At 34.5% G+C, this 120991-nt stretch overlaps 5 protein-coding genes and 2 long non-coding RNA genes across 8 annotated transcripts; 3 read left to right on the forward strand and 4 right to left on the reverse strand.

The window, feature by feature from the left end:
- Nucleotides 1-9771: 9771 nt before the first annotated feature.
- LOC138349072 (uncharacterized) lies at nt 9772-11517 on the reverse strand. The gene is made up of 3 exons (XM_069298912.1): nt 10872-11517; nt 9857-10803; nt 9772-9779 (listed from the first exon to the last, which is right to left on the reverse strand). The coding sequence occupies exons 1-3, from the start codon at nt 11480-11482 to the stop codon at nt 9772-9774; spliced, it is 1566 nt and encodes a 521-aa protein (XP_069155013.1). The 5' UTR covers nt 11483-11517.
- Nucleotides 11518-40856: 29339 nt separating this feature from the next.
- Nucleotides 40857-49281, reverse strand: LOC138349102 (uncharacterized). Of its 2 annotated transcripts, none has more exons than XR_011221639.1 (2): nt 49157-49281; nt 40857-43104 (listed from the first exon to the last, which is right to left on the reverse strand). It is a non-coding gene; the product is annotated as an uncharacterized lncRNA (long non-coding RNA). The 2 variants fall into 2 exon arrangements; XR_011221638.1 differs by lacking the exon at nt 49157-49281 and adding an exon at nt 43536-43840.
- A 972-nt stretch (nt 49282-50253) lies between these two features.
- Nucleotides 50254-57372, forward strand: LOC101268475 (kinesin-like protein KIN-14I). The gene is made up of 19 exons (XM_004240528.5): nt 50254-51139; nt 51574-51740; nt 51947-52090; nt 52279-52515; nt 52603-52671; nt 52917-52985; nt 53233-53313; nt 53429-53545; nt 53637-53718; nt 53825-53920; nt 54011-54184; nt 54316-54422; nt 54506-54684; nt 54888-55046; nt 55141-55394; nt 55497-55660; nt 55763-55945; nt 56264-56757; nt 56880-57372. The coding sequence occupies exons 1-19, from the start codon at nt 51022-51024 to the stop codon at nt 57001-57003; spliced, it is 3018 nt and encodes a 1005-aa protein (XP_004240576.1). The 5' UTR covers nt 50254-51021; the 3' UTR covers nt 57004-57372.
- A 9225-nt stretch (nt 57373-66597) lies between these two features.
- On the forward strand, nt 66598-70463 carry LOC138349073 (uncharacterized). The gene is made up of 4 exons (XM_069298913.1): nt 66598-68055; nt 68161-68206; nt 69199-70206; nt 70267-70463. The coding sequence occupies exons 1-4, from the start codon at nt 66598-66600 to the stop codon at nt 70461-70463; spliced, it is 2709 nt and encodes a 902-aa protein (XP_069155014.1).
- Nucleotides 70464-76875: 6412 nt separating this feature from the next.
- LOC101268765 (probable polygalacturonase) lies at nt 76876-81728 on the reverse strand. The gene is made up of 6 exons (XM_004240529.5): nt 81382-81728; nt 79635-79952; nt 78874-78994; nt 78620-78794; nt 78452-78522; nt 76876-77991 (listed from the first exon to the last, which is right to left on the reverse strand). Exons 1-6 carry the CDS (start codon nt 81391-81393, stop codon nt 77315-77317), a joined length of 1374 nt encoding a protein of 457 aa, XP_004240577.1. The 5' UTR covers nt 81394-81728; the 3' UTR covers nt 76876-77314.
- An 8387-nt stretch (nt 81729-90115) lies between these two features.
- On the forward strand, nt 90116-92792 carry LOC101249732 (pentatricopeptide repeat-containing protein At1g74630-like). The gene has a single exon (XM_004240607.5). The coding sequence runs from the start codon at nt 90161-90163 to the stop codon at nt 91736-91738; it is 1578 nt and encodes a 525-aa protein (XP_004240655.1). The 5' UTR covers nt 90116-90160; the 3' UTR covers nt 91739-92792.
- Nucleotides 92793-99603: 6811 nt separating this feature from the next.
- Nucleotides 99604-100453, reverse strand: LOC101250021 (uncharacterized). The gene is made up of 2 exons (XR_011221640.1): nt 100323-100453; nt 99604-100239 (listed from the first exon to the last, which is right to left on the reverse strand). It is a non-coding gene; the product is annotated as an uncharacterized lncRNA (long non-coding RNA).
- Nucleotides 100454-120991: the final 20538 nt, after the last annotated feature.

Raw genomic sequence — 120991 nt, forward strand, 5'->3', positions numbered from 1 at the left:
CTTATGATCCGTGAACACATCCACGTGTACTCCATATAGATAATGCCTCCATAACTTCAACGCAAACACCACAGCTGCCAACTCCAAGTCATGAGTGGGATAATTCTTTTCATGAACCTTGAGCTGTCTGGAAGCATAAGCTATCACCTTACCAGCCTGCATAAGAACACATCCCAAACCGACCCTAGATGCATCGCAATAGACAGTGTAATTCTCGCCACTCTTAGGCAGAGTAAGCACCGGGGCTGAAGTGAGTCTGTCCTTGAGCTCCTGGAAACTCTTCTCACAAGTATCCGTCCATTCAAACTTGGATTTCTTCTTTGTCAAGGTTGTAAGTGGGGCAGCAATGGAAGAAAATCCTTCCACGAACCTGCAGTAGTAACCAGCCAATCCCAGAAAGCTACGGATATCGGTGGGTGTAAGAGGCTTTGGCCATTTCTTAACTGCTTCAGTCTTTCTGGGGTCCACTTCTACACCTTGATCGGACACAACATTGCCCAGGAAGGTTACTGATCTCAGCCAGAATTCACACTTGCTAAATTTGGCATACAGCTGATGCTGTCTAAGTACCTGCAAGGTTAGTCTCAAATGCTGTTCATGCTCTTCCTTGGTCTTAGAGTAGATAAGAATGTCGTCAATGAATACTATGACGAAAGAGTCAAGGTATTCACGGAAAACTCTGTTCATGAGGTCCATAAATGCAGCAGGTGCATTCGTGAGGCCGAATGACATAACCAAGAACTCATAATGACCATAACGGGTACGAAAAGCTGTTTTTGGGACATCCCTATCCCTAACTCTAAGCTGATGATACCCTGAACGAAGATCAATCTTAGAGAAGAAACTAGACCCTTGGAGCTGATCGAACAAATCATCAATTCTGGGAAGTGGGTACTTATTCTTTATAGTGACTTTGTTGAGCTGCCGATAATCGATACACATTCTAAGGGTCCCATCCTTTTTCTTTACAAACAACACTGGAGCGCCCCAAGGGGATATGCTCGGCTGAATGAAACCCTTATCCGTGAGATCTTTTAACTGCAGCTTCAACTCCTTGAGTTCTGCTGGAGCCATTCTATAAGGAGGAATTGAGATTGGTTTAGTATCAGGTTCTAAGTCGATACCAAAGTCAATCTCTCGAAGGGGAGGGACTCCAGGCAAATCTTCAGGAAACACATCTAGGAATTCACTTACTACAGGCACCGAGTCTATGGAAGGAACGTCATGATCTAAATCATTAACACTCACTAGATGACATAGTAACCCTTTGGCCATCATTTTATTGGCCTTGAGATTTGAAACCAAGGGGTTAGGACGAATCGGATTGTACCCCTCCCAGACTAACTCTTCTCCTTTAGGGAAGCGAAACCTCACCACCCTACTACGACAGTCCAAACAAGCATAATAGCTGTGAAGCCAGTCCATGCCAAGAATAATATCAAAATCGCGCATGGGTAACTCAATCAAGTTTGCACACATAGCCTTGCCACTCACAACTATTGGGCAATTCTTGTATACCCTATCGGTTCTCACATTTTCTCCTAAAGGCGTACTAACCACTATAGGATCATGCAGAACTTCAGGTAGTATTTCAAAGGTAAGGGCAAGCAGAGGAGTCACAAAGGAAAGCGTAGACCCTGGATCAAGTAAAGCATAAACAGAAGTTGAGAATACTTGCAGCATATCTGTGACCACATCAGCGGACTTCTCCTGCTCCTCCCTACCTTTCAAGGCATAAAATCTGTTCCTCTTCGGAGGTTCGGCTGCTGCTGCATTATGTGGGGTAGGCCTAGGCTGAGCATTACCCCCAGCCTGACCTCTGTTCTGGGGACAGTCTATGACCATGTGTCCACTCTTACCACAACCGAAACAGGCATTAGTGCCCTGTCTACATTCTCCAAGGTGCATTCGGCCACACTTAGTACAAGTCTTCCTTGGACGCTGCATCTCACCTCCATTGCCCCTCTTGGGTTTGGGTCTGCCTCCTCTAGGCGTTGTATTTCTCTGAGGGTCAGAATTTCCAGCACTCTGTTGCCCCTTCTTGAATTTGGGCTGCTCGCGGATGCTAAAATTGTTTCTATGGCCTCCATGGCTGGGACCTGCCTGATCTTGAGGCCTAGGCCTCCTAACATCACGTACACCTCTCCTCTTTCGGGTGTCCTCTACCTGCTGGACATGCATCATTAATCTAGAAAGGTCCATATTATCATGGAGCATCGCAGCCCGACAATCTTCCTCCAGGTCTCCATTGATTCCTGTGAGGAATCTGCTCATCTCCTCCCTGCTGGTAGAAACCAAGGGAGTAGCATACCTGGATGATTTCAACAAAGTTAAGTACTCTCATCATTCTTGTTATCAAATACTAAGGGAAGTGCATACCTTGATAACTTCACAAACTTCAGGGAATACTCCCTGACAGTCATGGATCCTTGCTTGAGGTTGATGAACTCCTCAACCTTGGCCTCTTTCATCTCTCTAGGGAAGAACCTTTCCAAAAATGCTGTCTTGAACAGCTCCCAGGTGACTGGCACCCCTCCTAGGACACGGCTATCTCGCCACATTTTGCACCAAGTCTGTGCAACATCTTTGAGCTGGTAGGAAGCCAACTCAGCCTTCTCAATATCAGTGGCCCCCATGGCCACCAGTATCTTATGCAACTCGTCTATAAATTCCTGGGGATCTTCTGAAGTCTTAGCCCCTGTGAAAATTGGACGATTCATCCTCGTGAAGTCTCGCAGTCTGTCATCTATGCTGCGAGCCGGTGGGTTTTCCCTCAGAACATCCTGCTGGTTGACTTGGGCAGTCATAGCTTGGGCCTGCATCGTGATGGCCTGTGCCATCTGGGCTAGAGATGCCCTCACCTCCGCATCAGTCAACCCAGCTGGGTTCACTGGCATGGCCACTCTTTTTCAGCTGGAGCCTGGGGTGGATTCTGATTACCCCTAGCTGCTGCTGCTCCCGTCCTCAGACCCTTAGTTCCCCAGGTATTCATTCTCTGAAAACAGCAAGGTTGATGTTAGACACGTTCGTAACACTAAGAATTTAAACATTAGGAAAAGCACAATAAGATAAGAAGAAGGGAAGTCTTTCCTACGCATCGTGCAGTCTCTAATCCAGGATAGTGGTGCACTTCACTACCATGACTTAGAAACTACTCAATGTGGTTGATGTGAACTCATTATTCGAGGAATTTAACCTAGCGCTCTGATACCAACTTTGTCACGACCGAAATCTAGACCCCAGACGAGACCGGCGTCGTTGACCTCTCAGAGGTCGCAGACAAGCCTGCTTACGTCATTCTTACTTTACATAGATTAATTTTAGCGGAAAATTTGAAATTTTTGATTCTTTAATCATACTTGCTGAACATTCTTAACATTTCGTAATCGTTCATCATCAACCATCTAACATTTAAGAGATAAGCAACTGAAAGGAATAATTCATTAAGTATTAATTGTATATCGGCCAAAATAGCACCAATACAAAGTTTGAACCAAAACAGGAAAGAAACGCTAGTGGAACATGCTCCGCTAGCTCAACTCTAAAACTACGCTAGAATGTAAAACAGTAGCATCCTCGAAAGCATGAGGACCTACCAAACTCCGGATGAATACTGATGTCCGGATAGCTGCAACAACGAACCTGTAGTTCTAGCGTCCACCTGTGCCTGCACCTAAAAGTAGATGTTCGTATGGAATTAGTACACACTTGTACTAAGTATGAGTATATGCAAGTACACACCAGGGACATGCATGAGGAAGAATAGCTCTTTCCTAACAACATGATTTTTGGAAGTCAAGTCAGTGGACTTGCCAAATTAAGATTGGGAAAGTTATGCCATGAGAGTGACATGCATCATTATAATTATCGTATAGCACACAAAACATAACATATTCATATAACACATAACATATAACACATACTTTCTTTCATATTATTCATTCGTATATCATGAGACCTTATTATCATAGACTTAACTTTAAGACTTTCCAAAATGAGGGCTCAACGTATGGGACCTCAACTAGGGAGCCTTCTTTAGCAAACACAGAGTCTGCTTCACTCATTCATTCGTATTTCATTTCAATTCATTCATAGGCCAGTGCGAACACCAGCTATACCTAGGATGTAGTTTAAGACTCTCATCGGGTTTGCTGTGCAATGATCAGGAATGACCTAATGTCATTACCTGAATCTAGCTCACCTCTTGATTATCCTATCCTAACACCTTCGGTATCATTCATTTCTTTATATGATTCATTTGAGGCTGGCCTCATTCAGTCATTGGGAACTTTAACTTTAACCGACATAGATCATGTGAGCATCATGAAATCCAGTGTCTTCCCCACACCGAAAAGAGGTGGAATCACCGGCCAAAGCGATTCAATAACATGCTAGCGTATATGGGAATTTAACCCCGCCAGATCCCTATAGTGGCAATATAGGTTCAAAGACTAGGAGATGTATGGAGACCCATACCCGGCAAGCCGGACAGTCTCATCTCATGAGAATTACGTGAACCTCCGCCCTTCCCGAAAGAAGGCATCACCACTCATAGCTAGCCTATCGGTGCTCGGTATAAAGTTCCATTACATGCAACTCATACATCATAGAAGTTTGCTTCTAGTATGAAGACATCATAGCTCAATAGATGATTTCTCATCTCATCATTAGTATTAAGTGTTTTAAACTCAATATTTTTATTAGAGTATTCATAGAGACTGGTCTCTTCATTATCTTACACTCTCATTGGTGAGTATGTATCGGTAACATTTACTTAAGCTCATTTAAGATTGCTCTCATCATATGCATTAACCTCACATCATGATTGTCACCACATTCTTCATTTCATTACGTATATCTTAGGTTCACTTATTCTTGAACGTATGTTAAACTTATATATCTATACATACAAGCCATGAGGCTTCATTTATAGTTCGTTAAGTGAATTCTTGTTTTTCTAAGATTATGTATTACAAGACTTATGTATCTTGTATATATGCCAAGATCTTTGATTTTTGATCTAAGTCGATGACATTATTCTTGAATATTTCACTCACGTATGACTTATGTATCAATACGGAGGTTTGGACACGAGAACCCAAATTTTGAATTATTTGGATATCATTTATATTTTTCATTGATTTTTGTTCTAATATTCATAAATTTAGAACTCTAAGTTAAGTCTCAACATTTTCGTGAAATAATAAATTTTCTATTTTAATTAGAATTCTAAATTAAATTTCAATCATCTACATGAAAGAATAATTTTCTAATTTAATTAGAATTCCAATTTAAATCTCAATATTTACATAAAAGAATTAATATTCTATTTTTAATTAAAATTCTAAATTAAATCTCAATGTTTACATAAGAGAATTAATTTTCCAACTTTAATTAGAATTTTAATTTACTATTATTATTATTTTTAATTAAATTCGCTTGAATAGGGAGGTTGTGGGTTCGAACCCCCACAGCCCCCCTCATTTTCCTCTTAATTTCGCTGGGAATGGAGGCTGTGAGGTGGTGGGTTCGAACCCCCACAGCCTCACCTTTATTCCCTTAATACTTTTATCCCCCCCTTCAGCCCTGAGGTCGTGGGTTCGACCCCCGCCCCCAACATTCCCTTTTTAAATCCTTTTTTTTTGTTAAGGCAGCTGCAGGGAGGTCCTGGGTTCGATCCCTGCAGGCCTCAAAACGTTTTTTTTTTTTAATTCTTTGACATCCAAAAATTTCCAGATTCTTTTTAAACCTATTTCTATGTTTTTGGAAATTTATTCCACTATTTTTCTGCACTTTTTCATCAAGTTTCACATTAGTTCTTAGGGAGATTTATGGTTCATTCACTTCACTATGCTTCATCAAAATGAACATCACATTGCACACCCATTTCACACATAAAATACATGATAAATAAACAACTTATATACCCCAAAACAATGCCTAAAACACTGCCCTATACACACCCATACATCAACTTTTTTCCGGTCATATTCTGATGATCATTATCGCGATTTCCCGCACATAAACACACTCATATTTAATTTAAACACATCATTCATGCAAAAATCTAGCAGCACAACATACCCATCCTACAAATTCATTAGGGAGCTAAGGACAAGGACATACGAAGGGGAACAACCTTAGTTTCAACAGTTTAAGAAACGTCCGAAAGAAAGTACTCTTGGAGAAAGAATTCCATGAGAGAAACTCATACCTTAATCGATGTTCAAACTTTAATGTTGCTGCCCGGAAAACTCCTCCAAACCACTCCCAATTTACTTCAAAGTATACCTCTCTCGACGAACCTCTCTTAGCCTTGACGTTTTGATTACTTTTTCTTTTGCTTAAAAAATTTTTTTGTGAGTTCTTCAAGCATGAAAATTATTGATATTTTGGCAGAAATAATGTGAGGAAGATGGAGAACGTGAGAGAGGGAGTTTAGAAGCGTGAGAGAGAGAGAGCTAATTGGATTAGGAGACTAATTCAAGAATTAGTCAAATAACATTAAAATAAATAAATACAAATCTGTTTTATTTATTTATTCATTTAAAACGTGAAAGGACAATTATGCCCTTAAATACCTATTTATTCTTATTTACATAATTCTCTTTTTTTTTTTGAATCGTTACATTATCCCCCCCTTAGGAACATTCGTCCCCGAATGACACTACCATTTCACCTCATAATGCCAATGAGATCATAACTTAATTGCTATGTACAATCAGCCAATAGCAACAAATATGAAGAGATAAGGAACTATAGCCTTACGAGTAGGAAGCCTAACCTCAAGAGTTGAAAAGATGTGGATATCGGGATCTCATGTCGGCCTCAGCCTCCCTCGTAGCACCCTCAACAAGATGGTTTCTCCACAATACCTTCACTGTGGCAATCTCCTTGTTCCTCAGTCGCTTGACCTGTCTGTCTAAGATCTCAACAGGTACTTCCTCATAGGACAAGTCTTCACCAACCCCCAAACCTTCTACAGGTAGGATTGATGCTGGATCACCTAGGCACTTCTTCAACATAGAGACATGAAAGACTGGATGAACAGAAGCTAGCTCCGCAGGCAATGCTAACTCATAGGCCACCTCACCCACGCGCTGTAGGATCTCATATGGCCCCACATACCTCGGACTAAGCTTCCCTTTTCTACCAAATCGCATCACCCCTTTCATAGGCGATATCTTCAAGTAAACCTGGTCACCAACGTTAAATTCTAAGGGTCGCTTTCTGTTGTCTGCATATGACTTTTGTCGGCTGTAAGCGGTAGCCAACCTGTCTCTAATCATTCTAACTTTCTCCAAGGCCTCATGAATGATCTCTGGACCCAAAATAGATGACTCTCCAACCTCGAACCACCCAACTGGAGATCTACACCTCCTACCATACAATGCCTCAAATGGTGCCATCCCAATGCTGGAGTGGTAGCTATTATTATACGAGAACTCTATCAAAGGTAGATGGTCATCCCAATTACCTCTAAAGTCAATCACACACGCTCTCAACATGTCCTCCAATGTCTGAATAGTGCGCTCTGCCTGCCCATCTGTCTGAGGATGAAAGGCAGTGCTAAGTTTCACCTGCGTGCCTAAGCTTTTCTGGAAAGATCTCCAAAAATGCAAAGTAAACTGAGCTCCTCTATCTGAAATAATAGACAAAGGAATCCCATGCCATCTCACAATCTCATCAATGTAGAGTCTCGCGTAATCCTCGGCCCTGTAAGTGGACTTCACAGGGATAAAGTGGGCAGACTTAGTCAGCCTGTCCACAATAACCCATATAGAATCATGCTGCCTCCTAGTCCTCGGAAGACCAACAACGAAGTCCATATTAATGGCCTCCCATTTCCAAGTCGGAACCTCAATAATCTGAGTCAGACCACCAGGCTTAAGATGCTCTGCCTTAACCTGCTGACAATTAGGACACTTAGCCACATAGTCTGCAATATCCTTCTTCATGCCATCCCACCAATAAATCTGCTTAAGATCATGATACATTTTTGTGGAACCTGGATGTATGGAATATCTGGAACCATGGGCCTCTGTAACAATCTTGGTCCGTAAATCATCTACATCTGGTACGCACAACCGGTTCTGGTATCTAAGTATGCCATCATCTCCCAAAGCAAAAGACTCATTCATTTTTAACAACACTGAGTCCTTCATCTCCATCAACACAGGATCGAGATGCTGACCCTTCTTGACTTCCACTATCAGGGATGATTCAGAACTAGGGTGAACTGAAACACCTCCACTAGTAGAGTCAACCAACCGTACACCCAGCCTGGCCAGTCTGTGTACCTCTTTCACTAGCTCCTTCTTCTCATCCTCAACGTGGGCTGTACTCCCCATGCTCATCCTGCTCAAAGCATCAGCCACAACATTAGCCTTACCTGGATGATAGTGCACATTCATGTCATAATCCTTCAGCAGCTCCAACCATCTGCGTTGCCGTAGATTCAGCTCTCTCTGCGTGAACACGTACTGGAGACTCTTATGATCCGTGAACACATCCACGTGTACTCCATATAGATAATGCCTCCATAACTTCAACGCAAACACCACAGCTGCCAACTCCAAGTCATGAGTGGGATAATTCTTTTCATGAACCTTGAGCTGTCTGGAAGCATAAGCTATCACCTTACCAGCCTGCATAAGAACACATCCCAAACCGACCCTAGATGCATCGCAATAGACAGTGTAATTCTCGCCACTCTTAGGCAGAGTAAGCACCGGGGCTGAAGTGAGTCTGTCCTTGAGCTCCTGGAAACTCTTCTCACAAGTATCCGTCCATTCAAACTTGGATTTCTTCTTTGTCAAGGTTGTAAGTGGGGCAGCAATGGAAGAAAATCCTTCCACGAACCTGCAGTAGTAACCAGCCAATCCCAGAAAGCTACGGATATCGGTGGGTGTAAGAGGCTTTGGCCATTTCTTAACTGCTTCAGTCTTTCTGGGGTCCACTTCTACACCTTGATCGGACACAACATTGCCCAGGAAGGTTACTGATCTCAGCCAGAATTCACACTTGCTAAATTTGGCATACAGCTGATGCTGTCTAAGTACCTGCAAGGTTAGTCTCAAATGCTGTTCATGCTCTTCCTTGGTCTTAGAGTAGATAAGAATGTCGTCAATGAATACTATGACGAAAGAGTCAAGGTATTCACGGAAAACTCTGTTCATGAGGTCCATAAATGCAGCAGGTGCATTCGTGAGGCCGAATGACATAACCAAGAACTCATAATGACCATAACGGGTACGAAAAGCTGTTTTTGGGACATCCCTATCCCTAACTCTAAGCTGATGATACCCTGAACGAAGATCAATCTTAGAGAAGAAACTAGACCCTTGGAGCTGATCGAACAAATCATCAATTCTGGGAAGTGGGTACTTATTCTTTATAGTGACTTTGTTGAGCTGCCGATAATCGATACACATTCTAAGGGTCCCATCCTTTTTCTTTACAAACAACACTGGAGCGCCCCAAGGGGATATGCTCGGCTGAATGAAACCCTTATCCGTGAGATCTTTTAACTGCAGCTTCAACTCCTTGAGTTCTGCTGGAGCCATTCTATAAGGAGGAATTGAGATTGGTTTAGTATCAGGTTCTAAGTCGATACCAAAGTCAATCTCTCGAAGGGGAGGGACTCCAGGCAAATCTTCAGGAAACACATCTAGGAATTCACTTACTACAGGCACCGAGTCTATGGAAGGAACGTCATGATCTAAATCATTAACACTCACTAGATGACATAGTAACCCTTTGGCCATCATTTTATTGGCCTTGAGATTTGAAACCAAGGGGTTAGGACGAATTGGATTGTACCCCTCCCAGACTAACTCTTCTCCTTTAGGGAAGCGAAACCTCACCACCCTACTACGACAGTCCAAACAAGCATAATAGCTGTGAAGCCAGTCCATGCCAAGAATAATATCAAAATCGCGCATGGGTAACTCAATCAAGTTTGCACACATAGCCTTGCCACTCACAACTATTGGGCAATTCTTGTATACCCTATCGGTTCTCACATTTTCTCCTAAAGGCGTACTAACCACTATAGGATCATGCAGAACTTCAGGTAGTATTTCAAAGGTAAGGGCAAGCAGAGGAGTCACAAAGGAAAGCGTAGACCCTGGATCAAGTAAAGCATAAACAGAAGTTGAGAATACTTGCAGCATATCTGTGACCACATCAGCGGACTTCTCCTGCTCCTCCCTACCTTTCAAGGCATAAAATCTGTTCCTCTTCGGAGGTTCGGCTGCTGCTGCATTATGTGGGGTAGGCCTAGGCTGAGCATTACCCCCAGCCTGACCTCTGTTCTGGGGACAGTCTATGACCATGTGTCCACTCTTACCACAACCGAAACAGGCATTAGTGCCCTGTCTACATTCTCCAAGGTGCATTCGGCCACACTTAGTACAAGTCTTCCTTGGACGCTGCATCTCACCTCCATTGCCCCTCTTGGGTTTGGGTCTGCCTCCTCTAGGCGTTGTATTTCTCTGAGGGTCAGAATTTCCAGCACTCTGTTGCCCCTTCTTGAATTTGGGCTGCTCGCGGACGCTAAAATTGTTTCTATGGCCTCCATGGCTGGGACCTGCCTGATCTTGAGGCCTAGGCCTCCTAACATCACGTACACCTCTCCTCTTTCGGGTGTCCTCTACCTGCTGGACATGCATCATTAATCTAGAAAGGTCCATATTATCATGGAGCATCGCAGCCCGACAATCTTCCTCCAGGTCTCCATTGATTCCTGTGAGGAATCTGCTCATCTCCTCCCTGCTGGTAGAAACCAAGGGAGTAGCATACCTGGATGATTTCAACAAAGTTAAGTACTCTCATCATTCTTGTTATCAAATACTAAGGGAAGTGCATACCTTGATAACTTCACAAACTTCAGGGAATACTCCCTGACAGTCATGGATCCTTGCTTGAGGTTGATGAACTCCTCAACCTTGGCCTCTTTCATCTCTCTAGGGAAGAACCTTTCCAAAAATGCTGTCTTGAACAGCTCCCAGGTGACTGGCACCCCTCCTAGGACACGGCTATCTCGCCACATTTTGCACCAAGTTTGTGCAACATCTTTGAGCTGGTAGGAAGCCAACTCAGCCTTCTCAATATCAGTGGCCCCCATGGCCACCAGTATCTTATGCAACTCGTCTATAAATTCCTGGGGATCTTCTGAAGTCTTAGCCCCTGTGAAAATTGGAGGATTCATCCTCGTGAAGTCTCGCAGTCTGTCAGCTATGCTGCGAGCCGGTGGGTTTTCCCTCAGAACATCCTGCCGGTTGACTTGGGCAGTCATAGCTTGGGCCTGCATCGTGATGGCCTGTGCCATCTGGGCTAGAGATGCCCTCACCTCCGCATCAGTCAACCCAGCTGGGTTCACTGGCATGGCCACTCTTTCAGCTGGAGCCTGGGGTGGATTCTGATTACCCCTAGCTGCTGCTGCTCCCGTCCTCAGACCCTTAGTTCCCCAGGTATTCATTCTCTGAAAACAGCAAGGTTGATGTTAGACACGTTCGTAACACTAAGAATTTAAACATTAGGAAAAGCACAATAAGATAAGAAGAAGGGAAGTCTTTCCTACGCATCGTGCAGTCTCTAATCCAGGATAGTGGTGCACTTCACTACCATGACTTAGAAACTACTCAATGTGGTTGATGTGAACTCATTATTCGAGGAATTTAACCTAGCGCTCTGATACCAACTTTGTCACGACCGGAATCTAGACCCCAGACGAGACCGGCGTCGTTGACCTCTCAGAGGTCGCAGACAAGCCTGCTTACGTCATTCTTACTTTACATAGATTAATTTTAGCGGAAAATTTGAAATTTTTGATTCTTTAATCATACTTGCTGAACATTCTTAACATTTCGTAATCGTTCATCATCAACCATCTAACATTTAAGAGATAAGCAACTGAAAGGAATAATTCATTAAGTATTAATTGTATATCGGCCAAAATAGCACCAATACAAAGTTTGAACCAAAACAGGAAAGAAACGCTAGTGGAACATGCTCCGCTAGCTCAACTCTAAAACTACGCTAGAATGTAAAACAGTAGCATCCTCGAAAGCATGAGGACCTACCAAACTCCGGATGAATACTGATGTCCGGATAGCTGCAACAACGAACCTGTAGTTCTAGCGTCCACCTGTGCCTGCACCTAAAAGTAGATGTTCGTATGGAATTAGTACACACTTGTACTAAGTATGAGTATATGCAAGTACACAACAGGGACATGCATGAGGAAGAATAGCTCTTTCCTAACAACATGATTTTTGGAAGTCAAGTCAGTGGACTTGCCAAATTAAGATTGGGAAAGTTATGCCATGAGAGTGACATGCATCATTATAATTATCGTATAGCACACAAAACATAACATATTCATATAACACATAACATATAACACATACTTTCTTTCATATTATTCATTCGTATATCATGAGACCTTATTATCATAGACTTAACTTTAAGACTTTCCAAAATGAGGGCTCAACATATGGGACCTCAACTAGGGAGCCTTCTTTAGCAAACACAGAGTCTGCTTCACTCATTCATTCGTATTTCATTTCAATTCATTCATAGGCCAGTGCGAACACCAGCTATACCCAGGATGTAGTTTAAGACTCTCATCGGGTTTGCTGTGCAATGATCAGGAATGACCTAATGTCATTACCTGAATCTAGCTCACCTCTTGATTATCCTATCCTAACACCTTCGGTATCATTCATTTCTTTATATGATTCATTTGAGGCTGGCCTCATTCATTCATTGGGAACTTTAACTTTAACCGACATAGATCATGTGAGCATCATGAAATCCAGTGTCTTCCCCACACCGAAAAGAGGTGGAATCACCGGCCAAAGCGATTCAATAACATGCTAGCGTATATGGGAATTTAACCCCGCCAGATCCCTATAGTGGAAATATAGGTTCAAAGACTAGGAGATGTATGGAGACCCATACCCGGCAAGCCGGACAGTCTCATCTCATGAGAATTACGTGAACCTCCGCCCTTCCCGAAAGAAGGCATCACCACTCATAGCTAGCCTATCGGTGCTCGGTATAAAGTTCCATTACATGCAACTCATACATCATAGAAGTTTGCTTCTAGTATGAAGACATCATAGCTCAATAGATGATTTCTCATCTCATCATTAGTATTAAGTGTTTTAAACTCAATATTTTTATTAGAGTATTCATAGAGACTGGTCTCTTCATTATCTTACACTCTCATTGGTGAGTATGTATCGGTAACATTTACTTAAGCTCATTTAAGATTGCTCTCATCATATGCATTAACCTCACATCATGATTGTCACCACATTCTTCATTTCATTACGTATATCTTAGGTTCACTTATTCTTGAACGTATGTTAAACTTATATATCTATACATACAAGCCATGAGGCTTCATTTATAGTTCGTTAAGTGAATTCTTGTTTTTCTAAGATTATGTATTACAAGACTTATGTATCTTGTATATATGCCAAGATCTTTGATTTTTGATCTAAGTCGATGACATTATTCTTGAATATTTCACTCACGTATGACTTATGTATCAATACGGAGGTTTGGACACGAGAACCCAAATTTTGAATTATTTGGATATCATTTATATTTTTCATTGATTTTTGTTCTAATATTCATAAATTTAGAACTCTAAGTTAAGTCTCAACATTTTCGTGAAATAATAAATTTTCTATTTTAATTAGAATTCTAAATTAAATTTCAATCATCTACATGAAAGAATAATTTTCTAATTTAATTAGAATTCCAATTTAAATCTCAATATTTACATAAAAGAATTAATATTCTATTTTTAATTAAAATTCTAAATTAAATCTCAATGTTTACATAAGAGAATTAATTTTCCAACTTTAATTAGAATTTTAATTTACTATTATTATTATTTTTAATTAAATTCGCTTGAATAGGGAGGTTGTGGGTTCGAACCCCCACAGCCCCCCTCATTTTCCTCTTAATTTCGCTGGGAATGGAGGCTGTGAGGTGGTGGGTTCGAACCCCCACAGCCTCACCTTTATTCCCTTAATACTTTTATCCCCCCCTTCAGCCCTGAGGTCGTGGGTTCGACCCCCGCCCCCAACATTCCCTTTTTAAATCCTTTTTTTTTGTTAAGGCAGCTGCAGGGAGGTCCTGGGTTCGATCCCTGCAGGCCTCAAAACGTTTTTTTTTTTTAATTCTTTGACATCCAAAAATTTCCAGATTCTTTTTAAACCTATTTCTATGTTTTTGGAAATTTATTCCACTATTTTTCTGCACTTTTTCATCAAGTTTCACATTAGTTCTTAGGGAGATTTATGGTTCATTCACTTCACTATGCTTCATCAAAATGAACATCACATTGCACACCCATTTCACACATAAAATACATGATAAATAAACAACTTATATACCCCCAAAACAATGCCTAAAACACTGCCCTATACACACCCATACATCAACTTTTTTCCGGTCATATTCTGATGATCATTATCGCGATTTCCCGCACATAAACACACTCATATTTAATTTAAACACATCATTCATGCAAAAATCTAGCAGCACAACATACCCATCCTACAAATTCATTAGGGAGCTAAGGACAAGGACATACGAAGGGGAACAACCTTAGTTTCAAGAGTTTAAGAAACGTCCGAAAGAAAGTACTCTTGGAGAAAGAATTCCATGAGAGAAACTCATACCTTAATCGATGTTCAAACTTTAATGTTGCTGCCCGGAAAACTCCTCCAAACCACTCCCAATTTACTTCAAAGTATACCTCTCTCGACGAACCTCTCTTAGCCTTGACGTTTTGATTACTTTTTCTTTTGCTTAAAAAAATTTTTTGTGAGTTCTTCAAGCATGAAAATTATTGATATTTTGGCAGAAATAATGTGAGGAAGATGGAGAACGTGAGAGAGGGAGTTTAGAAGCGTGAGAGAGAGAGAGCTAATTGGATTAGGAGACTAATTCAAGAATTAGTCAAATAACATTAAAATAAATAAATACAAATCTATTTTATTTATTTATTTATTTATTCATTTAAAACGTGAAAGGACAATTATGCCCTTAAATACCTATTTATTCTTATTTACATAATTCTCTTTTTTTTGAATCGTTACACTATGTACAATAAAGACTAGCTAACTGTGTAACAAATTAACTAACCACTTAACTAATTGTGTAACTAACTATGTGAATTGTACAATACTTTAACCCCCCCCCCCTCAAGTTGGAGGTGGATACAACACTGCCAACTTGCTAAGAATGACAGAGTGTTTGATCCCTGTCAAAGCTTTGGTTAAAATATCAGCCAACTGGTCTTGCGTAGCAATGTGATGTAAGAAAATAAGTCGTTGTTGCAAGACGTGCCTCACGTAATGATAGTCGACTTCAACATGTTTGATCTCATCGTGAAAAACAGGATTCCTGACTATATGTAATGCAGACTGACTATCACAGAAAACTAAAATAGGTTTTGAAAAGGGAACATCCAGTTTAATAAGTAACTAACTTAGCCATACCAATTCCCCTACCACTTTTCTGAGGGATCTGTACTCAACTTTTGCAGATGATAAAGAATAATTTCTTGCTTCTTCAACTTCCAGCTTATTGGACTGCCTTCTAGCAACACCAAGACATGATTCGCAATCTGAATCATAATACCCCTTGATAGTAAAATCTTCATCCTTAAATAGAAATAAGCCCAGGGTAGGATCAGACTTTAAGTATCTCAGAACATGAAAAGCAACCTGTAAATGAGGCTCTCTAGGATCCTGCATAAATTGAAAGAAATGCTGAACGCTGAATGCAATTTCAGGTCTAGTGTTTGTGAGGAAAACTAGTTTTCCAACCAGCTTTCTATAGTAAGTTCCATCACTAAGAGCTTTCCCTTCCTTTGCTCTCAATTTGACATTAACATCAAAAGGAGAAGCCAAAGAACTCAAGTGAGCAATCATAGTCTTTTAACATGTCAAGAACAAACTTTCTCTGGGAAATCACAACACCACGAGCTGCGTGAAGTACCTCCATTCCCAAAAAATAATACAACCACCCTAAATCCTTGATCATGAATCTGTTATGCAGATAGACTTTCAGGTCTGCTATTTCAGCAACATCTGTTCCTGTGAGAACTATATCATCAACACACAGCCACGTAAACAACTAAATTGTCCTTTTTTATAGAACAGGGAATATTCATACATCGAATGAACATATCCTCTAGAACATAAAGCCTCAGTGAGTTTGGCATACCATTGCCCACTAGCCTGCTTGAGTCCATACAGGAACTTGTTCAGTTTACACACCAAATTAGGGGCCTGAACTGCAAGTCCAGGTGGTACATCAATATAAACCTCCTCATGCAGATATTTATTAAGGAAAACATTATTAATGTCTAACTGATACATAGTTCAATCCTGTTTAACTGCTAAAATCAATAAAGCCCTGACTGTGGTCATCTTTACTACATGAGAAAGAGTCCTAGTATAGTCAATACCTGCCTGTTGTGTATACCCCTTGACAACAAGCCTTGCTTTTAATCTCTCAATACTACCATTTGTCTTGTGTTTAACCATATAAATCCATCAACAATGTCACGACCCAACCCGATGGGCTGTGACTAGTGCCCGTTTTGAACACTCACATACAAACTTGCTAAGTATAACCAACTGAAACTAAGACAATATAGAATTTAATCAAATAAAGACAACCCCAACGACATATATATATATATATAAAGTGAACCTGTCTCATAAGGAGTCATAACCATTCAACCGTAACATCATACGCGAGCCGACAAGGCCGCCACTATCCAAAGCATAATAGCATACGCAGCCGACAAGGCTGCCACTACACCATACACAATGATGTATGCAGCCGACAAGGCTGCCCTTGTACAAGCGTACATCCCAAACAAACCATGTCCAGACCATTATCCAAAACATATATATACAACCCACACAATGTCTACATACCTCTAAGAGTACAGTAGTGAAACTCGACGAGACAGGGCCCCGCCATACCCATAGACAAGCAAAAGACTACACAAAAGTTATGTACCAAAACGACTGGGCTCCGGAACAGTGGAGCTCGAAACAAGATATCGCTACACATGTACCTTTTAAGTGAAAATCATGCATATCTTTAACATATAAGGTGTCCAGCTTTCCTAGTAAGGGAATCGGCAAAATAATCATCATTATATATACAGCATACGTACCCGGCCCTCTAGTGAGGGACTCGGCAAAATAATCATCATTATATATACATCATACATACCCGACCCTCTAGTGAGGGACTCGGTGAAATAGTCATCACATCATCTCCGTCATCATCATCATCATAACCATCCTCATCACCAATCATATATATAATATACATACCCGGCCCTCTAGTGAGGGACTTAGTGACATATGCAAGAAACTCCGCACGAACATTACCCGGCCCGGGACTCGGTGAAATGATAAATGACTCTATGCACGAGCAGAATATTATGAGCAACCATATGCAATTAAAACCATTCCTTATAACTCAATAGAACAATCAACATGAACCAGCAAGGAGTATTACCAAAGATCAACATTTTATCAAGATTATGAACCTTTAATACGATATGGAAACGTAAAATCTCAATGACTCTAAGAAGAACTATCATAGATATGAGAAATAATCATAGCCTTACACATAGCCAATATATAGAGGAATAGTTGTGGAAGCAAGAATATACATCACCTAGACGCTTTAGAAGTAAGTATCAAACCTGTCCGTTATTCGCTCATTTTTAAAAGTCATGCCAAACAAAGAAAGAAATGATAGCGTTACATACCGTATAGTCGAGTCGCACGTCCAATATTTACTGCTCAAGCTATAAATCTATAACAAGCAACAATCGTGCCGCAATTAAATAAACGTCGCGCTTTACTACTATTGTATGATAGCTAATAATCTAACGAAAATCTGGCAGCACTTCCCCTATATTCCTTACTTCGTCCCAATCCGACAACAACCCAAACTATCCACAGCAATACCAATAACACATATAACCCAACGAATCATATTAAACAGCCTCCCCTAAAATAGTTCCGTCTCGGCAACCATAGTAACGAAACAATGACACACCGAGCGATAACTCATTTTATAATTCGCAACACATCTACCTTATCGTATTCATACTTTGGAGTATATACCCATAATCACATTAACATATACATAACACCAAAAAAGAATTTCCTGCAGTTTGCTTTAATCAAAACAGCCCAAACACTAACACGACACCACTAGTAATCCGACCATGGTTTCCATTCAAACATAGCACATTCAATAACTAAAACAAATTTCCTAAGCTACTGGTCACACCCCCTTCTTAACATTAATGGCTAATTAACAAAGGTATTCTAAGGAATTAACACACCAAGCAAAGAGATTACTAACCAAATTCTTTGCAGCTGCTGGCCAAGAGTTGCATGGTTGGTTTTCTCCATTTCCATGGCTGCCTGAGCCAAGTGGTGAAAAAGATGATATGCTTGCAATGCATTTCACCACCTCATTTATAATATGAAGTGGAGGCAGCCCCCCTCTACACGTGCCCCACTAAGATTAGCTCCCAATCTGATTCCTTTTTAATTTGCTTTGAGTGGTGGGCCCACTAGATTAATTTAATCCTAATCAACCACTAATTAATCCCTCACTTAAAGTTAATGGCCTAATCAGCACTAATTAATTCCTAACTTAAAGTTAATTGCACTTACATTAGCCAAATCATACTTAATATCACATTTGGAATTAACATCCTTGCCTAATATTTCTTTGATCACTTGGAACTTAAAATAAAATCTCATTCCCCGGACTTACATCTACTAGTTCATGACGCGCACTACGTATAAAAATATGAGGCATAACAGACAAACAATGGCTTTCTTGCCATTAGGCAATGGAGCCAAATCCCAAGTATGATTGGAATGTAAAGCATCAAACTCTTGTGTCATGGCCACCTGCCAAGTAGGATCAATTGCAGCTCCTCATATGAAATTGGTTCCTTGTCAATACAAACATTTCTCACAATATCTTGACTACTAGGAACTAAGGTACTACGATCCATGTGTTGGTCATTGGAGAATAGGGCCTTGAGAGAAATAGCAGTATTGGAAAGGTGTGGAGGATTATGGGGCTTAGCTTATGGTTTTTTACATACATAATCATGTATCTGACTGGGGAGTTTAGGTTTACTAGTGGATCTCCAAGGTTTTGGATGCATGGAGGGAACATACATGGGGTTAGAAGGAGAGGGTGAATGTACTATATGATTAGGCGATGGACTGCATGCAACACTAGAACCATCTGATACAGTTTGTTTTTATTACCTTGTGTGCCATGATTATCAGAATTATCTAAAATATCAATGAAAGAAGGAAACTGTAAACAAGGAGTAGATGAAGTAGGAAAAGAAGCATTGTGAAAAGGAAAAACATTTTCATGAAAAAACATCCCTAGAAACATGTATTCTTTTTATGGATATATTTAGGACCTTATACCCTTTTGTCTCATAAGGGTATCTAACAAAAATGTGGGGAGTGGCTCTTGGTTCAAATTTGTCTTTATGTGGTGTTATATTCTAGGTGTTTTGATGAACCTCACAAATGCGGGGACTTGGTTCCTGGCAGAGTGCTCTCGTCCAGATACAAATGAGGCACAGTCATAAAAGTTGTCATGTCAGGTGGTAGGTGAAAAGTGCAGTATCCTACACCAATAAGAAGAACGGACGAGATTGTATGTTTTAGTGTCTCACTAATGCAGGGACCTGGTACCAGGCAGAGTTTCTTCCATCAAATACATTATTGGTTACACTTGCAAAATTGTCACATCAAAGGTTGGTAAGGCGTCAGTGTACTACACCAATCAGAATGGAGGAGGGTGTTTGTCCAACGGATAATAACTCTTTATGTTTGATACTTTTAGCATGACAAACACCATATTTCATTCATTCATCCAAAGAAGAAAGTCAACCAGCAAGCCTTTTCAAGAACTCATATAGAAGTTAACAAGGAACCTGGTTCCCACAAGCAAGACACCTGGTACCTGCAAGACTGCGACGTGAAAAGGACAAAAAGACAGTTGTCAGAAAATCTGTCATCTCTGATGCAGTAGGTGCACAACTTTTCCAATAGCAGACCTTCAGCCATTAGGATGACTTCAACGATTTTGTGGGAAATTATATTATCTCTTTCCAACAAACACAAATTTAAGACTTGGCAAATTAAACTTGGATTTTCTCTGAAAATTCACAAGCATGAACAGAAGGTCATCTTCAAGGAAGAACATTGCTCAACTCAACAGAAGGACATGATAGAGTAAAGAAGAATCTTTGTTGTATTTAGATCTTTGTGTGTATTTACTTACATTGTAAATTTGTTTCTAATCTATAAAGGATTCAGATATTTGTTTTGGGTTTGTAAAAGTCTAAATCAATTTAGGTTATCTGATTTAGTGGGAAACATTATTTTGTTGATTAGTCAAATTTTAAGTCATCTAGAGTTAGGTGGTTTAGTGGGCGGTGTTGTATCCTCTTAGGATCTTCAAATAATAGGTAGATTACTTGATCGTGAGATTAATAATTTTTTCTCATAATGATTGTAACCAGGTTTCACTTTTGCTTGAGAAGATTAGTGAATACGGTTGTAAATCCTGTGCAACAGGTCGTGGTTTTACTCCCTTGAGCAAGGAGGTTTCCACGTAAACTGCTTGTGTTGTGTTCTTCATATTGTTTAATCTTTCACACTGTTCTTGTTGTATCAAGGGACCTAGTGTGTTGACTGGTAGTGGACGCACATATTCCAAAAAGTGGTATTAGAGCAGGTGCTCTCTAGCTGGGTAACACCAAGAGAGATTCCTATGGAAATATGGTTGCTCCACTCAACAGAAATCAAGAAGCATCAAAGAAGGAGTTGAATAAAGAAAAGTCTCTAGCTATCAAGATGATATCTGGTGAAACTTTTGATGAAGATAAGGACATGACATGCCTCACGAGAAGGTATCAAAAATGGGAAAGGAAACATAGAGGCTTACGAAAGGCAAAAAACTCAAACAGAGCTGTAAATGCAAACCACATGTGCCACAAGTGCGGAAAGCCAGGGCATTTCACCAGATATTGCCCTATGCATAAGGTTGAAGTCAAAACTTATCAAAGTTCTGGAGGAGAGAAAGTCAGAAATAGGGACCCGATTCCCGATAAGAAAGTAAGAAAAGTTGCAGTAGGCTACATCAGGAAGAAAGCTTTTGATGTATGGGGAGACTCCTCAAGTGAGTCAGATGAATTAGAATGTCATGTTGATATACTGATGCTTGCAGTCAAAGGTGATAAAGATGTGTTTGATGCCATATTTGTTTTGATGGCAAAATCTGATGATGAGGAAGATGAAGAAGAGGTAACCCTTTCCGATCTTAAACAAAACTTGCATGTTTACTGTGTTAAGAAGTTGAGAATTCTAGCTGCTGTTTTGATTGACTCTATCATTGAGTCAACAACTGAAACAGAGTTGATGAACAATAGCCTAGATATTCTTCATGAAGAAAAGGTAGCTTTGGTTGACCAAATGTCTGTTGTGGAAGAAAATGTGATAGTTCTAGAAGCTGAAAATCTAGAACTCAAGAAGAGTTTGAAGATGTTGAGTGAGAAATCTGGCAAAGGAAAAGAAGAGGCTAGTAAAATGCAAATGGAGCTAGAAGCTAGTCTGAACACTGCTAAAACAAAACTTGCTATGGACTTGGAGAGAAATAACTAGTTGGAGAGGGACCTGGTCCGCGTCAAAGAAGAACTGAACAAATCTCTCAAATTGTCCACATCTTCAAAATCGCTTACCAATCATCCCAGTCAAGGTCAAAATGATAGGAAAGGGTTAGGAAATTTAGGCATAGGTCCTTATTACAATCTCCAAAATAAAAATATATCTATGCATGACAATTTGTTGTGCTTTCATTGTGGTCGTGAGGGTCACTTGAAGAAGGATTGTTCAACTTGTAAAGGGAATCAAGATAACCTCACAAAATCTTCTGAACAGAGGAAAAAGAAAAAGAAGAGACCTGGTCAACAAAGCAACAAGCAGAAGAATAGACCTTATCAGCACAAGAACTTGCAGAAGAAGGGACCTGGTAAACAGAAAAACTTACAGAAGAAGGGACCTGGTCGTGCTTCTGTTCCTCAGTTGAAAAAGATCAATTTGCCTCACTGGACAAATAATTCTGTTATCACTCCTTTAACTGCTTACTGGGAACTCCAACTAAAGTGGGTTCCCAAGGCTAACAGGTGATATGACATTCTTGTTAGAGGAAGTCGCAACAACCAGTGTCGATTCATGAATGGTGGATGCTAAAAGCACTGTACTTCCTTTGTCTCAAGACACTTCAAGGTGGAGGCGTCGTATTTGGTGATGGCAAAAAAAGGTATGTTTTTTTTAAAGACATGTTTTGGAAATTCTATGGAATACACCATTGAGGAGGTGTACTATGTCAAAAATTGAAGTACAATCTTTCAAGTGTTTCATAGATTTGTGATGAATGAAATTATGTGAAGTTCTTATTAGAAAGAATGTATGGTCACAAACTTGTACTCTCTGGTGATGATCTTGATAGATGAGAGATGCAAGAACATGTGTATTGTTGATCTATTTACTGCTCATTGTGACAGTCTCACTGAACTTAATGCTCCAGGTAAGAAGCACATGACAAAGGTTGGCTGAAGTAGTAAATACTACATGTTGTGTGGTCATAATGATGATATTGAGAAGTGATCTCAATATTGATGAAAGAATAATTGTGGAACACTCTTCCTCCAGCAATTATTAGGGGCATAATAAAAACGGTCATGTGTTTATTGATGAGTCTCGAAGATTTTAGAATTTGCAAGGAAAGAAGTTTCTGAACAAAGATGATGCAGTTCAAATTGATAATGTGAATTTTGAAGGTAAGAATGAAGAAGCTAATCAAGCTCAGTTTGAAAGAAGCAAACTCTGATAGTCGGTTCCCCAACAAGCTGATCGGTTGTCCAAGTTGCTCCTCAACAATGTCTTCAAGAGAGGTAAAATTTTCAAAAACTCTTCTCTTTGAATTCAATATGCAAGGAACTGCTGATCATTCAGGTACATATTGATTATGTATCTTTGAGGCAATATTTGAGGTGTTATGTGAAGATCTTATTTCTATTTCACTCATTGAAAGTGAGTGTTGAAATAAGCATAATGGAAGAATTAAATTTCTTCTTAGAGCTACAAATTTAGCACACCTTGAAAGGTACCATCGGTTGTCCAGAAAATCACATTAATGAGCTATTCAAATGGCATAAAATAAATGAAGTTAAGACAATGGTAAAGAGGGATAATGTCATCATGAAGCTTTGTAAGAAGAAAGATCAAGTGGATGACATCTTCACTGAATCTCTAAGCACGGACCAGTTGAATACTCTCATAGGAGCCTAGCTATAGAGAAAAAGATAGCACAACATTCAGGGGTCATTAATGTCTGATCAAAGAAAGAACCTGGTACCAGTTCAAAGAAGCTGCTGAAAGCATTTCATATTTTGGATGTATAGACAATTCATACTGTCGTAGGCACTAACTTGAAGCTGGATGCTGATGAACTAGGTTCAAAGACTCATGTACAAAGAAATCACTATTAAGGCTGCTTGTAGAATCCAAAGATATTTGAAGAAGACAGGGGACCTGGTCCTATTTTGTCCATCGAGAGACTTTTTGATTTGGAGCACATGGTGATGTTGATTATGCGGGATATCAAGCTGATGGAAAGAGTACCTCAATAGTGGATTATTTTATGCGCTAATCTTTCACCCATTTGGAATTAAAAAGGCAAGATTCAATTGCTCTTTCATCAACCGAGGTAATAAATATAGCAAGTGGAGCTTGATGGGGTCAACTCTTGTGGATCAAGAAACATCTTGAAGCTCATAAAAATCTGACTTCTTGAATGGATCCTACCTGAAGCAATCAACTCTTTCAAAGACTATGAAAAGGGAGCAGGTATCCTTGCTTTTCGGTTATGTATGTTTTAGCAAATTCAGCTTCATACCTTTTGTAGGTATACACACATGGAAAAGGGGATGAAGAAAAAGGGAGGTCATGATAGATCTAGGCAATGACATTCAAACTACAAAGAGGGACCTGGTCCTTTCTCGAAGGTTAGCAATCTTAACATTGCAGTTTGAGTTATGCAAGAGAACCATTAAAATTGTCACATGTATGTCCTTCAGGGATCTGACTGTTGTCTCATCTTTTGAGATCCAAAATGATACCTTATTTTCTCTTTCTTTATATTCCATATTTCTTTCTATTTCCCTAGAAAAATCAAGTTGCCTTCCAAATATCAAGGTGCTTCGAAATTTTCTTTTCTCTTCTTTTCAAACACACTTCAGATTATTAACCCCTTGATTCTTGCTGGAGAATTCTTTGATGAAAATGTTTTAAGTGTGAAGAGGGATGTAGTCCTCCATGAAAAATGAAAAAGTGGAAAAGATGATGCTAAAAAAAGGAGAAGTTGATATTCTGAGAACTCAAAGTTTTCTGAAGAGGAAGGTGTGTAAAAAAAATAAAGAAAATCTTCTTGGTTCCTCAATTGCTGATCTATTCATCTCGGAGGCCTTGAGTTATTTATGTTACCAATCTTTCTGTTATGAAAAACTCAGGCTGATGTTGGAAGCTATGACAGTTGCTCGTGTTAACTGGAATACTGAAATGGGTTGTTTAAAAGTCTAGCTTCTGAAACAACACTATCAGAGGGACCAGGTGCCAATAAAAAAAAGTAAAATAAATAAATAAAATTGGCATCCCTAAAAAAAACATACAGGTTGGGCTGCACATCATGTTGTACGCTTAGAGAAGATTCTTGAAATCTTATGCTAGGGATGTGATCTACTAATTCTATTCTTTCAATCCCTTGCCTCGAAATCATCCCTTCTCTTCCTACCTCTCTATGTCAGTCCTCATTTATCTCTTGGGCATTGTTCTGGTTTTCATCTGTAATCATACATGCAATGCTTTGATGACTGATCTTTTGTTTATGGTGTTAAATGTCTTGTTTCTACTTACTTGTCTCATTACTTTATGCCTTTTTGCTCATGCTCTGTGTTGACCAAGTGGCCATGAATTTGCAAGAACTATATTTCTGTCAACTTGGTTTACTACTTTAACCTTTTTTTATGATGTCAAAAGGGGGAAAGTTGTTAAGGTAAGGTATGAGATCAATAGTGTTATAACTGCTTGAAGAAGACATCGTCACATCGATAGGAGGAATCAATGGTAGCTACTTGAAGAGATATGGTCATACGGACAGGGGGAATAAATGCTTGCTACCTGACGAGGACCTGGTCCTGTCGATAGGGGGAAGAAGATATTTGTCATCATCAAAAAGGGGGAAGATGATATGTTGATGTTTTGATGATTTGACAAACTTTAGGGATGATTAAACTCCAGTTACCCCAAGAATTCTTTTTGAAGGGGAGACTGATGAATAAGTATGTCATCATCAAAAAGGAGGAAAATGCTATGTTGATATTTTGGTGAATTGACAAACATAGAGATGATGAAACTCAAGTTACCCCAAGAATTCTTGTTGATAGGGAGAACCAATGAATAAGTATGTCATCATCAAAAAGGAGGAAAATGCTATGTTGATATTTTGATGAGTTGACAAACATCGAGATAATGAAACTCAAGTTACCCTAAGAATTCTTTTTGATAGGGGGAACTGGTGAATAAGTATGTTATCATCAAAAAGGGGGGAAAATGTTAGTTCGAAGCTGAGTTAAAATGATAGCTCGAACTTGATATGAAGTTTTGATGACTTAACAAACTTATCGATCTAACAAGGAACCTGAGGAAACCTTACCCCAGAACACAAACCAGGTTCGTGTAAGTTGCTTTTAAGTAAAGACACAAACAATTATTGAATTAAAAACCTTCCTTACTCTAGGAAGGAAAAACCTCGTTTTATTAATTCAACTATAAGGTTTTGTGATTACAACTCAATAATCAAAAATCTTATCTCTACTACTCCCTCGATTGACTTCAATCGATCTCTCCAAAAGGCCAAACCCACCTTTTGTTACAACTCTTGCTAACACTCAACCCTACAAAGAGCCAAACCCACCCTTTGTACAATAAACTGTAAACTACAATTAAGAACAAAAATAAGACAAATAGTTCTACACGATGAAAACCTTCTCACTCAAGAATGTTTTGACCATAGCAATCCTATCAATCTTGAATACCTCAGGTTGATGAATAATTCTCTCTTGTTCTCTGCGTAAAGTCGTGTCTTTTTCTTCTGCCTCGTACACTTCTTAGAGAGTTTTTTGCCTTGTACAATCCTTCCTGATAAGGTAAGAAAGTTATGTTTAAATAAGGATTCTTTTTTAAATTAGAATCCTTATTATACACAACTTCCTTCCTTAATAATATATTTAAGGTTTTCCTTATTTGTACTAACTTATACCTTTAATATATTATTTTGACTTTGACAAATAACTCTATTTTACTTGATCTTGGACTCTAGCTTGACTTTTTTTGCTGCGTACATTTGCTACTGTTCTTTTGCGATTTTTATCTATCATCAAAACGAATTATCGATTCTATCACATTCTATCATATTCCCCTTTTTTTATGAAGACAAACGTGTAACGTGTGATGCATGCGCAAATAACTCTTCCCCCTTTTGACGAATCAAAAAGAAACCAACAGCGGCTAATCACCACTAATCGATATCCATAGCAATAACATACGCCCAGCCAGTTGAGCAATATAAATTGTTCTGGCAACAAAACAAGGAGCAACAATACAGAGTGAAACCAACTATGAGAACCAGGTTCAAACAACATGATTTATCACTGTGGAGGTTGACCAGGCTTAGTTGAAGCAGAAGCCAGCATATCCAAAACTCTGTCAACGCTTGCATTGTTAGCAAGTTGTTGTTGCACCAACTGATCCTTCAACCTGTGTATTTCAGCATTTAAGGAATCAAGCTCAGCACGTAACTTCTGGTTGTCCGATTCAAGAGAGGCGTTCTTTTCTTCAACTACTTTAAGTTCCCTAAGTAACTGAGCAACAGGACCAGATGTACGTGGAGACGCAGTTGCAACCTGCTCCGACTCCATAGGAATGCCACAATCAGCAAGGATAGTTTGAGTGAACATATCTGCACGAGTTAAAATCCTGCCTTCTCCCAATGGTACTTCAAAAGCATCAAACACTCTAGTCAACAAGTTTCCAAAAGCTAACTGATGCGAACCTAGCTTAGGATCCACAATTCTAGCAAGATGTTTGATAATCAGTGTAGGCCATTCAATGAGCTCTTTGCACTCGAGTGCATTCATAAGTCCCATGTCTCATATGGAGGCAATGTGACGTTGGTGACCTCGAGGCAGTATCACCTTATGAACTATCTCAAAAAGAAGCTTATGCAAAGATCGCATTATTCCCTTTAAAACAGTTTGAGCCCTAGAATTGACTCTGCCTTGAGAGAATCGGGCTGGCAGACTAGAATACTCATCAAAACCCCAATTGTACTCATTTATCCCCACAGATGGTATATGCAAGATTTCCCTAAGCTTGGTTGCATCAAACACAATGTTAACCCCCTTTACACTAGACGACACCACATCTCCTTCTAGGATTACCAAGTTCGTATAGAAATCGACCACTTCCTTTACATAAATCAAACTAGGTTCTAGAAATAACTCCTCCCACCTCTGAAACCTTAGGAGTTCACAAACCTGCTTCACTATATCCATTGAAAGTATATCAGGGTGAAAGGTTCTACCCCTAAGCACTGATTTGGTTTGGAAGTACTTTTTCCTTCCCACTTTCAAAAATTTATCTGCATTTTTTTCGCAGATTTTGATTTGGATTGAGGAGTAGCAGAATGTTTACCCTCAGACATAGCATCAGTAGCAGAATCAAGATCCATTGGGGAGACTGATGAAGGAACAGGAGACTTACCCAATCGGCGACGCTTTACCCCAGATGGTGCATCATCAGCTGGCTGGACCACATGTGCACTCCTTGTTACTGGCCTGTGTGGACGAGCCTAATTGGCTGCAATGTGCTTTCTTGGCCACCTTGGTTTTGTAGGGTGAAGGGAACTCAAAAGAATATCATCATGGATTGGAGATAGTAGTGGGTTTTGAGGAGTGGATTGGTGAGATGGTGAAGGAGGGGGAATGGTTGGGACAGTGGTTGTGGGAGATTGTGGGTTTGGTGAAAGTGGGGTTTCTTGAACCGGTGATACTGGGGTTTCTTGGACTGGTGATGGGGGAGATTCGATGATGGGTGGTGGTGAGGAGTCAGTAACGACAGGTGAAGATGCTCCTTTAACTGGTGATGGTGAAGGGGTTACTTGTGGTGATGGAGATGTAGATGTTGGTTGTGGAGATGGAGTTTTTAGTGGTAGTGATGGAGCGTTTGGTGGTGGTGATGGAGTTTTTTATGGTGGTGATGGAGCGTTTGGTGGTGGTGTGGTTGGGAGTTGGCTTTCTTCCCCAAGATTGGGCACAACATCAACAACTGGGTTCTCTTCCCCCTGAGAATATGCACTATCAGACGAGCTTTCGTCATCAGAGTAAGCAACAAGTGGATTAGTCATGGTGATGGAAGGGTTTTTGGTTTCTTGGTTTTCTGAATAATGAAGATGAGAGAAAGGTGGTTGCGAGTTTAGAGAGAGTGCTTTATGGGGAATGAGTTTGACGTTGTAATCAAGGGATTGGAGTAATTATGGGGGATTGACATCGAGGAGACGTGCGCTGTGACGGTTGCACCTGCTTGTCAGAGAGGGGGCATGGGAGAGAGAAGATGAGATTGATTTCCCCCATAATTTTTTTTTAAATACCCTTTTTTTAAATAACCTTTTTTTTTAATAACCTTTTTTTTCATGTAAAGATTATGTAGAACCATCTTGACTGAACCTGGTTTATACCTCATTAGAACTTGGTTGGGCATAGTTCATTCTAAGAAGATGAGCCCTAACTCAAGTCTATTTTTCTGAAATGACTCTCTTCCTAGTGCCTTGGTGAAAATATTAGCAACTTGATTCTCAGTTTTGCAGAACTCCATTATTATGTTTCCTTTTTCAACATTATCACGAAGAAAGTGATGTCTAACATCTATGTGTTTGGTGCGCTTGTGTTGAACTGGGTTTTTGGCCATGTTTATATCACTTGTGTTATCACATAGAATAGGAATACAACATGTTTCTATACCAAAGTCTTTAAGCTGCTGTTTTATCCAAAGAAGTTGGGCACAACATGAAGCAGCTGCAACATACTCAGCCTCTGCAGTAGATAGAGCCACTGAATTTTGTTTTCTTGTTGCCCAAGATATTAAACATGGTCCTAAAAAGTGTGTCATCCCAGAAGTACTTTTTCTATCAACCATGTGTCTTGCATAATCAGCGTCAACAAATCCCTTTAGATCAAAAGAGTCACCGGTTGGATACCAGAGAACCAGGTTTATTGTACCTTTAAAATATCTCAGGATCCTCTTGACAGCTTTTAGATGTGATTCCTTTGGACAAGACTAAAATCTTGCACATAGGCCAACACTAAACACTATAACAGGTCTGCTGGCAGTGAGATATAGGAGTGATCCAATCATACCTCTATATCTGGTGTTATTGACTGGTGAACCTGGTTCATCTTTATCAAGCTTTGTTTTTGTCCCAATGGGGGTATCATTTGTCTTAGCTTCATTCATATCATACTTCTTCAGTAATTCCTTGATGTACTTTTGCTGATGAATTGATGTTCCAACTGGAGTTTACTTAATTTGGAGTCCCAAGAAGAAGTTCAATTCTCCCATCATACTCATCTCAAACTCACTATTCATTAGTTGAGCAAGTTCTACTCCTAGTGAGTCATTGGTCCTTCCAAATATGATGTCATCTACATATACTTGGACTATGAACAAGTCTTTACCTTGTTTTCAAAGAAACAGTGTATTGTCAATTTTTCCTCTTGTATATCCATGTGTGAGAAGGAAAGTAGACAATCGATCAGACCATGCTCTTGGTGCTTGTTTTAACCCATAGAGTGCTTTGTCCAGTTTATATACATGATCAGGATGTATGGTATTCTCAAAACCTGGAGGTTGTTTTACATACACCTCTTCTTGTAGGTAACCATTTAAAAAGGCACTTTTGACATCCATTTGGTAGAGTTTGAACTCCATGTGAGCAGCATATGCAACCAGTATTCTAATTGCCTCAATTCTTGCTACTGGTGCGAAGGTTTCATCATAGTCTATACCTTCTTCTTGGTTGTATCCCCGTACAACTAGCCTAGCTTTGTTGCGCACTATTTGACCTTGCTCATCGAGCTTGTTTCTAAACACCCACCTAGTTCCTATTACTGTTCTATTTTGGAGCTTTGGAACCAGGTTCCACACTCTGCTTCTTTCAAATTGGTTGAGTTCTTCTTGCATGGCACCAATCCATTCAGAGTCTAGCAATGCTTCCTTTATATTTTTAGGCTCAATCAGGGACACATAGGCAGAGAATGCACACATACTACGTAGTTTGGATCTTGTAGATATACCTGAGTTAAGAGGAGTAAGAAGATTTTGCAGAGGGTGAGAGCTTTGATGTTTCCAATTATGAGTCGGAATACTTACTAGTTCTTGAGGTGCAGATGAACCAGTTTCATCAGCAGACTTATCTCCTATTTCAGATGTTTTGTCAGATGGTATGGGTTCTTTTTCCCATGTTTTTGGGTCTGACAGCTTGGAGCAGGTTCCCTCATTTTGTTCATCCTCTGAATTTCCTTCAACTTCACTAGTATGTTCATTAAAGACAACATGGACACTTTATTCTACACGGTTTGTTCTTTTATTTAGTACCTTGTAGGCCTTGCTTTGTGATGAGTAGCCTAGAAAAATTCCTTCATCACTCTTGGCATCAAATTTTCCCAAATTGTCTTTGTCATTGTTGTGTATAAAACATACACATCCAAAGGCCCTAAGATGTGCTAGATTTGGTTTTCTTCCTTTTAGTAGCTCATATGGTGTTTTGTTTAACACTAATCTGATCATACATCTATTTATTAAATAGAATTCTGTATTTACTGCTTCAGCCCAATAGAATTTTGGAAGTTTGCTTCAGATTAACATTGTTCTTGCAATATCTTCCAAAGTTCTATTTTTCCTCTCAACAACACCATTTTGTTGTGGTGTTCTAGGTGCTGAGAAGTTATGCTCAATCCCATTTGTAGTACAAAATTGTAGGAATTGTAAGTTCTCAAACTCCAGTCCATGATCAGATCTGATGCTGATTATTTCTTTGTTAAATTTCTTCTGAATCAGCTTTGCAAAAGCTTCAAACATAGTGAATGTCTCATCCTTTGTTGCAAGAAACAATGTTCAAGTGAATCTTGAGTATTCATCAACTATTACAAACACATATCTTTTTCCACCCCTACTTTGTACACGCATTGGTCCACACAAATCCATGTAAAGCAGTTCAAGTGGCTTAGTAGTACTTACTGTCAACTTTGGTTTGAAGGATGTCCTAACCTGTTTTCCTTGAATGCAGGTTCCACATACTTGGTTGTCCTTGAAACTTTTGGTTGGCAGTCCCCTAACCAGGTCTTTAGATATGAGCTTGTTTATAGTTGTCATGCTAATGTGTCCCATTCTTTTGTGCCATAGCATGGAGCAATCTGAGACTGCACTTAGACATTTAAGATTATCTTCCTTGGAGTCAACAGTCTTGACTTTGTACACATTCTTGTGTCTCTTTCCTAGTAGAACCAAGTTTCCAGTCACTGAGTTTGTTACTCTGCATTCTTTTTCTGTAAAGAGAATGTTGTTTCCTTTATCACATATTTGAGATACGCTCAAAAGATTTTGTTGTAGACCATTCACATAATATACGTTCTCAATTGCATGAGTATCCATTGATCCAACCTTTCCAATTCCCTGAATTTCACCACTTTTACCATTACCAAAGGCAACATTTCCTCCTTTGATGTTCTTGAGTGAGAGGAAGCTTCCTTTATCTCCAGTCATGTGTCTTGAGCATGCACTATCCAAGTACCATTGTTGCTGCTTCCTCTTCACCGATCCCTGCAATTTATTGTTGGATTTTAGATTTTGGTACCCAAATCCACTTTAATTTAGCTTAGGGAATGGGTGGATAAGATTTCTTCTGGCCAATCTAGGAAGAGACTTGTCTGTAGGGATTTGTTTTTGCTCATTGGGTTTATCATGATGAGGTTTTCTCAAGGATTTCAAGTTTTTGTTATGAGAAGTTTGTTTCTTTTGACAATCATGACTTTTATGTCCTACCAGTCCACAGTGCATGCATAAACAGTCTATGTTGGGATTTTTTACTTGAGAGCTGGTTCTATCAAAACCTATCCCATGTTTCTCAAATGTGCGATTCTTGTGAATGCTGTCAAGCAGTATGGAGGACCTGGTCCATCTCATTCCATTTTCTGCTTCAGTTTTAGTCACAAGAAGCTCTTTGGAGAGTGTTTCATTCCTTTTAGTTACCAATTCTAGATTTTTACTTAGTTTGGTATTCTTGGATAAAAGATGAAGATTCTGTTTTTCAAGACTCTTGTTTTCTTCTCTTAGCGATGCATAGTCTTCCATTATCAGTTCCCTTTTTGAGTCTAAAGTTTTATATGCATCAATGAAAGTGTAGAGTAAGGATTCTAGTTCTCTTTTTGAGTATGAACCTAGATTGTCTTGTAAGTGATGAAGACTAACCTTTTCACTTATGTCTTCCTCTTCTTTTTCCTCTTCAGAATCTGATCCAGCCATGAGTGCTAGTATGGCTTCTTGTGATCTGCAAGTTTCCCTTTCTTCCTTGGTTTCCACTGCTACAAGGGCAAGAAAGTCATACTCATCTTCTTGTTCTAGTGCAAGAAGAGACTGGTTTTCTATCTCATCACCCTCAAACTCTTCATCAGATGAATTCCCCATTGCTGCAAAAGCCCTCTTCATTGACATGTCTGCCTCTTGAGTTGTCATTTTTCTGTTTGAGGGGACAAACTTATCATTTTTGTTGTCTTTCCCTTTCTCAAAGTTCACCTTTTTCTGCTCTACGGCCCAAAGTGGACAGAATTTGATGAAGTGATCTGGACTCCCACACTTATGACAAACCTGGTCTTTAGTGTTTTCAAATGGTTTTTGAAAAGCTTTCTTTTGAAAGGTCTGCCCTCTCTTTAGCATTCTAATGAACCTTTTAGTTATGAGGGCAATATTTTCATCTTCAAAATCATCTGATGCAGTAGCCTTTAGAACCAAGTTCCTTTCCTTTCTTTTTCCTCCAATTTCCTTTTCTTGGTTTTTCTTAAGTTCGTATGTGATGAGATTACCAATTAACTCATCTATTCCCAGCGAGTCTAAGTCACGGGCTTCAGTGATAGCCTCGACTTTGCTTTACCAAGTTTCAGGAAGGACACTCATGAGTTTCCTTACTGCTTTTCCGTTAGGCACTATCTCTCCTAAAGAGTACATCTCATTGATGATGGAGGTGAATCTGGTGTGCATGTCTTGAATAGTCTCTCCTTCTGCCATCCTGAACAGCTCATATTGCCTGTTCAAGTTATCAATTTTAGACTTCTTGACTTGCGTTGTTCCCTCATGAGCTGTTTGCAGTGTTTCCCATATGGCTTTGGCATCTTGACATGACGAGATTCGATTGTATTCGTCTGGTCCTATGCCACATATCATAATTTTCTTGGCTTTGGCATTGTTTTGAATTGCAAGCTTGTCTTCAACATTCCATTCCTTTCTTTCCTTTGGGATTTTGGTGATTCCATTAGTTATTGTTTTCATAGGTATGGTTGGGCCATCTAGAATTACTCCCCATAGATTAGGGTTTTCGCCAATAAGATGGTCCATCATACGATTTTTCCACCATCCATAATATTTGCCATTGAACAGTGGTGGTCGTGTTTGTGAAGCTCCCTCTTGTGGGGTAGGTGGTGCTGCCATTGAGTCTTTTCAAGGTGTGAATCTTTTAACAAAAAGACATGCTCTAATACTAATTGAGGAAACCTTACCCCAGAACACAAACCAGGTTCGTGTAAGTTGTTTTTAAGTAAAGACATAATAAAGACACAAACACTTATTGAATTAAAAACCTTCCTCTCTCTAGGAAGGAAAAACCTTGTTTTATTAATTCAACTATAAGGTTTTGTGATTACAACTCAATAATCAAAAATCTTATCTCTACTATTCCCTCGATTGACTTCAATCGATCTCTCCAAAAGGCCAAACCCACCTTTTGTTACAACTTTTGCTAACACTCAACCCTACAAAGAGCCAAACCCACCCTTTGTACAATAAACTGTAAACTACAATTAAGAACAAAAACAAGACAAATAGTTCTACACGATGAAAACTTTCTCACTCAAGAATGTTTTGACCGTAGCAATCCTATCAATCTTGAATACCTCAGGTTGATGAATAATTCTCTCTTGTTCTCTGCGTAAAGTCGTGTCTTTTTCTTCTGCCTCGTACACTTCTTATAGAGTTTTTTGCCTTGTACAATCCTTCTTGATAAGGTAAGAAAGTTATGTTTAAACAAGGATTCTTTTTTAAATTAGAATCCTTATTATACACAACTTCCTTCCTTAATAATATATTTAAGGTTTTCCTTATTTGTATTAACTTGTGCCTTTAATATATTATTTTGACTTTGACAAATAACTCTATTTTACTTGATCTTGGACTCTAGCTTGACTTCTTTTGCTGCGTACATTTGCTACTGTTCTTTTGCGCTTTCTGTCTATCATCAAAATGAATTATCGATTCTATCACATTCTATCAGAACCAAATCCTTGTTATTGGAACTGCTGACAATAAGATGAATGATAAACTCAGTGTGAGGTATATTTGTGTACTATCATTAAAAAGAGGGAAAATGTTATATTCTAGGTGTTTTGATGATCCTCACAAATGCGAGGACCTGGTTCTTGGTAGAGTGCTCTCGTCCAGATATAAATGGGGTACAGTCATAAAAGTTGTCATGTCAGGTGGTAGGTGAAAAGTGCAGTATCCTACACCAATAAGAAGAGCGGACAAGATTGTATGTTTCAGTGTCTCACAAATGCAGGGACCTGGTACCAGGCAGAGTTTCCTCCATCAAATACATAATTGGTTACAGTTGTAAAGTTGTCACATCAGAGGTTGGTAAGGCGTCAGTGTACTACACCAATCAGAATGGAGGAGGGTGTTTGTCCAATGGATAATAACTTTTTATGTTTGATACTTTTAGCATGACAAACACCATATTATATTCATTCATCCAAAGAAGGAAGTCATCCAGCAAGCCTTTTCAAGAACTCATATAGAAGTTAGCAGGGGAGGTGGTTCCCACAAGCAAGGCACCTGGTACCCGTAAGACTGCGACATGAAAAGGACGAAAAGACAGCTGTCAGAAAAGCTGTCATCTCTGATGCGGTAGGTGCACAACTTTTCCAACAGCAGACCTTCAGCCATTGGGATGACTTCAACGATTTTGTGGGAAATTATATTATCTCTTTCCAACAAACACAAATTCAAGAGTTGGCAAATTAAACTTGGATTTTCTCTGAAAATTCACAAGCGTGAACAGAAGGCCATCTTCAAGGAAGAACATTGATCAACTCAACAGAAGGACCTGATAGAGTAAAGAAGAATCATTGTTGTATTTAGAGCTTTGTGTCTATGTACTTACATTGTAAATCTGTTCCTAATCTATAAAGGATTTAGATATTTGTTTTGGGTTTGTAAAAGTCTAAATCAGTTTAGGTTCACTGATTTAGTAGGCAACATTGTTTTGTTGCTTAGTCAAATTAAGTCATCTAGAGTTAGGTGGTTTAGTGGGCGGTGTTGTATCCTCTTAGGCTCTTCAAGTAATAGGTAGATTACTTGAACGTGAGATTAATAAATTTTTCTCACATTGATTGTAACCGGGTTTCACTTTTGCTTGAGAAGATTAGTGAAGACGGTTGTAAATCCTGTGCAACAGGTCGTGGTTTTACTCCTTTGAGCAAGGAGGTTTCCACGTAAACTGCTTGTTGTGTTCTTCATATTGTTTAATCTTCCGCACTGTTCTTGTTGTGTCAAGGGACCTGGTGTGTTGACTGGTAGTGGACGCACATATTCCAACAAGTGGTATGGATACACAGGGGTAAAAGAGAGCCAAAACTTATCATATGGTAGTAAAGGGGTTTCTTTTTGTATAGAATTTGATATGGGCAGGCATCATTTAGCACAGTAGAAGGAAGCTTGTTTATAATGTATGTAGCACACATGATACATTCTCGTAATACTTCACAGGTAGTTTGGATTGGAAAAGAAATGCCCTAGCAGTTTCAAGTAAATGTTTGTGTTTTCTTTTTACCACTTCATTTTGTTGTGGTGTGTAGGGGAAAATTTTCTAATGAAGAATTCCTTTTGCTTAAAAGAAGGTAGTTGTTTTTGTGTTAACAAATTCCAGACCGTTGTCTATTCTACTATTTTCACAGTAGTTTCAAATAGATTTTCTATCATGGCAATGAAAATTTTTAAGGTCTGTAATGCATTGCTTTTAGAATTCAGTAAGTGAGTCCAAGTTGATCTGCTGAAGTCATCCACAATGGTGATGAAATATTTGAAGTTGTTGTAAGTTTTTGTGTGATATGGTCCCCACATATTAACATGAATGAGTTCAAAAATGTGTGAGGTTGTTGTGATCTTGGGCTTAAATGGTCTTTCCTGTCTTGCCATGGGACATATAGAACACATGAATGGTTGTTTGGAAGAGAATTGAACAGGGATAGTAGAAATACCCTTCATCTTGACGAAAAGAACATGCTCCAACCTAATGTTTACATTATTTCTAGTGTATGTGTGAGAATTATCAGTACAAGAAACAGGATCAGACACAATCATAAGGGTGTATGGAGGAATGATTGATTTGGTGAAAAATTTATCTTGTAAGGTTGAGAGGGCCTACCAGATCCAACATGTAAAGCACTTGACTCCACATTGAAATGATTGGATGGCTCGATTTCTCTAGTGTTCATCTTGAACCACAAGAGAGAAAGATTGTGCTTAGAGGGTAATGGATTCATGATAATTATACTATCAGTATTACAATATAGACGTCATTCAATCCCATGAGAAATTGGATCAACCTTCGATCGTGTTCAGCCTTATGAGCAGGAGCCTTTGCTCCACATATACAAGTGCAGCTCCATTGAGCTGTGACATTCAAAGTATTGAGTTTCTCCCATAGCTTTTTCAATTTGGTGTAGTACCCCGTAATATCGGGAGATCTCTGAGACATCATTAATTTCCCTCTGAATTTGATACTACTTTGCACCATTAGTTTGTTCATAGTTATCTCCCAGCTCCCTCTATAATTCTGCAAAGCTCATGATGAATTCAACACTTTCTGCAATTTCCTTTGACAATGAATTCAAAATCCAGGATGTAACAATATCGTCACATCATTCCCATTCACGATATGAAGGATGGTTGTATTGAGGTCGTGGACAATCCCCATTGATAAATCCTAATTTGTTTTTGACTGATAGTGACCTCAAAACACTGTGTCTCCATGAACGATAACCAATTGATTGCACTAGCATGGCTTCGGGATTATTAGAAGGATGCATGTATAGAGGGCAATTGGAATCAATTGAAAAAGATATTGAGCTAACAGATTGATTGGTGGAATCACCAGATTGGCTAGAATTTGGAGCAATCTCCAGATATCCAGCAAAAACGAAGAAGAAGCAAATCGTGGGGAGAAGAAGAAAAGAAAACTCGTACGAAAAACAAATCGAAGTGGAAAGTGAATAACTCAGAGTTGATACCGCTCTGATTTACCTGCCAGCACTGTGAGCTTGGAAGCTCAACAATGGTAGCCATATAAGAGAGAAGAACAAAGATATTGATTTGTGAAATGTAAACCTTACTTGTTCTATTTCATCAATGAGTATTTATATAAATTTGAAAAGTAGAAAACATCTAACTAACTTTGTACAATACAGACTAGCTAATTGTGTAACGAATTAACTAACCACTTAACTAATTGTGTAACTAACTATGTAAACTGTACAATACTTTAACATGAAGAAAATTGAAATCTCCATAAATACACCCAACTAATTTAAGGGTACTCTTTCTATAAAATAACAAGTAAATTGCTTTAGTCTAAAATAATTTGAGATTGATTATGTGACTTTTCATTGAGTCTAATTCTATGGTGGAAACATGGGTGGCTTTAGAGGGTAGCGAAGGGGTTTGTTTTGAATTTATTAAATATAAGATTAGATATTATTTAGTGGTTGATGGGATTCGAAGTTCATGTTGAGTTTTCAAACTTATAAACACTATTTCTTTCGCTTTATATTTATATTAGTTTATTATTTTTATTTTTTACATGTATATTAAGAAATCATAAATAAAAAGATTTTACTAATTCACCTTTTAAAAAATTTCTTAAGAATTTTACAAACATATGTGAACAGTTTAAAAAGAAATTAATTGCAAGGATAATATCAGAAATATTTTTGTTAATGCTTTCTTAATTTAATAAGTTAAACAATTAATATCAGATAAATATTCTTAATAAAATGATAAATTATATGATACAGAAGAAATAATTTTTTATTTCTAAAAATCGTTTTAGTGAAAATTCTAAATCCACTACTAAACAGTTTCATACTTAAATAATGAAACTAATTAATTACGAATGCATGGGGTAATGGCCAAATTCATGCGCGGAGTATTAATTACTAGTATTTCAAACTTTCACATCATTGATTACAGGTGAGGATTGTATTAATTATTTCTTCTTCGGTTCCTTCTTATTTGTTAAATTTCATTTAAAATAGTAATAATTGATATTGTAGATTTACAACTTAACTTTTATTAAGTTATAGATTCTTAAATATAATTACTTTATATTTTTCAGACATTAATCAATGTTAATAATTAAAGGCATAATAGGAAGAAAAAAATCTCCTTGATTTATCAAAAATCACTAGTAAAAATAATTAAATTAAAAAAATATTTGACAAGTAAATAGGAGCAGGGGAGTACTTATCTTCGATCAAATATTCATTTCTTTTTGTTTTTTTAAGCTATAGAAGGGGGTTAATTAATTATTCCATGTTAGGTAGTTTATACGAAAAATATTTTAGGACATAATTTAAATCTATTTTTCACTTTTGTCTTTTCTAAAATCATAAATGTAACTCTGTAAATTATGTAATTTCTTTCATAGAAAATATAAAACTTCACTAAAAGAAGACAACTATAAAAAAAATTCCAAACATCCCTTGTTGTCTTCTTCATTCTTATATCATAAGAAGTGGACATAATTTAATTTTTTTTTCATTGTTATCTTTTTTTAAATCATTAATATAACTTTATAAATTATGTAATTTATTTCCAATAAAATTTCACTAAAGAAAAGGACAAATATGAAAAAGACTTCAAACATCCATTTTAACCTTTAAATAGACAAAAAAAATTGTAGAAATTTGAAATGGAGTATTGAATAAACATGGAGAAACAAAATTAGTAGGACATATATATGGTTTTAGAGGCACAACCTAAATAAATTAATCTTAGAAGGAAGAAATTAAAGCAAAAATATGGAGGTAATGGGAAATGATTAAATTTTATTTATGAAATTGAATTATTTTCTCATATGATCTAATATTATTTATGGGTTACGCCAAATGTGTGGACGTAGATAAGACAAAAGAAGAATCATAGAAGGAGGAAGCTGATTTTGTGCTTATGATATAGTTTTATAATTAGATGATGACAAACTTGAAGGATATTAAATGCTTTGTTAGTTGGTGGTTGCATAAAATAGGGAGATATATAAGGAAATTATACCCATGTCCTTCCAAGTATTTAATTTAAAATTTTAGTTATTAAAATCTTTTTAACTTTGAAATAATTTATGTTGTCCATTATAGGTAGAATTTATGATCAATTGAATATGTTCATTCTTTTGTAATATATGCCTTATTAGCTTATGTTTAATTAGAGGTGATAATTAATTAGGTTAAATTAAATTTAAACAGATCGTAATGGGTTAAGATAATAAATAAAATTTTAATATTTTTTTAAAGTGGCTAATTATTACGAGTAAAATGTAAAATAATAAAGTAGATCAATTTATTAATAACAATATAAAATAAAAGGAAAAGGCTTAAATATACCATTTTTAAAATAGTTTCATTTATGCCATCAGTTAAAAGTTTGATTTTTAAAGAAAAAACTCATTCATTCCATTATTTTTTTAATGGTGATTTTACAAAATCATTTTTGACACGTCACTAATTATGATTTGGCCAGTCATCAATTTTTTTAATAAAAAAATCATAATTCTGAAAAAAAGTTCAATTAATCTTTTTAATTAAAAAATCAAAATTCTGAATAAAAATTGAATTATTTTTTATTTATTAAAAAAATTGATGACGTGAACGAATTATAATCGACCACATGTCAAAAATGATTTTGCAAAATCACCATTAAAAAAAATGACATCAATGAATTTTTTCTTTAACAATAATGACATAAATAAACTTTTTTTCGAAAGTTTAATGACATATTTAAGTCTTTTTCGTTTAATATAAAATGGAAGAAGTATTCATTTAATTTAGTTTTTTTTTTCATTTAATTTAGTTGGAGAAATAAAATTGGGATGACCGTCGTACTTTACAGAATCCATTAATGTCCCGTGAAAAATACCGGTAACGAATTAACCATAAACCTGCGCTCCCATTAAATATTCTTCCAACTCTCTCTCCCCTTTTTTTTTTTCTATAAAAATCAAATTTCATTGTTGCTCATTTCCATAAACAAAAATGGAAGGAGGATCAACACGAAGCTTGTGCAGTGGATTAAAATGTTACTGGAAGAGGAGGAGGAGAAGAGGAGGGTATGAGAGGCTAAATGGGTCGGGTTGTATGAGGATGAATCGGGTCGGTTTGGGGAAACGAAGGTTCTGGAAGATAAATCTAAAGCGGAGAGTGAAGTTGAGTCGGAATTATTTGAAATTTTGGCCGAAGAAATTCGTAATGAATGTGCGGGATGCGTATGTGAATATGATGATGAAGATTGCTAATTCCAAGTGTATGAGTAGTGGGGTTGGTGGTGGATTCGGTACGAGGCAGTTGAAAGAGTATGATGAGAAGGTGCTCGTACAGATTTACAAGTCCATGATTATTGCGCAGGGACAGTTAATTGGTGATGGTGATGTAAAATTTGGCACTCCAATTCTGTGACAAACAATGGAGTTATGGTAGTGAAGTTTGGGACGAATGGGGTAGAGACTAAAAAGATTACCCCTAACAATGGATCCACAAATTAATAAATATGGTGTTTGATTTTATAAAATTCAATAAGTTATGTATTTTGTATTTTTTTTTTAAAAAAAAAAAAACTCACTTAGTTGAAAAAAAAGTACGACAAATTGATGAGAGGTGAGTCTAAAATTCATCGAGTTGGTGTTGATCCTCGAAATTACGTATCAATAATTAATAATAATATAGTTGGAGAGTTGAAACCGTAGAGGAAAGGGTGGGGTTTATCCGTGAGAAATGGACTAATTTTTTCTTGGCGCAAGAAAATCAACCAATGATGAGATAAAAATGCTTTTCTTTTTGGTTTCGATAGGTTGTCCATGGTACAAATTCTATTTTGACTATAAATTTAGTAACTTTGGTTTTAATTTTATTCTCTCGGAGATGATATCTATTGCCAAACAAACTATATCTGATAGAATGTAAGTGAATTTATAAAGGAAACTAAACACTATTCTTTTGTGAAGATCAAACACTTATTTGAATTGAAATTTTTGTTTTAGGCTAATCTATATGAGACGTGTTTAATCGTAATTACCATCCAAAATTATCCCTTAGGAACAGCTACTTTCATCTCCATTAGGTAGTTGTTTGCATCTACCATCTTTCTTTAATGTTGTACACAAATACTACGTTGGCTTGCCATTTCTTTTTTCATAACTCTCAAAACTATTTCAATTTATACATTTCAATTCTATTTTCCTCTTTTCCCTTTTCCATGAAATATTACATGCACAATTTCAATTATTATTATTATTATTCCATCAGTCTCTCAACCTTTCAAAGGTAAGCGTAATGTGTAAGAATATACTATCCAACTCTTATGTTATTGTTGTTATGTATATTAAAGAGTATTATTTTATTAACTCGACTAAAAGTGAGATAAATAGATTATAATATTAAGGGATATATAGATTATTATTTTTTGTACATTGTTAAAGACATAATTTTATTAAAGAATGACAAAAATTAATCCAAAATTATATTAGGATATCAATATAATCTATAAAGAATAATGATTGAATTTTGAATCCAATATTATATTTAATTATCCTTGCAAGTTGGCGATCTTTCTATCAATTGTACATCATCCATAAATACCTTATACTAATAATGGAAAAGACACATAAACAAAAGGGACAATTATATATCAATAGTAGATAGTAAAAACAGTACCATATTAATATTAGTATATTTTTCTTTATCATAATTTATTACTTTAAAGGCATGTACTTGAATATGTTGTTGAGAAAGATCATTTCTGGTACAAACTAACACTTGTTTACAAAAAAAATTAACAATAAAACAAATATATTCAAAATATGAGCTACTTTGTATCAATATATATTCCACTAGCCAAGTTATTTATTGGAATAAATGAATTTTACAAAAAAAATTAACAATAAAACAAATACATTCAAAATATGAGCTACTTTGTATCAATATATATTCCACTAGCCAAGTTATTTATTGGAATAAATGAATTTATGCAATATCTCACTCATTTGTATCCACCCCAATTTTTACATTAGGTGGGATTTTTATCCTCCCAAAAATGGTATTGGTGTTTGTAACCATAGGTACATAAAAATGAAATGTCTCATTCTTTATTTGACTCTGAAAGCAAAGGTCCTAAATCCTCCTTCATATACTTGAACTTTTAATATAATAAGAAGATTGAAACAATACCTTAACCTACACCATTGGTGGACTTTTGAGGGGAAAAAAACCATCATTAAAATCTAAAAGAAAATTAAAATATATATTAGTTAATATACTTCATGTTTCTCAATTAAATATAATAGGGATTCATTTAAATTTGGCAAGAATATGAAGAAAAAAAATTGACTTTCGATATTTGTTATCAATTCAGTTAACACAAATCTTCTAGGACTTATATAAGATAAAACCTATATTTACTTGTGGTATAGTTTTACAACAAACAAATATTTGGGACTAACCTTATTACCAAGATTAAAATTTAGTTCAAGTAATGTGTTTTTGTACGAAATATATACAATAAAATGATTCAATAGGAAATAATATCATCGATATGTTCAGTCTAAACGTGCTAGGAAAAAGAGGATTATCGAACATAGACATTAAAATATATATTGATTATTTATGTATATAACATAATGAAATAAAGGGCTAAAATTAAGTTAAATAGTACCTAAATTGACCCTTGTAATTTGGTTGGATTCCTTCTACTATACTCAAGTTTTATGGCTTCTTTATTCATTAGAAAATGAAAAGAAATTAGAATAATTAATAGTTAAAGAAAAGTATATATGGAGTGCCATGGTTTTCATGATCATGTTATAGGGAATAAAATGAGGACCACCTTTTTCATGTTTTTTTTTAAAAAGGTAAAAGGATTTGATATATCTCTCAACTTTGTCATTCAGAGCTGATATATCTCTCGTTATGAAAGTAACTTATATATGTCCTTACCGTTTTACAAATGACACACATATATCCTTGCCGTTATAAAATAGCTCACACATACCCTTCATTTAACGGAAGTTAAAAGAATTAGTTTTAAATTTATATTTATTACTTTTAATTTTTTTAAAAAATTATTTAGGGTGGGCTATATATGATTCTTCTATCAAAGCTTAAGGTATATTTTAATTTTTTTCATACATAAATTATTTTTTGACTTCTTTTATTATAATTATTTGAGTTTCTTATTCTTATTTTATTTTTTTCTTTCATTCCTTAGTTTAAAGAGAAAAAAATTTAAATTTTATTTTTTTGTCTATATTGTAATTTTATTTTTGTATTCGAAGAAGAAATTTGGTCATCTACAATAAGTTATACAAGAATGTTAGTGAAACATAAATAAACTTAATTATCAAAATAATAATTCTAAATTGTTATTGAAATAAAAAGAATCAAAAAAATATGTTTGACAAGGATTAAATCTACTCATATGGAATTATATTTTTTTCAAAAAAATAATAAAAAGTTAGATTATAATTATTATTTTTTCATTTCCGTTAGAGGAAAAGGGCATATGTGAGCCATTTGTTTATAGCTAAGATTATAAGTCACATGCATAATAAGAGATATATCAACTCGAAATAATAAAGTTGAGGAGTATATGATAGTCTTTTAATAATAAAAAGTGAAAGACACAACCCATGCTTCTCTCCACTTCCAATAATATTATACCGATACCAATTAAAATTTATTTATTATTAATTAAAAGTTTTATCTTTCGTATTAATTTTCTCCTTATACATGTAAGTTTCACATGATCAATCATTTTCCCGGCTCATGTGGAAATTAACAATGTGTCATGCACCCACATCGAACTAATTTTTATGATTACTAAATCTTTTTTATTTATTTGCGTATTTTCGCCTTTAAGATTTGAAAGGATAGTAAATCTGCTCTTAAACTATTATGTCATCGTCTATTTTGAACATATTCTTTAACATACTGTTATATTATTTTATTTCAGTTTACACGATATTTTCGAAAGACTTGATAATTAACCTAATTTTGACGCATTATATTTTTGCTTTCTTTTACTTTTTTAACTACTAATATTAAATTTTTATTTGTAATGACAACAATTTAATATGAATCTTAACTTTTTTATATTTTGTGAATTTCCAATATTGAATTGTTAAATCATTTGGAACAAAGAAAAGATTATACTAATACTGTTTAGCCGTGAATAAATAAAACTTCACTTTTCTCTCTGATTTTGCCTTGGGATTACTCAAAACAGTGGCGGATCCATCGTGTTCGCCGGTGCTCGAACACCTATTAACTTCGTTACAGAATATATATATTTATGTAGAAATTAATTAATATTTGTATAAAATTAACATAGAGCACTCAATAAATAAATAATTTAATTGGCCCAATAATTTCTAAATATCTACTTAAAACTCTTTTAATATTATTGTACTAAGGTTCGAATCTCATTTTTAACATATATTTTTTATATTCTCACTTTAGGAGCAACCATAAATTCTTGGATCCACCAACTCAATACTTTATCTTTTATATGGCCAAGTCAAAAGCAAGACCAATAAATATAAAACAAAAATTTTTATATTTAAAGATTTATCAAATTATGAATTCAATTTTGAAACTCAATTTTAATTTAAACTCTATATATTTATTTTATTAAGAAATTTTAAAAGTAATATATATATATATATATATATATATATATATATTAACTATTAAATTTAAATACTAAATCAATTTCTAATTTATTTTATGATTACTTTTCAGTAAAGAATCATATTTACTTCTTTACGATAAAAAAATGAGATATATTTTTTCGACATATTAGAGTTATATTTATCTCGTATCCGTTATGTGTATATATATATATATATATACATACACATACATCAGCCATTAAAAGTTTATTTTTTACTTTAAAAAATCGCACTTTATACTCTTATAGTCTTTGTCTTGAACAGAAAAACCAGCCTAATTTTTAATATATCATTTCTGAGGTGAAATGATATATATGCAAGTGATCAATGATGTTTTAAATTCAGCTAACAAGAATTGACAGAACCATATAATTTGTATTTTACCAATAAACTTCATAAGTCAAAAGTGGTAAATGATTTTTATTTTATTTTTTTACTTTTTTTAATATGTGATTTTTTTTCATGTCATAGAACATGGTTTTGTCTGCAATGTGCTTTGCTCTCATTATGATTTATAATGATTTTACCTTTTTCACTTTTCAGTGCACCCATACATTTTCAATTTCTCTTTTTCTTTTCTGTGTGGTGTAATGGGGTTGTGTTTTTCTTAAATAATAGTAGTAGTATAACACTAATTATTTTGATTATTTTTGTAATGATATGAACAACAAGAAAGAAGTACCCATGATTGGGCTAACTCAGCAAGCATTTGATCTCCCATGTGAAATTCATAATGACTTGCACAACAAATATAAACTCATCTTCTTTCTTTACTATACATAAACCAATTAAGCTAAAAAGGGAAAAAAACAATAATTAAAATATGGATAATTCTGAAAATTTAACATGGTTCTTTTTAATATTTGCACAATTAAAAACGATTGCTTAAAAGTGATAAAAGTATAGTAACAACAAATGTGATAGGAAAGTTTGAGGACTCTTCGTCCTTAATCGAACATTTTCAATTTGAGTTTTAAAAAATAAAACAATTTATGATATTGGAAGTATTGTTCAAGAATCGACCTTATAACACACGAATTAGAATTTAATTATATTTCAGTGGAGATACAAAATGAACACCTAGTGAAAAATAAAAAGAGAAAAAGAAGAAAGTATTTAGTGGTGCAAAATATCAACAAAATTTATGATTCAGCTTTAAAATATTCTTTCATTTTTTATCAGAAAATTTACATTTGAACCCTGATCACCTTTATTGAAGAGATTAAACCTTATTGAATGCATTATCACTTTTGTTTGATCACCTTTATTGAAGAGATTAAACCTTATTGAATGCATTATCACTTTTGTTAAATGTTTTTTATTCATCGCAGATAACAAATATCGTGGTATTAACAAATTTAATGACTTAACTATTGAAGGGTACAATGTAATAGATGAGATTTCTAAAATAACAGAGTTTTTGATATCACAACTCTTTTAATGGTTCTTTAACAGCATAAATTTAAATTAGTCAGATCGATATAACAAGGGAAAAAACAAATGAGCTGAGGTCAATTTGGGCTTTAGTAGAGTTTAAGGAGGTGAAATGTTTATAATTTTTCCTAAGAGGAATTTTATACACCTTTACAAACATGTGGGTTCCACAAGGTATTATTTCAACAATTTTCAAAAAGCCGGCTGAAAAATACCCGGCCAAATGGGACCCGTTATACGCTCCTTGTAGGACCGGTGTCCAGACCTGTTTGCTTCGGTTCCGAACCATTTATTTGAATTTTTTGAACGTTAATTTGTGTCAATAATCTTTTTTATCATTAAAATATTTTATTCATCTTCTTATAGCTTGTTTGATCAAAGTTTCAAAATATATTAATTTGAAGAAAAACATATTTGTACACAAATGAGATGTAAGAAGAATAAAATGTACATAATTCATATAGATTCTTATTTTCACGGAGTAGAAATTATTTATGAGAAAATTTAATTGTCGAATTGAGATCGCAAGAAAATATAATAGAAAAGTCACAAGAAGCAAGTGCTAGTCTACTCTTATAAACCTAGACCTCCAAATCTTTCGATCAATTATCTTGAGGAGAACATTAAGTTTTTGCTTATCTTTGAAAAATACTGTCATGGTAATATTAAAACATCAATTTAGTTTTGATAAGATTCAACGAAAAATACTCTTTCAAATGATTAAGAAAAAATAGCTTATGTAACTATTAAAAATTACATATTTTTTCGTAAAAGCTTAATAAAAAAACCTCTATTCACGCTAAAATAGATATATTTACTTTTAACTATTCATGTTATAACTTGTTTGAGAATATTTAACGATAAGCAAAAATAAATAAATTTTGACCCCATGTGGAGAAAAAGTCTTTAATGTCTTTGCTCTCTCTCTCTCTTTGATGCCATTTTCAAAGAAGAAAAACTTTGGCATATCTAAGATCTTTTTTTCTTTTTACAATATAATTCTAACTTATCTATCTTCTTTGTGCCATTTTCAAAGAAATAAGAGTTTGACCTAACTTTGATTTGTTTTTTCTTTTGTAATAATACTAACTTATTACTTTTTCATTGTATAATCCAAATAAAACAACTTAAACCATTACAAAATACAAACCAAAGATTAACTTTCTGCGGACTATAAAAGAATAAGTGACTTTTTTTATTCGTTTAAAATCTTAGTAGGAAAAATTATTTGTTATTTGTATTGGTGATAAGTAATAGATATGTGATGAAATTCAACGAGATATGTATAAAAGTTGATCTGAAAACTCTGGATAATTTTTTTCATGTCAAAATTTTGATAGACAAAATTAGTTGATATTTGTATTGATAGTAGGTAATTGTTACCTAGTAAAATTAAATAAAGTGAAAATGTTGATTACATACTAAAACCATGAATAAATTAAAGTACATGTTATCAATCATACATAGTTAAACGACAAAAATATATTGCATGCATATCTTTGATTCGAAGTTTTAAAACCCTTGAGATATACATTAATATATACTAATTCTTTGATTCAAAGTCTGAAAAAGGCTATAGTAAGTAGTAAAGCACACTAAACCAAAGTTAGTTGTGTTTTAGTTTTTTGGATTATTTTTAGTAATTTTTAATAACTAGAAATCTAGATTTCTAGGTAACCGTCTTCAACTAACTTATTGATTGTTACATTTGTTCACTAGCAATATGATCCACTAGTGAGTTTAAAAGATTTTTAAGTTTAAGATTAGAATTATTTTTTATTTTTGAGGTAGGGATAAAATATGCAGATATTTTATTTTTCGAATACTCTATTTTATGGAATATGGACCTATAGTATATTTATCACTAAACAAGAGATAATGTTTGCATACATTCTATTCTTGTTATATCCTATTTGTGAAATTATACTGGATATGTTATATGTATTGTTAACAATAAAAATAAATTTGTCGTTGACGAAATGACAAAAGACATATTATTAGTTGCGAGCTAGTAAATAGCAATATTAACTCAATGAAGAGTTCTATAGCTAATTTATGTTTCTTTTAATCTCCACAAGATAGTGAACTAACATGAATAGAAGACATGACCAAATAAGAAATGAAAGAGACACAATTCAAGAGAAAATTAAGAAAATCAAAGAAGAAGAAGTACCTTAAAAGAAAATGGCAAATTCCAAAGATGATACATATAAAATAAATCTAGCATTTCTTCTTTAGACAACAAATCATCAACTTGAGATAGAAATTGCCTCACTTGTGTTTGCATGCAGAGTGATATAAATATATATAGTCAATAAAGTATCAAACTTTGATATCCTTTTATTTGAAAAATCAGTGGAGGGAAAAGGGTTGTCTAAATATATAATGTTGTTTCCATGTTTTCCTTTTACAATAAAATAAATAAAATAAAAATGATAGAGTACTAATTGTAAAAAAAGAGTTTAATTCCTATACACCGATAATAAATATTGTTTACACTACTAGGTTAATTTTATTACTGCAAGGTAATTAACTTGTCATGTTTTCAAGAACTAATTTTCCCTCCTCTTAAAGAAAATACTCGAATAAATTTTTTAAATAAATAGAATTAAAATGTACAAAATCAAAATGGAGTTGATCGAATACAACGATAACAAACACACAATTACAAGTCCATCTCATTTTAAGCAATCTAAGGGGGTGGGTGACAAATTTTTAAAAAAAATAGTATTGCTATATTTTGTTCGATATATCTTTAAGCTAAATAGTCCATGTATATATTTCCATCATAGTATTGCTAAATAACTTTAACTATTATTTTATATTTTTTATTATATTAATATGTCAAAAAATTAGAGTTTATCATATTTTTTTGTCTAAATTTTTATAAAAATATCAATTTAATTTAAATTTTTAAAAATCAGTTAAATTTATTTTCAAAAAAGGCAAAATTAAAAGTGAATAGAGTTCCTTATTTAGAGAGAGGTAAGGAACTAGGTTCGGTTGCACAAAAATAAAGTATTTTCTCCACTTCAAGAAGAATGTTTGTTTAATTTAGCATTACTTTAATTTTATTTTTGACATGACATATTTAAGACCATAAGATTAAATGATATTTTGATATAACTTCAATTTTAAATCATAAAATTAAATTTTTTTTTCCGTTTTCTTAAATTTTATTTCAAATCAAACTATGTTATTCTTTTTTAAACAAAGCGAGTACGTATTTTTTTTGCTTTGTATAAAAAAGCAAAGCAAAGCAAAGAAAGAAGCTTATTGTGAGAGAGAAGGGAAAGAGGGGAGGTGGAGGAAAAGAAAGGGAATTTTGGCCAGCACCAAAGTTATACTACCAGCTTGTAGTGTACAAGGAACCTAAAAAGGTCTAAGAAAATTTTATAAAGCCTATTTTATAACTAGTGTATACCAAACAATTTGGAGAACAAGTGTAATTTCAAATTTGTTGTTTTGTTGTAGAAACCAGAGTTTAAATCATCACATTTTGGGTGTTTTTTTATTGTTTCTCAAAAGAATTGTGTGGGGTTTGTTTTGTTTCTATGGAGAGTTGAGAATTTGATGTTAGAGGACTTGGTTTCAAGTTTGTTGCCATAAAATCCAATCTTGAGAATTTTGATGTTAAAGGGTGAAGTTTCAAGTTTATTCAAATAAAGAGCTCTGCCTTGAGATAAATATATATTTTATTCAAAATAATTATCTGGGGTTTGTTTTGTTTCCTTGCAGAATTGAGAATTTTGATGTTAGAGGGTGTAGTTTCAAATTTTGTTCCAATAAAAGGTTCTGTCTGAATAATCATATTTGAGGTTTTTTCTCAAAAGATTTATGTTGGAGGCTTGAGAATTTTGATGTCAAATTTGTTGCCATAAAAAGCTGAGTTCGAATCATCACACTTGGGTTTTTTCTCAAACGGATTATCTGAAGTTCGTCTTGTTTTACTGGAGAATTGATGTTAGAGAGCTTGGTTTCAAAGTAGTTGACACAAAAATCCCTTCTTTAACGGTTTTGGTACATATTTAAACAAGAATGGCTGCTGATGGTGCATTGTCTTTCTCTGTGGCATCTGTGGTGGAAGATGTTCTTCAGCAGCATGGAAGTAGATCAAGGAATCTTGATTTGGATGCCCGACGAGCAGAGGAAGCAGGTAACTTTCTAATGCTCCTTCTTGCTAATTAACAATTTGCAATTTCTTCATTTGTGGCTGATTCAAGTATTGAGTCCTTCAGTTGGGCCAATAAATATTCATACAACTTTTTTTTTTACCTATATGCACCGTGTAATTTTCCGGCAAGGGGATCCAATTGTGTTTTGGTTGGATATGCATTGTTACTGACCTGTTTATGTACTCAGTCAGCTCATTCTTTAATACATAAAGAGGAGCATGGATTTGAAACTGATTTAATGTAGTTATTATTGCAGGCCAAAATTTAAGTGTTGAATATTTAACAGCTTAAGTTTTTAGATTGAGATGGTTCACACAATGACACAATTCAGCATCTTATTGCTGAGAAGACATTATTTTGACTGCTTATTTTATATTTTATAAGGAATGACATCAAAAGAAATTTTCATTTGTAGCAACAAGGAGGTATGAAGCAGCAGCGTGGCTGAGAAAGGTGGTGGGATTTGTGGGAGCAAAAGATTTACCAGCTGAACCTTCTGAGGAAGACTTCAGGCTTGGCTTAAGGAGTGGAATAATTCTTTGCAATGTACTTAATAAAATGCAGCCTGGAGCTGTGTCCAAGGTAAATACAATCCAAAACATTCCATCCCCCCACACCAGTGCAACCAATTAATCAAATGTCTAAGCCCCAAAATAGGTGCAGTCGTCTATATGAATCCTTTTTATCATTCAGCTTGATCGATTTATATCCAAGAAAATCTTCATAGTTTGCTGGACTTGAATTGTTATCTTTCTACCTTTAAAACTGATCTTGATCAACAACTGCAGGTTGTTGAAAGTCCGGTTGACTCTGCACTTATTCCTGATGGAGCAGCCTTGTCTGCATTCCAATACTTTGAGAATGTCCGTAATTTTTTGGTTGCTGCACAGGAGTTGGGGATTCCTTCTTTTGAAGCATCTGATTTGGAACAGGTTAGTATAGTGCCTTAATGTTAGACAAATTGCCAAAATAACCTATTACGTCTTTAGAAATTCAAATGCAAAGTTTTTGAGTCTTAGTGGTGATGTATTGTCATTCTCACGACTGTGAATTGGATTTGCTGCTTAATATGGAGTCACCTTCATTGATAAAGCTGCATTTTTTAAAATATAATTATCAGGGTGGAAAATCATCAAGGGTTGTTAGCTGTGTTTTGGGACTTAAAGCCTACAGCGAGTGGAAACAGACAGGTGGGACTGGAGTCTGGAAATTTGGTGGAAATGTAAAATCCACAACATCAGCAAAACAATTTGTACGCAAAAATTCTGAGCCATTCTCTAGTTCCCTCTCAAGGAGTGTGTCAATGAATGAAAAATCCACGAATGGTGTATGCACTGAGGCTGAAAGTAACAAAATGGTAGGTAGAATCTGCTAGACAAACATTACATGCATTAGTAATAACGGATCAATGACATGATTCATCAATTAAATCTTCTCTTTACAGTCCAGCTCTTCCTTAAGCAACCTTGTTCGTGCAATTCTGATTGATAAGAAGCCTGAAGAAGTTCCTAATGTAAGTTCGAATGCAGTAAATTTCTTCTAGATTCTTGTAGTTGCGAAAGAAACTCTTGTCCAAGCCTCAATTTTCTTGCGCCTGCATCATTTTCTAGAGAGTTACTGACCAAACTACAAGGTGAACTAAGAAAAGGAGTAATGTTAATCAGGGTAGACTTTATAAAGTATTTGCCACTATATTGCATTGTGTGTTGGTATCTAGTGCTGTTGTTCTAAGATACATCAATGATGTACTTGCTGCAGCTTGTGGAGTCAGTGCTGAATAAGGTTGTTGAGGAGTTTGAACAGCGGATTACAAGCCAAATTCAATTGGTAAGTTTACTTCGATTAAGATACAGCAATGTTATATTTGGTAGTCACAAATGATTGTTTCTCGAGTCTCTCCCTATGGGCGCACATTTTTCTAAACACGTTTTTGTTGGATTATGTCATTTGATGCCTTTTGACTATATCTCATGTTCTACCAAAACAGAATATATAATGGCTTCTCCACCTTTTTGAATTTGGTATCACCCTTTGTCTTCTTCTATGACACTTTATTTGGATAACCTTCCATCAGAACAAAGCAATAACTCCAAAGGACTCAGCAGTTTCCTGTGGGAACAAGTTCGTTCAGAAACATTCTTCAGCCAGCACAAAGGTAATGCCTCTCAGTTTTGCAAATCACTAGGTAATCAATCATAAAGGTATTTTTTTAATATAGAATAGAGGATGACTCATACTTGCACATTACTTTTTTTCTCTTTCTCAATTAGGCTGACCAAAGAACTGTAACACTGATGAAAGAAGAGAATCGCATCGTCAGTGAGGAACTTCAAAGAAGGTACATGATGCAGAACACATTTGTTGACCAACAGCAACAAGACATCAAGGTAAGAATCGAAACCAGGCATGATCGGACTCCCAAACATGAAACTTGTGGATTTTCCACCTATATTTACGAACAATGATGCTCCACTGCAGGACCTGAAGCAAACTCTTTTGACTACAAAAGCGGGTATGCAGTTCATGCAAATGAAGTTTCATGAGGAAATGCAAAATATTGGTAGGGTCAATGCACTTGACAAATGTTCCCCTTTTTTCCCTTTCTTTTCTATGGTTGATTTCTTGAGCTGAGTTTGCTTCCATCTTGTAATATCCCTGCATTATAGGCATCCACATACATGGCCTAGCACACGCAGCTTCTGGTTATCATAGAGTTCTTGAAGAAAATCGCAGGCTTTACAATCAAGTGCAAGACCTTAAAGGTATCTTATTATAACATCCCACTTTGTCCATCTTCATTCTCTCATACATGTTTTGAAATGAAAAGGTTGTTTCTTTGTGCTCCAATTCAGGAAGCATAAGGGTTTATTGTCGAGTAAGACCCTTTTTGCCTGGGCAATCAAGTTATATCAGTAATGTCGATCATATAGACGATGGTAGCATTACAATAGGTGTTCCATCAAAGAATGGGAAAGGACGCAAGTCTTTTAATTTCAATAAAGTATTTGGACCCTCTGCAACTCAAGGTTGGTTAGACCAATCTTAAAAAATGTCATGTATACTTTAATTTTAGCATCAAGTAGCTCTCTTCATGGCATATTTTCTTCTCTATTTTGGTTGTTCACCTTTTATATTTTCCTACTTTTTTGTGTGGCAGGAGAGGTGTTTTCAGACACGCAGCAACTGATTAGATCAGTTCTGGATGGGTACAATGTGTGCATTTTTGCTTATGGCCAAACTGGATCAGGAAAAACCTACACAATGGTTAGATAAAAAAAATTCACATGTACTACTATTTTCATATTTTCCCTCTTTTACGTGCTAAGAAGTTGTAAATTTCTATTCAGACGGGGCCTAAGGATCTTACAGAACAAAGCCGAGGGGTGAACTACAGGGCGTTAGGTGATTTGTTCCTTCTTGCAGAGCAAAGAAAGGACACCTTCCTCTATGATGTGTCTGTGCAAATGATTGAGATATATAACGAGCAAGTCAGGGATCTCCTTGTTTCTGATGGTGTACACAAAAGATATCCTTTTCAGTTCTTTTCAATTGCATTTTTATGATCTTTGAAGCTTTTCCCAACTTAACTATCTAATATTTACATGCAAGGACATTCTTATATTGAGTCCCAAGTATATTAACTTCTCAATGTCTTTATGGTAAGCAATAGAATTATTATTAGTCCACTGTTCAGTCTTTTACTTCCCGTCTTCCTTAACCTATTGTTACATTAGAAATTCGTAGTGCTTCTCAAGGACTAACAGTACCAGATGCCAGTCTGGTTCGTGTGGCTTCAACTTCCGACGTCATTGATTTGATGAATCTTGGACAAAGGAATCGTGCAGTGAGTGCAACAGCACTCAATGACCGCAGTAGCCGCTCTCACAGGTGTGATGGATATCCCATCTTTCTTTGTTTACTTTCTATTACTTTGCAAGAACTTCTAGTGAAAATGAGAACTGTCTTGTTTTTTGGCCTGTAGTTGCCTAACTGTTCATGTTCAAGGAAGAGACTTGACTTCTGGGGCCATTCTTCGCGGCTGTATGCATTTGGTTGATCTTGCTGGAAGTGAGAGAGTGGATAAATCTGAAGTAACAGGAGATAGACTTAAAGAGGCACAGCACATTAACAAGTCTCTCTCAGCTTTAGGTGATGTAATCTCTGCCCTGGCGCAAAAGAATGCACACGTTCCATATCGTAACAGCAAACTTACACAACTACTTCAAGACTCACTAGGTAAGGGCATATATTAACTGATCAAAGCTTGTATCTTAGTGAGGTTCTCTTCTTTCTCTCAAGTAAAAATAAAAATATGTTCTGGGATGTCATTTGTTTTAGGTGGGCAAGCCAAAACATTGATGTTTGTTCACATAAGTCCTGAACCTGATGCCATAGGAGAAACAATTAGCACACTTAAATTTGCAGAACGTGTCTCTACTGTTGAACTTGGTGCTGCCCGAGTAAATAAAGACACTACAGATGTCAAAGAGCTCAAAGAACAGGTACACCATATCTCTTCCCCCACCATCCATCATTCCTTCTTTCTATTATAGCATGAGTTTGTAGTTCATGTATACATGCTCACGTATGGTTATTTTCATCAGATTGCTAGTCTGAAAGCTGCCTTGGCAAGAAAAGAGACGGAATCGGTCTCCATGAGTTATAAGGTTACTAGCAGTCCATGTGGTTTGCAGTCATCACCTTTTCAATCTAATCTACAAGGGCGAGAGATGTTGGGAAATTCAAACATCCAGAGGAAACCAGTGGAGGATGTAGGCAACAGAGAGGTAAAATCTCTACGACTGAATTGAGTTCAATCGCTTAAGGATAAATTGCAGACCCCTTCCTGTTTAGCAGAAGAATATTTTACTGAGGTCTAGTACACTGATGGTATTTCTATCGTTCTCTTCATATTAATAAGAATCTGAATTACTTCGTGAAAAGTATCTGAATCTATAAATGTTTTGTGCAGTTATTTACTATATAGTTAAATAACAAAATATGGAAATACAACGAAATAGCTCCTAATGATTCTTATAAGCTTCCATCTTGATACATTCAGTTGTCATCGTATTTGACATGTTATAATTTGCTTTAATTTGCAGGTCTCCAGTAATTCTGCATTCAGACAAAGGAGGCAAAGCTTTGATCTTGATGAGTTATTAGGAAATTCCTCTCCCTGGCCACCTGCTAGCAGTCCTTCCGAAAACTATGTAGAAGATGATAGTAACATGAGCTCAGGGGAGTGGGTAGACAAGGTCATGGTGAACAAACAGGAAGCTGCCCGTGGAGTTGGAAACCTGTTTGGATGTTGGGAATCCGAAAAAGGCAATGGCTCGGATGTGCTTTATGAGAATTATCTTTCAGATTCATCTAAAGTATACCAAGAAAAAACAACTAGTCTTTTCCAAATGAGCAATCACTTTGACATCACTGCTTCTGAAGATTTAGATGAGTTTGATGCCACTACCAGCGATTCGTCTGAGCCAGATTTGCTTTGGCAATTCAATAATTCAAAAGTTAACACTTTCCCTAGTAGTGGGAATGGCTCAAAGATACAAAAACCAAATACAAAACCGGGAAAGATCCCAGAATCAAGGTTAGTCTTAATCCCAATCAATTTATAGTTTATTTGTACCTCAAAAGTAACATGCTTCTTGTAACAGAACAATAGTCGAAATAGCGATCTTTTAATAATAATTTATTCACTGCCTATTTTAGGAATGTGGTTCATAAAGTAGGGCCTCCACTATCACGACAGACAAGTGGAATTAGCCACAATCAGCGGAATGGCAGACAGGCCATGACTGCTGAAATGAAGCGAAAAGCTGGAAGCAGGAAGTAGGAAAAGAGTTTACAATTCTTCTTATTATCATCCGTAATTATTTTTTGGTTATTATTGTGGCGAGTGAATGAGAGTGGTTTTGCATATGTTTTTTTTTTTTTACACAGCATTTTTATCATCATCTTTGATTTTTCCCATCAAAGTTTGTATCTTTACTTGTGCAAATGAGGCAATAATTTCAGTTGCTTGTAATTTTTGTATTATTCGAGTTGTAAGAGTTCAAGATCGTGTTGGATAGCACTGTAGTAGGTAGCAGAGTGTGACGATCCTCAAACGTTATTGTTTGATTTGATAGTCTGTGGCACTTTGAGGATTTGACTTTGTAAATTTTGCACATATATATACCATTTAAAGAGTGAGCACTGAAAATGTTTCTTTCTTCAGTCTACATCTATTTGTTTTACTTGTCCCCTTACCTGGATTTATTTGCTGTCTCATCTTAGCTCCTTTTAGTTCCTATGTTGCTCGGACTCTTCAAAATGCAGGCGCACCCATTTGGATCCTCCAAAAGTGAACTGCATTTGGGGGATACTACATGCACCTATCGACATTTTTGAAGAATTCGACCAACTGAGTGAATTTTTCTTCCTTGATACAACATACTATAGCAAGGGATGATGGAACTGAATGGAATATAGGCAGGGACCATGAAAATGTTTCTTCAGTCTACATCTAGTTGTTTTACTTGTCCCCTTCCCTGGATCCAAATGTTGTCATTTTTGTTTCTTTTAGCTCCTACGTTGTTTGGACTCTTCAAAAAAATGCAGATGTAACCATGTCAAATCCTCTAAAAATGAACTACTTTTGGAGGATTCTACATGCACCTGTCGACATTTTTGAAGAATTCAATCATCAAAGTAACTTTTACTGTCATCATACGTGATCATACTATGGAACTCAGTGGAATACAGGCAGGGACCAGGAAAAAGGAATATGGAGAGACCAGTGAAGAACTTTTGTCTTCATTGAAATAATTTGTAACTTTCATCAGTTGATGTCCTTCCACATAATTCATCAAGGAAATGAGATCTTTTCCAAATTTTTTTTTACTAGTTTTCAGGCACGTGTGTCCTATGTTAATTAGTACAAAAAATTAAATGATATAGATGCTACTAAAACTTGCGAGTAGTATTGAGTAATTATATTTTGAAAGAGAAGTATAATTGTTTGTAGTTATACACAATCAATTGAATTGGTATATGTGATATTTTTTTTTATATAGTTCTAACATATCTTATACTTAGTACAACATGTCCCTTTATTTTTTTAATATTTCCACAAGAAAGTATATAAAATTGAACTTGATGCATAGAAAACTGAAAGAGGGTCGATTTATTTTTACCGAACATCACCCTAAGTAGTATTGCAAACGCCTGCAACACTCAGCCTATCTTACACCCACAGTAAAGTTAAACAACAGACAGAATATACAGGAACTCGTCCCAACCTTTATTAATCTGATAATTAATACAAAGGGAAGGCTTCACGAATTTGCCTAAGGCCAGAAACACTCTCTAAGACTTAAACGAAATTTTCACCCTTGATAAAATTTCTGCACATGACAGTTACATGCAGCAGTTACAAATGACACCTGTCCGACACTTGTCATCACAGGATTCAAACTAAGTTTCAAACAGTTATATTTCTAACAGATAGAATCTAATTCAAATTACATCCTTATTCACACGAAATATTAATATTCTAATACTTGGAATATTTCAGGCTACATTCCAACACTTAGAATATTTCAGCCAGCTTCCAACACTTAGAATATTTTAGCGGTCCTCCAACACTTAGTTTTATTTCAGCAATTCATGTGAAATGCCTTTATTCTTGCCATCGTCAAGTCTTCACAGCTTTGCCTTGTCAAGCCAACACGCTGCCTTGCCAATGACTCTAGCCCGCACGTAAGCCTTGCATGTTCAAGTTGTCTTGCCAACACCCAAGCACCTTGAACCTGTGTTGCACTGTTTTGCCCCCATTCATGTCAAGACCAATGCCCAAGTCCTTGACATGTATGCACGTAGTTAGATCAAGTAGTTTACGGGTCTAACAGACCACCCGCACCACTTGAACTCGATGTCCTCATCGTGACTGTTTTAAGATAGTCCTCGATTTGAGCATCAAACTGCCATAAGTCTTTCGCCTTCTCCCAAAGTGCATCAGCTGCACTCTTGCCTTTCCAGTGAACCAAGAATTCTGTCTTAGTATTCTTCTTACTTGTGCCCAAAACCCGGTGATCAAGGATCTTCTCAATTTCAGCATCATACTGTGTAGGTACTTATGGAGGAGCCCTCTTTGACTTGTTTCTGTCCAGATTATCTGCATCTGCCAAGTAAGGTTCAAGAAACTCACATGGAAAGTGGAATGAATTTTCAACCTTTCTGGCAACTTTAATCTATAAGTAACTTCACCCATTCATTTCACCACTTCGAATGGACCATCATATTTAGGAATCAAACCCCGATGTCTATTCTTACTTACAATCTGTTTCCAGATTTGTGAAGTAAGTTTCAATAACACTTTGTCACCCACATTGAACTCAACTGAGCGACGATGTTGATCAACATACTTCTTCATGCGCCGCTGAGCCTCGCAAGCTATCATATGCCTCGGATAACATTTCAAGTCTGTCTCTTGCAACCCTGTATGCTGCAGGACATTTTCCTTGATTTTTAGATTTGACAACATCTAGTGGCGTCATAGGCTGTTTGCCAAAAATGATTTCAAAAGGGCTCATTTTTGTTGCAGACAACTTGTGCAGATTATAGCAGAACTGCGCAGTTTCTAACAATGTCACCCAATTCGGTTGACTTGCTGTCACATAGTGCCTCAAGTATTCTTCCAACAAGTGATTAATTCTTTCCGTCTGTCCTTCTGTTTGTGGATGATTCGCAGTAGAAAATTTTAACTCAGTTCCCATCATATTGAACAAAGTTGTCCAAAATCTACCAGTGAACCTTGTATCTCTATCACTTACGATGTCAGCCGGAACACCAAAATACTTAACCACATATTTGTAGAACAAATCAACGGCAATTTCAGATGAACACAGTTCAGGTGCAGCAACAAAAATAGAATATTTTGAAAACCTGCCAGCTACCCCCATGATAGATACTTTGCCATCTACCTTAGGGAATCTAGGAATGAAATCCATGCTCACTGACAGCCACGGCCTTTCAGGAACAGGCAAAGGTTGCAATAAACCTGCTTCCTTTTTACGTTCAGTTTTGTCAACTTGACAAACATGACAAGTCTTGACGTATGCCTCTATATCGTCTTCCATCTTTGGCCAAAAATAAACACGAGACAGTAAGACTAACATCCTTTCAACACCTGGATGTCCAGCCCTAGCAGAATCATGCGCCTCTTTCATTAAGTCTTTCCGCAGTCCACCATGATTTGGTACAGCAATTCTCCCCCCTTTAAAATAGAGCAGATCGTCCTCGATCCAATACCGTCTCATTGTGCCATCTTGCACTTGACCCATCCATTTAACATACAATGAATCATTTACAGCACACAACCTGATTCTATCATAGAAATTAGTTTTGAGTTTTGAAATTGAATATACTGCAACAAATACTTCTTTTCTACTCAGCGCATCAGCAACCTGGTTGTGTTTTCCTGGTTTATGTTCCCACACGAAATCATATTCTGCCAGGAATTCTTGCCACCGTGCTTGTTTAGGACTCAACTTTTTCTGTGTCTTGAAAAATGTATTTGCTACATTATCAGTTCTTACTACAAATCGAGTACCTAGGAGATAAACTCTCCAAACCTACAGACAGTGTACCACCGCAACCATCTCTTTTTCATGTGTTGAGTATCTCTGTTCAGCATCATTCAATTTCCTACTTTCAAAGGCCACAGGATGACCTTCTTGCACTAATATGCCACCAATTACTTTGTCTGACGCATCAGTGTGCACTTCAAATGGTAACTCAAAATCAGGTAATTTAAGTATTGGTTCAGATGCAATAGCATTCTTCAAATTCTGAAATGCTTCATCACATCGTTCAGACCAAACCCACTTTGTATCCTTCTTCAACAAGTCTGTCAAAGCCGCTGCCCTTTTTGAGTAACCAACAATGAATTTTCAATAGTTAGCCAAGCCAAGAAACGACCTCAAATCATTCACATGACGAGGTGCCTTCCAATCAACAATGGCTTGCACTTTCTTAGGATCCAGTCGAACTTGGTTTTTACTAACAAGATGCCCTAAAAATTTTATCTCCTGTTAAGCAAACTCACATTTTTCCATCTTAACATAAAATGTGTATTTTCTCAACTGAGACAGAACCAAAATTAAGTGATTAACATGTTCCTCCAATGTTTGACTATAAATGACAATATCATCTAGAAAGACAACAACAAAGTCATCAAGATAGTCAAACAATACATTATTCATTAAGTTGCAAAATGTTGCCGAAGCATTAGTCCGCCAAATGGCATTACAAGAAATTCATATGAACCATATCTAGTTACACATGTTGTTTTTGGTTCATCACCTTCTGCTATCCTAACCTGCCAATAGCGTGCCCTAAGATCAAGTTCTGTAAACCAGCATGCCTTACTCAACCTGTCCATCAAATCCTGCACCAATAGGACCGGATACTTGTTCTTTACAGTTGCCTTTTTCAGAGCCGTGTAGTCAACACACATTCGCATCGTCCCATCCTGTTTCTTTTGAAATAAAACAAGGGCACCATATGGAGCCTTATATGGCTGAATCAGTCCAGCATCCAACAATTCGTTCAATTGTTTGCGCAATTCAACCAATTCCTTAGGAGCCATACGATAAGGAGCCTGTGCAGGAGAAACCATACCAGGCAGGAACTCAATTTTATAATCGATATCCCTCCTTGGTGGTAAATTCTTTGGTAATTCAGGCGGCATAACATCAGCATACTGTTTAAGCAATTCAGCAACACAATCAGGCACTTCCATCTTAACATCAGGTTTCACTTCAACCAAGGCAACAAGTATAGTGTCATCACCCTTCTTCAGCCCTTTATCGATTGACATAGCAGACAAGAACATTCTATTGTCTTTCTTATTTGCAACTTTATTAATGTTCCCAAATGGATGAACTCCTTTAAGAAATCCAGCATTGCTTCCATTTATGACCATCACTCCATCTAAATGAGAAAACAGAACAAACTGAAATTTTCTTAGAAAATCAATCCCAAGTATGATCTCAAATTCACCAAGTGGCATCACCATCAAATTATGTTTTTCCACCCAATTTTCAGTCGACATAGACACACCATAAGTCATACCCACAATGGCATGTGCCTTAGCATTGACTGTTTTGACGTAAGAAGGGCTTTTAGACAACTTCAGCCTCAATTTTGTAGCAATTTTCACATCTACAAACGTATGAGTGGCTCCTGTATCACCATTGCCATCACACGTTGTTCTTTCACTGTCATTTCTATATGAATTAGGGAAGCATGAGGATTCGAAGTACTAGACGTTTCTCCAACATTATTAACCCACGTAATATGGTTGAAGGACAATCCCAATTGGTTTGCCATTGCAACCACGATTTCCTCATCTTCCTCCCTTTGATTCATATTTCCAGCAAGCAAAGCATTTACTTTTTCCTGGTTTGGACAAGAATTGGCCAAATGAAGACCGCCACAAGTCCAACAGCCCTTAGAATTGTCATCTTTGTTCTTTGGTTTGTCTTTTCCATCCTTCATTTGCGCCTTTCCTTTGTCATTTGTACAGTCCTTACGACTATCCTTTTTCCATTCCCCTTTCTTATCGTTCTTTTTCTTAGTCTTTGAAGTAGAGGGAACATCCGTCCAAGGAAGAGTTGTCCAGAAATCAACCAACGAATCTGCAGCAGCAATTGCGCCAGGCAGATCTTTAACATTCTGCTTCCGAAGTTCATTTTGAGCCCAGCCTTGCATACCCGAAATGAAGTTGTGTAACTTATCCTCATCAGACATGTTTTCAATGTCTAAAATCACAGAGGTAAATTCTTTAATGTATTCCCTCACCGAACCTGTATGCCTTAGCCTTTTCAACTTATCCCTTGCAAGCCAAGATGCATTGCTAGGAAGAAATTGATCGCGCATTTCTTTTATTAACTTATCCCACGTATCAATTCTAGGACGACCATCACTTGCATCATCTGCATTTCGAGTTCTCCACCAAAGTTTAGCATCACCCGTCAAGTACATTGTGGTAATGTTTAACTTGTCAGCGTCAGGCACCCTTGCGCAGTAAATTACTGTTCCATGTCCTAAATGAAGTTTTCCAGTTCTTTAGCACTTCTTGCACCACTAAAGGCTTTAAGTTCTGGAATTTTTACCTTAGATGATTCAACACGATTTGAACTCAACGTAGCCACAGCCCGACAGAATACAACGATCTCTGCCCAAATTTTTCTTTTGCAGTCCCTCAAGTTGTTGTGTAGTTGTGGTACGAAAATTTAAGATTTCAGTGATGTGTTTATCAACATTCTGTCGATATACGCCAATCTCCCCCTGAACTTTCTCAGTGTTAAGTCTCAAATCAATGACTTGTGTCAACAAATCCACAAACGAAGGGTCTCCCAAAGTATCATCAGTAAACCCAACGAATGCCTCAATTTTTCATGTCAGTTTCCACAGTTCTGCATTTTTCACCATCGTTGAACCGTGCTCTGATACCAATTGAAAGAGGGTCGATTTATTTTTACCGAACACCACCCTAGGCAATCTTGCAAACGCCTGCAATACTCAGCCTATCTTACACCCACAAATTTGACTAAGTATAGAAATATCTTAACAGCAAAGTTAAACAACAGATAGAATATACAGGAACTCGTCCCAACCTTTATTAATCTGATAATTAATATAAATGGAAGGCTCACGAATTTGTCTAAGGCCAGAAACACTCTCTTTAAGCCTTAAACGAAATTTCACCCTTAATAAAATTTCTGCACATGACAGTTACATGCGGCAGTTACAAATGACACTTGTCCGACACTTGTCATCACAGGATTCAAACTAAGTTTCCAACAGCTATATTTCTAACAGATAGAATCTAATTCAAATTACATCCTTATCCACACGAAATATTAATATTCTAACACTTAGAATATTTCAGGCTACATTCCAACACTTAGAATATTTCAGCCAGCTTCCAACACTTAGAATATTTTAGCTGTCCTCCAACACTTAGTTTTATTTCAGCAATTCACATGAAATTCCTTTGTTATTGCCATCGTCAAGTCTTCACAGCTTTGCCTTGTCAAGACAACACGCTGCCTTGCCGATGACTCTAGCCCGCACGTAAGCCTTGCATGTTCAAGTTGTCTTGCCAACACCCAAGTACCTTGAACCTGTGTTGCACTGTATTGCCCCCATTCATGTCAAGACCAATGCCCAAGTCCTTGACATGTCTGCACGTAGTTAGATCAAGTAGTTTACGGGTCTAATAAAAACTGAAAATGATTAAAAGTTATGTTGGAAGAGGTATAACTCACAACTAATGATTAAAAAACTAACTTTTATGTTGAATTAGTAGTTAATAATTAATTAATATAAATACTTTACAATATTTTAATTTAGTGTAGGGGTAAAAAGATAATTCAACTTTGCACTTTGGTGATTTCCACTTTTGAGAGAAATTGTGTACATGAAAAGTTGTGATTTGATGTGTTTAATTGTAGAAGCTAAAAAGTTTAACAATTAAAATTATATATAAATGAAAAAGGCAAGTTGTAACATCTAACCATGTAATTGGTCTAGTTTAATGAGTTAATATATTAAAAGGTTATCCAACTTTGAGAATTCATCTAGTAAAAATATTAAACTTTATTTTGTATCAATAAAATCGCTCAAACTTACGTTTTTATATAAAAAAAAACCACTCCACTTGATTTATCATATCACCATTCATTTTCTCTCCTACCAAGTTTTAAGTCATCCAATCACTATAACCATCACACAGAAACAAAAACAAATTCATTATCAGATTTGGAGAAGAAATTACAATTCAGCGGAGTAATTGAAAGAACAAAATTGGATGAACATTTTACATATTTAAAAACTTAAAATTAATATTCAGATATAAAAAAAGTATATGAATATAAAAAAAAGTAATATGAATATTTTAGTTGGAGAATTCATAAATAAAACCAGATGCTTGTTAGAATCACCCAAAAGCATCAATACTGCAAGTTTCCAGCTGCTGTAAGACAGAGGATTCTTGTTAATATTTAATGCAATGATATAATTTTCACTGATTAAGTTATTTATGAAGCTCATATTTATATGGCATAAATATAATCTATTTTGCTTTGTTATTTTTTTAATGATAAATTTGGCTGAGTGATTTTATTTATACAAAATTATAAGTTGAGTGATTTTATTGATATAAAAAATCTAAGTTGATTGGTTTTATTGATACAAAATAAAGTTTAATGACTTTACTAGATAAATTTTCTTAGTTGAATGACCTTTTGAGATATTATTAAAGTTTGACAGTTAAAGTTATTAAGAATTAAGAAGTGAAAAATACAAATTATAACATCTAAACATGTATTTAGTCTAGTTTAATGTCATTATTGATTTAACTTTAAAATTTAATGAAATATTTTTAATAAAATTTAAGTAAAGGGTATTTCGGTAATCCAACTTTAAACCTAAAACCTTCCCGTATACGTATATAATAAGTCAGGGTTGAATATAAGGAGTGATTAAACAGAGTCATTTTATTAAAGTGATTGTAATGTGCAAATCAATATTGATAGCTCAGTTAAAAGTGAATTACTAATTATTAGTATTTGTTAATACATCATTGAGATAGACACAACAATTTTATGAAGTCAATAGTACTCCCACAAGGGATTATTCACAACCATAAATACCCAAGAAAATTGATAAAACTAGATTAATTAGTATGAGATTAGTTATCAATTAGTTAGTTAGTTAGTACTATTCAACTTTCAAGTAGTTAGTTATAGTTGGTTATAGTTAGTTAGTTAGTTTGTATTCACATGTTTTGCATTTTTGTTGATTTGTTAAACTTCTCATTGAAGTGTATATATACACATCCAATACACTGATTAAGATCAGATGATTCCAAACTAAAAGGCTTCTTCTTCTTGTTCTTCTTCTTTTCATTAATACTGCCAGGAACTCAACCTCCATTAATGGAGGAATGAGATTACCTTCCAGCTTACATTGCTGGGTTCATCAGCTTACATTGTTGATTTCATCATGGTATCAAAGCAGGGCCCGTCTCACCCGATGTTAGGGTCCCCAACCAAATGCTAAGCACTGGGCGTGAGGTGGGGTGTTAAAGAATGACAAAAGTCCCACATCGGTGATTAATGAGATGGGTGGACTCTTTATAAGGCTTGGGCAATCCTCCTCTCTTTGAGCTAGCTTTTGGGGTGTGATTTAGGCCTAAGACCTAATTTCACATGGTATCAAAGCCAGGTTGCGCACACTAGATCTCTTGATCTAATTGTTGATCGATTCATTGATCTTCCTTATTCAAGTTGATTTTTCGATCTGTTTTCTCCTCTCTTCTCTTCTCTGTTTTCTTTGGTTTGGTTGGTTACTTGTTGCTAATATCAATTCATTCTCCATGGGTGATACTTCAACTGATGTGAATGCCAGTAACTCCTTAAAACGACCAGACTTTAATAGTCCCTTCTACCTACATCCATCTGAAAATGCTGCTTCTACCTTGCTTCCTGTAGTGTTTGATGGAACTAGTTACAGATCATGGAGACGAGCAGTTCTTAGAGCATTGTCTGTTAAGAACAAAACTGGATTCATCAATGGCAAGATCGTGAAACCAAGCTTTACAGATCCATCATTCATGCAGTGGGAGAGATGTGATGATATGGTGACATTTTGGATTCTAAATTCCCTCTCCCCAGAGCTGCGAGATAGCCTACAATATGTTAACAATGCTAAGGAATTGTGGGAGGAATTGGAAGATAGATATGATCAAACTAATGGATGCAAACTATATCAATTGCAGAAGGAAATAAATGATTTGGTGCAAGGCACTCTAGAAATTACTGGTTACTATACTAAAATGAAGAAATTATGGGAGGAAATGAGTGCAATTGATGTCAATTCACAGTGTAGTTGTGTGTGTACTTGTGGAGGAAAGGTAAAATTGTATAAGGCTGAGCAGGACAGAAGACTTATACACTTCTTGATGGGTCTAAATGAGATGTATACTGCTATGCGAGGGAACATCCTCATGATGTCTACTTTGCCTACAATGGCACAGGCATTTGCTATCCTGTCACAGGAAGAAAGGCAGAGAGAAATGAAGCCTCTAAATCATATGGCCTTGGAGTCCACTTCACTTAATGCTTCTATGTTATCTCAAAATAATTCAACAAACTCTAATTCTTATAGAGGAAGCACAAGTAGGGGAAATGGAAGCTACAACAACACTGGCAGCTTCAACAATAACAATACTGGAAATTTCAACAACACTAATGCCTATAGGGGAAACTCTAATGCTGGTAATAGATCAAATATGTTTTGTGAATACTGCAAACGAACTGGACATGTCAAAGATAGGTGCTACAAAATTCATGGTTATCCAACCAACACAAGAAATCCAAGAGGAAGAGGCAAAGGATCTGCAGCAAATGTACATACCTTTGAGGGTGATGGGAACAAGTGTGAAGAGAATTTTGAGCAGGGAAAACAAATGCCAGTGAATCTGTCAAAGAGTCAATATGAACAATTACTCAATCTACTTGGAAATCTGCATGGTGGAAATGAATCTGAATATTCAAACAATGTGTCAAGTGGAGCTGCAAGCGTAGCAGGTATACTTGCTTGTCATTCTTCTATCAGTAAGATAGGTGATATGTCATGTAAATGTGAAAGATTAACTGCTGGATCTTGGATCATTGATTCAGGGGCATCTCACCATATGACCTACACAAAACACAATCTCACAAACCTTAAACCTCTACCTTATCCCTTCTTAATCACCTTACCAAATGGATACAAGGTTAAAGTGACTGAAATTGGTGATGTGTGTTTGAATTCAACATTAACTCTGTATAAAGTATTGTACATACCTAGCTTCAAGTTCAACCTAATATCAGTTTATTGTTTAGCTAATCAACTCAAAGGGATGGTCAGTTTTAACAGTGATTCTTGTTTACTGCAGGGCCCTTCTCTGAAGAGCCCTCTGGCACTTGGTAAGGCAACAAATGGTTTGTATTTTTTTGTTCAAAGTGTCACATTCCATCTGTAAATAATGATGTTGTTTTTCATCAGAAGTGTCAATCTGTTTCCCTTCTTAACTACTGTAAAACACCATCATCACCCAATGCAAGACACTCTCATATAATCAATAAAAAAGCCGGTTCCACTGATAAGGTTTCTAATTCAGCTGCTTATTTTTCCTTCAATCAAGGCAATGAATTATTGTGGCATGCTAGATTGGGACATGTACCTTTTGTGAAAATGAAAAACATATCTACCATTCCTTTAAAGTTTTCTAACAAACAACCTTTCACTTGCACAATTTGTCCAATGGCTAGACAAACTAGAATGCCATTTCCAGAAAGTGTTACTACAACTAGTTCAATATTTGAGCTGCTGCATGTTGATTTATGGGGACCTTATAATGTACCAACACATGATAGATATCACTACTTCTTGACCATGGTAGATGATCACAGTAGAGCTACTTGGACACAGCTTATTAGGTGTAAAAGTAATTCTCTTCATACTATAAAAGCCTTCATATCCTTAATAGAAAATCAATTTCACACCATATTGAAAACTATCAGGTCTGATAATGGCTTAGAGTTCTCTAGTACTGAAGCAACATGTTTCTTTCAAGAAAAAGGCATAATACACCAGAAATCTTGTCCTTACACACCACAACAAAATGGGGTAGTAGAAAGGAAACACAAGTACCTTCTTGAGACAGCAAGGGCACTGTTATTTCAATCAAAAATACCTATGAGGTATTGGGGAGAGTGTGTGTTAACTGCCACTTATTTGATTAATAGATTACCCACTAAACTACTTTAAGGGAAATCTCTATATGAGTTGTTATATCAGAAGAAACCTTTTTACTCTCATCTTAAAAATTTTGGATGCCTTTGTTTTCCAACTACTTTAAAAACTCATAAAGACAAATTTGAACCAAGAATTGTACCTCACATTTTCATTGTATATCCTTTTAATACAAAAGGGTACAAGGTCTTAAACTTGGCTACCAAGATAATTCATGTGTCTAGAGATGTTCTTTTCTATGAAACTGTTCTTCCTTTTGTCATTACTCCTGCTGGTTCTAGTTTTGACTCTATACTGCAATGTTTTGTTCATTATTCTGATAAGTTGCCTTGTATGTCTAGTAAAACAAATACTTTCATTGATGATGAGATGTTGAATCACCACACACTGGATGAAGTCACTTGTGATCAAGTTCCCATACCTGAAAATACACCTATAAATGAATCCACAACACCTCCTACTGAACTAAATATACCTGTCACAGCACCAACTGGACCAAATGTATCTGCCCTTACACCTAGAAGGACAACTAGATCCTGTCATCCTCCAAGCTACTTAAAAGACTACAACTATTCATTACCTAAGCTACATTCTTCTTCACCTATAAATAATATTGCTGATTCTCAACATTCACTCACATCTTTCACAAATCATCCTAATCATGTATGCTTCTCTACATTATGTTCTGAGAGTCAGCAGTTGATCCATAATGTTTCACATGATATTGAACCCACATCTTATGAAGAAGCAAGCTTGAATCCAGCCTGGCAAGCAGCAATGAAACAAGAATTTGATGCATTGCATACTAATAATACTTGGGAGCTGGTTAAGATGCCACAAGAAAAGAATGTTATTGGATGTAAATGGGTGTATAAGATTAAACATAAGGCAGATGGGAGCATAGAAAGGTTCAAAGCTAGACTGGTGGTAAAAGGATACACTCAACAAGCTGGGATAGACTACAATGAAACCTTCTCACTTGTGGTAAAAATGACTACAGTTAGAACACTAATTTCATTGGCAGTAAAGAAGGGCTGGAATTTGTACCAATTGGATGTCAATAATGCCTTCCTACATGGTGATTTGAATGAAGAGGTGTACATGACATTACCTCCAGGGCTGGTAGTGGACAGTAGTGATATGGTCTGCAAATTGAAGAAGTCCTTATATGGTCTGAAACAAGCCAGTAGATAGTGGTATGAGAAACTGGCTAATAGTCTTTGCTCAAAGGGTTATGTTCATTCAGACAGTGATTACTCACTGTTTTACAAGAAAAATGGTCACTCTTTGGTGTTTGTGGCTGTATATGTTGATGACATTATCTTAACTGGTACTGATATGAAGGAGATTGAATCTTTGAAGTTCTTCTTGCATGAGAAATTCAGAATAAAAGATTTAGGAAGACTGCATTACTTTCTTGGATTAGAGATATTGTATAGGTAGGATGGTGTCCTTATTTCACAGAGAAAGTTTACTCTTGATCTCTTGAAGGAATTTGATTCTATGAACTACAAGTCTACCACTTCACTATTGGATCCTACTGAGAAACTAAGGCTTACAGAAGGGAAACTATTACCAGATCCTACTTACTACAGAAAATTAGTAGGCAAACTTAATTTTCTTGCTAACACAAGAATGGATATAGCATATAGTGTCCAGCATCTCAGTCAATTCATGCAATCTCCTAGAGAACCTCATTTAAAGGCAGCTTATTATGTACTCAGATATCTACGACATGATCCTACCTTGGGAGTTTTTGTCAATAATAGACTTGATATCACCATCAGTGCTTACTGTGACTCAGATTGGGCTTCTTGTCCTGATTCAAGGAAGTCAGTGAGTGGTTATTTGGTCCTTATGGGAGATAGCCCTATCAGTTGGAAGTCAAAGAGGCAACCTACAGTGTCACTATCTTCAGCAGAAGCAGAATACAGAGCTATAAGACAAGTAGTAGGAGAAGTGGTGTGGCTAGAAAGACTACTTGGTGAACTCTCAGTGACAGTCTCTTTGCCTATACAAGTATTTTGCGACAGCCAAGCAGCAGTACACATTGCTAAGAATCCAGTATTTCATGAACGAACTAAACACATAGAAGTTGATTGCCATTTTGTAAGGACAAAGCTACAAGAAGGATTGATTACACTCCAATATGTTTCGACAGACTCTCAGTTGGCTGATGTTTTCACTAAGGCATTGACTGGTATTAAGCATACTACTCTGTTGAACAAGTTGTCTGTAAATAGATCACTTCCAACTTGGGGGGGGGGGGGTGATAAAACTAGCTTAATTAGCATGAAATTAGTTATCAATTAGTTAGTTAGTTAGTTAGTACTATTCAACTTTCAAGTAGTTAGTTACAGTTGGTTATAGTTAGTTAGTTAGTTTGTATTCACATGTTTTGCATTTTTGTTGATTTGTTAAACTTCTCATTGATGTGTATATATACATATCCAATACACTGATTAAGATCAGATGATTCCAAACTAAAAGGCTTCTTCTTCTTCTTCTTCTTCTTCTTCTTCTTCTTCTTCTTCTTTTCGTTAATACTGCCAGGAACTCAACCTCCATTAATGGAGGAATGAGATTACCTTCCAACTTACATTGCTGGGTTCATCAGCTTACATTGCTGATTTCATCAAAAATAAAATAAAAACAGACCAAAATAAAAAAAAATGTGGACATGTTGTTGGCTAAAAAAAGAAAATAGCTTCTTATCACTGAATAAAGCTTGTGATCAATTGAGATTTTTTATAGATCTAAATAAAAATAAAAATTTACCTGTCAACCATGGTATTGCTCCAAAGGATAGCATTGGTTGAGCCATGAGGTTCAATGCTTTTTATTTTTCAGACGAAGACTTCTGAGTTTTCTGGTTGAAAGAAGCCTTTTCAGTTTTTTATTTAAGAATTATTTAATTAAATTTTATAACTTTTTTTTATTTATTTAGTTTAGGGGTAAAACGGCAATTCAACTTTTGACTTGGATTCTTCCTATTTATAGATACATTAGAATGATTAAAATCTTATGGAAATATATATGTAAATTGTAATGAATAATAAAATGTAACAATTACAAAATAAGAATAAAGACTTACGACAATAAAACATTCATATAAAACTAAATTATGAAGTCTAACAGAGTGAAAAAAAAACAAAAAGAAACAAAAATATTTAAGAAAAAAATACAATATAGACATTATTCTTATAAGATTGATGTATATATAGATGAAAAATAAGTACAAAATTAGTACATAACTCTCTGAGTTCTTATCGACTCCTTTCATATCCTATTAAAATTCAAGAGTCTTCATCATCTACTTTTACTATAGAATAAAAATAATAGCCTAATAATCTTGGTAGGGGTTTCATGAGATAAAGAAGTTGAATTTATATAAATAGAATAGTAGAAATATCAAAAGATATCTTAAAGTTTTAGTTTAAATATTTGGAGGTTATGAATATGAAAAGATGAGAGTTATGAATATTATTAAGAATAAAAAAGCTAAATAAGTAATTAGAAAATAATAACAAATAAATGAAGAATATGAAGAAGAAAAATTAAAGTTAGCAAACCATGTAGAAAGAACAACTAAAGTTCTTATCATGTAATTAAACATTAATGAATTTAAATTTGTGAAGCTAGAGTCATTCTTTAATAATAATCAAGAGGACATTATCAATGCGCGTCTCCTTTTTGTAGATTTGCACCCTTTAAATTATTAAATTTCGTTATTTATCATAAAGGATAATACTTTATCCCCATCAATTATATTATTCATGAGAGGAGTTAAGGAAAAAGTTATAAGAAGAGGAAAAGAAAAGAAATTTAGGTAAATATTCTTTTAAAAAAAATTATAATTATTATATAAATATAAATTATAGAGGATAAATATTAATAGATTAAATATTTAATTAGGAATTAATCTTAGGAAGTCTAAAAGTTATTAACATTTAATTAAATTTATACAATTAAATATTTAAATATTTTATAGCAATTTAATTTATAAAAGGGGTAAAATCGTAATTTAACTTTCAATTTTTTTGTTCATGCTTTTAGTAATACTAGTTTCAGCACACGTGCGTTGCACATGTATCCTATGTTAATTTGTTTTATATTTCATTATAACAATTAGAATTCTACGTGTACATGCATGTAACGAATAACAAAATCCAACAATTACAAATAAAATTATAAAATTGTGACAAAAACATCAGATGAGGAATCTTATTTTAATATATAAAATTTATCAACAAACTGTAAATTTAGAATTTTAGATAGTAACAAAAGATTAACTTTAGCCTAAATAAAAATACAATTAAAACAATAAAAAATTTATGGAAAATCAAATTAAAGAAGTTTAATCACAATAACATCAAACGAGGAATCTTATTTTAATGTATAAAATTTATCAACAACTGTAAATTTAGAAGTTTAGATAGTAATTAGCCAATTTGCATTATATATAGTCACAAAAGATTAACTTTAGCCTAAATAAAAATACAATTAAAACAATAAAAAATTTATGGAAAATCAAATTAAAGAAGTTTATAGAGAGAAAACACATACAAAATAAACAAAGAAAAAAACATGCGACAACATACACATTCTTTTGAAGACTTTAATCATATAACAATGCAAATCTTTAGTGGGCAACTGGGCATTGATTATGGTCTTTATATATTGATTTAACTCAATGATCTCATAATAACCAAAAATTTTAATATTTAGTGTGGCATGTAGAATGATTACTATTTATAAATAAATATTTTAATTTAACAAAGAATAAAATGATAATCTAATTTTATACTTTATTATTTAAATCTTTTTTTACCCTTCAACCAAAAAAACCTCCATAGGTAAAAAAAAAATAGACAAATACAATGAGAACTTATCAAACAGTGTAATATAACACCAAAAGATTGAAGAGAAGACACCATATCAGAAAGAAAATTTATACATTAGGATTGTATCATATATAGCCAAAAAGATCATATACAATGAAATTAATTTTATACAGTGACTATTAATCAAAGAAATATAATGTTTTTTATGAACAACATATCTCAAATTGTAGTCCACATTACTTGTTTTTCTATTAATATATCAACATATTATCTAAATATATCAAAAAATCATTTAATATAGAAGGAAGAATCATAATTAACAAAACTAAAACAGGAAGAACAAGGAAAAAATTGTAATCTAAATCGTGACTTACTCTTTCAATAGATTTATTGTATGTTCATCTAAATGTTAACATAGCATTTTCAAATGTATTAGAACCATATTGTGCCATCATATAGTTTCATGCAATAGAGAAGACCAAGAAAATTTTCGAAAAAAGGGTTAGAATATGAATTCTTGTGCTTTTGAGTGTTCTTGATTTGTGTTGTTATTTTCTTTCTCTATGTCTTAAATATCTATACATTTCAATAATATGTGGAAGATGGAAATAATTCAAGTTAATTAAAAAGAGTGAAGTAACATATGAAAGTTCAAAAGAGTGATCTTTTCATTTACAATATCCATTGTAATTAATGTAAGTTAAGTAGTGCCTTCAAAATTTAAAACTGAAAAAACCTTTCAACTTCAGTAATTAAGTGATGCATGAATAAATAGGAGTAATAGAAAGACTTTAGGAATCTTATCATTGTTTTTCTAATTGAAAGTCATTGACTGAATAAATTAAAACTTTCTCCCTAACTTTAAATACTTATGAAAATTAAATATATATATATATATATATATATATATATATATATCAATCATTGTGTAATTAAAATATTTATATTTAATTAAATAATAAATTAAATCTTAATTTAGTAAAAGGGCAAAATGGTAACTCAACTTTTCACTATAGAGCTTCCCACTTATAATAATACTAGTCTTCGCTCACGTGTAACGCACGTGTACCCTATTAATTAATATTTCATTTTTTTTAAATGACACAAGTATAAAATATATAAATGAGGCATAAAGTAGATTTTTTAGAAAAATAATCATAACTTGAAACAATGAAGGGTGACATGTATACTCCAAATTTTGTAAATTAATTGAAACGTCAAGTAATATTACCCTATTTATCAAATATAGATATGAGAACCATATATTTATTCACTGGTCATTTGTATTACATACACTTGTATTATATATATGCATGACTTTTCAATTTAATTGGTACCATAAAAGTGAGGTTCAACCATATTATTTTAATTGTTACATAAAAGTGGCATTACTACGATGACTTTCTGAAAGTTAATGTCTCTATGATCCTATACTATGTGTTGACAGTAATAACTACATTTCTTAAAGGATGAAAAAGTTCGTCAAAGAACTAACAAAAATTGAAATCCCAAGATAAAAAATAGAAAACTATCACATAACGTATAAAATTGAGCAATACCTCGAGAATACATTTCAAAATTACTAAAAATAGTCAAAAAATAAATATAGAGAAACATTCAATGATACAACATATGAACAAGACCACACAAAAATAAAATAATAATTGTGTAAACCTCTTCTAGTCTAGATTGAAACCATAATGAGGCTAAGCATATCAAATACCATAAAATCAATAAAAAAGTTGATATTCAAAGAATACATCAAAATCTAATATTAAGAAAGAAGAATCAAAAGCAAATAACACTAAAAAGATCACACAAAATTAACAAATTGTATTACAGATTCTTAGCACAATTTGATGAAAACAAGATCAAAAACTTAAAGAAAACATATTAAAATACAATAAACAAAATCAAGATTAAATAAATAAAATAATAAAAAAGAAAAAACATAAAGATTTAATATGAATGAAATTACCTTTAGTGTCTATACTACTTCTTGTATATCTTTTCTCTATTAACAACAAAAGGTGATAAAGAAATAATCACTGACACAGTCCCAAGCCAAAATTAAATTGATTTTGATAAAGAAGAATTGATATACACATTTATTAAGAAAAATACAACTTTTGGTCTTTCCTCTTCTTGTAACTATTTCCCAAAAGAATTTGAACCATTGTGTCTAGAGGCATGAATTTAAATAAAAAAATATTATCTAATAAATTAATTATATATTAATATTTATTTAGTTTAGAGATAAAACAAGGGCAAAATAGTAATTCAACTTTTAAGTTAAGAGCTTCATACTTATAATAATATATGATATGATATGATAACGGCCATTTTGTATCTTTTTAAAAAGGCTAGAAAACTATTTATACGTAATTCATCTGAGTATTGTTTACAAGTGGCACATTTCATATTTTATATGATAGTGTCTACCTGAACACCTTTTACTTAATCAATCGATATCGATTGCTTATTGTTAACTGGGCCAAACAAAAATGAAATGACAAAACAAACTTAGGTGCTGTCTGTTAAAGACTTGTCTCCATTACGAATCTTGCCATAATGTTGACATGACAACATGAAGTTTGGAAGTTCGTAACGTGTATAAAAATAATGTTAATTATGGTGTGTATTATATACATGTTTACGTCTTTTTTCATTGAAGACCAAAGGACCTTTGAGCGTTTAGAAACAACCCCTCTACCTCTACGAGGTAGTGGTAAGATCTGCGTACATTCTACCATCCCTAGACCCTACTTATAGGATTCCACTTATTATGTTGTCCTTGTTGTTGCTTTTGATAATGTTGCCCTACAGAAAATTGCATGTCTTGAATACAAGACTTTGTGGGCTATGATTTCTTTTCAATTCAATCAAATGTTAAAATAACTTATCTTCATAATAATTCTTCATCTAAATATGAACACCTAGTAATGTTGATATGACAACCTTAAAGTCACCTCAAAAGGCAGGGTGTGTAAGCAGAGGTACCATGATACATGTAACCTTAAAAGAAAATTTGCAATTTGATGCCTTCAACTCAAGACTCTGTACTAACAACTCTTTTCAATTCAATCAAATGACAAAAGAAGATATATTTCAACAATGACAATCAACTATAACACCCCTTCTTTGCTGCCTGATTTACAAATGTAAGACAAATGACAAAAAACTCAAATGAACCAAGGGACAGGAAAGAACAACTCATCTGAATTTGCTGCACTACCAAAACTTTTCCTATATGTGAATGAAGAAACTGATGCTGTACACAGGAGACAATCAGCGATCTCAGGCCACTTCGAAAATGTTGTATCGTCGAATTCTTGATACTTGCATAAGCACGAAACCGTAGATTCTGCATTGCATCTTATTGGAGAATGTACACCAGCACTGGAAGTTGAAATGTGTCTCGTATAATTTTAATGAAACGAATTGTTTCACTTACAAAACTGCAACTTGACTGTAAGGGTGGTGTAAGAGGGTGAAGCAAGTTGAAGTAGTACTAGAAAATGAGCTCTCAAGCTCAGGACATGGTTCAGGAGACACATTTTGAGAAAAACCGGATACATCAGAGCATAGCCATGATGTAAAAGGGTTGTAAGATATGGAAAAAGTGATGTTTGACAGACATATTGAAGTAAAGGGAGATTCTGATAATCCAGTGAAATTGCCTGCTATAGAAACATTTGTGCCAACAATGTCCTCAAAGGTGATACCACTAACAACTGGAAGTGCAGACGGATCAAATTTCTCGTCTGGATGAGAATCATAATGACCTGTGGCCTCAATTCCCACTTGCACATTTGCCATAACCACATCCGTAACAAGAATATCTTTGATATAACCACCTCTCCCTCTTGCAGTCTTCAGCTCAATCCCCAAAAGGGAGTCATACAAGTAAACATGCTCTATCAGCACATTGGAGATACCACCAGACATCTCACTGCCAAAAGCCATTCCAGCACCTGCAAAAGACTGCAGCCTAACCCCTCGAACATGGACATTCGAAGTAGGTTTGCCATAGGAAATCCCGTACTCGTCCCAACCACTTTTGAGAACAACAGCATCATGGCCCATGCTAATATTGCTGGTCTCAATGCACACATGCTCGGAAGAATCTGAAATTGCATATAAGCTCACACATTACTTGGATTTACCTCTAAATTTGTAAAGCGATCAAGCAACTATAGATTGTTTCAGTAAAATCTGGAGTACTTAGTTTCGTCCATCAGCTCAAAGTAAAAACCAGGGTGAAGGCTATGTGTACCTTCAAAGGTGGTGGTGGTGGTGGTGTGTATGTATACATTTCATTTATTATAAATTTGTTTTTGTTTTGCTGCAGAAAACTGGCATTGTTTGATGAACTAAGCAGTAACAGGAAATTATCCGGTTCTTCCCGTTGAGTGTAAAGAAAATTATCCAATTTTTGGCTGAAAATTGTCTTAGAAAATCAATCTGAGGTTCTTCGACAAACATAAGTGTTGGCTATTGGATGTACCACTTAAAAACAGGTTACAGATGCAGAAATGTTGTATACAAAGTAACAAAGGTAAGAGAAATAATTATATTTAAACCAACCTGGGACTACGCCATAGGTATATGGGGAGTTAGCTGGAGAATGAACCGATATGTTCTGAACCACAACATTACTGCAAAATATGAAAATATCTAATAAATAAGAAAATTCCAGATCTCACCACTGAACCTTATATTGAAAAGCTTTTCACACAGAGATAATGAACTTACCTGCAATACACCGGGTGAATATTCCAGGCTGGAGCATTCAGGAAGGTCAAGTTTGAGACGACAACATCTTTGGAGCTAACAAATTCTACTAGGTGTGGTCGAGTATAATTTAAAGAATGGGCAGTGAACTGCTCCCACCATATAGAACCCTGACCATCAACAGTTCCATTATTACCTGCACAAGCAATAGGCATGAGGTGGCTGCATGCAGGGACAACAGAATTAGTAGATCAATGCAATGAAGGAATTCCTGCCTGTTATCACAACATCAGTTAAATTATCTCCAAAAATCAAGCTGCGATATCTTCCACCTTGTGCCTCAATACCTCCACCATAAGAGGGTAAAGCTTCGACTATATCCCAATGAGCATAATCCTACATTGCAATACTTATAAATAACATATGTATATATTCAATGCATATCTAAATACATTGAGACATGAAGTTAGTCCCCGCCATCATAATATGAATACAAACATTAAAATTTGATTATTACGAGGTTTTGACAACTTGTGATCTACCCTTCCACAGCAGAACATGTATCATCTTCTCTGTTGGAGTTACCAGAACGTAGATTTCAGTATAATTTATAGCAACTAAACCATAACACCTCATCATTAAGTGCTACAAGTTCTCATGCTAATCGTTTCTTCCTTCTTCTTATTTTGATGATCGTGGTGTCCGGGCCAGCTAACACGCGCCTCAACTATTCCACGGGGTACTTGTTACCTCCCTCCAACACATGCACCTGGTAATTCTGTGCACCAATGCTTGGAAAGATGGAAAGAAATCACCTACTTAGTATTTTTGCCTCCAGTAGGATTTGAACTTGAGACCTCATGGTTTTCGACTCACCTCATTAACCACTAGTCGACACCCTTGAGTGCCTCATGCTAATCATTTATTTTTCAAGAATTAATTCGGCAATTGTAAATACAACAACAGCCTTCATATTTCCATGAACACAGAAAAAATCTAAACAAGCTGGAACTTCAGAACCAGTCCAGGGGCTAACCTTTGATCCCAGAATAATGGCTTCTTTTTCAAGGAAGAGTGTGAGGTGACTGGTAAGCTTTATGCTTCCGGTCAGCCACCTTCCAGCTGGAACATAGAGCTGTGCTCCACCTTTGTCAGCAAAGGACTTGAGATAGAAAATGGCATTCTGGAAAGCCAGAGTATTTAGAGTCTCCCCATCACCGACAGCCCCAAAGTCCAACACTGACGCACTGTGAGGTCTGGGTTCCAGAGGCTTGTTGAATTTGCATTCTCCGTCAAATTGAGCATCAGTATGTACAATAATATGACTTAACACCAACAACAAAATTAGCACTGCCTGGAAAAGATAAATGCAAAAAAGGAAATGGTAAGTCTTTCAATACCATGCACTTTCTACTGCTTAACCATTTGTATCTTGTAAGTCAATACCATCAATAATCAATAGTATATATGCAAGCAAGAGACTCACATGAAGAGAAATGCATAGCACTGTCGGTTAAAAAGCTACCAATACAATATCATCAGTGGTTCCATGTCCTCCAACATTATACAAAAGTTCTTCAAATCTAGCATTTCTCCACTATTAAAGAATAAGAAAAAAGAGAGTCCGGGTCTTTTTGGTTTTTTTTCCTATGACATAATTTTTGTTGTATGCAGATGCTTACGGAAGACAAAAATCTAAAAAAGTTAAACCACGTCCTTGCACACTTAAGCCAAAGTTATAGTTGAAACAGTACTTTGTCGACATTCTATAACGACTAGATTCGGAAAAAACCAAGTGAGATACAGAAGAGCTCCAATAATTGAAAATGTCAGAAAAGGATTAAGACAAAACCAGTAGAAAGAGCTCAACTAGATAACCTCTTCTTTTTTTTTCATTTTCAGAAAAAAGAAACCTAGTAGCAATAAGTAACTGAGCTTTTAACTGAAGCAAAAACACAAAACTATGGCAAGTCTCATGAATGTAAGTTTAAAAAAGGGAGTACAAATGATAAAGATAATAATGAGAACAGAAAAAAGAAAAACAAAGAGAGTACAAATCAGGTGTGTGCACATAAATTCACAAGCTTTGAGTAATTCAAAGCACTGGAAGTAACCAATTGTATACCAGCTGCAGCTTCACATCAGATCCCTCTTCCTTCTTTTTTTCTCTTTTTTATATAACCAGTTATCGCACACCTTAACTAATTTCACGAGACACCTGTTACTTTCAACTGGTGTTTTTGTCTCCGAGCCTGACACCTCAGGGTTCTCAACCCAGTTTAGATCCCTCTATCAATATTTATGAGCAAAAAAGACACAAAAATATAAGCATCCCCACTTGCATAACAAGTTCATTCTAGGAACAAAAAATGTATCGAAGTTTTGGATTGCAAAAAAATGATCCTAAAATCTAGAAATTTGTCCTACTTATTCTCCTGAAAAAAAACAATGTAGACCAAATCATAAGATTTCAGTTTCCAGATCGAGTAAATCTCTAAAGAAGTAGTCATAACAATCAATTAAAGTACACAGAAATAAGCAAATTTCACAAAGATGAAGAGAACTCCATTGAAAGTACAGTACAGAAAGCAACTTCAAAACTCGATTTTTAGCACAAATTTTGCAATAAAATTGAATACCCATAACTAAAAGCACACTAAAAACTCGATTAGCAACAACAAATAAAGATTCATACTCAGTTTCTTGGAAATAACAGATGCTGCTCGTGTAATTAAAATTGAAAAAATTGAACTTGTAAAAACCCTAAAAAAAAACGTACTTACTAGACCCTTCATGAATCTGTTCTCTTGTCTTCAGAAATGTAGACAATCAATCCTCTTCTTCTTATGAGATTTTACACTGTAGAGTGAAGAGAGAAAGAAGAGAGAGATGGAGAGGAAGAGAGAGAAGGATGTGCAATTGAATAATGCTAATGATTAGTGAAAAAACATGCATTTTATATATATTCTATTTACTCTTTAATTGTCACTAATCATTTTAATTATTTTTTTTTGGTAATAAAAATTAAAAATATAGGCAATTAAAGAGTATATAAAACTATATAAAGGGCAGAATTTTAGGAAATATTCTGGGGAACTCCATTATTTAGTGGATATGGCCGATCCAGCAAAAGGAGTGGGAAAGCCCTCTAATTATTTTTTGGAAAATTTGCTCAAACACGTTTTATCTTTTTCTTATTTTTAATATCTTTTTCTATTTCTAAAAACCGCTAAAATCTTTTATTTTTTTAATGTATTCGAGCTACATATTAATGTATTCAAACCAGTATTTAATGTTTCAAGCTATATATTGTGTATCCAGTTTATTTTATAATGCATCCAAGCTAGTTTTTAATGCATTCGAGCTAATTTATAATGTATCCGTAAACTCTTGTGACTCTAATTCATCATCACTAGATCCAATTACCGCTTTAACTCAAGCTTCTTGTTTGGAATTTAACTTTGACAAATTATTATTCCTCCTCTTGCGTTGACCCACTATCCAAATAAAATTGATATTTACAATTTTTTTCCGAAAATGAATGTCTATGATCGCCAATTTAAAATGTTGCCGCACTAAAAGTAGCCTCCAATTCAACTGATGAATCTTGAATAGCTAGAACATCACGAACCATTTTGCTCAAAATTGGAAATGCAACACTCCGCCTCCTCAACCATCCTAATAAACCTTTATTTCCATCTCATATATCCCATGACCTATGGGTAAATTGTTGAGTTAATACCGATGGTTCAAGTGGACCGGGATTCAATTGGTATGCACTATAACCAGTCATATACATATCTATTAAACTGAAAAATTCATATGAAAGTAAATTAAATATTAATGTTAGTCCCAAAAATCAAAATAATGTACTGTCACTTAATGTTTCATCAGAAATTTGGAAAATGAATTCAATTTTAGTAGAGGTGCATTGCAGGTCAATCTGTTATAGTCTTCCCTTCCATTTTCATGTGAACATTTTTTCATTGTTTCTCTTTGCATCAACAAGATGCATGAATTCAAAAAAAAAATAGAACATACATATTAGAATTTCTTGAGTGATTATTCTATATAACCATAACGATATAAATACGAGAAGATCAAAATTCTAAAATTCAAGCATTTCGTCTACTAATTTGTAAGGATTAAAAAAAAAACTCAGGCTCTAACACATAAAAATTAACTTGAATCGAAGCTTTCAAGAAGATATATAGTCGTAATTTATCCTGAAATTCGACATAACAAGAAATCCCCAAAATTGATTTGGAAATACTACGATTACCGTTTATCCAACATATGAGGTTTTCACCCATTCATTGTCTTTCTGGTCTTTCACGCCTCCACTTTGACCACAAACTATCTTCGGTAATGGAGTTATGGGTTTCAGTCGCCGTTGCCAAATTTTTGTTTACAATGAAATGGGTTATGGGTTTCAATCGCCGCTGCCAAGTTTTTGTTTACAGTGAAATGCGTGAAAGGGTTTAGAAGCCAGCCAAAGATAATGAAAAATTAAAGTTAAAGAAAATAAAAAACGACGTCGTCTGGTGAAAGGGGTGGGCTGTGGCACATTTAATCTAAAATCGTTACTGCCAGTAATGTATATTAACTAAACGGCGTTAATATTTTTTAAAATTAAATAAAGCCTAAAACGTTACCATAAAGTATGTTTATACTATTTTATAAAAAAAAGAGTAAAAACATATTAGTTGGGTGAATTGATTTTTAAAATAGCTCATTTTGGTCAAAAATTCAGATATTATATGCAAATGGTAGACCAAACAATTTACAATGCATAAATGGCTAAGTAAATGAAATAAGAGGTCATATTTGAAATAACAATTTATGTATTAAGTTGAAAACAATATATCCATAAAGTACGTTTATACTATTTTTATATATAAAAAAAAGTAAAAACATATTAGTTAGGTGAATTGATTTTTAAAATAGCTCGTTTTGGTCAAAAATTCAGATATTATATGCAAATGGTAGACCAAACAATTTAGAGTGCATAAATGGCTAAGTAAATGAAATAAGAGGTCATATTTGAAATAACAATTTATGTATTAAGTTGAAAACAATACATTCTGTTTAAATTTCATCTATAATTTGAGTACTTGATCATTTATGAAAGGGAACTTTCATATATAGTCACTCAATAATAACTTAATTACACTTTATAGTTATAGTTTGCTAATTACAATTCGTAGCTACATGTTATAAGGAGAAAAGTGACGAGCGAGATAGGCGAGCGAGAAAAGTCGGAGAATGGAGAGAGGCTAATTGTACTTGTATATATGTCATATAATTGTGTCTGTGTGTGTGTGTGTATAATTTGTATTTCTATATGTATAAAAGAGGACAAAGGACATACTTAAAACTAAAATTAAGTTGCGAGCCATAAATCATTCAAACTATAGCTATATTAGCTAATTAATTAGTATATATTTGTTTTTCTGCTTAATTTTCAGCTAATTAATTAGTATATGTTTGCTTTTCTGCTTAATTTTTCCTTTATGAAAATTACTTTTGCTATTTTAAAAAGTTTTTGAACCTGTACATTCAGTCTTTATTATCACATATCTTTACTACATCAAAGAATTTTTTTTAAAGTAATAAAAATAAAACAAACATGAGTTATCAATAATATTTAAGAGCAGAAGTTATAATGAAGATAAGAGGCATGAGTTATTATAACTTTAACATATAATTTTTAGGACATTAAATACATTAATCGTTATGCATTTATTTTATTTGTAAGAATAAATATATTTACCGAGAAATATAAGGGGTAAAATCATAAAAATATGAAAAAAGATAAATAACTTGATTGCATAAGATACATGCATAATACATAAATATGATCCTTAACTTGGCTTCAGTTGACAACTATGACCTCCAACTTTAACTGTGCACAAATAGACACTTAAATATATATGTATAAAATTGAATAAGTACACACATAAGTGTATAGTTGTGTCTGCTTGTGCACACCCAAAGTTAAAGGTTATAGTTGTCCGCTGACACCAATTCAAGGGTCATGTTTATGTATTATGCCTAAGATACGTGTTACAATCTCAAAGACCATAATTAAATAATATATAGACATAGATATTCATAATTATGTAGCTAATACATATAAAAATAACCTATATTACTATATTCACAAAGTAATAAAAATGAGGGAAAAAACTTCTAAATACATTTCAGACAAGAAAAGAATAGCGACAAAACCAAATTGTTACATGTGTAAACAAATAAACAATGACAATATATAATAATTTATTCCGTCTTTGATTTTCTTTGTGAGAAAAATTAAAATATAACTTATTCTAATAATTCTTTTGATTGAAATAGGATAATTATATCAATTATGTTTATTGTATAAAGTAGGATTATAGAGGACAAAATGACTAATATTGTCAATATGTATAGCTAAGTTACTATTACAAGCCAAAGTTGAAACTTTTTTTTTATAATAAAAGTAATTTCTAATTATGTTTCATAAAACATTCTTCTAAGTCTTCCTTTGTAAGTAGATCCACTACCATGTTTCACTTTTTAAAGTTATGTCAAAAGCTCTTTTTATATGCTATCAATTATTTTTAACACAATTACCAATATATAAAATATATTATTTAATTATAATAATATAAAGGTATTGTTAATATGATATTGTTTTATGTATGGTATTTATAGTATCTATAGTCTTATCATGCCAAATAAAAAAATATTTACATCGAAAAGGAAAAGAAATCTAAACTACAACTGTAAGTTATGAAATTATTAACACGAAAATTTAAAGGGTATGAGTTGTGAGTAATTACTCTTTATGAATATATAACTAGTAAAACTATCTGCAGGGGTAGCTCTAACAAATCGGTGGTCTAAAGTCAAATTCGAATAAAGGCCTTAAATTATATTTTTTTAATGAAGTTTATTATAGTCAATTATTTAATTTTTCTTAAGACGTAGTACTCATCAGTGTATAAAAGGTGGGGACGTGAAGAGAGACATTTTACACAATACAGAGCGAGACGTAAGCCTCGAGATAGGGGCATAAGTCCCATGGATCTACGGGGCGTAATCTCATGTATATTTAATTTAATAGTTTTATAACTATTAAAATAAGCAAAGGTAAATCTTTCAATGATTTTACAAATAATTTGGTCATACATAACCTATAATATATAGTAATTATATTATGATTTTTATTTGAGATAAGTATTAATAATCATAACAAAGAAAAAAAAGTATTATTATTACTATTTGAGAAATATCATTATGCACACTAACAATAAAAAATATGATCTAAAGCAAAAAAGTTATAAATAAAATTAAAAACGTTCGGGCCTAAGTTTTTAGGCTCGGGATTTACGTCTTTATGATCGAGACTTACATCTCAAATTTTAGAAGATATATCTTATAGATCTACGTCTTTAATTTATGCCCAGAGCGTTTTTGGTACGCCCCGCTCCGAGACTCGCCCCGAGACTCTATTCGAAAATGTTTTTGAAAACACTGTTACTCATATTTTTTAAGAAAGATATGTATAACCTATTATTTTTTGAAAAACAATAAAAAAGAATGAGGCCCCTCAAATTTTGGGGCCAAAGGCAGTTGTTTTTTTTTTCAAAAGGTGTAGAGCCGTCACTGACTACCCCTGCCTCACGTGAGAATTTAATATTACAGAACTTATAAAATAATACTTAAAATCTATTCGTCATTAGAATTAAAACACTATATTATCTTACATGCAAGATAACATAGACGAACATTAATATGCAAAGGAAAATGATAATTGTAACATCTTATCATTTACCTTTCAATCAAACATATTTAATTTGATTTATAATTTATCCTTTTGCTTCTTGGGAGTTCTATTATTTGATTTTTTGGAGAATCAAATGAACATCAACTTGAAATTTTACATTTTCTAATAAATAAATAATCGTTGTTGAAGGGTTAAATAAATTTTAAAAGGTTGAAAAAAGTGAATGTATATTCTAATTTTAATGTGTTAGAAGTTCAATCATACATTTTGCTTTACATATATCATTTTAAAGTTCCCCCATTTAAATGTATCATAAGAAATTATTAAAATGGAAAATCAAAAAAGAATGTATCATATTGGACAACAATTCAACTTATTATATATACTTGAAAGAGAAAAATATTATATAAAAATTATTCAGTTTGTTTGGGTGTTTTCTAAAATCAGCATATCAAAGTGATGAAGTCCAGTTTGAAACTATACACTCCTATTTCAATTGCAGTGTCGAGAAACACATATGTTACTTCAAAAAAAATATTTACAACTTGCAGTAAATTTGAGAATCTATCCACACTTCATATTAAATATGAGCAATTAATTTATTAGGTAGTTATATATGTCTTTGGGATTAAAACAGTAGTCATATTTCTCTATAGGTCATCCAACACCACATCCTTGAAGTCATGTCTAAAGTTTATTAATTCTTGTCTTTTTTTCCTGATTCACTTTGCACATTAAGGCACAATAAGGTTTTTAAGATTTTTATGTCCTTACAACGACATACCAAATTTGAATTATGTCTCCAAGAGATGGTTGTATAGATTTTTAAGGGATATTTTTTTTATTGTACCTTCAACAATTTCAGTAGAGAAGACTTGTGTGGAACTTATGACAACAACTTTGCAGAGACATAATGCCACGATCCAAGCCTACACCTTAAACGTGGACGACACTCGAGATCCATTGTTGGTCCCCTTCGAACCTTCATCTTGGTTACCTACAAACAGAAGACTATCCAGGCATACATAAGCATTAAATTGAAAGAAATGCTTAAAAATAGTTTAGTGAATCTCAAAATTTCCCTGAATATACTGAGTATGAAACATAAGTTTTAAAAAAAGTATTTTAGACTGAAAGACTCTCCAATATTGTGTATCTATGAAGCCTCTACTATAAAAAGATGAGTGTTAGGACAAGACTCACGACTCCTCAAAAGAACTATTACTAGCAACATACATAATTGGAGTCCTTCGAACTCGAAAGCTGATGAGCAGATGAAGTGTTCTAAACAAACTCTTGTTAAGGTACCTAAGAACGTGTATTTGCATAATTGAATGATGCAAGTTAAATAAAATCAGTACATTAAATGTAAGAATATGTAATATAGTTGAATAAAAAATAATTGTATAAAAGGACTACTATATATATAGATATATACTCAACTGAATATAAACAAATAAAGATGTGAAATCATTTTAAACTTTACAAAAATACTTACCCATATCGGAACTCAACATATTAAGTGATATAAAAAAATATACTTTTAACTCTATCTGGGTGATTCTTTAACTGGTAACCATCACTATGATCTACGACAGCCAGAATTGTCCTATACTTTGTCGGGGTATAAAACACCTCAACTAAGTGGATCCACTAAACTCTTCCTGAAGGAACATAGGATTCATGTAAAATGTATGATATTGTACCCATACATACATAGTCAATAAGGAATGTGTGTTGTCTGAACTCATTCTCATATCGGTGCTCAATACTAAAAGATATGTGTATCCTTTATTTTTCACTAGTACTTTTTCCTACATATTTTTTTCTACTACGATTTTAACAAGACATATTATCCATGGACATCTGTAAGGGGTCTGACCCGGTTACTCGACATGGCACAGTTACAACAAAGTTAGCATGAATGACTTTGTTAAGGGCTTAGATGAGGATAAAATTAATTATGTGAGCGGAGTGTTAACATGGCTTAGAGAAGTCAAACAAAGTTATGAAGGCAATTTCATGACATGACATGGACGCTGGCAAGGCAGCAGACCATGGCATTGCATGAGTGCTGGCCGACCTCGATTATGGACAAAGTTTGACATGTGAAAAACACACGGTCTGATCAAGTACGAAAAAATTAAGCTGAAATAAATTAAAGCATAGAAAAATATGAATGAAACTCAACAAGAAATAAATAAATGACACGAGTGGGTTAAAAGTTAGCATGACCAAGAAAAACACAGGCAAGGCAGCGACAGGGCGTTGGCAGTGCGCAGACATAAAAATTGGGCGAATGATTCGGGTGGACTTTGATCAAGCAATAACTATACAACGTTTAGAAATTGCATTGAAGCCAAAAATATAGACGGAAATGACAACAAATGTGTGAAATTCAATCAACCATTAGTCACATGTCAAGCACATGCAGCGACGATTACCTTTTTATAACCGCTTGTGTACAGATTCATTGTAACTTGTATATGATTTTTGAATCAAAATTTGAATGCTCTTATCAGTTAGGGATGTCAAATAAACTTTAGTTTAGTGTCTATGGTCATGACATGTGTAGGGAAATCCGCATTTTTTTATCTTCCTCCAAAAAATTCTTTTTCATGGGCATCTTAAAAGGATCTTACTCAATTCAATAGAAACTTAACTTCTACCCCACTTTTTTTCTTTTTAGCATGTGTTAGAAAGCTATGCAATACAAAATACAAGGATGCCACATGATCTATAAATGTGCAGTCTTAGTGTTGAACGAAATGAGAGAGTCAAAGAGAAAAGAATTAAGTCTTGAATTTCACTAGACACTTAGAGAAGAACGTGAGGCTTTTGAATGGTGTCAAAGGCAGAAACCAACTTGTGATTGTGCCTCAAGTTGAAGTTGAAGTTAGGATAAAATTGTTATCCTAAGGAGTGAGATCCCTTCTATTGTTTTGATTATTAATATAAAGGTTGAGTTTACCTGTACTTCTTGTGTGCATTTCATTATTAAGCATCGAAAATTATTCTAAAGCAAAGCAGAAACAATATTGAACATTATGCAGAATATGCTGCGAACAGGCTGAATCAAGAGTTGGACTTGACTGCCACATAGTGGGTTAACCTCTGACACTGAATTTAGATGAAGTAATGTACCAATATGACAACATCCAAGGGGAGAGTGTTATGAAATATTATGGTATGGATGTCCACTACACTAAGAAGTTAGTATGACTGATTATTTCCATTACTTCCCTTCATTACAAAGATAACCTCCACCTTTATAATGATATGAATATCCACTACACTAAAAAATTATTATGACTAATTATCTCTATTACTTTAATCCATTATGAAGATAACCTCCTGACTATTATTATTGTAATCATTCATCTCCATAACTTTCTCTATTATATTATATAATTTTTTTAAAAAATTCTTCTTTATATTGTTTTTATTCTTAAGTTTAAAACTAGACACATATTTTTTTTTAAAGATAAGAAATCATAATACTCCTTCATTTAAAAAAGAATGATATTATTATTTTTTTAACTGTTTAAAAAAAGAATGATCCTTTCCTTTTTTGACAACAGTTTAATTTTAACTTTCCACGTGATATACTTAAAACTATAAAATTAAAGAATATTTTAGTATATTTAACATAACTTTAATTTTGAGTCATAAAATTTAAAAAATCTTTATTTTATTTAATTATGTTCCAATTAAACTAAATATCTTTTTTTAAAGGCAGTGAGTATTAAGGAGAAAATTCTTTTGGCTCTAAATTTTGAAATGTTGAAAAAATGAACAGGGCAGAAAAGCTGTGTCTTTCTTTGTTAAGCTACTGCAAAACACTTGGAAACCTCAACCAAATCCACGCCTTCGTTTACAAATCCGGCCTTGAGACCAACCCACTAATCGCCGGAAAACTCCTAATACTTGGTGCCCTGCAAATTTCTGATGCTATTGATTACGCTCGCCGTTTGCTCATACACTATCCAAACTCAGATGTGTTCATGTACAACACCCTCATCCGAGGTGAATCCGAGTCAGACTCACCCAAGAATTCAGTCAGCACATTCATTTACATGCTGCGACAATCATATTCTCCTCCTGATAGTTTCTCCTTTGCTTTTGTACTCAAAGCAGCAGCTAATTTACGGTGTTTAACAACTGGGTTTCAGCTGCATTGTCAAGCTATGACTCGTGGGCTTGACACCCATCTCTTTGTTGGGACTACAATTATTAGTATGTATGCGGAATGTGGGTTTGTTGAGTTTGCTTGGAAGGTGTTTGTTCAAATACCTCAACCAAATGTTGTGGCGTGGAATGCAATACTTACAGCGTATCTTCGAGGGAGTGATGTAAGTGGTGCAGATAAAGTGTTTGGTTTAATGCCGTTTAGGAATTTGACTACTTGGAATGTGATGCTGGCAGGGTATACTAAAGCAGGGGAGCTTGAACGTGCAGAGAGGTTGTTCTTGCAGATGCCAAGTAGAGATGATATTTCTTGGAGTACTATGATTGTTGGATTTTCTCATAATGGTTGCTTTGATGAGGCGATTCGGGTATTCAGGGAATTGGTTGGGAGTGAAAGTAAACCCAATGAAGTGAGCTTGACGGGTGCTTTATCTGCGTGTGCTCAAGCTGGGGCGTTTAAGTTTGGGATGGTATTACATGCATATATAGAGAAAGTGGGGTTGGTTTGGATAACTTCTGTGAACAATGCACTCTTGGATACCTACTCCAAGTGTGGAAATGTGTTGATGGCTCGTCTTGTCTTTGAGAGAATGCTTGGGAAGAAAACCATCGTTTCTTGGACTTCTATGATCGCAGGGTTTGCAACGCAAGGATATGGTGAAGAGGTGATAAAATATTTTCATGAGATGGAAGAATCTGGGACCAGACCTGATGGGGTCACTTTTATTTCAGTACTTTATGCATGTAGTCATGCTGGTTTAGTTGAACAAGGTCATGAGCTATTCAGTAAAATGACAGAAATTTATGACATTGAACCAACTATTGAGCATTATGGTTGTATGGTTGATTTGTATGGTAGGGCTGGTCAGCTTCATAAGGCATATGATTTTGTGGTTCAAATGCCAGTTCCACCCAATGCAGTTATCTGGCGAACACTTCTTGGGGCTTGCAGTTTTTTTGGTGACATTGAAATGGCTGAGCAAGTCAAGGAAAGACTCTCTGAGCTGGATCCAGACAATTCTGGTGACCATGTTTTGCTGTCCAACATTTATGCATTTGTAGGGAAATGGAAGGATGTTGCCATGGAGAGGAGATCAATGACTGAGAAAAAATTGAAGAAAATACCAGGTTGGAGCACGATTGAAATAGAGGACCTTTTTAGCTGGTCTCATGATACCTAACCTTGAAGGTACTGGAAAAGTAGGGCTCCATTCCATTGAGTCATCTGCAGGACCTTTTTAGCTGGTCTGTGGATGGTTCTCGTTTATCCCAACCTCTAGCATCAGAGAGATTGTCCATGTTTGAGTGTGAAACGTTGTTTACTGCTAATCCTCCGGAAGATCCCACAATTCTCCTTGAGCTTGGCAGCTGAGTCAACTTTCCTTTACTGTTTGAGTTCAGATCGATTAACTCCCCTTGAGAGTTGAGGGGCAAACGAACATAGTCCTTTTCAATTCCCTTCTCTCCATGCATGGATTCTCTTTGCTTCCACTCAGGGAAAGAACATATTTTGCACATTAATTCCTGATGGCGGATTTGAGGGAGTGGCTGATATTGCATGAAATGACCACTGCAATTTCCCTCGATGGATTCTGGCAGCGTAACCGGCTTCCTGTTCACATTTTCGTAAGCTGATGAATGTTGAGGATATGCCTTTTCACAGAATGCACAGAGCAAACTCCAGCAACTTCAGGAGGAGAACCTCTTAACTTGTCATGTGATCTCTCACTGGCACCACAAGCATTAATAAGACTTGCAACTATTTGGTCATTCTTTTGGTGGTTATACATCTGTTGAGACAAATGGAGAGACCCAGGAATGCAGAAATACTGTGAACTGTGTGATGCTACTCCAGAAATAATTTTAAATTGTCATTTCCCTCAGAGACTTGATTGAAAACATCACTGCATTCAGATGAATTATCTTTAGTACCGATATTGTGCCTAAGTAAACTAGGAGCATCAGTGGTACTTTGCACGACGGACCTCTTTGGGGATCCTGGTTGAACAGTAACCTCACTTTCTGTAGTTCTCAAAATATGTTTATTTGCTCCGTTCTCTTCCACAAGGGATAGAACCTCTCTCTCTCTGTGGCATCGTCTTATACAATGAAAGTAGCAAACAGGTCAGATTATAGACTGCAAAAATATCTGATAACATGTAGAAGAAATGCTTTACTATTGTGCCAAAGAATTCTTTTCTTAAAATACCTGAGATAACACGTTTGTGGCCTTGTAATTTGCATCATTAGGACCAGATAAAATCTTGTCTGACGTGTTCTCCACTGGAAATTGTTTAGGCCTTTTCTTGAGGTTGCTACAAACTGGATTCATCATCCGCTAAGAACTTGGAATCAGTAAGACCTTTGGGCTTCTTTTCTGAAACTAGATGTTTCCGTTCGCGTAGGTAGGACTGTTATCTTCCATTTCCTCATGACACTTCTTTCTATGCTGTGAACAACTTGGTTTTGAAAATGAAGCTTGTCACATCTCTCCTGCAAGCAAAATAAGTCAACCATATACCGCAAAATACAGCCACCCCCGAGTTTATTTCAGTTTCAAATCTGAAAACATTATGCTGCTTCCCTACCCAAAAATGAAGTAGTAATATATAATCAAGCAGAATGTCTTGGACAAAGATTTGCTGCAACTAGAAAGGTGGATTTCAATTGATATCCTTTTAGTGACTTGTCACACGTTTAGAAATTTTCCGAAAGAGAAAACAACAACAAATACAAATAGCTGAAAGCACAAAAATTAAACGATGACAAGAAAAAGAAGAAGAAGAGAGAATGTTAAAGAACACAGTTATATATGATCTCACAGATGCATGCAATTCTTGCTCCTTTAAGAATATGGAAATGCATCTCAATTTCCCGGTGAACACTACATTATCACTCTCACAACTCCGTAAAACATGTAACTGAGTGATGCATTCTAATTAACCTGTACGTATATAAAGATTAAGAAAAACAACAAGTATACGTGTTTAGGCATCTGGAGTGCAAATCTCAGTTTTGGGCTATAGTCGTATTGCAAAATTTATACTTTTGATTCCAAGGAAACCATAAACATCAAGAAGAAGAATTCTGGAATTTCCTAGTTCTTAAATTACATTTTATCTGATAGATTCCAATACATTTGTCTTTGTAGCTATATACCAACCGTTTTATCTTCGCTTTATAAATTATAACTGGTCATTCATTTTTGTTTAATAATCATACCATAATGAGTTTGTTGAGTGAAAATTTGTTCTTCACATTGAAGATGTATGACATTACGTAGAGACAAAAAGTTATACAATATATAACATATAATTCAATATATTATGAAACAATTTTTAATAACCATTCAAAGAGAGTAATTAACAAACTATTGTTCATCATTTTTATCATTTAAAACATATTCCATATTGGACTAAATCACCATTTAAGGATTTTCTCTTTATTTTCATTAATATTTGAGTAATCTAACTAGACATGCCCTTGGATTTTACAAGCTTTATAGAATAGTTGATTACTGAAATTTTTCAGCAATATTTAACTTCTGCTGTAATCGAACAAAATAGAATATTGTATTCCTTGTGAAGGCCTTTAAAGAAGCTGCAATTGCCTTCATCTTGTCTCCTAATTTGGCTCTTTTGATTTGTATCCCTTTGTTCTTCTTACAGTGATTGCTTCTTAATTAATAGGTGCACAAAATAGTTCATCTTTAGTGTCATTTTTCTCTTCTTAAAAAAGGAAGTTTGTTGGTATCTTTAGTGTTACTCTTTAAAGGTATTTAAGCAGTTATTAAGAGAACATATGACCACCTAATCTACTAGATGTAGATGTGAAAAATTAAAAACAACAACCTCAAGAACTATTGTTGTGCCTTCAGTTCCAGTGGTCGTAACTTCAGCTCTTTCCCCCCCAATTTGGCGGTTGTTAGATCTCTCTTATGTTCTCAACAATCTTGATTTCATTTGTTTTGTTTTCTTTTCTTTGGATCACATTGTCAAGGTCATTGATATTTAGGATAGGTAAGATATGAACATATGGACTGAAATTGACCTTAGTTACTTCAAATTTTGAACTTATTTTTATAAATTTAGTTACTTTAAAGTTGCAAACTTTCTTATCATGAGGCTTGGAGTTTTACAAAACTTGATATTAAAGAAAGTTTTCTCACACTTTGATTCCCAAGAGGATGCACATATAAAGCTCAAAACTTTTTAGTCAGATATTTGAGATAACTAAATCCCATCGTTAAATATGATCTTAGGTGCATGGAGGACCGGTGCTTAGAGATCATAGAATAAATGAAATCTCATGTAAATTGTTAGGGAGGACCAATACTGATAGAAATCACCTATTGTCATTCACTGCACCAGCAGCTCTAGGAAACAACAAACGCAAGCTGTACCAGATCATGATGGAGGAAGACTGAAAAGGTATTCTCTTCACAACTTATTTTTACTTGATTCATACTACCACCGATGCAAATACACATTCTGTCGTTTATGTTGTTTTAATACCCTAAAAAATATCGCTTGTTAATTAGAATCCTAATCTAACTCTAATTAACCAAACTACATTCATTTGTCATTCTATTTCTCCAACTTTTTGTCTCTACATAATGTCATACATCTTCAATGTGAAGAACAAATTTTCACTCAACAAACTCATTATGGTATGATTATTAAACAAAAATGAATGACCAGTTATAATTTATAAACCGAAGATAAAACAGTTGGTATATAGCTACAAAGACAAAGTTGGTTGCTTGACTTTTTCTATCAAATATTGATTGATTTACATGGTTAGACAGTAAAATTGTACTTACTGATAATCAATGATGATGGAATCTTGAATTCTGCTTCCATTTGAAGCTTATGATGGAGGGCTACGAGGGCAAAAACATCTTGCAGTAAGTAAGGAGTTGTTAATAAGTTAGAACAGCTACGGAAAATGGTAATATGTGTGGCAAGTATATTATAGAAAAATGTTGAGAGATACCGAACTCAAAGCATATAGCTTGATAGTCGAAACTGTGAAACGATGTAACTTTTAGTTGTATTGGTGACAACAATGGTGGTTCGGGGTATAACCTCTTCCACTGGTTCAACAATTGTGCCCCGATCGATCGTCCAGGTGAAATCATGAACATGAGTTCCATATGCCTTCGTTGATTCTTGGACATGTCCATCGACACCAAGTGTGTTTGGAACGGAACAAACTCTTTTCGTAATGTATGATAATTGTACCGTTCTTAACAACTTGCCGTTGAGTTTCCTATTAGACAATTAATAGAGTTAGGAAGATATAACCTAACAGAAATAACAAATAGTTGGTATAGACTTTCAAAAGTTTTGAGTTTCAACTTGCCATTGTATTTATATTTTAGACACTATGTTCTATATCAGCATTGCATATCTATCGCAACTCCAATAATAAAAAAGGCTGATGTGTTTAACAGAGCAATGTCCTTGATAAAAGAGTGTCTTTTAACTTCTCTTCCTATTCCACATGAATTTACACAAGCATAACATCACTAATTCTAATGATGAAAAAAAGATTGCTACGTGTTTTTGAATAAATTTGAATCAAGTAAATCAGATAGATTTCATGAGGTAAGTAACTTAGTTTATTCTTATGATTGTCTTCGAGTTTGATATAAAGACTAAAGACTGACTGAACAATGAAGGATATTTACTAAATAAATGAATAATAGACCTTTTTTCTAGAGGGAAGTATCGATACATATACGAGTTAATAAGATTGTGGCACATGATTAACTTTGATTCTTAAATCTAAATTTAGTGCAACATTTTAATAAAGATACTTTTTTGATTATGAATGACAATGATATTTCTATATAGCACTCTAACTTATAACCATTTTTTAACATACAAAGACTTCATTTGTCTATTGAATTTGTTTTTTTCATTGTTTTTAAATCGCAATCTCTTGTGTCTTTCATGCTGGCTACTGAGAGAGAACATGTAACTATTGTTGACTAATACTGATTGTCACCTTATCTTCTACTGCTACTAATCATGGTAAAAAAATATTGTTTGGCGTACACATTAATCTCTCTTTTTTTTATGACAAACTCCTTAAGCTCTCAATTTTGGGGGACCTAATATTTTTATCAAAAAGTAGATATATTATGTGCACGTTAGAAGGATAGTTAATTGTCTAGATATTGAAAAGTAATACCACAACCAGATAGACATTATGGAGTATTTCAAATTGTGTCCAAGAGGGAAAAAACATAAGCACAAGAGGGGTTCACTAGAAGAAGAAAATAGTCCAGCTTCGTGTCATTTCTTGTTTTGCTATGACACAAATAATGATTACTCTGACATGTATACATGTACCTATTATTTCACTCAAATAGTTGTTTTGTTCTATGGATTAGCCATAAAATACTCTTATTTGGGTGCTTTAAAGATTATAGTTCGTCTTCACGAACTCACTTGAATATTTGAAGAATTTTATACTATTTGGAGAGGAAACAAATTCCTTAGCTAGATTATGTGATGAGCAGGATAACGAATATCTTACTGGTTTGATTATCGGTTTAAGGTGTTTACAAACTGATAAATCGAATCGATAATTCACAAGACGGATCAAATCGATTGATAAGCACCCCTATTAAGTCCACAGAATTAACAACTTAACATAGTGGTAGATTTAAAGAAGCCAAGTACCTGCTTTTGACGCAAGATTTCTTTATGTGTGTGGTTAGATTAAACAAATTATTAACAAAATTTAACTCGCATACCTGTAAAATGCATTAACTTTATAAGCAAGTATTATTATATTATATTATATATTTATTTTTGATTTATTTTATAATATATTTGAGTTAATTTTTAATGTATTGGAATTAGTTTTTAATGTATTCGATTTATATATTATGTATCTTCTTAAATTCAAATGTTGAATACACATATGAAATATCTGTAACGACCTGTTTAGTCGTTTTGAGCAGCAAATTTTATTTCTGGAAAACTGGCTGAGACGACGGACCCCACGACGGACCGTCATGGGCACGACGGATCGTCGCAGGGTCTCGTTTCAAAGCACTTAGAAAATCTGAAATTGGGTACTGAAAATCGACTCTCTGAACTTCGTAACGAAATGGCAGGACGGATCGTCACATGTGTGACGGATCGTCACAGACTCTTTGGTGGAAATTGAGTATCTGAACCTTGCGACGACCTGCAGGACGGACCGTCGCAGGCACGACGGGCCGTCACAGGTTGCGTAATCCTAGTCTGGGTCGGATTTCTGTTAAATGTTTTAAGGGGCGTTTTGGACTATTCTTGATTATAATTATAAAGTTAGTGGGTGAATATTAATAATCCAATTTCTTGAGGGTTAAAGGAGATAACCTTGAATTAATTAATGAGTTAAATTGATCATCTTTCATACTTAATTATATGCTAATTAGGATAAAAGAAAGAGGTTTTTGAATAAAGAAAATAGAAAGAACAAGAGAAAGAGGGAGAAAGTCGAACGAGAAAGAGGAGAAACGAAGAGAAACAAAGCTTGGGAAATTGCTTGCTTGATCACTAATCTTCGGTGGAGGTAGGTTATGGTTTCTCTTACGATATTCGTAGTAAACTCTTAATAGCGAATGATATGTATTGATAATATTGTAAACCCTGCTATGTGCTTAATTGTATGCTTTCATGAATGTGATTATATGATTGTGATGAAATAAGCATGATGAAGCTATTGAATCCCAAATCTTGATAAAAACCTAATCTCTTGTTAATGATGATGCCTTGGTATAAAATAAGGCTTGATGAACTAAAGTAATGAGATGATGATGCCTTGGTATAAGAGAAGGCTTGATGAATTAATAGAATGAGATTAGGGGATCGGGTGTCACGAACCGACGCGTAGATTTAGGGGATCGGGTGTCACGAACCGACACGTAGATTTAGGGGATCGGGTGTCACGAACCGACACGTAGATTTAGGGGATCGGGTGTCACGAACCGACACGTAGATTTAGGGAATCGGGTGTCACGAACCGACACGTAGATTTAGGGGATCGAGTGTCACAAACTGACACGTAGATTTAGGGGATCGGAGTGTCACGTACCGACACAAGAGGATTAATGAATATGAGGGAGCGGAGTGTCACGTACCGACACAAGAGAAATAAAGATAATGAATCTTGAAAGATGTTAATATACTCAATCTAATGAACATAATTCCCAAATGAGTATGGTATTGAGGCTTGAGTCCTCATGTATGCACTTGACGGTAATTGTTAATGATATAGTACTTGCTGTTGCTACATGTTAAGTATCATAGTTGATTTTATGATATTACTTGGTATATATTGATTTCTATTTTGAGTTGGCCGATGATATCTACTCAGTACCCGTGTTTTGTACTGACCCCTACTTTTATGTTTTCTTCTTGTTTATTTGTGGAGTGCAGCAAACGTGCCGTCATCTTCGACTCAAAAGTAACTCTAGTCAGTCTTCATTACTCCGGATATCAGGGTGAGCTAATGCTTCTAGCTTGGACTGGATCTTCCTCTTCATGTCTTGATGCCTTGAAGTTCTGGCATGGACTAGCTTTTATGTATTTTTAGCTTCTTAGAAACTCTTAGATTTAGTAACTTGAAGTAGATGTTCTTGTGATGATGACTTCCAGATTTTGGGGAAATAATAGTTATTGAATTGGTTTTTATTAATGAGTTTAAGTCTTCCGCATTACTTTATGTTGATATTACATTGAAATGTTAAGGTTTAGATTGGTTGGTTCGCTCACATAGGAGGGTAAGTGTGGGTGCCAGTCGCGGCCCGGATTTGGATCGTGACAATATCTAACAAAACGAATTATAAAATTTGAAGGATGAGAATGTGTTAAGGCTAAGCATGTGTGAATGCAGGTTAAAAGCATTTATGCCATTTCATTCTTTCACCTAATTCTTTTGCTACTAAAGTCACGTGTCCGTACATGTGCCTTTATCAGACCCCACCCCACCCCTTCACAATAAAAAAAATCAATAATTAATTAGCAATTAAAATAATAATTAGTGAATAATTAATAATTGCTAAAGTCGTTTATTGTTATTAACGAAGCACAAAACACCAAAACAACACTGTACCGCAAAATCTCATCCATCAGCATCACCGTTAATGTGACGGAGCTGTTACATATTAATACTACTAATTACTCACTAATCACTCACATTAATCAACAAATTTAAACAAAACTGGTAAACTAAACACAAAATTAAATTTTAAAATTACGAATATTAAACCATTTATACTTATCGCCGATTAATCTGCCGATGAAATCAAAGAGCCAAAAGCGGGTTAGACCCGAATACATCTCCGAAATCCTGAAAGAAGTCCTTTACGGGCCGGGTTCTCGAACTGAAACAAATTATTTGGGAAGAAACTCTTGAACGGTGGTAAATCGCAGAAGTTCTTCGACATGGAAATGTCATTATTGTCCCTGATATCGGAGGGTAAAATCGATAATGACTTAGCTTAAGCTTCCTCGTTATTCTGAGATTCATCAAATGAAGTTGAAGCACACCGTAGAACGGACTTCGGCGAGCGTTGACCGTTTTGGGATTCTTCGCCAGAGTTGTAGCCGGAGCAGCTGGTTTTCGTCGCCGGAGGAGTGGCGAAGAAGAGGGAACAAATAGAGAATAACGATTACAGCTAGAAGAAGGAAAAACAACCATCAAAGTTTAGGGAAAATAAAACATTAGAGAAATCAAAGAAAAAATTTGAAGGAGCCTTACCTGGGATGAATGGGAAAAACATAGAAGAGATTTTCAGCAACCAAAGTAAAAAGCAATAAAGGAAGAAAGTTGAAAGATGAAGCTAATGATGTGTCACTGAGAATATCTCTGCACAAGACACCTAATCTATAATAAAGCTTTGAAAGGACGAAAATATCCTCAAATTTGAATTAATAGACATGAACCACACATGTTGAAACTAGCCTTTTCTATAATAGTAAGTAGTAATATATATATATATATATATATATATATATATATATATAATTTCATAAAAAAATAAAAAAATAAAACAAAATCTTACTTTTATTTTTTATTTTGTGGATTAGAAAATTTGTATTTTATTGCTAAAAAATATACATGACATAAAAATGTAGTGTCATCAAGTGAATGTGTATTTTTTTACTTCTAAGTTATCAAAAATTACCATGATTTGATCATGAATTTGATTCAAGTAAAGTAAATTGAATTTGTATTATTATTGTGAAAATACATAGTATATATCATTATTATACTAGATATTGGACAGAAAAACACTTCAAAAATCTCATATACAAATCTCATATACCTAATATTTTTAGAGTAAGTTTAGATATTAAAATTTTAGTATTTACTATTCGCTTAATAGTGCAGACAATTTATATAAAATAATTGTTTGAATTTTTCAAATATAATCTTTTTGAAAAGTGCAATTATAAAGAGGAAAAAAAATTGTTTTTAAACTCTTAGTTGTTGGAGAAATTTTAATTTTAACTTTGTGAAATATGACTCAACAATTTGTTCTTTAAATTTGTGAAAATATTTGTCTTTTTGCTCTTTTATATCCGAAGAACTATATATGAAATAGACTATCTTTAAAATGTATTGTCTTCATGTATGAAATAATAATAATAATAATTTAACATCTGATAGTCAAATAATGAAATAATATATAACATGTTTAATTTTATAATGATCTATAAGTAGAATAACGTCAATTTACATTTTAATCAAATATAAATTGATTTTATGATAGTTAAATAATGAAACGATATATAACATGTTTAATTTATGAAGATCCACAAATAGAATAGCATAAATTCATATTTTAATTAATTAAATATAAAATAATTTTGATTACATATAGTAGTAAAAACAATAAAATTGCTAGAATAGATTAATATATATCAGAGGATTGAGATTAAAATTTACTTTATTTAAAAGGTAATTACAAATATTACTTATAAAAAAAATGATTTTTCATAACATGAAAAATAAAGCACTTTTCTTTAACAAGTTCAATTGATATGATAGTATAAAATTATCATTAAGCTGACAGGAAATTTAAGTTAAAAATCACAATAAGGAACCTAATAAGCATGACTTAAAGTCATAATAGTCACTAATTAATTGTGATTATCATTCAGCCTTTCCTTGTAGTTGCTGCACACCAGTAGCGTGATTTGGTTTTTTATTTGTGTCCGATAATTATATTATAGAGAATAGCAGAACTCACAAAAAAAAAGTATAATTTGAAAAATCTTCGCCTAGCCCAAGATCGTTAATTAAGATTGGGAGATTCAACTAAAAAAGATGAAACTAGAAAGGAGAAGGAATATTTTTTAAGTGTTAACCTAAAGGGAATACATGGGAGATATATATAGGAGATATAGGAAGGAGTACTAATCCTAATAGGACTAGGATTAAGGAGTACTAATCCTAATAGGACTTGTATTAGTACACAGTAAATACTAATATTATGTAATACTATTTATTTAATACTATCTGTTATTATCCCCTCAAGCTGAGCTGAACGGAAGCTTGGAACTGAGGTAATCGTGCTGTCGGCTCGGGAGAGGCTTGGTGAGAATATTAGCCGGTTGTTCTTCAGTGGGTACATACTGCACAGTCATGGTACCGGCCTGAACTTCATCGCGAACAAAGAGACAATCGGTATCAACATGCTTCATTCTGGTGTGTAGGACGGAATTCTTGGCCACACAGATGGTTGATTCGTTGTCACAATAGAGAGCAGGAACAGCGTGAGTGGCGCGGAGTTCGCGAAGAATATATGTGACCCACATGGTTTCAGCAGCAAGAAGAGCAAGGGCGTGGTATTCAGCTTCAGTCGAGGACCGAGAGACCTTGGGTTGTTTTTTTGTACACCAGGCGATCATTGGCCCCAAAAAAACGAGAAACCCCGATGTAGATTTTATGTCATTTTTATCATTCGCCCAATCTGAATCTGAGAAACCCTAAAGTTCCAAATCCCCGGGTCGAATGAGTAAACCACGACCAAGAGTGCCAAAAATGTACCTAAGAATGCGTTTTAGACAATGGTAATCATGTTCACTTGGTTGATGCATGCGCTGAGCAACTCGGTTGACAGCAAACTGGATGTCAGGACGGGTAATGGCCAGATACTGTAGAGCCCCAATGAGGCTGCGGAAGTGGGTGATATCAGCAAAGGGGGTGTCGGCTCCATTCGTAGACGAAGAGACTGCCATCGGTGTTGGTTGACTGGTGCATTTTTTTAGTCCAGCTTTCTGCAACATATCTCGAGTATATTTTGACTGATGAAGAAACAAGCCGCTGCCAGTCCGAGAAACCTCCATTCCCAGGAAATAATGTAACGGGCCAAGGTCCTTCATTTTGAAGGTAGTATGCATAGCTCGAGTGACATCCTGAATGAGAGCTGCAGTAGAGCCTGTAATAATGATATCATCTACATAGACAAGAAGAATGATTGTACCGTGTGCTGAATGTCGAGTAAACAGACTCGTGTCGTGTATGCAACACGTGAAGCCGAGTCCCTGGAGGAATATTTTCAGACGTGTGTAACAAACACGGGGGGGCTTGCTTGAGCCCATACAGAGACTTCTGGAGTTTGCAAACATGTTGAGGGAAGCGGGGATCAACATAGCCCGGTGGTTGCGTCATGTAGATAGTTTCATCAAGCATGCCATGAAGAAAAGCATTGGAAACATCCAACTGATTGATGAGCCAATTGTTGCGCACGACGAGTGACAATACCAGGCAAATGGTTTCCTGCCGAATAACAGGACTGAATGTCTCGGAGTAATCAAGCCCATACTCCTGATTGAAGCCTTTAACAACCAAACGAGCCTTGTACCTAGAAATACTGCCATCTGCATTGTGTTTAATTTTGTACACCCATTTACAGCCCACTAGGTGCCGCCCATGGGGCTTAGGTACAAGAACCCAAGTTTTCTGATCAGTCAAAGCCTTAAAATCGTCATCCATAGCATGACGCCAATAAGCATTTTTTGAGGCAACAGAGTAGGTTGTTGGTTCACTAACGGGAAGGGGTGTATTTGGTAGTATGGTAGCCTGAAAGGTTTTGGGTTTAAAGATACCGGCTTTGCCACGGGTTAACATGGGATGAGTAGTGGGGGGTGTCACGGGTGGTGGTGATTCAGGGGTGGCCGGGAAGGACTCAAAACGGATCGGGCTGGAGATGTTATGAGTGTGGGGTGGTTCGGGTTGGCTGTGAGTGTGGGTGGTGGTTGTGGGTGTATTGTGGGTGACGGTCGAAGGGGTGATGAAGGTTGGTTGGGTAGTGGGTGGAGGTGCGGGGGAAGGTAGTGAGGGACCCTGTGAGTATGTTGGAAAAAGAGGAAGGACGCCAATGAATGATGTATTTGTGGAGGAGGAAATAGACTCGTAGGGAAACTCATTTTCGACAAATTTGACATGACGAGATATGTAGACTTTATGAGTTTGTGTGTCAAGACAGCGATAACCCTTGGAGGTAGGATGATAGCCCAAAAAAATACAAGGACGGGATCGGGGTTGTAATTTGTGAGTAATATGAGGGCGTAGCCAAGGGTAGGCAAGACACCCAAAGACGCGGAGGTTGGTATAATTGGGAAGTTCTTGGTAAAGGAGTTGATAGGGTGATTTGTTGGAGAGGGTGTGACTGGGCATTCTGTTAATGAGGTAGTTTGCGGTGGCTAGAGCTTCTACCCAAAAGGAGATAGGGAGATGAGATTGATGTAGAAGAGTAACCACCGTTTCAATGAGATGACGATGCTTACGCTCAGCCACCCCATTCTGTTCGGGAGTGTATGGACAGGAGGTTTGATGTATAATTCCCAGGGATTGCAAAAACTGGCCAAAGATGTTATTTACATATTCCTTTCCATTGTCACTTCGAAAAAGTTTAACATGAGAATTGAATTGTGTTTTGACCATTTTTTAAAGGTGACAAAGGTGGTGTATGCCTGTGATTTGTGTTTTAGTGGGTACAACCAAGTGTATTTTGTAAAATCATCCACAAAACAAATATAATAGCGAAAACCAGTAAATGAAGGAACAGCAGTAGGACCCCATAGGTCAGAATGGATAAGTTGAAAAGATGCAGTTGTACGCTTCTCAGATAAAGTAAAAGGTGATTTATGAGATTTAGCAATTGAACAGGAGTCACAATTGTTTACATTAATGGAAGAAAAACCTAATTCAGACATTAAAGAATTTATTATTTGAGTAGACGGGTGGCCCAGACGACTGTGCCACAACAGACTGTGGCCATCAGTCGAAAGAGCCACCGGAGCCACAGGAATGCTTTCTGAAACTGGGTGGGCAGACAAACTTGTGCCAGGAAGAACGTACAAACCATGCTCACAGGGCCCCTGAAAAATCACCCTTTTGGTAGTATTGTCTAGGATGTGAAAATTATTAGAGGTGAACAAGAGTGAGCAATTATTGTCTTTTGTGAATTGGTGAACTGAAAGGAGATTGGTTTTAATAGATGGGACGTGGGTAAGGTTACCTGGGTGAAAGATAGCGGTGGGGGTTTTAATGGTACCCGTGCCAGTGTGAGAAATATTAAAGGACTCACCGTTGCCAACAGTAATACCATTGGAGCCATGATATGGATTTGGAGCATTAAGCTTGGATAGATCAGAAGTAACGTGCATGTTGGCCCCAGTATCCAACAGTCATTCAGAGGAAGGGCCGGCTTGAGATGCATAATTGGCACGGTTATCACTATTTCGACTCTCCTCATATCGAAACCGGCAACGAGCAGTGGTGTGTCCTGTTTTCTGACAGATTTGACAAGTTGGACGATCCCGCTTGTAAGTGCCCTACCCGCCGCTGGAAGATGACTGCCCGCCGCTGTCGAAGGAGTGCAGGTTGTTGTTGCTGCCGTGCTGCTGACCGTCGTACGGTGGATGACTGCCCTGCCGACCGCCGCGCCCGCGGCCTCCGTTGTTTCTACCGTAGCCTCCGCGGCTCCCCTGCCGGCCACCACCACGCCCCTCGCAATAGTTCTGGCTTGCGGTGAGGGCGGTGGCCGGCTCCATAACAGCGGCTTCTCGGAGAAGAAGTTTGCTCTCCAGATCCACGTTGATTTCTTCACTTTTTAGCCACGAGGAGAGAGTAGCCAGGTCAACAGGCGTTGGACTGATGCGAACCGCCTGTTTAATGGAGGAGTAAGCTGATGGGAGCCCCCGAACGACGCACATGACGAGATTTTTTTCGGGAATGATTTCGTTCACGGTGTCGAGGGCTGTGATGATGGTTGAGACCTCGTCTAAATACTCCGCCATAGTTTTCGTGCCTTTGGTAATTGTGTGGAGACGATCACGCAATTGAAAAATATGAGAGTGGGAAATTGATGCATAGCGTGTTGTGAAGGTCGTCCACAGGGCTGAAGCAGTTGTGTAGGATCGGACGTGTTTCTGAACCGTGGGAGAGATGACCGCAATCAAACACGAACGGATCTGGCCATCCACGGCTTTCCAGGCGGCATAGGCCAGATTGGTTTTTTCTGATTTGTCCGTGGCGGTGATGACTGCCGGCGGCGGTTCTGTGCTTCCATCGACGTATTTGAGAAGGTAATTGGCCTCAAGGGCTGTAAGAACGGTGATTTTCCATGTAGGATAATTTATGTCTGATAATTTTTCGGGAATTAGGGCATGAAGATGCCTGAGAAGGAGTTTAACGCCAGAAGGAAGTGAATCGAGAGGATCCACCTCGGTTGTCATGGCTATCGCCGCCCAAGAGAAGAGAGGGAACGATCGTTGCCCTAAAGAGAGAAAAAAAAACCTAGAGAAAAGAAGATCTAGGTTTTCTGGCTCGTGATACCATGAAGGAATATTGATTGTATTGAAGTGTTAACCTAATAAGGGAATACATGGGAGATATATATAGGAGATATAGGAAGGAGTACTAATCCTAATAGGTTTAGGATTAAGGAGTACTAATCCTAATAGGACTTGTATTAGTACACAGTAAATACTAATATTATGTAATACTATTTATTTAATACTATCTGTTATTTAATTTTGAATAAGAAAACTTTGATATAGAAAAAGACTATTTGATGGGTTGATTAGAAATGACTATGACCATCCCTATTTATTCTAGAGTAGGGATCTTTTAGATTATCCTAGATTGATCTACAAGAAAAATCTAGATGACATTATCTTCTAACTATCTAAAAAGAATCTAGATTTTTCTATATTTCACTATAAATATCTACTTGTCTAGATCATCTACACAATTCCTAGATACATCAAGTACTTAAGGTACTACTCTTCATAACTCTAGAAGTTCTACTAAATATTTAGGATTATTTATACCTCAAAAAATCATCTTTATTGTTCACACTCCCCCCTTAGAGTGATTTTTTGGAAATCCGTCACTTGTCGTGGAGGAGCTCAAACGAAGCATTGAGCCACATCTTGGTGAAAATGTCAGCAGTTTCTTTTGGACTCCTCTTGTTGATTCAAATGATAAAGAATTTCCCACATCGAATGATCCATGTAAATTATCTCCTTGTTGATTTCATGAACTCCCCCTTTCTCTTAGCTTCTCGACAACTATATTATCCAGAAAAACGCTATCAATTTGTAGTGAAGTCTCAATATCAACATAGGATTCACTGCCATATTCTTTTATCATCTCCTCGATAGATTTTTTGACGACATCAGAGCTTTCAAAAATCATATCATTTACCTTTGAGCCTGCAATATCAACTTCTTCCTCTATATGATCTATATTTCTCCATCTACTTTCGAAATTTGCTCTGAGTCATTAATCCACCTTGATATTGTAGATGACTAACCGGATACTTTCGCTTCTAATACATCTCCCTCAATGTCTTCTCCATGAAGGCCTTCATCGACACACATACTTTTAAACACTACCTGTTCAGGAGTTACTTCTTTGGTTTCTTCGATAGAAGTTACCATATCACTGGTATGAACATCTTCAAGAGCTTTTTGCTTTATATCGGTGACATCACTGTCTTGCTTCTCCACATGATCGACTGCATTGTATTCTGAATCTTCAATCCAATCTTTTTCAAAGTTAATGGAAGCCATGACATTTATTGTTCGAGCCTCAGCTAAGAAACATATTCCCCACTCTTCTTCTTCTTCAGCAACTTTTTGAGTCATATTGCTCTCCTTTGCTCGACAATATCTTTTTATGTGCCCTACTTCGCTACAATAATAATATCTGAGAGGCTTCTCACCATAATAATTAGAAGGTTTTTCCTTCTCTCTAGGTGAGCGTGAACAACCTAAGGATCGAAAGAGTGGCATATCTCCTGTTTTTCCTCTCAAGTTTTTGTTGTCAGCTACAAGAGCATTTCCTTCTCCATCCTTGAGAAACACACTAGCCAACTACTTGGCTAGTAATTCCTGTAACAACAACAAAATTTTAAATTTCTCCAAGGATGGTTGTTGAGTCCATCCTTGAATCGACGTCACAAATGGAATATATTCAGGTTTTAACCCATGAATGACTATTCTTCTCATTCGTGCTTCAAATATAGCCTTTTCCGAATTCAACAAAGATTGAATATAAATTCTTAATCTTCAAAAATTACTCGGTGATAGAAAGATTTCCTTGAGTAGTGTTAGCCAATTCATACTTCAATATCTGCAGTCGAGCTTCATTCTTCTTGTTGAACAAGCGATTGAGGGTCTTCCATATCTCCAGAGCTGATTTGCACCTTATAATATGATCAAATAAATCGGAGGAGATTGTCTTCTTTAAAATAATTCGCTTTCGCATTGGCCTGCTTCCACTTCTTATATATACTACTGTTTTCCGGTCTGTCGATAGAAGGACTTGTGTCATTCCCATTAACAATATCCCACAAATTCTCTCTCATAAGGTATGATTCCACACATGTCTTTCATACCTTGTAATTTGGACTAATTCAACAACTCTATTTCCAGTCCATTTACACGATCGCTAAAATTCATCTACACAAACTAATTGAATCTACCACCAACCCGATCTAGAAACAACACTCGTAAGATATGGAAGAAGACTATTTGATTTGGATTGATTGCAAATGACTATGACCATCCCCATTTATACGAGAGTGAGATGCTTCTAGAAGTTATTCTAGATTGATCTACAAGAAAAATCTAGATGTCATTATCTTTCTAACTATCTAACAAGAATCTAGATTTTTCTATAATTCACTATAAATATCTACTTCTCTAAAACATGTACACAATTCCTAGATATATCAAGTACTTAAGGTACTACTCTTCATAACTCTAGAAAGTTCTACTAAATATCTAGGATTATTTATACCTCCAAAAAATTATCTTTATTTTTCACATGTAGGAAGTCTGATAAAATCAATTTCATGATCAGTGTTTGATAATTATATTGAGGTTTGATTATTTAGAGATTATTCAGTGTTCAATATTCATATTGAGGCTCGACTAAATTTGAGTTTGCATATCGTAAGGCTTAAGAAGCCGTTCCAAATAGAATTTTTTCCCACAAAGCTCGAACTCGATATCTCTTATCAAAAATAAAAAAAAATCTAAATCAATTTATCACAATTCTATTTTGTCTTTATACTATAAGTTTATTTGCCTATTTGAAATTATTCGCTTTCTATGTTAATTCGACAATTTCCCCAAGGCATACAAACACATTATACTATTTAATGAGTGAACTTTTTGTTACCAAAATAGTTGACGATTTTTATGATAAGTACAAGAAGTTGAATGACTATTTTGTTATAGAAAGTTAATAATTTTCGTAAATAAAATAAATGGAATCTAATTAACATAAATTGCACATTTGTATTTGGCCAATGGAAAAGGGATCCACAGGTGAGCCTCACCAACCACATAATTTAATTCCCCTACCAATCGTTGTTTTTATGTGATCATTTTTATTGGTTATTGAACTTTTCAAAAACACATTTAAATATGTATCAAATTCATTAGGAAAACTGTACAAGTAATCCCTCAATCTATGCCTAAAATCTCAGAGACATATTTATACTATACTAAGGTTCTATTACCCACTGAACTTATTTTATAGCAATTTTCTACCCCTTTTTGGCCTACGTGGCACTAGCTTGAAAAAAAAGTCAACCAACGTTGAACCCACAAGATAGTGCTACGTAGGCCGAAAAGAGGTAGAAAATTATTAAAACTAGGAAAATTATGATCATTTGGTAATATTCGGATTTTAGATATATACACTATATTGTCAAGATCATTTTATCTTAAGGCAATTCAAACTCTTAAAAAAACTATATTTTTTTTATGTTTTTATACAAAAATTATGAGTCAAAGATATTTTAAGTATATGAAAGAAGATTAAGAAATATCCATGAAAATAGTTGGTTAGAAGTAATGAAATTTTCTAAATTCCAAGAACTTTTAAAGAACAACATCAGACTTTAAAGAAGGGACCAAAAGTCTCGAACAACAATACTCCCAAGTAAAGTGAAACATTGCGTTCATACAAGAACATAATTAACTAATTCAAATAGAGGACCTTCGACTCCTTTTTTACGACCCTAAAATTGTTAGTATCGTATATGTTTTTCCTCATCGTCTCAGAATTATCATTACTATTGCTTAAGTTTCATAACACAAGCCCAACTTATTTGCAATTGAACCGTAGTTTTTGTTATGGTTATATTATGCGGTTACAAAGAATTAATGTAATTATCAACCAAGCAGTTGGCGACATCATTCATAACTTGATATTCAAAACAAAAATTTTATACATAACATATTAAAATCTCAAAGCATAATTTTCTGAGTGCTTCAACTCACAAATATCCACAATAATAATAAAGACGACTTTACTTTCCTAACACAAGAAGAAGAACACATTTGCTTAACATATTTGTCAAAAAGATAGTCTGTCGATCTGTATCCAAGTTTACAGTTCAGAAATTTAATTGAAAGAATCCAAAAGAAAGAATTATTACTTCTTTATAAAAAAAACAAAAAAAAAACTTTATCAAAAGAAAGAGTTATCACAGCAACAAAAATGATCTTTAGCGCAATCATAAATGTCCCTAGAAAAAGCCTATAGCAATATTGAATCCAATAGCAATTAATTAATGTAGGTAAAAGCTCTTGCATTTTTTTTTACTGTGCATATTCATTTCCGATAAAAAAATATTTTTATTTTAATGTATTTTGGACATTTGTTAGTTTCAAGAAAACTTGATCTCTTATTATGTCTAAAAGGAAGAGAAGAAGAAATATGACAAATTAGTTAACTTGCGATAAAAGTAGTGAACTAATTGTCTTTATACTAATATTCTAGGAAGGGTGCAATGTCATATAAAATGTCTGTACCTAAGAATGAGTAATCAAAATAATATACTAACTGTGGCAAAGAAGATAACAATCTGTTTGGTTCTTTTAACAAACTTCAGCATTGGTTGCGTATTAGTTTTTACATATTTATTGTTCTGTGCTATCAAATATAGCACAACCCACAAGAAATTTGCTCAAAAAGTATACGAATAAAACTATAGAAAGAGACAAAATAGAAAATATATTTTCAATCATCCTCACTGGAATTCTTAACTGAGTTAAAAAAAAAAAAGACACCAAAATAGAAAAAAAAAATTGCAATAGATACATGAATTACTATGACTTACAGTAAAAAATTAAGCTTCATTAGATAGGTGGAAGAAAACTTTGAGGCATGAAACACAATTCATAAGAAGCTTAATTAATGTATTTCAATTTAACTTTTCTATAGCGAAAAAAATCTACAAATAATAGTGGTAGAAATAAATCATTTCAAGAGTTTTATAAGTTGTGGACTGAGAGGTACAAGAGTAGTAATATCATATTGCGATAAAAAATGATTTTTCTTAGTTTATATGAAGAAACTTGTAAGGAGGAAAGAAAGAGAAGATCAATTTTCAATCATCTTTGCTGAAATATTTAATATAGTTAAAAAAAGGTCACCAAAATAGTAAAAGGAAATTGTCATAGTTACATGAATAACTATGACTTATAGTAAAATATTAATATCCATGAAGTAGGAGTTAGAAAACTTTAAGGAATGAAACAAACTTCATAAGAAGCATATTTATTGTATTTGAATTCGACTATCCTATAACGGAAAAAAACCTACAAATAATAGTGGCAAAAATTCCTCTAATATTAAACAAAGTGTAGGTTACAACTATTTGAAAAAGTTACCATCCTTCGGAAAGGTCACAACCTTACATAAAAGTCGTAACCCTCCATAAAAGTCATAACTCTTCCTAAAGGTTGCAACTTTTCATAAAAGTCTCCACTTTTCATGAAAGGGGAAAACTAATTCTGAAAATAGATAAATTTAAAGGAAAATCCTTGTATGTGATGGCGCCATGTAGGCGGGCCTAGGGTTCTCATACATATATTTATACACACACACACACACACAGATATATATATATATATATATATATATATATATATATATATATATATATATGTATGTATATATATATATATATGTATATATTATTATTATTATTATTATTATTATTATTATTATTATTATTATTATTATTATAAGTGGAAAGCTCCAAAGTTTAAAGTTGAATACAATTTTATCCCTACACTAAATGAAAATGTTATAAAATATTTAATTAAATTCATCTAATATAATTAATTAAACATTTTAATCCTGAAATAAAGAAAATACTCCTTCAAGACTTTGTGCAAAAAAATGTAAATTTATAATGTTAAGTATCATATTGAGTACAGTACAATGAATCAACCATAATTATATGCTTCTCCACATATCAGTTACTAATTTCAAGAAGTCATTTATATATGCAGTGTCCTTTAATAATTTGTGCAAAAAAATGTAAATTCATGTTTAAATAAATGTTAAGTATCATATTGAGTACAATACAACAAATCAACCACAATTATATGCTTCTCCACATATCAGTTACTAATTTCGAGAAGTCATTAGAAGTCATTTATATATGCAACGCACATCTTAACAATTTCAGAATTGATTCTTCATATTCTTATATGTGTATTAGTACATTATCTTTTATAATTCCGTAAGTATATATATATATATAATATTCATACTCTTCAACTTTGAACAATAACTAAACATTTGGATTTAATAGTTTTAAAAATTAAACTATTTTTAAAGAATAAAATATGAAGTGTCCTTTCACTTCTCCATAGCACTTATAAAGAAATTTAATCATATTTTAATGTGCTTTTTATAACTTGACTTTTGAGTTTCTATATTTCATGGCTATAAATATCATTGTGTGCTTCACTGCTTTTGATCAGTAAATTGTGTCATGATATATGTTGTCTTAGTTTGGATGATAGCTACTTCTCTTCACTCCTTGAATTTTATTGTAGATAACTAAGATCTGCTTATTTTTTTTTCTATGCGTTCAAGTGGAATATTTTGTTTTTGTGTTATTGTATTAGTAATGAAGATATTCTACATTTGTTGTTCATTAATATTATGTTTGTTACTTTCACCTTTCATCCATGAAACGGTTAATGAATCGCAACCTTTGAGTCCCTCAATTATTATTTCCGATAAAGGATGACATTCGGCATTACATTGTACACACCATAATAGATTTTGAATAATTGAAAGAGAATAAAGAAAATTGTCATTTCCTATTTCTTTACATTTTTTCTACTTTCTTCTTTCACATTGTTACTTTTAGCTTCATTTTATAATATTTTTGTTAATTTCTCTAAAGATTCTTTTATTTACTATTAAAAAATCATTATTTTCTTTTCTGATTTAATCCCTATTCAATAAATATATAACTACAACAAAAAATTCTTCTACATAATAAGACTTCAAATTTTTTTATTCAAGTCTTTGCATGGTTGATAATTATTCTTGCTTTGATGACCACATATTTAAGTTGTATAACCTTTAAAGTACTTTTTTCTGATTTACTATTTTATTTTACAAACTTTATAATAAAAAATAGAATTATTAGTTCTATTAAAAGTAGGATGCAACAAAGTTAAAGGTTGGATTGCTAAAATAATGGTATAAATTTGTATTGATTATAACCCTCTTTGAAAATAGAAAATCTGAAGAATTTGAAGAAGTACTTAATAATTAAATACACTTAATTCAATATATTAACCATATTCATCTACTAAGGCCTCTAGCTACTGATGAAATATGTAAAGATATTTGAGACTTTGTTTCCCCTCATTCACTTTCTTTCATCTAAGTCATTTTAATTATAACATGAAGTTTAAGTTACAATTCTCCAATTTAATTCATCAATTTCTCTTACTTTAAGTTAAGAACCATCTGCATAAATTTTTCATTACAAAAGAAAGGCTTTGTTGATTTTCTTAAAAAGAAAATTTGAGATAGCTAGCAATCTGAAATTGCCTAATATTTCTTATATATTTGAAAGTTCTCTATCTATATTTTTTAATCAATTATTGTAATTTGAAACTTTTTTTTTTGTTAACAATGTATACACATTTAACATACATTTATTCTTCTTTCACAATATTTGTGAGTTTGTCGTCTTTAGTATCATAGAGGTCAACATCCCCAATAAATAATTAACATAACTATTTCAATATGGCTGTATTTTTTATTGTGAGGAAGATGTGATGAATATATGTAAATATAAATTTCACATCGTTTGTTGAAAAAATTATAAAAATTCACAATTTAAGATATTATAATCATCTCTCAGATGCATCTCTATTTCCTCTCAGATATATCTATTTTCTTTCAAATACATATTTATCCCCTCTTGAATACATCCCTTCCCCGAAGTAATATGTCATTTTTAATGTATTGGACAATCAAGAAATGCATTCGAGTGGAATGAAAAATTCGAGATTCTTGTAATTGAGAAAACTATTTAGATATTATGTAATTAGCCTCCAAAGATATGAAATTTCTGTACTTTGTACTATTTTTTTCTTTAGTAAACAACTTCAATATTACTTTATAATCTATTTCAAATGGTCATACAACATAAATGTGTCGTTTACAACCTAAATAGAGAAAGTTGAATTCTAATTGTGTTATTTTATGAGTTAAAGCATTTCGTGTTTAAGGGATAGATAAAATGTTGATATCTTTGAAAAAGTTATCGATCTTCATATATATTCGCAAGTGGTATCTTTTTTTTCACAATGTTATTTTCTTCGTTTTGAGATATTTGCACCATAAGCTTTGCATCTCATAAAATACTAATCATTGTTCAATCAATTCGTAAAGATCGATTTAAAGTCTTTCAAATTTCTATTGCCTCAACTTAAGTATATTGTGTTTGTATTTGACATTGTCGATGAATTTTGTGATACCTTTTATTATTATCTTCGATTAGTAGAAATACTTAAAAAATTGATTTCTAACTTCACAACAATAAAAACAATTGAGAAAACAACTTTATTACTATATACAATAACAACTATCGTAATGTGATATTTAAAATATTAAAAGTAAATATTAAAAAATAATTTTTGACTCTATAACAATAAAAACAATCATGAAAGAAACTTTATTTCTATATACAATAACAATTACCGTAATGTTATATTCTAAATTACATTAATTAATTTTTTCTGATACTACACTTAATATCATGCTGTAAAGAAAACTCTAAAGCTTCCCTCCAAAAAGTAACCAATATATTTTTTTCAGGTTTTTTTTCCTAATTCATTTATTTTTTTTTTCTTCCTCTGTATTTCTAAACAATTTTTTTTTTCTATTCACATTTTTTTTATTTTTCTTCTTTATTATTCAACTGCTCATTTTCTTTAGTTTGAATTTTAATATTCATTAGATTTTGAATGTTAAACATTCTACTGTTTTTGTATTTGACTTTGTCGATGAATTTTGTGAATATTTTATTATTGTCTTCGATAAATAAAAATACTTGAAAAATTGATTTATAACTTCACAACTATAAAAACAATCGAGAAAACAACTTTATTACTATAAAAAAAATAATTATCGTAATATGACATTCTATATATTGAAACTATTTATTAAAAAAATAATTTTTGACTCCACAACAATAAAAACAATCATGAAAGAAACTTTATTTCTATATACAATAACAATTATCGTAATGTTATATTCTAAATTACATTAATTAATTTTTTCTGATACTACACTTAATATCATGCTGTAAAGAAAATTCTAAATCTTCCCTCCAAAAAGTAACCAATATATTTTTTTCAGTTTTTTTTCCTAATTCATTTATTTTTTATTTTTTTTCTTCCTCTGTATTTCTAAACAATTTTTTTTTCTATTGACATTTTTTTTATTTTTCTTCTTTATTATTCAACTGCCCATTTTCTTTAGTTTGAATTTTAATATTTATTAGATTTTGAATGTTAAACATTCTACTGTTTTTGTATTTGACTTTGTCGATGAATTTTGTGAACATTTTATTATTGTCTTCGATAAATAGAAATACTTGAAAAATTGATTTATAACTTCACAACTATAAAAACAATCGAGAAAACAATTTTATTACTATAAAAAAAATAATTATCGTAATATGACATTCTATATATTGAAACTATTTATTAAAAAAAATAATTTTTGACTCCACAACAATAAAAACAATCATGAAAGAAACTTTATTTCTATATACAATAATAATTATCGTAATGTTCATCAAAATTTGAATGTTAAACGTTTTCATTGTCAAATGTTTCTTTGTTAAATAGTTTATCATATTTGATATTAAGAAAATATAAAAATGAAAACTTTATATTTTTTAATCTTTCAATTAATACATTATTAAATTATTGATTTCTTGATAGTCAAACATTGTCCATTATTTTAGTCACGAAATTTGATATTTTCTTCAGATTAATTAAATAATAGTGGTACATCATTTGAAAGACTATTTTAATAATCAAAATACAAATTTAGTGGTCATATTATGTAACATAATATTAAAAATATGTTTACGCAATTAGGAATAAAATATTAACTATTCAAACACATTTTACTTTAATTAGTTCAAAATTTTCTTTGTAAAATATGTCAAAACAATCTTAGCATTTATTATTGTTTGTAAGAAGTTAAGTAATATAAACTCTTCATTAAGGAAAATCAGAAGTTTCTCCTTATTCTCTGCAATCACTACAATGATGTAATTCTTAAAAGAAGTCAAGTAATACTATGTAAAGATTTTGCCATTTATCTTTCATTGATAATTTTATCAAACATCAAGATTCAACACAAATGGGCAATTTCGTTGTTACTAAGTAAATATATTATCGTCTGATATAATCCGAAAAAAATATGAAGGAATAGAGGAGCTAACTATCAAAATCAAAATCGAATATCCTTGAGAAAGGGCTTTTGTTAACCCAAAATTAGTTTAAATCGTAATTTTTTTCTTTAACACTTATTAGTGCATCACTAATTCACCAATTAAGGAAATTCGAGAAGAAGATATGAACAAAAATTTTACCTTAAATTTAAGAAATTATTGAATTCAAAATTATCTATTCTGTATGATTCTTGAGCTAAAGTAGAAAAATCATGAATCTAAAGTAGAAAAGAGTTTTTAACTTGTGGATCTCAGCAAGTCACGTAGTAAAAAGAAGTAACAACATATCTTGGTTTGCTAAAACAATTTACCCTGGAAGATGGACAAATTTACGGTATATGCCCTTGGTCGTCCATGTGATGGCTCTTTTATATAGTAGTAATAATAAGTTCAGGGGGTAATAGGACCTTGGTATAATATAAGTGTGTCTGTGAGATTTCAGACATTAGTTGGGGGTACTTGTGCATTATCCCAATTCATTAAAAATAATACATTTTTTAAGAATTCAATTATGATGGAAGCATCAAGCATAAAAACTTCTACTTACGGTTTTCGTTATAATTGGGGTGGATAAAAACTTTATCCATAATTAAACATATTGACTTTGTTTTGTAAAAATATAGAAAAATAATTAATAGAAAACTTATTTAAATTAGTTAGATTAGTATACTCCTCATATCATATCTAACTCCAACTATTTTATTTATGTTCACCAAAAGTCTTCAAAGTCGAGGATTAGACAATTGCTTACTTTTAAAAAAAATATATATTTATCGTTCTATTAATTTATATGCTTAAGTTATATGCGACTCCTTAAAGTTGTTCACATATTTCACTTACACACCTCAACTTAGTCTCATACCTATCAAACACTTAAATGTTGACAAATTTATACCTATTAGACACAAAATAATAATCAAGTGAAAAGACAAACATGCGTGCATTTCAAACGCATAAACATATAAATGGACCAATAAAATGATGACACGTGTCAATTGGATTAATTTTTCAAAAAACATTATTTAAATAATTCAAAAGAAAGTACAAAATGAAAAACTAAAAATTATATTTTAAATTAATACATCCCCGCCCCGCCCCCACCCTTGACCCATCTTCTTCATCTTCTCCATAGAATTAATTTTCCTTTCCATTGGATCGTTGCATCTCAATCGTTTCTTCTTCTTCGTCGAATTTTATATCTTTTACCGACACCAGTAATACACCATTGATGTCCATCTAAGCTATCCCCTCATTCACCTTTCATTTTAATAGCATTCACCTTCCATTGTCTTCATTTTCTTTTCACTAGTTATCTATCACAATTACAAAAAAAAAATTATCAAAAAAAAAATCAGTAGCTTCAATGAACTATTATTTACATCAGAAATAGTGAACGTTCACTAAAATATCTGAGACTTTAATTAGATCTACATAGAAAAAAAGGTTAAAGTTGTAGAAGAAAAATTGGAGAATTGAAGAAGGAGAGAGAAGATAGCAGAAGATGGCATAAGAAGTTCTTCTTTTTCTTTTTTTAATTAATAATAATAATTTATTTATTTAGGTGTAAAATTTGGAAAGAAAAAGAAAAAAAAGTTATTTTTGATTGATTTACGCACTTTAGGAGAGCGATTGTAAGACCCCAAAATGAGTTAGGATATCTAGAGCGTAACATGTTAGTCTTAAGGTTCTAACATACTAATATGAATTATAATATGGTTTAGAGGCAGTGTGTAAAGTTTGAGGTGATTTGGAAGTCAAACGTCAAGGGACGACCAAGACTTTTGACGACTACTCACCTATGTGCCTCATGTGTCTATACGTGTTTATGTATTGTATTTCATGAGCTTATGAAATCTTAAAAAATGAGTTATAATGATGTTTAAAGATGGTAAATGGAGTTTTGAGAAGTTTGGTGGTAAAACGACCAAAAACGTCCAAGGTGTTCAAAAGATAGCCCTTAAGATGCTCAATGTGTGTCTTGATGGGGCGTAGCCTGTTTGGATGAGTTACGTGTATTTGTTTAGGGTGAAACTCATGTGGGAGATATAAAACTTGTTTAGGGTTGTATTTACGTTGTAAACGTTCGGGTATGACTTCTAAAGGGCCCCACAATAAGGACCCAAGGCTGGTCAAGTGTCCATCAGTGATACTTCACCAACGGGCGGTTGGTGAAGTATCACTGATGGACACTTATCTTGGGAAGGTCTCAACCCAAAAATTTTCCAAAGACCAATCGGCCAAAGGACGACCAATCGATTGACCAACGGCCAGTCGATTGGGTCCGGCGATGGTGGCCTGTAACTGCTGCCTTGCATCTGTTTTATTTAAGGGGTGAATGGGAAATTCACCCCACGTCCTAAGATGAATATAATAGGTTTATTTAGCTACTTTTGGGTGTATATAAGTCATCAAAAACGTGAACAACCCATTCCTAATCCCTCAACACAAATTAAACCTTTCCCTCCAAAAATATTCTCTCTAGATACCTCCATTGTTGTTGAAGCTCAGGAACAACTTGGAGGTTGGATTGTCATGATTTCTTCACCAATTTTTAGAGATTTTCATATAGATAAAGGTATGGTGATCCTTCATATCTAAGTAACCTTTCACTTGGAGTGTTAATCTTAATGTTTTCAAAGAAAGTTTCACGATCGAACCTCTTCTTCTTCAATCTATCCATGGGTTCCTTCTCAAAAAAAATTTAATGATTAAATCATGATGAATTGATGTTAATGTATTGGTTTGAACGTGATTTTACTCTAATCTCATGATGAACCCATGTTCCCCCTAAATCGATTTAGTCCATGCATGGGCTTTGTGATCTTGACTTGTTATCGATTGGATTATGATTCTATTACGTTAAAGTGGTTATATCTGCTGTTATTTACGTGAATTAATGTTGAATTGATGATGAAGGATCCATGTGGATCAATGTATGAAGATTTGAACATGCTTAGCCTAGTTATCCATGATTCACTGTAGCGTTGGTCTTGTAATGATTTAATGTTGAATTCGATTAGGTGAAGATGATTATAATTATTGTTTTAAGTTGAAATTATAGATGAATTGTGGGTGTAAATCCTTGATGATCAAATTAAATAAGACTTGCATGAATTGATCTAGTTTCTTCTAGGCTATCAAGTAGTAACTTGTGAATCTTGATGTTGGGATGGTTGCTATATGACTCGATTATGGTTGATTGTCTTTAGATACCGCCTATAAGTATAGTGTGATGATAATTAAATATAATTGATCCAATATGAATAAATAACCATGGAATTGGCATGAATTAATCTAGGTTCTTCTAGCCTACAATTTGAATGTTGTAATGAACATTATGTGATCTTAATTTCTACGGTAGATAAAGCATGATTTAGATTCGATTTATATCTATTCAACTACTTCCCTAAATGTATATTACGGATACATGATGATTTATGAGCAAAACTAGGGAAGTTACTTGATGATCTATAATTCTCTACTCTATACCATATATGTGATGTAGTGCACTAGTTGTATCATGATCTTGTAACGACTTGTACATGATTTCATTTACTATTTAAGCACTTATAGCTACTTCCCTATACATGTATTATTGATGAAAGGGTGTATTGATCATTGTGATCAAAAGGGTTGATGAATTGGTAATGTCTACTCTTCCTCTCTACTTTTCTATAGTAATGAAGTTGATGAAGCGTTATATCGAATTGTGTGGTATGGTTGATTTATGGTGGCGGTGTTTACTTTAGTTTCATTATATATGTGTTGACCATGGCCTTGAAGTCAAATTGATGAACATGTGCTTATGATGATACTATGAGAAGTTTATGCCTAGTTTCCTATTCTATGGCTATTGTATAAGCATGTGTATATATGTTAGGGTAAAGTATAGGTGTTTCCATTGATGAGTAATGGTTAATAATACCTTACCTATGTGAATACATGAATAGCACAAGTTAGGAGTCTTAAGTGTAATATGAAGTTGGCTTGTTTCCTACTCTATTGTGTGTTATGTGGTCTATGCTTGAAAGAGTATTATGGTCTAAGAGGGTGACTGCCTCAATGTGTTGTTCATAGCAGCCATGATGTGATCATGTTG

The sequence above is a fragment of the Solanum lycopersicum genome, chromosome 6, assembly GCF_036512215.1.
Source record: "Solanum lycopersicum chromosome 6, SLM_r2.1".
NCBI classification, from domain to species: Eukaryota; Viridiplantae; Streptophyta; class Magnoliopsida; order Solanales; family Solanaceae; genus Solanum; species Solanum lycopersicum.

Excerpts from the sequence above, each read along its gene's own strand:
- LOC101249732 (XM_004240607.5), top strand. The coding sequence starts at position 90,161 with ATGAACAGGGCAGAAAAGCTGTGTCTTTCTTTGTTAAGCTACTGCAAA.
- LOC101268475 (XM_004240528.5), top strand. The coding sequence starts at position 51,022 with ATGGCTGCTGATGGTGCATTGTCTTTCTCTGTGGCATCTGTGGTGGAA. Across the intron at positions 52,091-52,278 it reads AAGCATCTGATTTGGAACAG|GGTGGAAAATCATCAAGGGT; the intron begins GTTAGTATAGTG and ends TATAATTATCAG. Across the intron at positions 55,946-56,263 it reads AGGATGTAGGCAACAGAGAG|GTCTCCAGTAATTCTGCATT; the intron begins GTAAAATCTCTA and ends TTTAATTTGCAG.
- LOC138349073 (XM_069298913.1), top strand. The coding sequence starts at position 66,598 with ATGGGTGATACTTCAACTGATGTGAATGCCAGTAACTCCTTAAAACGA. Across the intron at positions 68,056-68,160 it reads CAACATTAACTCTGTATAAA|GGCCCTTCTCTGAAGAGCCC; the intron begins GTATTGTACATA and ends TGTTTACTGCAG. Across the intron at positions 70,207-70,266 it reads ATATGGTCTGAAACAAGCCA|ACAGTGATTACTCACTGTTT; the intron begins GTAGATAGTGGT and ends ATGTTCATTCAG.
- LOC138349072 (XM_069298912.1), bottom strand. The coding sequence starts at position 11,482 with ATGAATACCTGGGGAACTAAGGGTCTGAGGACGGGAGCAGCAGCAGCT. Across the intron at positions 10,804-10,871 it reads AAGTTTGTGAAGTTATCAAG|GTATGCTACTCCCTTGGTTT; the intron begins GTATGCACTTCC and ends GAAATCATCCAG.
- LOC101268765 (XM_004240529.5), bottom strand. Across the intron at positions 78,995-79,634 it reads CCATTATTCTGGGATCAAAG|GATTATGCTCATTGGGATAT; the intron begins GTTAGCCCCTGG and ends ATTGCAATGTAG. Across the intron at positions 77,992-78,451 it reads TACCTATGGCGTAGTCCCAG|ATTCTTCCGAGCATGTGTGC; the intron begins GTTGGTTTAAAT and ends ATGCAATTTCAG.